General features: G+C 44.6%; 3 long non-coding RNA genes across 15 annotated transcripts in view; 2 read left to right on the plus strand and 1 right to left on the minus strand.

Moving 5' to 3' along the window:
• The window catches only part of LOC140471692 (uncharacterized), a 21,041-nt gene extending 18,762 nt beyond the window's left edge, over positions 1 to 2,279 (plus strand). For all 4 annotated transcript variants that reach the window (XR_011957200.1, XR_011957201.1, XR_011957202.1 and 1 more), the window contains one exon: positions 1,474 to 2,279. This is a non-coding gene — a long non-coding RNA (uncharacterized lncRNA). The remainder of the gene's footprint in view (positions 1 to 1,473) is intronic.
• Positions 2,280 to 27,372: 25,093 nt separating this feature from the next.
• On the minus strand, positions 27,373 to 88,778 carry LOC140471691 (uncharacterized). 4 transcript variants are annotated; one of them, XR_011957196.1, is made up of 6 exons: positions 82,959 to 83,066; positions 79,136 to 79,240; positions 69,682 to 69,788; positions 61,756 to 61,811; positions 56,535 to 56,641; positions 46,092 to 46,834 (listed from the first exon to the last, which is right to left on the minus strand). It is a non-coding gene; the product is annotated as an uncharacterized lncRNA (long non-coding RNA). The 4 variants fall into 4 exon arrangements; XR_011957198.1 differs by lacking the exons at positions 46,092 to 46,834; positions 69,682 to 69,788; positions 79,136 to 79,240 and adding exons at positions 27,373 to 27,687; positions 29,407 to 29,476 and having other exon boundaries at positions 61,703 to 61,811; XR_011957197.1 differs by lacking the exons at positions 69,682 to 69,788; positions 79,136 to 79,240; positions 82,959 to 83,066 and adding an exon at positions 88,723 to 88,778 and having other exon boundaries at positions 61,703 to 61,811.
• A 54,975-nt stretch (positions 88,779 to 143,753) lies between these two features.
• The window catches only part of LOC140471688 (uncharacterized), a 48,356-nt gene continuing 47,930 nt past the window's right edge, over positions 143,754 to 144,179 (plus strand). For 6 of the 7 annotated variants that reach the window (XR_011957178.1, XR_011957177.1, XR_011957176.1 and 3 more), the window contains exon 1: positions 143,788 to 143,840. This is a non-coding gene — a long non-coding RNA (uncharacterized lncRNA). Of the gene's footprint in view, positions 143,841 to 144,179 lie in introns of all 7 variants that reach the window. The other variant, XR_011957179.1, reaches the window with a different exon arrangement.

Genomic DNA, 144,179 nt, shown 5'->3' on the forward strand with positions numbered 1-144,179 from the left:
TCTGGTTATTACCGTATGAAGATAAGCCCTGGGCACAGGAGAGGCAATGCAGCCCTTCGAACCAGCTCCACCATTTAATTCGGTGATGATTGAGCTCACATCGGTCTCAGCTGGATTTTCCCGCCTGCTCTCTCTCACACTTCAACCCATTGCAAATTAAAAATCTGTATCTCTTCATTAAATTGGCTCACGTCTTGGCATCCACCGCATTTTGAATAGGGAATTCCACAGATTCACAACACATTGAGATAGGTACATTCTTCTTGATGAGAATAGAATAGAATCCCTATAGTGCAGAAACAGGGTATTCATCCATCGATTCCACACCAACCCTATGATGAGCATCCCATTCAGACCCACTCATTCCCTGTAACCCTGCATCTCCTGTGGCTAATTGCCTAACCAGCACATGCATGGACCCTATGAGCAATTTGGCCTGACCAATCCACCTAACCTGCACATCTTTGGACTGTGGAAGGAAACTGGAGCATCGAACAAAACCATGCAGACATGGGGAGAATGTGTATACTCCACACAGTTGCCTAACGCTGGATTCAAACCCGGGTCCCTAACGCTGTGAGGCAGCAGTGCTAGTCACTGAGCCACCTCTGCTTAAAATCTGCTGCCCATTATTAACCTCCCCACCCCACAATTGGCTGAATGTATATTCCTTACGTAAGAAGTCCGGGTGTCTAAGCAGATGTCTCAGTAAATCCCAGTGACAGCCCACATGTCCTGTGTGTCTGAATGGATATCCTATACACAACACCCTCCAGCCCACACTTTCTTTCACTTTCCAGGGACAGGTCTCCAGAGGCTTGATGGGGACTACAACTCCCACAGTCCCTGAGGCAGGGACCACATGTGTGTGGGGAAATATATGTATATTCTGTATATGTACAGAATGTGGGCGGGTTTTGGAGCATGTTCTTTGGGTTAACTAGTGGAAAGCATTTCACACTGTGATTGGCTGGAGAAGGGATGCATCTGCCGATGGTATTGATCAGTTGGGGGGGGGGGGTGCAAAGTGTCACTACACCCAGATGGGACCAAGTTCCATTCGCAACTTGTCATAACACTGGGAATTGACCAATGGGAAACAAGGAAGAATCTGACCCATTCTCCCAGTCTGAAGGTTCCTCTTCTGTCCAGGATCTGCCACCTCCCTTTCTGTTTTATTTTGTTTCATTCTGCTGTTGTATTATTGACTTGCAGCAACTGAAGGGAAAGGAAGTGAACCCAGAAAGGGTGCAGAGTCTAACTAGGGACGGGAAGTGGTGCCGTGGATCTGTTTATCAGTTACTCCATGAGAATGTAGAGGGTGTACATTAGGGGCAGTAGAGTCAGAATGGTGGGAGAGAGTAAGTGGGCTGGAGGGTTACAGCTTTGGGGGAAGAAAGGGGAAATAGATATTCCAGAGAAACTAGAATTGTCTGTTCTGAATTTCTAATCTGTACATATTCCTTTATTCAGGGTGCTAGATAGTGAAGATTTGCAGACTGAAATCTCAAAATCATGTGCAGATTGTGATAAAGTTAACCAGCATTTGAAGAACCAAAGATGGAGAATCACTCGGTCAAAATCCTGCAACACTCTCTCCCAGCATTGTCGGTCTATCTGTGCCAAATGGACTGTGAATGGTTCAAGACAGCAGAGGTTCCCATCTTCTGAAGGGTAACGAGAGATGGGGTATAAATGCTGACTGAGCCAGTGATGCCCATATCCTGGAAATGGGTTCTATCTCTCATTGCTGAAACCCAGTTGATGTTACTGCAGGATGATGAGGGATGCTGAGTGCATCCTCCAGGAAGAGCACCATCATATTACCCCTGCCTACACCCACACAGTAACACAACAACGTCACTGGAACAAAAGGCAGTGAAGCCAAAGGAGGACTTAGATATAGTTCTTCAAGGTAAAGTCATGAAAAGGGATTGGAACGCAGCAGGAACAGGAGACTGAGCAGGATGGTCAGCTGTTTCCCATTGAATGGTGGAGCAGGATTGAAAGGCTGAATGGTCTCCTCCTGCTGCTATCTCCCAGGTATGTATATAGTCATGGAGCCCGGGTAGGAAGGAGTGGACAGGGATTCTCGAGGAGATTGCATTTCCACAACAGTTTTCAGTGAGGGATGGTTTGATGGATTTTATTTAACATTTATCTTTAACACAAGGTTTGTAAATTTTGGTTTTAAAACGTTGTAAGAGCTTTTTGCACCGCAAGCAAAATTAAAGAAAATAAATTGAACTGTTTGAATATAACAGTTTTAAAGCTTTCAACCTCCTGAAAAACAAAATCCTGTCTATTCCCAGACACCGTCACTTTCCAGCTACTCAAACTCCATTACGCGCCAAGCAAACCATTACAAGTGACAGAGTGAGAAGGGACTAAATCAAAGTAGAGTTGTGGGGAGGGGGCAGGGGTGGAGATAAAGTACTGTATCCCCTGCGGTGCCCACCTCTATCTAAAGGCATTGAGGGCATTGATCCACACCACATGCTCCTTCTCCAAGGACACCCTGCTGTGTAGCCTTTATCCTCAATCATAGAATAAAATCCCTACAGTGTGGAAGGAGAGCATTGGCCCATCAGACCCCAGCGACCATCAAAAGAACATCACGTCCAGAGCACACTCTCACTGTAACCCTGCATTTCCTATGGCTGATCCACCTAGTCTGCACAATCCTGGATCCTGTGAACAATTTAGCACAACTGATCCACCTAACCTGCACATCTTTGGACTGTGGGAGGAAGCCAGAGCACCTGGAGGGGACCCACACTAACCTGGGGAGAATGTGGGAACTTCACACAAGCCGTTGGACAAGGCTGGACTCCAACCTTGTGCCTGGTGCTGTGAAGCAGCCGTGCTACAATCACAATTTAAATCAAAACAGATGATCCCTGCTCATTGTCACTTTGCTCTTTGTGGAGACTTACTGCCCAGAGAGACATCCTGAGGTTCAGAAAGTGGCAATGTAAGTTCAGTCACCTCCAGCCCAGTTAATGTGATTAACAACAACACCATCAATCCTCCAGCAGTGTCATCATGTACAAGGTCCACTCCTGACTCTGATGGACAGTAACATCAGAATCAGAATCCTGCAGTCCACACGGATCAGGGGGTTGACCACTTCCCTGTGAGCACTCACTGGGCTCTCAATCGTGTTGAAGACGCCGCAAATCCCTTGTCACACAGAGGGGTGAACAGCTCCTACCCAGCGTGAACCCGCTGGAGTCTCGGGGGCAGGATGAATCACTGAGTCTGTATCCCCTGGGATCCACAATCCCCGTTTATTTCCTTCTTCCACTTTCATTCGGGCTATTGAACTCTCGGTTTCAATCCTTTCTCCTGTCATGCTCTTCAACATGTCCATGTGGGTGGACTAGAGGCAGCTGGGATTTAATGAAGGGAAGTGGGGATGAGGCGGAAACACGAGGAGAGGTGACAGCAAAGACAGTTCTCATTGTAACGGCAGAGTTTCTCCGTGACACAGTGAGTGGTGAGGCACCTGAGATTTGTGGGGGGAGGCAGATTCAATCAGGGATTTGGTAAGACACTCAGACAATGACCTGTCCATCTGATTGTTAACTCAGATAGATAGATAGAAAGATGCACATTTAGATAGCACCTTTGATGATCTAGTGCAATGAAGCATGCTTCCAACCCAATGACTTCAACCACAAATCTCTGAAAACACAAACACAAAGCTTTCTACTTGTACCAGGCTGTCTCTGAGCCGCCTCTTTTCTTGAGAAAAGTGTTTTGAGCTGTTCAGCCTTTCCTGGTGATTATAACCGCTATGTTCCTTTAGGATTTGTGACTGAACCTTTACTTTCCTGTTCCTTGTGAGTGATGAAAGGAGCAGAAACAGCTCCTGACCTGTGACGGGTTTCGGTTGGAGTATTTATATTTACAAATCCATTCCCACCCTCACATACAGTGTGAAATTGATGTAAAACTGAAGGGAAGGAGTGAGTGAGCACCCAAAGAATCATATGTGTGAGTTGAATGAACCTGGCATGAGGAAAATGGGACAACACTCGCAACTAGTTAGAATCACAGAATCTAGTGGGTGCAGAAAGAGTCTATTCTGCCCATCGTGTCTGCAATGACCTGCTCACCCACCCTACCCCCATATCCCCACATTAACCATGGCTAGCCCAACCCACCTAAATTGCACACTGCGACCATGTTAGCATAGCCAATCCAGTAACGTTACACATCTGTGGGAGGGTCACAAATGACTCTGACACAAATGCTCTGCTTTTCAAAATAAAATCAGGGGGAAACTGCAACCGAAAAGATTTCTGATTTATCTCAGGAGGAAGAGAATTCAAAACTCGTGCCATTGACCCAGGGGGCGCAGTGATAGTTACAGAGGTCTAGGAACCATCAGAAATGTAACAGGTTGTGAGCAAGGTGGGGGTGAGACAAGGACATAAAGACACTCTGTCACACCGCCGAAGGCAGGAGAGATTAAACAGCAGAAATGGTCGACCCCCCCCCCCCCCCCCCCCCCCAAGGTCATGGGGGATAGAATTAGGGCTGGGAAAGACACAAGGAAACAAGGTGTGCAGCTGTCAAAGAAATATGTTAAAAACAGATTATAAAAGCATAGAGGGCAGAGTACAGTCTGAAATTGTTGCTCTCAATGGTGAGTACAAAAAGCTGTAAAGCCTGGGGTGTTTACAGCCAACACATACTCAGGATTGGCCAAATGGGCTCGAACTGTGCTGTACCTTTCTGATAATTTCTTTTTCTGACATTTGTCGTTAAAGTCTGATGACGCTCGTAACTTTTCAAATTGGACTGGAGTTTAATATTCTGGAGATGTGTCAAATAAATCACATTGATCACATTCTGCAGATCTCAGTCCATTACCCTGCATGTTCCAGCATTTCAGTTACATCCATGTCCTGCCGGTGGGACAGGACATACAAGGATGGTGACGATGGTGTCTAAGTCATTGTAAGCTATGATTCTGTGCATATGATTGTGTCAGCTTGTTGCTTGACTAGTCTGCGTTCCAGTTCACCCAATAAGATGTTAGCAGAGTGAGACACTACAGTTGGAACTCCTCTTCTCGCCAGTTCCTTTCTTTTCTCCTTTTAAAAAAATCCTTTCTCTCTTACTCTCCACTTTGCAGACTCTGACACAAGTGTCAACATTAACTCATGACATTTTTTTTTTAAAAGGACATGTCTCTACAAGAAAACCAATGGAGGAAAATATATTATTCTTCCATCAACTGCATTTTTAAACAAAAACAATCCTGTTCAATAAACACTCTTTTTTTTTTTTCCCTTCAATTCTATCAAGCGAGCTATTTGATCCCTCAGTTTACCGATCTTAATAAATATCCAATCAATTTCAGAGCAACATGCTTACAAAGTATTGAACCAATGTATCTGTTTAGGTTTTAGCATTAGTTATTAAGTCATTGCCATTACAATAATTGCATAATAATTGGTCTGGGTAATAAGTATACTGAGGTTCACAATTTAATTTATTGACTGTTTGAAAAATGGTACAGTATATCATTTTTTCAGGATTCTAACAGTAATTATTAAAGAATTTGCATGACAATAATTATTATATGGTTTAGTTTATCTTGCTAACAACTACAGTGAAGTTTATATTTGAATTTAATCCAATCTTCCCTCGTACCTATAAAGTAATATAAAAATCCATTTTATTTCCAATCAACACACCTACTAAAGAATCCATTATTTCTGATGCAACATGCACTGTTAAAAATATGACTTTTGCTCATTTGAATGATCTGTGTAATCCCAGCCTTATAAATTTAGAAAAACCTAATTACTTTTCCCTGCAACAATTCTTGTTTATTTTTGCATATAGCACAGTCAAATAGCAAGATGAAATTTATCATTATTCTTAAGTATGCTAATACAATTTTGACAATCTATATGTTGCTAATATATAAATGTTCATTTCCGTCCATAGAATATCGAACAGTACAGCACAGTACAGGCCCTTTGGCCACGATGTTGTTCCGACCTTTTATCCTCCTCTAAGATCAAACTAACCAACATGCCCTTCATTTACTATCATTCATGTGCCTATCCAAGAATTGCTTAGATGTCCCTGATGGATCTGAATCTACTACCACCACTGGCAGTGCATTCCACGCACCCACCACTATCTATAAAGAAAACATCTCTGACATCTCCCCACAACTTCCCCCATTCACCTTAAAATTATGCATTTTGTGGGGAAACGTCTTTCATTATCCATTCCATCTATGCCTCTCATCATCTTACTCAAAGCTATCAAGTAAACTCTCATCCTCTTTCACTGCAATGATCAAAGCCCCAGCTCCCTCAACCTTTCTTCATAAGACATGCCTTCCAGTCCAGGCAACATCTTGATAAATCTCATCTACACCTTCTCTAAAGCATCCGCATCCAATGTGTAATGAGTTGATCAGAACCAACCACTATATTCCAAGAGTAGTCTCACCAGGGATCCATAGAGCTGCAGCATAACCTCGTCACTCTTAAACTCAATCTCCCTGCTAATGAAAACCAACACACCATGCACCGTTTTAATAACCCTATCATCTTGGATGTCAGGTATGAGGGATCTATGGACGTGGACCCCACGATCCCACTGTTCCTCCACATTGCCAAGAATCCTGCATTTAATCTGAAAATATGCATTCAAATTTGAAATTCAAAAATGAATAACTTCACATTTTCCCCGGTTGAACTCCATCTGCCACTTCTCAGCCCAGCTCTGCATACTGTCAATGTCCTCTAGCAACCTACCAATGCCCTCCACACGACCCACAACTCCACCAACCCTCATGTCATTGGCAAACCTCCTAGCTCACCCTTCCACTTCATCATCCAGGTCATTTGTAAAAATCACAAAGAGCAGAGATCCCAGAAATAATCCCTTCAGAACACCATTGGTCACCGTGCTCCAAGCTGAAAACTATCGATGTAATCTCACCCTGTCTTCTATGGGCCAGCAAATTTATTATCTAACCAGGCAGGTTTCCCTGTATCCCATGCCTCATTACTTTCTAAATGAGCCTACCATGGGGAACCTTATCAAACACCTTGCTAAAATCCATATACACCACATCCACTACTCTGTCCTCACCAATGTGCTTGTCACATCCTCATATATTTCAATAAGGCTTGTGAGGCATAACCTGCCACTCATAAAGCCATGCTGACCATCTCTAATCAATCAATGCTTTTTCAAATAATCATAAATCCTATCTCTAAGAATCCTCTCCAATAATTTGCCCACAATTGATGTAAGACTGACTCATCGATGATTCCCAGGATTATCTCAATTGCCTTTCTTGAATAAGGGAATAACGTTTGCCACCCTCCAATCATCTGGTCTGACTCCGGTGGACAGTGAGGATGCAAAGATCATTGCCAAAGTACAGTAATCTCTTGCCTCCCTTCCCATAACAACCTAAGTTATATCCTTTCTGGACCAGGGGACTGATCTATCCCCATGACTTTTCAATATTTTCAGCACATTCTCAGACTTAACATCGACCTGTTCGACCATATCAGCCTGTTTCACGCTGTCCTCACAAAGAACAACGTCCCACTCACTCGTAAGTACTGAAGCAAAGTACTCATTAAGGACCTCCCCTACCCTCTCAGACTCCTGGCACAAGCTTGCTTCACTATAAGGGATATAAATGTGGAATTACGCCTCAGTACTGAATTAATGTAAAGATATTGCAGTGTAATCACTCGATTACTTTGAATATTGAACTGTATTTTAACTGAGAAAACACAGTTGAATTGATTTGATTATATTTCACATCATGCTAATGTTTATTGTATTTCAAACCACAATAAGAGTTTCATTTTTACATATATAAAACTTAAAATTCATCGCACGTTTATGTACAGAAAATAGAATTACCATCTGCTTGTTCCTTCCTTTTTCAATGACTGTTCATTTTGAATTTGTGGAAGTTGTACGTTGTTGAATGGAAGGGAAATTGTCTTCAACTGAATATTCACATTGAATGATGCATTTTTAAATCAAAGTACAATGATCACGCAGTTTTGTCAATTTGTCTTTCAAAGAATTGTCATGAGATTCCTGTTTATTTAAGAGTATCATTCATTTATTCTATTGTTATTGTAAAATATTGTTCAATTTCCAGTCCATTACACACAGAAACTACCTAATTAATTCCCATTCAAATTACAACAATAAACGGCTGATTAGTTTTCATTTGAGAAACCGCATGAAACACAATATTGCAGTCCTGCCGTCCTGAGTGGGAACATTATGAAAGGAGCCTGTGGAGCTGTGGCAGTGTCTCTGTTACTAGACCCGAGGGAAGGTTTCAAATCACACCTTCAACAGAAATATAGCAAGAGCTATCTGAATGGAGATTAGAGAGTACCTAAGCACAGACTGAATTGCAATTCAATACAACATTAGATCTGCTTTTATCTATTATATCAATCATCACAAAATCTGATACTTATCAGATTACCAGGTTACCAAGAAATATGTGTTGGAAAATTCGCTTCAGCCACTTTGCTTTTACAAAAGACTTTCATCTGTCCCTGTTTTCTCTAACTGAAAGAAATATGAAGAGGATTTTCACTTTTACGAAAAAAGAGGACATGTTTCCCATATAAATTAATGCTTCTTCGACTAAGGCCTTTTCAGATTATGTAAGGTTTCATAATAACGCTTTACTTTCGGATAGTGGGGATACCTGTATCTAATTCTGTCGCTTATAAGTTCCTGGAGAATATTTGAAAATGTTGCAGAATTCAAGATTACGATGTCTAAGTAATTAGATTGATCTTTTTTTTGTTGCAAAGGGGCAAGTCCAAACAATTGAAACACATTAAACATTATTCTCTCATGCTATAAATTTGAAATAAAGTTGATACCTTCTTCAGTAAACTAACAAACTCTACCATCTATTACTTGTCAGTCAGCTGATTGCTTACTTTGTAACTAAATGTTGTTGATTCATCTAAATATTACTCTGTCCTTTGATCAAAGTGAATTTGTAATTGTTGTTCAGTTTATGAATTGTCAGATACTTGTTTTTATTTTTCCATTCACCTGTTCATTTTGACCATAAGATTGAAATGCTTTGAAAATATTGGAGTTCGTTCATTTAAAAATAAGGTTTGCACATCTCTCACATATCTCATTTCTTGTATTATGATTCAAGAATGTTTTTTGGTGGAATTCAAGTAAATTCCAAACATTTGTTCACTTCAAATAAGGTCTTTAACACCCAGTTATCAATCTGAAGTTAATGTTTTAGCTGGTTACATTGACATTGATTAGGTACTCATTCAGAGAGATCAACTGACAATTATAAACTATTTGCAGGATTATTGAATTGAAAGAAAGATTCAGACGTGCAAACATTTTTTGGAAGGAATTGCTTTTTCATTCAAATGTGTAGGCTTTTCAAGAATTCTATATCGCCTTTCACTGGTTTTCTTGTCGAGAAATCAAATTTATAATTCATGTGAATTCTAATGTGTTCGTATTTTGAAATTTGCATCAGATTTAAGAAGAAAAAGAGGAAGAATTAACATGGAATCTTCAGTGAATAGAAAGCACCGTAAATTAAATTGATCGAGGCAACTTTTAGTATTATCTCTGAACATTCAGTCAAATATTTCTAATGTCAAAAGAGAGTGGTGCTGGAAAAGCACAGCAGGTCAGGCAGCATTCGAGGAGAAGCAGAATCGACGTTTTGGGCATGAGCCCTTCATCAGGAATCTTTTCTGATGATGGCCTACTGCCCGACAGGTTGATACACCTGCTCTTTGGATGTGCCTGCCCTTTTCCAATGCTACAGCTTTCCTCACTTTCTCCAAATATGTTTAATGAACACGAACTGAATATGTTCGCATCAGCAGTTGAACAAGACCAAATTAACACATTTCTTTGCAATATCTATAGTGAAAACCTGTTTGAGAACATGCAACAAATCAGATCAAACAACATCTCTTGCCATTAGAACCCTTGGCCATCCATAATAAAGTATAACCATGCTTTGAACAACCAGTATGGTGTATAACTACTGAACTGAAATATCAGAGGGACAACGATTGCATTTATTGGAGGGAATGATAACCAGATCCTTTATGTGATAATGGTGATTGATCTCAGAAACAATAAAATTTTACTGTGATTATTCCACTGAACAGTAATTAGATGGTCATGAAGATATTTGTGTGGCTTAATGTGCAGGGTTTTGTGTGAACATTGATTTCAGTGACATTTAAATATTTTACAAGATTGACAACAGTTAAAGATAAGTTTTAAATGCAACATTTAAAAAAAATGTCAGTTTTGTTTAGCAAAACACAATTCTAAGTTTATGGAATCCCTACTGTATGGAAACAGGCCATTTGGCCCAACAAGTCTACACTGACGTTCCAAAGAATAGTCCACTCAGCACCATTCTGCTCTCAGATTACTGGACATTTATCACTGACTAATGTACCTAACCTATACATCCCTGAACAGAACGTGCAGCTTAGCATGGCCAATTTACCTAACCTGCATATCTTTGGATTGTGGGAGAAAACCAGAACATGCAAACTCCGCGCAAACATGTGGCCGAGGATGGAATCAAACCCAAGTGCATAACACTGTAAGACACGAGTGCTAACCACTGATCCTCTGTTCTCAATGCCCAGCCCCCATGCAAGAAATGAGATAAGTGAGAGACGTGCAAAGTCAAATTTCAAATGAACACTCTCTGATGTTGCCAAAGCATATCAATCTTACATTCAATACGAATAGGTGAATTGAAAACGAAAAATAGAAATCCCTGGCAAATCATGAATGAACAATAATTAGAAAATTAATATGATCAAAGGGCACAACAATATTCGGATGAATTGCATTGTTTAATTACAAAATTAGGAAAGGGCTAACTTGGGAAGTGAAATTTGTTTTCTTCACTGATGAAGAAATTGACTTGCTTTTCATCTTTGTAACACTGCAGAATTGCAATTTATGTGCCTGAAATGTTTGAATTAAGCTCTTCCCAATAAAAAAAATCAGTAAAATCACATTGACTTCTTCATCTTTAAGACTGCAACAACATCAAATACTTTCCAGGAATTTAGAACCAGCAGAATTAGTTAATTTGGTTGCTTGGGAACTCGAAGAGAATAAACAGCAGATTCTGTGAATTAGTCATTCAATGTGATTATTCAGCTGAAGACAACATCCCTTCTTTGCAAAAATGCTCAACTTCGAAAAATTCAAAATGCATTCTCATTGTTTAATGAAACAATACAGAAATGTTAATTCTTTTTCATTTGACTTAACAAAACGCAGGAATTTTACATGATTTTGTGTCATGAAAAATACTTAAATCTTATGATGATTAGAAATACAGTAAATGTTCGCATCAAAGTGAAATATATTTAAATGAATTCAATTATGTTTCTGCCGGTAAAATAAGAATTAATATTAACAATGATTGAGAGATTGCACACTATATTAGTTATTCGTGTAAAGAGCCGTAATTCCATGTTCACAGCACGTACTGGATTGAATAATTATTAGGTATGAGCAACAACTGAATTATAAAATTCGATCAATGAATTTAGAAATAATGAGAAATCTCGTTTTGCTATTTGACTGAGGAATATGTGCAAACAAACAGGAATTATTGCAATGAAAAGTAATTGCAGGTCTGTGAATTTAAATTCTGTGATTACAGAGATCATTCAAATAAGCAAACATCAGACATTCACAATTAATGTTGGATAGGAAGTCCTTGGATCCATTGTGGGAAACTTGACCTGAAAATAAAGTTTCATATTGCAGTGTTGGTACTCAGAAACAATTGGTTAAATTAAAATGTGAATCTCACTTTACTTGTTCAAACGACTTTCTTAAATAATTGCACAATTATTATCATGACAATGACTTGATAATGTTGCTATACGAGCAATTAAAATGATTCAATATTTCAAAATATTTGCTGTTATGTTGATTGGATATTTATTAAAATTGGTAAATTGTGGAATAAAATATAGTAACTAGCTTTGTGAATTGAAGAAAAAATGAGCCATTCAGTGATTATAGAAATTTTTTTTCTTTCTTTACTAAAAAATGAAGGTAACACAAGAAATATGAATTTCTATCAAATGGTTTCATCATAGAGACATGTTATTTTAATTGAGATGATTAATATTATGGTCAGAGTTCAGACATTTGTGTCAGAATTTGGAAGAAAGTTAATCGATAATGAAAGTGAGCATGAAAGTGAACAAATGATACAGTCAGTGACATTTGGTACATAAAAGAATTATAATAATTGTTCATTATTGTACAGTGATGTTGGAATAGAAAAGACAAAAAGAATTAACATGTTCAAAACAGTTATTTTCTTACAATTAAATGAAACCAATAATCATTTTGCAAAGCACATGATTTGGAAAAAAAACCAGTCATTTACTGTGTTATATAAACTGAAAACTACTTCCATTTTGCAAAAATGGAGACTTTCCCAAATTCAAAACTTAGGTTTGCTGAATTATACAACAAAAACGGTTGTAATTTGAAATATCTCTTGCACACAAATTTAAAATAAGCCATCTTAAAGATTTTTAGAATCACAAAACGTTTGTTGTTTACATGATTGTATTACAGTCAATATCGTGATAAATTGGAAGGATTGTTTTAAGCAACATAAATCATCTTTAACTACTGAACTGAAATAGAAGATAACAGTTGCACTTGTTGCATAGAATAGTAAACAAATGCTTACTGTTGTCATTGGTTTCAGGAGCAATAAGGTACTTACTCAGGTTAATCTACTGAACAATAATCAGATGGTGATGAAAGTCTTTGTGTTGTTTTATGGGTATTGTTTAGTATGAACATTTGTTCGATAAAATTGAGATATTTACATGAATTAGGAACAGAGTGATAATTGGGTGCGAATGATCTGATTTAAAATCAGACAGTTTTTGATATTTACGAAGATTGCTGAACGAAACGTTCTTAAACCATCATGCAATCAATGGGATAAGTGACAGATATGCAAATTTAACTTTCAAATGAACACACCCTGATATTTTCACACCATTTCAATGTCACATTCAATATAAATAGATGACTGGAAAGCTAAAAACAAATCTCACACAATTCATAAACTGACCAAAAATTGATAAATAATAGCAAGTGACATTTGTTTATTTTACTGAGAAGTAATTGATCTTTTCTCATATTTATAGCAGTGGAGCATAAAATTCTGTGTTGTTTTAAATAAGATCTACAGAACAAGAGAAAGTTAATGATTATCATGACTGCATATTTCAGCTTTATGACTGCAACATTCTCAAATATTTTCTGAGGAATATTGATTGAGTGGAATTAGATACATTTTGCTATGAGTAACTAGAAGAAAGTATATAGCAGATACTGTGATTATTGGAATGGACGATGATACCTCCAAATAATCTACTGATATTGTGATTGGATATACAGTAAATGTCAGAATCAAAGTAAATTATAATCAAATCAATTCAAAAATGTTTCCAAGTTTAAAATAAATACAACACTCACAATGATTGAGAGATTGTACACTGTAATGTCCTTGCAGTATTTATTGTACAGAAGCATAATTCCACATTTGTAGCCCTTACTAGATTGCACAATTATTAGATATAAGATATATTAGCAACAAATGGATTTTAAAAATATATATTCGTGAATTTGAGAATAATGAGATATCTCATCGTGATATTAGACTGAGTAATATGTAGAAATGAAGAGTAATATCGCAGGGAAAAGTAATTGGAGTTCTCTGAATTTCAAAGGCTGAGATAATTGTTATATTTCACCTGAGCAAAAATCAGACATTTACAAAGAATTTTGCAAGGGATATTATTGGTCGTTTGGTATGTGCATGGGCCTGAACAAATAGGTATTAATATAGTAGCATTGACAACAAGAAATAATCAATGACATTTTCAAAAAAACACTGCATTTTTACAAAGTCTATGTTAAATTGCTGTGCAATTATTGTAATTGATAATTGCTTTTAGAATCCTGAGAGATAAATTGACTTAATATTTTGAAAACACTTTGCTCTGAAGTTGATTGGATATTCATTAAGATTAAGGAACTGAAAATTAAAGCATAAAACTTAGCTGGATGGTGTGAAAAAATCATTCAGCAGCAATTGAAAAAAAATGATTTTGTTTAAAAATGCAGGCAATGCAAGATTTATATGGTTCCAATAGTTTTATTGAAGAGTCATGTCAATTTTGTTGATGTAATTTTTACCACAATAAATGTTCTGATATTTATTTCAGAATTAGGAGGAAAAGAATTAGGCCATGAAAGTGACTATTATTGTGAACAAAACACAGGGTCACTGACATTTGATACGGAAAGGAATTCTCATAATTGTGTGATTATTGTTCACTGACATCTAATATGGGAGGAAAAGGAGAATTGTCAACATTTCCAAGCAATTTTTTTCTTATTATGAAATGAAAATAAAAATAATTTTGTAGGGCGATTTGTTTGAAAAAAGGAAACAGTCATTTCATATGAAATTTGAGCTGAAGACTCGTTCACGTTTCCCCCCATTGGAGTCTTCACAATAATTTAAAGCTTAGTGTTGGTTGAACAAAAGAACAAACGGATATAATTGAAATGTTTTGTTGTACACCAAAAAATAGTAAATGTAAAGCAATTTTATCATGAAAATTATATCGCTCTGAATGTAATCATTTCAAACACAATAAATGTATGTGTTGAATTGAAATGTCATCATAGCTGTAGAATTGTTTTCACTGGCAGGGAATGAGGACTCAGGAGGCAATCTAGCTCAGCCATGTGGAAGATGTTTACTCATGCAGCAACCAGTTAATGAAGGGATCATCCCCGGAAGCCCATCTCGGAAGGGAGATCCATAACACACTGTAACATGCACAGTAAAAAGCAGCATTTTTATGGACTTTCTGCATCACAATGGCCACATGCAATGTGGTTACAGCCCTTCCCTCCTCATCCAGCCACCCAATTGAAACACATAATCGCAGATGGGCATTCTAATGGACATCCCCAGATTCCTATTTGGATCTTTCCATGTATCTTATTGACTTAGATTCCAAAGCTATTCCTGAACTCCCTCGGGCCTCTCAGGATACCTTATCAGCTGGGAAATTTTGAGTTCTGCTATTCATTATATTTTATTTTATCAAAACCAATTACTCCTCATATTGTTCACTGTCTTAGTTATATATGTACAAAGAAATCGAAAAGACAGTTAATTTTAGCCTACTTGCTATAATATTAGCAATATGACTTGTGTTATAAAGTTCGTTATATTGTGTAAAATTATACAGCTACTCGTTCTTTCAGGACTTTATAATTAATGAGCAGTCAACATCATACCGTGAAGTTAATTCCTAAAACTAGCTAACTTCAAATCTCGTTCTAAATGCTTTTCTATAATGTTTTTAGTCGGCATTGGTTACATATATCAAACTTACATTGCAAATTTCCCCTATTATACTCAAGAATCTGTAATTAGAACCTATGTTTAATATTCTGAGTTACTGTAAAATAATAACTATATCTGACAAACGAACTCTTCTGTTATCATGATACCTGCTTAGTGAGTTAACTGTGCTGCACCCTGCAGCTGCTGTTTAGTCATTTACTGGGACAATTATCCTTTCATTTATGAAGATCAGGATTGGTCATTTGTCTGTATGTCGGCATGCTCTTATCAAGAAATGTCAGGAATGCTGTCGTCCTGGCGTTGGAGTAGGTCCATTGGTAGTGTGCTTTCTTTTAATTTAAGGCTGGAACAGAATGTTAATCTAGTTTATCACCCCCTGACACCTTGTGTTTTAGTTCTAAGGTAGGCTGCCTGTTTTTGATTGTCAGGCATTTTGTACGAGCCAATTTGGACCATTCTATTCCAGGTGGGGCAGGCCATGCCCAGAACAGTAAATCAACTAAGATTCAAGTATTGAAATAAAAATCACCATTCGCTACCATTGGTTTCTGTACAATGCAATACGTTTACGTTACTGAGCCTTATTTTCACACTTAAAGCTAGATATACTGGATTTGATCAATTCTTAAATATTAGATATAAGTAACAATTAATCTTAAAAACATTTCATAGCAACACTTAAAAATGGTTAGAAATCTCATATAGCTGCCCTTCATGTGTAAAAATGAGCAGCATTTATTGGATGTAAAATAATCAGACGTCTCGTAATATGTAAGGCCGAATATTAATCCAATGATTTCTGTGAACATTCAAATGAGAAGGGAACAGATATTATCTGTGAGTGTTGGATAAGGAATCATTAATTAGTTTGTGTTTGTGTTATCCTGGAATAAGAGAACTATTATTATTCTTTTAATATTGACACTAAGAAATAATGGATAAAATTAACATGTGAATTTGACGAAGTTTGTTACAAAACCTAAACTGAATTACTATGTGATTTTTGGAATGGCAATGAATTGATAATTAATTTTAGAACTTTGGCAAAGAAAATGATTCAATATTTCCAAATGGATTTGCTCTGATGTTGACTAGATATTTCTTCATTCTGGCATGATGACATGGAAAGACATTAGACATTCAGTGAACGTTGATCAGAAATGGTTTGTCATTCACAATTCTCAGATCTTCAAGATTTCTATCCTTGGTTTCTCTACTTTTCTTCTGGAGAAATATAATATATAATAAGAACAAATTCTGCATTGTATTTAATTCATGCAATTTTTCATATCATCAATATTTAGACATTTGAGTCAGAATTATAATGAAAATAAGTCAATAAGGAAGATTTATTTTCACAGAAACATACAGTCAACAGCATTTATCAACGTATTTGTTTCAATATTGTCTCTGAATAAACAGTTAAATACGTTTAATGGGGATCTGTTGACAATGTAATCAACCACAATATCATTTTTATCATAATTTTTGGATTGGAAATCTATCAGAAAAAAAATCCTATATTCAGGACTTGCTTCATCTCGATACATGTTGCACGTAGTATCCTCAGGCATAAGTAATAAGGTGTTATCAATAATCTGGGAAAGACGTAGTGTGTAAATTATAATAAGGTGTCTCTTACATATGTTTGGATCTGGTGAGACTGTGATGTTTGCTATGATTATTCATCCTGAGCACAATAAGACACGTACAAATTGTTTTTCACCGACCAGTAATTAATGGTCTTGAAGACCATTACAAGTACTTTGATTTCAATAATGTTGAGCTGATTTCCATGATCTGGGAAATGTTTCACAACATTTACCAAAATTCTGGATTCTAAACATTCAATGGGTTTCGTGCAAACACCCTTCACTTGTCCTCATTCTCAAGTGAGGTGTCTAATGCTCAGGCACTGGCTGGAAGTCAAGGTGCCAGGAAGTCTGCTTCAACCTCTCCAAAACACAGTTCTTGGGCTGGTTGTAACAGGATCTCCCGAACCTTTGTGAGCTCTTTGACCGGGCTTTCCACTGTTTTCTGGACCTGGTTACTTTGTCTACTGTTTCCTTTAGTTTGACCTTTTTAGCTCTGCTTTCCCCAACTGTAGGAATATTTAGAATGTTCAATTATGGGCCACAGGTCACTTGACCTTAGCGGACAGGGAAAATATGGTTCACGTATTGTTGTAATAACGAATTGAGAATGAATCTTTGCATTTTAACAAATAAAATGTTTCAATTTTATCAGTGGTTTACAATGACATTGATTAGATAGTCATTAAGAGAGATCAACTGACAATTATAAGCTATTTGCAGGATTATTGAATTGAAAAAGGATACAGACGTACAGAGATTTTTTTGGAAGGCATTGCTTTTTCATTCTAATATCTTTGTTGCTCAAGAGATCTATGTAGCTGTTCATTGGTTCTCTTGTCCAGATACTAATTTTATAATTCACATCGCTTTTATTGTGCCCGGAGTTTTGAGATTTGTATCAGATTAAGAAGAAGTCGAGGAGCTAATAAAATTAGAACTTGAGTGAATAGAAAGCACAGTAAATTTAAATTACAGAGGAAACAGAGTATTTGCTCCAAATAAGGAAATATTTTTTATGTCGAAAGTGTGGTGGTGGAAAAGCACAGCAGACCAGGCAGCATCCAGGGAGCTGGAGATTCCTGATGAAGGCTTATTCCTGAAACATGGTTTCTCCTGCTGCTCAGATGCTGCCTGACATTCTGTGCTATTCCAGCACCACATTCTTGACTCTGATCTCCAGCATCTGCTTTCCTCACTTTCTCCAAATATTTGTAATGGACATGAACTGAAAATGTTAGCCTCGGCAGTTGAACAAAACCAAATTTACACTTATTTGTGCAATATTTGGACTGAAAATTGTTTGTGATCATGCAACACATCAGGACATATGAACACCTCTTCCGTTAGAATCCTTTGCCATTCATAATAAAGAATAACCACTGCTTTGAACAACCAGAATCGTGTGTAATTACTGAACTGAAATACCTGAGAACAACTTCTGCATTTATTGGAGGGAATGATAACCAGATCCTTACTGTGGCAGTGGGGATTGATCTCAGGAACAATCAGATAGTTATTCTGATTATTCCACTGAACAGTAAATAGATGGTCATGAAGACCTTTGTGTGGCCTCATGTTTAGTGTTTTGTGTGAGCAATGATTTAAAAAATATTGAGATATTTTACAAGATTTAGGAACACTGATAATCAAGTGTTAAAGGTATTAACTAAAGTCAACTTTTAAAAAGTTAGAATTGCTGAGAGAAATGCAATTAAACTATTGTAGAATCCCTGTTAGCACAGTGTGGTAACAGGTCATTTCGTTGAAAAAAATGACCCTCCAAAGAGTAACCCACCCAAACACTTTCCCAACCATATTCCTCTACTTTTCCTGTTGACTAACACACATCCCTGAACACAATGTGCAATTTAGCATGGCCAGCTCACCTAACCTACACATCTTTGGATTGTTGGAGGAAACCACAGCAAAGTCACATAGACTTGGGGAGAATGGGTAAAGTACACAAAGACAGTTACCCGATTATGGGATCAAACCGAGATCCCTGGCACTGTGAGGTAGCATTGTTAATGACTGAGCCACTGTGCAACTATATGCAATAAGTAAAATCAGTGAGAGGTAAGCAAAGACAAATTTCAAATAAACACCCTCCGCTATTGTCAAAGCACATAAAATTTACATTCAATACGAATAGATGAATGGAAAACAAAAAAAACTCCAACAATTCATGAATGAAAAATAATTAGAAATTTCATTTGATCAAATGTCATTCCAATATTTAGATGAATTGCAATTTTTAATAACAAATGTAGGTAATGAGCTGACTAATGAATAATTGGAAGTGGCATATGTTTACTTTACAGACAAAGAAAGCGACTTGTTTTCTCTCCTTGTAACACGGCAGAATAACAATGTGAATGTCCGAAATGTTTGAATCAAGCTCTTTCGAACAAAAAACTAATCACTTACAATCACTGAGCCATTTCACCTTTAAGACCACAACATTCGCAAATATTTTTCAGGAATTTAGAACCAGCAGAACTAGTTAATTTCTTTTCTTGGGAACCCGAAGAAGAGAATAAACAGCAGATACTGTGAAGAAGTCATTCAATACGAACATTCAACTGAAGACAACATTCCTTCTTTCTAAAAATGTTCAACTTTCAAAAATTCAAAATTTATTGTCATTATTTAATGAAATAATAAAGAGATGCTGATGCTTTTTCATTGGATTTTGTTGCATGAAAAATGCTTAAGTCTTAAGTGTTAGCATTGAAGTGAAATATATTTACATTAATACAACTATGTTTCAACAGGTAAAATAAATATTGATTGTTACAATGAATGAGAGATTGTACAGTGCAATACATATGAAGAATTAACATGATTCAATATTTCAAAAGCACTTTGCTGTGATGTCGATTGAGTATTTATTAAGATCAGTGAACTAAGGAATAAAACATAGTAGCTAGCTTTACGTATTAAAGAAAAAATGAGACATTCAGTAATTATTGAACAAAATTCTTTTCTGAACTCAAAAATATATGCAATATACAAATTGCGAATTTCTTTTCACTGGATTCCTTGTAGAGATAGTACGTTGATTAATATTATAATCAAAGTGTCAGAATTAGGAAGAGAATTAATAGATCATGAAAATGAGCATGAAAATAAACAAACAATGAAGTCACTGCTGGGTGGTATATAAAGCGATTGTAATAATTGTGTCATTATTGCACAATGATGAATAATGTTGGAATTGAAACAACAAAAAAATCAACACTTCTTTTCTTACAATGCAATGAAAGCAATAATCATTTTGTAGCATGCATGATTGGAAAAAGCAGTCTTTTAATATGACATACAGTGAAGACTAACCTTTTTGCAAAACTGTAAGAAGCTCATAAATTCAAAATGTAGCGTTTGTTGAATTTGCAACAAAATGGTTATAATTTGAATTGTCTTTTGCACACACACAACAGAAGAGGAGCTTAAAGATTGTTAGAATATTTTTAAAAAATGTTTCCAGTGTTATTGTATTACAGTCACTATCCATGATAAATTAGAATTATTGGTTTAAACAACAAAAATTTTCATTAACGACGGAACTGAAATGTAAGATATCAAATGCATTTACTGCATGGACGAGTAAACAAATGCTTACTGTTGTCATTAGTCTCAGGAACAATAAGATACTCAGGTTATTCCACTGAACAGTAATTAGCTGATGATGAATATCTTTGTGTCGCTTTATGTGCACTGTTGTGTGAACATTGACTTCAAGAAAATTGAGATATTTACATGAATTAGGAATAGATTGATATTTGGGTGTTAAGGATCTTATTTACGATTAGACTTTTTAAATAGTTGATAGAATTGCTGAGCAAAACACACTTCAGACATCATGCAATAAATGAGATAAGTGATTGTGAGAAATGAAGTTCAGTCACTTCAATAACTTCAGTCTGGAACAAGACCTGAATCAGTAGTATCGTTTATTACGCTGTTGCAAGAGGGGTGTGATGTCCACTGTCCACAAGGCACACACACACACTGAATTTAACGAGTACACAATATTTATGTAATTCGTTTCTCTTCCTTCCTCCTATTGCTCGTCCCCTGTTTACATCTATTTCTAATCTAAACCGGCTGTTTATCTCTGAACTCATCCAGCCTCGTCCCTGACAAAATGTTTATCTCTGGCCTCATAAGGCCGTTTGACCACCTCCCTCTGTGGTCTTATTGTTATTTATCCTTCTTCACTGCCATCTGTTTCCGTGCTAACCAAAGCATAATTTCTTTTTATTCTTTATTTACACCGAGCCTTATGACCTTTTGATGGTTTTTTTTTTATTCCTGCTGAAGCGGGAAACAGATGCTTGTAACTGTACAGGCATATATAGCTTATCCTACACCCCTCTCCTCACAGCACCTTAACTGTTTGTCTATAACATCTACCATTATTTGCAGACACATTTCATTCTTGTATGCACATTTTAGCTAATACAAAAGCAATAATATATTTCATTCACATAGTTTTCATTCTTGTTAATTCGGCTCTTGGCTGAAGCAATTATACATTGGTGTGAGTTTATTTACCTTGAATAAACAATTATGATTGCAGAAGTAACGCTGCTTTACATATAGCCCACAGTGATAAATATGCAAAGTCAAATTTCAAATGAATGCACTTGGATATTTTCACAGCAGTTCAATCTCACATTCAATATAAATAGATGAGTGGAAAACGAAAAACAAATTTCACACAATTTATAAACAGATCAATAATTAAAAATGGATAAATAAAAGGATTTGGCATTTGTTTATTTGACTGAACAAGAAATTTATTTTTTCTCCTCATTTTTATAGCACTGGAGCATCAAGTTCTATGTACTGTTTGAACTCAGCTCTTCAGAACAAAAGAAAATCAAATATCATTACTTTGTATATTTCATCTGTATGACTGCAACATTCTCAAATATTTTCCAACGAATATTGATTGAGTGGAATTAGATACATTCTGTTATTAGTGACCTGAAAAAATAAATAGCAAATACTGTGATTATTGGAATGAACAACAGATGGAAACATATCTAATATTAAATTGAAAGGCAACTCAATTGATTCTTAGATATTTTCTAATCAACATTCAGAGCTGCTCTGGCACAACTCTGTGCAAGGTGGGAATTGAAACTGTGCCTCCTGGTCTGGTAACAGAGACATTATCAGAGCTGCACAACATTCCTTCATAATGTTCCCAACCAGGCTGGGCAGGTCTACAATCAAATGCTCACTGTGGTTACTCAAGTGAAAAATAATCAGATGTTTATTGTGATAATTGGATTGGAATTAAATGGATGGATCCTGTGTGTAATGTACTTAAAATTAAATAGTAATTTACAATAATGATGGGAATTAACAGATGTCTTAATTAAATATGATTTTATGATAATTTGTGGAATGACAACTTGACAGATTTGTGTGATTACTGTAAATTGATCAATAAAAATGAATACAATCATTCTACATGTTCATAATAGTTTCTCATTTTATAAAATGCAACGTAAATTTTGTTTGTTCTACATGTAACTTGGAACAAAATGATGAATTGGTCAGTCAATGGGACTATTCAGCTGAAGACAACTTTCATTGTTTCTGAAAATGTATGGTTTCTAAGAAGACACCATTTCCTGTGATTGTTTAATGAAACAAGAAAGATGTCAATCCTTTTTTTGTGTACTTCAAAAAAATTCATCAGAATTTAAATAATTGTGCACAAGAAAAATATTCAACTATTATTGTGATTAGAAGCACAATAAATGTTAACATTGAAGTGAATTACAATCAAATCATTTCAGAAGTGTTTCCAAGTTTAAAATGAAAAGCAATATTCACAATGATTGAGAGATTCTACATTGCTAATTCCTTGCAATAGTTATTATATGGAACCATAATTCCACACTTACAATCTTTGCCAAATTGAACAATTATTTAATATTAGCAACAAATTGATTTTAAAACTACTATTAATGAATTTAAGAATAATTAGGTATCTCATCTTACTATTCCACTGAGTAATGTGCAGAAATGGTAAGAAATATTGCAGTGTAAAGTAACTGGTGTTCTTTGAATATCAATGACTGTGATCTATCAAATGAGCAAAAGTCAGATATTTACACAGGATGTCGCAAGGGCAGTTATTAGTCTTTTTTTGGGTGTATTGGCCCGACCAAACAGGTTTTTATATTGTAGCATTCACAATAAGAAATATGGAAAATATTAATAACACATTAATGTAGACTTCGTAACAAGCACAAAGTGCTGCGTAATTATTGTAATTGTTAATTGTTTCTAGAATATTGATAGATAAATTAACTTAATATTTTGAAAGCACTTCGATTGTGTCATAATTAAGATTGATAAACAGAAAATTAATATATAAAAAGTCACTTTAATAATTATAAAAAATACTCTGCAACAATTGACACAGTTCAACATTGGGTTTTTTTGTTGAGTCATGTTTATTTTTTTAATTTTTATCGTGATAAATGTTTAGACATCTATGTCAGAATAAGGAAGAAAATAATTAGACCGGGAAAGTGAGTACTATTGTGAACAAAAGGTCAAATAAATGACATTTGGTACAGAAAATTATTTTGCACAAAATGACTGATAATTATGTAATTATTGTTCATTGACAACTAATGCTGGAAGTAAAAGAAACAGATTCTAACATTTCCAAAGCAGGTTTTTTTTTCTTATAATGAAATTAAAATACAAATCATTTTGTATTGATTTGAAAAAGTGTCATTTAATGTGATATTTGAGATGAAGAATCGTTTTTTCCCCCAGTGTAGTCTTTTCAATAATTTAAAATTTCGTGTTATTTGAGCTAAAAAACAAATGGGTGTACCTACATTGTTTTCTTGCATACAAAAGAAGTAAAGTCAACAACATTTTTATGTTTCGTAGAGTTAGTTAGCAAAATGCATTGAAGCTATCATGCATGAAGTGAGATAAGTGAGAGAGAGACAAATTAAATGTTCAAATGAACACGTCGATATTTTGAAAGCATATCAATCTTATGAATTATGAATTGGTGGATGGAAAATAAAAACATATTCCTGACAATTCAAGAATGAATAGTAATAAGAAATTTAATTTGTTCAAAGCACATAACAATATTTAGATGAATTGCAATATTTAGTTACAATTGTAGGTGATCAACTGACCAATGAATAATATGAAGTTGCATTTGGTTATTTTGCTGAAGAGGAATTTTGACTGTTTATTTTTTCATCTTTATAATACTGGAGAATAAGTATTTATGTGCTTGAAATGTCTGAACTAGGTTCTTTCAAACAGAGAAAAAAAAAATCAGTGAGTATCATTTCTTAGACTCTTCCAACTTTAAGATTGCAACATTCTCAACTACTTTTTCAAGGAATGTTGAACTAGCAGATATGATACGTTTTATTAGTGACCTGAAGAAAATAAGTAGTAGATATGGTGATGATTGAAATGCACAGCAGATTGAAGTATATTTCATGTTGTTTTGAAAAGCAGTTCAATCTATGCCAGGTATTTTCTCATGAATATTTGAAGCTGCTCTGACACATCTCTGCTGAAGGTGGGAATTGAAATCATTCCTCCTGATCTTGTCGTAGAGACACTGTCAGAGCTCCACACGGACCCTTCATAATGTCCCCACCCCCGGAAGGGTAGGACCATAGTCACATGCTTACTGTGGCAACACAAATGAAAACGAATCAGATGTTTATTGTAATAATTTGTATGGGAATTAATTACATATTTTCTGTGTGTAATGAACTGACAAAATGAATTAGTAATTTACAGTAAAGGTGTAACAAAGCAATAATGACTTTAATTAAATATGAATCTCATGATGATCCATGATAGGAAAAAAAGCCTAATCATTTGCTCATTGTACACTGATGAACAAAAATCAATCAAATAGTTCCATATGTTCAAAGCAAGTTTTCACAGAATGAAAAGAAAATTAAAATGCTTTTGCAACATAAATGAATAGGAAAATAAATGAATTAGTCACACAATACGACTATTCATCTGAAGACAACTTCCCTTCTTTCCCAAAATGTTCAAATTCCCAAAGTTCAAAATGTACTGTGACTATTTCATGGAACAATGTTAGGTCCTTTTGTTGTACTTCAAAACATCACAAGAATTTTAAATTATTTTGTTCCATGAAGAATGATTAACTTGTATCGTGTTTATAAATACAGTAAATGTTAACATGTAAGTGAAACATAATTAAATCAATTCAACTTTTGCTAGGGTTAAAATAAAAATTGATATTTACAACACACACTGCAAATCTTTACATTATTTCATGCATGAGCCATAATTCCACAGATATACCCTGAACTATATTGGACAATGATTAGATAATAGCAGCAATTGGATTGTCAAAGTTCTATCAGTTAATTTAAGAATACTGAGAAATCTTAGTTGATTATTTCACTGAACAATGTGGAGAAACGTCCAGGAATTATTCTAATGAAAAGTAATTACAGTTTTCTGAACGCTTCAGGCTGAGATTACCGTGATCATTCAAATGAGCAATCATCAAATATTTACAATGAGGCATTGAATGGGAAGTCATTGGTTCCATTATGGGATCGTTCAGCTGAACAGTAAATTGATTTTTATATTGTAGGGTTCGTACTCAGAAACAATTGATGCAATTAAAATGCGATTCTCACTATATTTGTTAGAAAGATTAACTCCAATAATTGTGCAATTATCGTAATGGCAGTGACTGGAAAAATAACATTATAATCTGAAAAAATAAATTGATTTAATATTCTAAAAGCACTTTGCTGTGATGATTATTGGATATTCATTAAGAGCGATAAACTGAGGAATACAATATCATGGCTAGCTTTATGGATTCACAAAAATGATCCATTCAGTTCTTATTCAGTAGAATTGTTTTTGGGTCAAACATGCAGGATTACAAGAATGACATGTTACCATCCATTGGTTTGCTTCTTGAGACATACTTTTAATTTATATACTTTTGATCATGACCAATGTTTCGATATTCCTGTCAGAAGTAGGAAGTTAATAAGTATATAGTGAAAGTACGTATGACAGTGAACATAAGATACAGGGAACTTCCATAATTTTGTGATGATTGTACATTGATAAATAACTTTGGAGTAAAAAAAGTAAATCAACGTGTTCAAAGCAGTTTTTTTGCTCATAACAAATTGAAAATTAAAATAATCCTTCTGCAGTGCACATGATTTGAAAACGCATCAGTCCCCAGTCACAAAAAACATCGGGGCGAGACAATAAGACCCTTATGAAGGGGATTCTACTCAACAGGAATTCGAGGACCTTGAACATCTTCATGTCGTTCTTGCAAAGAACACTCTTATTATTCCTAAAGTTTTATTATCGTAAATATTTCGACATTTGTATCAGAACTAGGAAGAAAATGAGAAGCGATTCACATGAGTATTTTCATGAGTGAAAGTCAAAATAAATTTACAGTGCCATCTTTCATTATTTTCTCTGAATAAGCAGATAAAGATTTTTAAGGTGCAAGCTCAAAGTGTTTTCACCTACAGTTGTACGAAGCCAAAATACATCATTTTATTTTGCGATACTTCAACTGGATTGGAAATCTGCTATGTATGCTGACGTTAGTGTCCTCGTTCATTTGTAACAAGCATTGTTATTGTTTTTAGTAAAATATTTCGTGTGCAATTACTGAAGTGAAATATAAGAAATCAAGTGCATTTATTGGATGGAACTGCTCACCAAATGTTTATTGTGGTTCTTGTTCTCAGAAACAATAAGATACTTACTCAGGTTTTTCTCTGGAGCAGTAATTAGATGACCAGGAAGACATTTGTGTAGCTGTGTGTGCCGTGTTCAGTGAGCATTTTTTTTCAATTACAACTATATTTTAAGAATATAGGAAGGGATTAATAATCGTGTGTTAAAGATCTTAATTAAAGTCATATTTTCTTTTAAAAATTACGAGAATTCCTTTGTGCAACAATAATTTGGAGATCTCGGTATTGGACTAGGGTGGACAAAGTTAAAAATCACATGACACCAGGTTATAGTCCAACAGGTTTATTTATAAGCACTAGCTTGAAAGGCTATGGCTCTGCATCTGGTGATCTGGTCTCTTAGGAGAGACACTACTAGAGATACACAAGTGCCTTTCATTATCGTCCCAACAAGGAAGGGTGGGATTATAATCAATTGGGATTACTCAAATGAAAACTAACCAGTGTTTATTCCGAGAATTAGACTGTTTCTGTGTAATGGACTGAGAATGAAATAGTAATTCACTATAATAATGGTACTAAGCACATATGCTCTTACTTACAAATTAATATCAGAATAATGGGAAGAAAGATAAATCGACATATCATGAGCTTATTGTAAATTCATAAAAAATACAACTGCTGAATACGTTTAAAGCAGTTTTTCTTATAAAGAAAAAGACAATGAGAATGTTTAGCAGTCGGACGGAATCGGAAGAAAAGGTCATTCACTGTGACTATTCAGCTGCAGACATCTTCTCTTCCTTCCACAAATGTATAACTTGCAACAATTCCAAATGTATTCTGACTGATAAAGGAAAGAGCAAACGCCTGAAAATTCTATTTTTTTTTGTTTACAAAAAAGTCACAAATTTAAATAATCTTACTGACATCAGAATTACAATAAATCTTTGTGTTGAAGAAAAATATAATCAAATCAAATCAAAATATACATCGATATTCACAATAATTGGCAGAGTGAACACTGCAATATCTTTCCATCAGTTGATGTACTGAGCCATATTTCCACTTTTCTATCCCTGACTGGATTGATCAATGGTTAGATATTAGCAATAAATCAATTATTAATATGCTGTCAGTGAACCGAATATTAATGAGAAACTTCACATTGCCGTTTTAACGAGCAATGTGTCAAAATAAACAGTAATTATTGGTGAAATGTCATTAGATATCACTTAATCGATGAGGCTGTGATTACTTTGATTGTTGAAATAAGTAGCATTCCAATATTTCCAATGAGCATTGGATGGAAAATTGATGCTTTTTGGTGTAGAGCTGAATTTTTTTTATTGTAGCATTAGCAGAAATAATCAATGGATTAAATTATGATGTGCATCACACCTTACTGAATATTTTCAAGTTTTCTAAAAGGTTTCTAGTCCAATCTTCAATTTAAAAAGGGTAATTTTGGCTCAGCACATCAGTAACTGCAAACATTTTCAACACATCTCCAAAGTTATTAATCTTATCATTCAAAAAAACCCAAAAAAATTTCCGCTGTAAATGTCCTGGACTCTATCTTTAGATTATAGTCAAGTTTGTTCTCTACTTATTTTCTTCCTATTTCTGACACCAGTGGCTAAATATTGATTAGATTAAATGTCATATGAGTGAGGTATTAGTTTTCTCTGAAAGATGTGTGCAGCACAGGAATGGGTCCTTTGGCCCGTAACGTTGTGCTGAATATAATGCAAAAGAAACTCATCCCTTCTGCCTATCCTTGGTCCATATCCGTCCAAATTATCTCAATGAACATTAAATAGCCTTAATGTATCTGCCTCCACCACCAACCCTTGAAGTTCATTCCAGACACCTACCACTCCCTGTGTAAAAAGTAAATGTCCCTCACATGCCCCTCGAACTACCCCCCACAACCTTAAATACATGCCTCATAGTTTTGACGTTTCAACTCTGGGAAGAAACGTCCTGACTGACAACCCTACCTATGTATCTCATGATTGCATAGACTTCAATCAATTCTTCCCCTCAGCCACCGCCACTTCACAAAAAAGCAGCCTCTCCAAATCCAGGCAGCATCCCGGTAAACGTCCTCTGTGCCATCTCCAAAGCCTCCATACCCTTCCTGAAATGTGGCAAACAGAAGTGAATACAATACTTTAAGTATGCCTTAACCAAAGTGTTACAAAGTTGCAAAATGATATCCTGACTCTTGTAACCAGTTCCCTGACCAATAAAGGCAAACCTGCCAGTTGCCTTCCTTACCACCCTATCTACTTGCATGGACACTTTCAGGGAGCCATGGTCTTGAACGCCAACATCCCTTTGAACAACAAAGCTGTTCAGGGTCCTGCCATTAACTATCTACTTTTCTTTAATATTTGAGCTCCCAAAGTGTGACACCTCACACTTGTATGGATTAAGCTTTACCTTTAATTTCTCTGCCCATAGCTGCAGTTTATCTTTTTCCTGTTGCATTCTTTGACAACCTTCTACATTATTCACAACTGTACTGAACTTTGTATCATCTGCAAGCTTATTAACTCACCCAATTAGGTTTTAATTCATGTCACTTCTATATATTTGTATCGTAACCAGAAGGGTTCCAGTACAGATCCCTGTGGAAAAAAGACAGAAAATGAGGGAAATGTCTTGAATAAATGTGTTTTTTTCAATGACAAAACAATTCTGATGAATAATCTCTGAAGTTGTGATTTTTGTTTTAAATTAACCCAATATTTTAATTCTCAGTTTACTAATCTTAATGAATATCCAGTACAAACTGCTTTGAATATATTGAATCATTTTAAGCGTTGAGTTCTAACATTAATTATTATTTGATTGTCATTTCAATTCTCATATCATCATGAGATTCACATTTTAGTTGAATCCATTATTTCTTAGTGCCAGTATCACGATGAAATATTAACATTCTTTTCAGGTCAACACACATGCAATCAACCAGAGTTTTCTCACCCAACACTCATAGTAACTATCTCATTCTCTTTCATTTGAATTCTCACATTAATGGAAGGATTATTAATCAGCCTTATCAATTAAGAAATGGCTAATTATTTTTCACTTCAATATTTCAGTTTTTTCAGATATACTGCACAATTACATTGCAATAAGGATTTTCTTATCAACCTTAAATTTGGTTTCAGCCATTTTAAAACTAATTATTACTAATGTCTAACTGGTAATCATTGTTTAAATGCAATATATCCAGCTGTCGATGTGGAACAATGGCTCAATACATCAACTGACAAACAATATTGCACTCGACAATCTTTTAATCTTAGCAAAATAATTTTCAGTATGGAAGCTTAGTTGGATTGACTTGGCTGTGAGCAAAAATACATTCTGAGGAAGGGTCACTGGACCCAAAGTATTAACACTGAATGCTTCCCACAGATGCTGCCAGACCTGCTGTGTTGTTTTCCAGCAATTACTGATTTTGTTTCTGAGTTCCAGCATCCACAGATTTTTGCGTTCTTGTACTGATTGTTTTTCACTTCAATGCTAACATTTCTATATTTCTGATTATTACAAAAGAGCTAACTATTTTTCACATTAAACATTATTTAAATTTCATGTGATTCTTGTGTACACAAACCTGAATTTACAAATGTTTGATCTATTCTTTTACAATAAATCTTGAATTCTTAGAAATCACAATTTTGTGAAAGTGAGGAAAGTTGTCTTTTGCTGAGTAGTCACGTTGAATGGCGAATGCTTTATTTCCAATTCATGTGAGTTACAAAGCAGGTCAATGTTAATTTATGTATATGAATAACTGCTTCAAACATATTAAATTATTTGATTATCATGAGACTTATATTTATTTAAGATCATTGTCGCTTCGTTCCATCATTACGAGAAATTAGGAATTCTTTTTATCCATTACACACTGGAAGTGTCTAATATAATCCTAGTCCAATTATCACGATAAATATCTGAGCAGTTTTCCCTGTGAGTAACCACAGTAAGTATGTGATTATAGTCCTGCCCTTCCTGCATGGGAACATTATGGAGGGCTCTGGTAATGTCTGTACAAATAGACCATGAGGCAGGCGTTCAATTCCTACCTTAAACAGAGATGTGTCAAAGCACCTCAGAGTTGATTAGAACATATCTAAGTGTCAATTGAATTACTTTTCAATCCAACATTTTCTCAACTTGTATCTGTTGTTGATTATAATGGTCACAATATCTTGAATTTATTTGTTTCAGGTCACTGATTAAAGTATGAATGTTATTAAGGCGAGGGGGAAAGTTTTAAAAGGGATCTGAGGGGCAACTCTTTTCACAACATGTGTTTGGCATATTGAGATGAGCTGTGAGAGGAAAGGCAGCGGCTGGTACAATTACAACATCTAAAAGACTTTCAGACAGTTACATGGATAGAAAACATCCAGAGGGATATGGGACAAACACAGGAAAATGGGACTAGTTTAGTTTCGGAAACCTGGCCGGAATGCCAAGTTGGGCTGAATGGCCTGTTTCCGTGCTGTATCAGTCTAACTTTCTACAATTCAAACTTGACTGTGAAAGGTAAAGGAAAGCAAAAACGGGTATTAATTCTATTTTGTGTCCATAAAAAAGTGACATGAATTTTAAATAATTGTGTCACATGAAATAGTTCACTCTTACTGTGATTAGAAATACAATGAATGCAAGCACAAAAGTGAAATATAATTGAATTAATTCAACTGTGTTTCCATGGTTAAAATAAAAATTGATTTGCACAATGATTGTGAGTTTGTACACTGTAATATATTCACATCAGTTCACGTACTGAGCTATTATTGCACATTTATACCCCTTACTGAACTGAACAAGAGTTACATATTAGCAACACATAGATTTTTGAAAATATATCAGTGCACTTCAAAGAAGGAGATATTTAATGTTGCTATGTGACTGTGCAATGTGTAGACATGAACAGCAATCACTGCAGTGAAAAGTAATTACAGTTCTCTGAATTTATAAGGCTGAGATTACTGTAATTATTCAAATGAGCAAAAGTCAGTTTTCAAAGCATGTTGGATGCAAAATCATTGGTTCCATTGTGGGATACTTGACCTAAAAAAAATAGTATTGATACAATGGATTAAATGAAACAATGGATTAAATTAAAATATGGATCTGACTATACATGTTAGAAAGACAAACAAATTATTCTGTAATTATTATAAGGATAATGAATTCATAATAAATGTTGTAATCAGAACAAACAAGCTGACTCAACATTTTAAAAAGCACTTTGCTCTGATGTTGATTAGACATCATTAAGATCGGTAAATTGAAGACTAAAATCTAACAGCTGGATTGATGGATTGAGGACAATAAATGAGCCATTCGGTAATGATTGAAAAGAAATGACTTTTGCTCAAAATGCAGACAATACAGAAGTAATGTATTTCATTCAATTAGTTTACATGTAGAAACGTATGTTTTTAAATTATTTAATTTTATCCTGATCGATGTTCAAACATTTGTGTCTGAATTAGGAAGAAAATAAGGAGATAACGAAAGTTAATATTAGAGTGACCACAAGATACAGTCCATGACATTTGATAGAAAAAGGAATTTGCATAATCTTGTAATTATTGAACATTGTTAACCAATTAACTCCTCAGGTACTGAAGCAGTCCAACCCCAAGAACAACAAGATCTAGACAATATCCAGATTTGGGCTGACAAGGGGCAAGTAACATACATGCCACACAAATGCAGGCTGCGACCATCACGTATAAGAAATGACCTAACTACCATCACTTGACATTCAGTGCTGTTACCATCACTGAACACCCACTATCAACATTATCCTGGGGATAATCATCGCTCAGAAACTGATTTGGTCTCACCACACAAACACAGTGGCTACAAGAGTAATTCAACTCCTGGCTCCTGAAAGCCTGCCCAACAGCTACCAGGCACAAGTCAGGAGTGTGATGGAATACTCCCCACTTGCCTGGATTAGTGCCACCCTAACAACACTCAAGGAACTGATGGCCACTTCCATCTCGAAGGACAAAGGCAGCAGCTAGATGGAAAGGCAACTACCTTCAAGTTCCCCTCCAAGGTACTAACCCACCCTGACTTGGGAATATATTGCCATTCCTTCACTGTCGGTGGGTGAATGTCCTGGAAATCCCCACGCCAATGGCATCATGGGTCAACCCACAGCAGGTAGACTGCAGCGGTTCAAGAAGACAGCTCTGCACCAATTTCTCAAGGGTAACTCGGGACGGGCAATAAATGCTGGGCTCAGCCAGTGACACCCAAATCACATCAAATAAATATTAAAATAATGTCTGCAAGATAAAAACAGCTTCAACACTGTCCTAGCTGCAGTCTCTGCCTCTTCTTATTGACAAAGATAAAAGGTTACCTTGCTCAACTTTCTCCTCAGTACAGTATTCCCCCCAGCCCTCTCTTATACCAACCAGCAGCATTTCCATCACCAGCAGCAACTCCGCTTAAAATATTTTGTCAGTAACTTTTCATTAACTAGTTACTTCAATTACAATGCAATCTCTACAAACAGACCAAGTACTTTTTCGGCAACAACAAATTTTCTAACAACTTTTCTTGATCTCTCTCTGCCATTCTTTTTGGTTATATGAGGTAGGGAGGGATTGGATCACCACAGTGATGTAAGATATATGTAACACAGTGAGACAGGAAAGCTAGTATGGCTCACGTTGACTCTTAGACCCCACACAGTGGAACAACACATTCACTGCATAATAAACACAATACAACATTTCAACCCGGCGTAACAGTAATAAAATGTGGATCGGTTGGACAGGCTGGATTTGTTTCAACCGGAGTTTGGGAGAGTGAGGGGTGACATGACTGAAGTGTCTAAGATCCTGCTTGGTTTGTTAAGGAGGATGTGGAAAGGATGATTCCTCTTGTGGGTCATACGTGAACTCGAGAGAACTACTTTAAAATTAGATTCACCCTTTCAGGACAGAGATGAGGAGATTTATTTCCTCTCAGAGGGCTGTGCAACTTTGGAACTCTCTGCCCCAGAAGGTGGGCTCAATGAATAAATTTAAGACACAGGTTGATAGGTTCTTGTTAAGGGACGTTGGGGGAAGATGGAACACAAATCACTAACAGATCTGGCCTGGCCTTATTGAATGATGGAGTGGACTTGAGAGGCAAAATGGTCACCTTCTGCTTCTTTTTCACATGACACTGGACTAAGAGCTTTGTTGAAAATTCATTCACTGGATGTAGGTGCCACTGGCTATGGGCAGCATTTATTACCCAGAGGGCAGGTAAGAGTCAACCACATTGCTGTGGGTCAGGGGTCACATGTAGACTAGATCAGGTAAGGATGGCAGCTTCATTCCCTAAAGGACATCAGTGACCGAGATGCGTTTTTCCTGACAATCGAGAAAAATTTCATTAATAGACTCATAATTCTAGATGATTATTGAATTCAAACTGCTGAAACTGACTGACCATGTGGCTGTCAGTGACTCCAACACAAGTGAATGGAAACATTGCTCAGAGTCTGGTTCTGGAACATTCAACACAACCAGGAAATGGAAAGTGAATAATTAGCTGAAAACAAGGCCACTGCTCTGTTAGAGTCAAAATCATTCAATGTTCAGTTACTGAACATTACTGACTCACAGAATATTCTAACCTGCAGAATCACAGTAAAAGGGGAAAGTAAACAACATTCTTGGCAAAGACGTAATGAACCAACTGCTTGTATAAAAACAGCTCAGAACAAAGGGGGTGAATCCTCCACAAACTGACAAATCAGATTTGTAGATAGAGATTGGAATTCTTTAGAAAAAAACCCTTCCCTGCTGATGGTGTGTGCTAGAAATCATTCTCAGAGTGATCTGCCACTTTTGTCCTTTGAAGAGAACCTGTTTCCCCTCACAAAAGGAGGTGTGTTGCTCACTTACAGACTGACTTGCAGACAAAGGAAATCTGATCAGGGACTCGCAGGTTAATTAAGCTATTAGTGACAGTCCACTGCACACAACAAGAGCTCAGACCACAACAGATTCTAGTGAAACCAACAATGCAATGAAAAAGGTGAATTGGTCTTTATAATCATGCAGCCTCTCTCAATCAAATAATCCCAGTCAACTTCTCAACATTTTAAAACTATTAATATCAATGAATATATATTTATTTCCATTCCTAATTTCCTCCCAAAAATGTATTTGATTATTCTCTTCAAAATATAATTTCAATGGTGTATTCCAAATCACAATTCATTTTCAATTATTCTTAGTGCAAAACAACTTGCAAACTAAAAGAGTTTTCATGTCAATAATGACACTGGAAATTTTGTTATGTAGTTTAACCATATTTCCAAATATTGTTTTGGTTCATTATTGCAGTGAAGCTAAAATTAAAGTCTATTTTCTCTGATATCCTTCCATTACTCTATTCCCTAATAACAATGCCCATGGTGTAATAGGTGACAAACATTAAATAAAATTGAATTTTCATTGTAAGAACTTGTACAAATAATCACATATTATTCAGTTCATTCATTGTCATTGACTATCAGTTCATTGTATGATCACGTTAAATTCACTTAAATAATCAAAGTAGAATTTTCACCTCTATAGATATGTAAAGTGAATGTCAAATTATTAATATTTCAAGTAAAACCAAATTCACATTTTGTTCTGTTTGAATCCAGACATGACGGAATATGTTACATTATTATGGGAAACAGGAACAAGTGAAGGTGGTGGCTGTCAGACGTGAGGCCTTAAAGCCAAAGGGCCAGGTGGTAGTTACAGTGGGGGAGGTACCTAGTGCCCCGCTGTCCTCAGAAGGCAGTGAGGATGGTGTCACTGACTGGAACAGGTTCGATGACAAAGCACCCACGTATGGACAGAGGGACGGCAATGGGTGGGATGACCCACCGCCCTGTAAGACCCAGAAGGCCGTGTCTATGGCACCACTGGGCATCAAAGCTCAATGTAGACAGTAGGGAGCAACAAAGGGAACTGACAGAAACCAAACCTGAACCGTTCACCCGCTGAATGACAGATGTTGGTGAATGAACACCCAGCCTGATAGAGAAATGGTAATAATGGGCCTTATTGGGACAATATGGATGAATTAGTAGAGGTACACAGTCTCACCGAAGGTGATGTATGGACCCTCCCTCGGCCCAAGATGCCCTGAAGTGTACAGCAGAAACTGTACCTGCAATGAGAGGATGGGGTGTGAGCCGGTTCCCCCAATGCACAGCCGATCAGTGGCTCCAGGCATTTACAGATATTACAGGGACACACTGGGGAGGGGACAGACTGAATGGGCTAAAATAACCTTGGTGACTCAGGGACCCAAGGGTAATATCGAGGATCATACAGAGAGGAAGTCTGATGTATGTAAGGACCACGGGGAATTACCAAACCCCAACCAGTGATGATGAAATCGGTTTGATGTATTTAAAAGATGACATGGGACCCTATTTAACTGTAATTATAAACATGGGACTCTCAGTGGGAGATAATTCTAACCACATTCTGAATTGGGCCGTGAGAGCTGAGGCAAACACAGAAACACAGGGGAATAGCTGCAGTACAGGGAGGGTAATCAGACCCACAATGTTACAAGGGAAGCAGGAAAGGGCACACAGACAAGGAATGTAGGCACAGAGAGGGAGATAGGTGTTCATATTGTGAGTGGCCTGTGTTCATGTAGGTATATGCATAGCCCATGAATATTCATTGATGCACTGTTAAGGGGCCAACATTTGCATGATTCTAACACCGGAGCATCTTTGTCAGTTACCGATAAGGATTTACCCCTCACCCCCTCAATTACTAAAATGAGAGCAGTCAGAGAGGGAACCTAGGAAGCTGGATGAAGCAAACCTATCCCGATGTAGACCGGGAGTATGACAAAACGTATTCAGATATGGAGGTGTGAAACTCAAGAAGGGACCATTCTGGGAGTTGCTCCTGTTTATTCTAAAATGGCAACTATTGACATCAACACCCGAATTTAAACATGGGGATGCTCCAGCCAGGACTGGGACAGAAAGAAAAGGAGAGGCAACCTCTCCGGAGTAGCTACATTGCAGGGAGACTGGGACAGTCAGAGAATCTGGTGGGTTATAGCTCGGACCCACTCAGCGGTGTGCGTAACTCAAACAGGAAAGTGGGTTGTTATCTATCGACCCTGTAGAGATTGAGGGCCCTCTCACTCCCCACACAAACGGGATCTCATCAAAGCTGGGGCTGAAGAGGCAGTAATTGTGAGTGATAGATTGACATAAACTGGAAATAATCTGGGTCCATACCTGCGGACATTGAATGGCATATGAAAGTGGTGTTTACGGACCGAGAAGAACAGTCCACCAGGATACTATTACCTCAGGGATCCCGCAATATTCCAGTATATCCCACCGATGTGTGTTTGATGGATTTAGTCACACTGATCTTACCAACACTTCATCACCTCAAGCAGTGAGAAAGAACATACCCAGATATTAGACAGAGTATTGGATCAGGTTAGACAGGTCAGGCTGAAAATTAATGCACAGAGAGTGAAACTGGGAAGGTAGGGAGAGACAGAACTGGGACATCATATTGGGGAGATCAAATCAGGAAGGGAGAGGGGACAAAAACTATGTCCCAGGGGGAACAAAAACTATGATTATAAAATTATCCACCCACACACCGTAAAGGGATCAGGCAAACTTTAGGATTGTTTAATTATTGTGGGAATTTTGTGTGGAATTATCCAGAAATAGAGAACCATCATGAGCCCTGGCAGAAGCGTGGACATTAACCAGGGGTGAGGGGGGCAAAATGCACACAGTCAGCATGCCTTTGGTATAGTTCATGACTGGGCTTGGTGAAGGTATATCACCCTGTCTGGGGGCCACATTGAGCATGAAGAACAGGTTAGAGAGTTAGTGGAAGCAGCTAACTTTCCCAGTGAAGCAGCAATAATGAAGATTAGAGCTCACAGGAAAGTAGAAACTCCACACCAACGGGGTAATTGGTGAGCATGGGTGAGCATACTTACTGAAACAGTGCAAACATTTGAGGAGGATGCAGTGGCAGTAGCTTCAGAAGCGAGAAAGGAAAGTTTAAAGACATTTCCAGAAACAGTCCCATAGCAGGAGAAACAGGAATGGGAAAAGGGTGGGGCAGTAATAGGACATAGGATGATCCAGCAGTGCCACTGTATAAGACAAACATTGTTAAAAACATATCATGGGCTGGCCCATATTGAGCAGGATAAAATGCAATATCGGATGATCAACTACAGGAGTGTTCTGGAACAAGAAGGTTTTGTTGAAGGGGTGTAGTCTGTATAAAGTGCGAGCAAGGAAAAACAATCAGGATAAAATGGAGACAGCAGCAGGGGCCCACGTGAAAAATTACAGATGGATTTTACATACACCCCCATCCCAATCCCAGGGAAGGAAATCCTGCTGGGTCTTAATAAACAGGTTTACTCAGTGGGTGGAAACATTCCCCTGCAGATTCTGACCAAGGGACACATGTTCCAGGAAACGAAGTTAAGCAGCTCTGTGGCTTGTTTGGTACTGAGCAGAAATCCCATCTCACATCCCACCCCCAGAGCTCAGGGACAGTAGAAGGAATGAAGCAGACACTGAAAGCTAGTCTGACTAAGGCCCTGACAGAGACAGGCCGGGATGGGTTAGTGTACTCCCCACAATCCTAATGAAACTGACATCAACCCCAGCAAAGGGAACTGAGCAATCCCCCTTTGAATTTGGACTATGCAGCTGCCAGAGGGTATGGTAGTGGGAGGGCAGGAGATGTACAATGGCAAGAATAGGATGAAACAATTTGTGAAAGAACTGACAAAGCAACTGCATGAGCTGAGAGGGGAAGTTGCAGATGGACAGAGAATCAGAGACTGGGAAAGGGAGCTCATAAACATCCGAGCTGACATCCCGAAACCAGGAGATCGGGTCGGGGGGGGGAAATATTAGTGGAACGTATGAAAGAAACACATCAAAATGCTGGACTTGGCTGGGGGAGCCACAGAATTCCAGAGAGGGAACTCTTCCATCATGCATTCGTAAGGAGCTCTGAATAAACATTGGTCGTGCTGCTCAGCACAGGACTCAAGGCTCCTCTTTGATATTTCTCCCAGTAACAGTTGTGCAGGGGTATGTTGGTGGCTGGAGGTCTGTGACCAGTGCCTCTGTTCCACAAGGGTCAGAGCTGGGACATCCGTTGTTTGTAACACATATAAATGATTAGCCTGAAAATGTAAATGATTTAATTAGCAAGTTTGTAGATGGCACAAAGTGAAGAAGTTGTGAGTCGTGAAGAATGTTGTCAAAGGAAACATCAAGGACGAGATCAGTTGGAAGGTTATGCGGAGAAATTTCAGATAGATTTTAATTCAGACAAGTGTGACGTGATGCGTTTTGGGCGGCTCATTGTAAGAAGAATGTATACACTAAAAGGAAGTGCCCTGAGCAGCATTGATATACAGAGGGATCTTCAGGTGCAAGGTTCACAGCTCCCTGAATGTGGTGAAGGAGGTGGATGGCAGGCTTGCCTTCTTCTGTCAGGGGACTGAATATAAAACTGTCATTAGGCCCACCTTTGGGGGATTGTGGGCTGTGTTGGGCACCGCATTATAAGGAGGATGTGGAGGCTTTGGAGAGGATGGGAATGGGTTTACCAGGATGTTGCCTGGATTGGGAGAGGTTGGAAAATCTTGGATTGTTGTCTTTGGAAAGTCAGTGGCTGTGGAGTGATCCGAGAGGCACAGACAGAGTGAATAATCTGAATCTTTTTTCAAGTGGAAATTACCAATTCCACAGGCCATAGATTTAAGGGGAGAGGGGGCAAGTTTAAAGGAAATGAAAACCGAAAGAACAGCAGATGTTGTAAACCAGAAAGAAAAACAGAAGTTTCTGAAAAAGCTCAGCAGTTCTAGCAGCATCTGTGAAGAGAAGTTAGTTAACATTTCTGAGGAAGGAGGACTGGACCCGAAACATTAACTGATTTTTCTTCACAGATGCTGCATGACCTGCTGAGCATTTTCAACAACATCTGTGCAAGTTAAAAGGGAGTTGTGTCAGACAAGTTTCTTATGCAGAAGGTGGTCAGTGACTAGAATGTACTTGCCTGAAAGATGGTAAAATCAGAAACAATCACAATGTTTAAGAGGCATTTGGACAGACAGATAAGCAGCCATGGGTTGGCAGGGATATGGATCATATACAGGCAGATGGAATCAGTTTGGAATGGCATCATGGTCCGCACAGACATGGTGGGTTGATTATTCCGGTGCTGCACTGTTCTGTTTTCCAGGGGGGAGAATGTGTGGAGTGAGAGATAATATTTTGAGTATAATATGTCTCTTCTTTAGAACACACAGTAAGTTGATGCATTTTGAGAGAAGCAATGTCGAAAGGGAATATATATTTGAATGGCACAGACATAGAGAGCAGGACAGCAGGAATGGGGGACAATGTGTACCAATCCTTAAAGGAGAGATAACATAAAGTGTTTTGAGTAAACGTATAGGATGCTGGGCTTCATTAATAGAGGGAATGATAACAACTCATGGAAAAGATGCTGACCGTTGACGAAGTTCTAGTTAGGTCACAGTCAATCATTGCATCCAATTGTGGTCACCAGATTCCTGGTCAGGATGAGGAAGTTAAAATACCACAGAGGGGCCTGTTCCATACTTTGCTTCTCTTTCAGGATGCATTGGCGACTCAAGGATTAAACATTCTCCTGCCAAAGGTCTTCCTGACGTATTGTAAGAGTACAAGGCCTGTACTCTTCCAATACAGACTGAACACCTCAGTAGGGGTGAGGCAGACCGTATCTTCGAATTAGAACCTCTTGGAGCCACACATGTGGATTCTACCATAACCCCAGATAGAGCAATTTGCCCTTTCCAAACAAGACTGAGAGCCCTGGGCACAACCCTGTTAAACTGCCTCCTGCTCCCTTGTCTTACCTCCCCTCCATATGAGCATAGGTAAGTGAATCCCCCATTTACTGAAGGAAGAACCCTTCTGCCTTAATCTCTTCCCATCAACACATAATCATGGGCAATACGATAATCAGTTTCTGTAATCCATCACACATTATCACAGGACATTGGCATTCATCAAGCTTTGTAAATTCATAATTACCAGCTTTAAACTATGTAATGGCAATCGCCCATGTGACTGATATGCCTTTGTCTAATTCTTATTAAATATACTGTCTCTGTGCGTAAGGCAGAGATTTGTGAAGATGAGTCTGTACAAATAGACATTCGGCTACTTTAGAGATGCTTTGAAATTCTTGCCAGCTGTCCAATAATAAAGCTACTGCTGTTGTACAGAAAACTTGTGTCGGCTGGATTTGTGGAACAAAACAGACATTAACAAGGAAGGATATGAGTGATCTTCAGGGTGTGGAGTACAGACTTACTGGAGTGGTTCACTGATGAAGAAAATGCAGTCACTGGATTGATTTGAAGAAATTGCTATTTTCTTTGAAATAAACAGGTTAAATATATTTTCGATAGAGCTGTATAAGATTATAACAGACCTAGATATAGCAGACAAAAATATCTGTATTTGATAGGTGATGGCACAAGAATTAAGACCAGTTGTAAGGTTTTGAGACAGTGGGAGATGAGTAAGTATCTCTGCTGACTGTATTGGCTGGAAATATGCAGAATATGTTGCCTACGATGGTGGTGCAAGTAGAGAAGATCAATGATTGATAAAAACAATTAGATCAGATCTGAGGGAAATAAACTTGCAGAGTTTGGGGTACGTATGGGGAATGAGAATATGGGATTCTGCTACAGATAGCCAGCCTGGATTTGATGGGCCTCTGTCTGTGCTATAATGCATTTTATTTGGACTTGCTTAACTTGCTCTGGCCACCGATTACGTTGTCATTTAGGTAAATCTGTTCAATGTTCCTACTCAGACCAATACAGTCTGTCCCTCCACAGCAGGAGATAATGTTTACTGCTTCATACTGGGTTCTTTTGGGGGCAGGCTAACGGTGTGTGTAACAGTCTGCCAGCATTTATCTGAAATGGCAAAACACCAGTGCAGCCAGACTAGGGACAGACCCTGGAAATGTGGGGAATGCCAGAAGGGAATTCTTTACCCATCCCACCTGGAAACTGGCCAAACCAGTCAGACTAGGGAGTTGTTCACCTGCTCTGTGTGTGTGTGGGGTGGGAAGGGATTCACTCAGGCATCCATCCTGCTGAGACCCCAGTCAATTTACTGATAGCCACAATTGAAGGATTTTTTTTTCTCTTTTTCACACCAAGTAATGAACAATGGTTTTGGCAGCTCATAAAGTTGTGCACATAGAGATCTTAGTTTTGGAAATGTTCACAACATCGTTGAACACGCAGATTCACACTGGGTAGAGACTTTTATTTTCCTTTATTCATTCACAGGATGAGGGTGTCGCTGGTCCGGCAGCATTTACTGCCCATCCCTAATTGCCCAGATGGCAGGTAAGAGTCAACCCCATTGCTGTGGGTCTGAGGTCACAATGTTGGCCAGACCAGGTAAGAATGGCAGCTTCCTTCCTGAAAGGGCATTAGTGATCCAGATGGGTTTTTCTGACAATCGATTAATGGTCATCATTAGACTCTAAATTCACAAGTTGCTTTTTTATTGAATTCAAATCCCCCTCATCTGCTGCAGCAGGCTTTGAACCCAGCTCTCCAGAACACTATCTGGGGTTTAGATTAACTGTCTCACGACAACACCATGAGGCCAATCCTTCCCCACATCGCTGTACATCTGCACAGAGTGAACAGTGATTTTCTGGTTCATCAGAACAGGGTAATCACACATATGTTTGCTCAATGATTACAGGAGTTGGATGTTGATGGGCTATTGACATCCATCTCCGAACCATGTATTCTGGGGTGTGTTTCTGGGGATGATTGGAAGCACCATCAGTCTTGTTATCTTTTGGGGATAAAAACAGTTTCAATTAGCTTTCTGTTAAATGCATGGCAATCAATTCTATCTCACAACTCTCAGGCAGATTAGTTTCTTTTGAAGGGCTCTCTATCTCCCCAACCTCCTCCACCCTCACCTCCAACAATACATTAATCTCACAGAGTCTCTTTGTGACTATGAATGAGACAATCTGATCAACTGCTTCTTTCCCAACTCCTATGTCAAGTTGGATCTTGAACTCCCCTTGCTGCAGTTGTGATTCTGCATCATTGTACAGTGTTGCTCGTATTTCATGTCTTGGCCTATCAGTGTTCATGATACTGCATGTAGTACATAGGGTCAAGAGTGCAAGAGTTTAGCTCTTTCCTTCCAACAACAGCAGTAGAATTGTACTCCAGCAAAACTTACAGAATCACGGCCCCCCATTTTCCCCAACTTACCTCATGCCATCAAACAGAGTATCAATCCTCATTCAACTGAGAGAATTCAGGAGGGCATGTCAGTGACAGCAGCATGAATGAGGTGTTAACCTGATGAAGTTCCCAAAGAGGGCTACTTGTGCCTAACAGCATAAGCAGCAAGTGATAGACAGAGTGAAGCAATCCGGGAAACAACAGAACAGATCTAAGATCTGCAGTCCAGCCACATCCAGTTGTGAATGAAGTCAGAGCACAGCTGGAGTTCTGAGGACAGTTCTCTTCAAGACATTAACCAACAAGAATGTCAGACTGGGTTAATTATCATAAAACTCAAATCTGTTTGATATTCATATATTTACAATCAGTTTTCAATTCACCAAATGTAGCTGAAGGTAAAGATAATCTTCAAGTGATTGTAACAGTGGAGACATCTGAATAGTTGGATCAGTAACTTAAAGCCTGTTGTGTTTAGATAGTAATAATTTTAAAGTGATTTTAAAAAGGTGACTTGAGCAGCTGATAATGTTGTTTTAATCTGAAGTTAATTTAGGATTAGTTAACAAATAAACACATGGTAGGGAATCCCAGCCCCATGGAATGCACATCCAGTTCCATGTGGGAAAACCAGGACACTTCTTGTCTGAGCGACAACCACAAGAACACGGAGGTGACGTGGGAAATGTCAGGAACACTCGTTTGACTGCGGTTAAAGTACTGCACACACTTCTGATCCCCTTATTCCAGGGTTGATGTGATCACACCAGAGAGGGTACAGAGGAGATTGATCAGAATGTTTCTACAATTGGAAAATTTCTGCTCTGAGGAAAGGTTGGATAGGCTGGGGATGATTTCCGAGGAGGATGAGGTGAGATTTAATTGAAGTGATAAAATGCTGAGGAATCCAGATCGAGTGGATAGGAAGGAGCTATTCATTAACTGAGAGGTCAGAAACTGGAGGATTTAGATTGAAACTAATTCCCAGAAAGAAGGGGAGAGGAGAATTCATTTCACTCAGAGATGGTGGGGAGCAGGAACTCATTGATGGGGTGGCAGAGGCAGTAACCAGCATCACATTAGAATAAAAGGACATGTATGTAACTGAGATGCTGGAACATGCAGGGCTGTGGACTAAAGTCTGCAGAATGGGATCATTGTGATTTATTTAACATTTCTCCAGAATATTAAACTCAAGTCCAATTTGAGAATTTATGATCATCTGACCTGAATTCCAAATGTCCGAATAAATTTATCAGAAAGTTACAGCACAGATCGAGGCCACTTGGCCTATCCTGCATGTGTTGTCTGTAATAGAATGACCCAGGCTTTACAGCGTTCTGTACTCACCAATGAGAGCAACAATTTCAGACTGTGTACTCTGCCCTCTATGTGGTTATAATCTGTTTTTTCAATGTATTTCTTTCACAGCTGCTCACCTTGTTTCCTGGTTTCTTTCCCAGCCCTAAATCCATTCCCCATGGCCTTGAGGGACTACCATTTCTGCATCTTAATCTCTCCTGCCTTCCCCCGTGTGACAGACTGTCTTTTTGTCCTTGTCTCACTCCCACCTTGCTCACAACTTGTTACATTTCTGATGGTTCCCAGACCTCTGACTTCACTGCGCCCCCTGGGTCAGTGGCACGAGTTTTGAATTCTCTTCCTCATGAGATAATCGGAAATCTTTCTGGCTGCAATATCCTCCAGATTTTCTTTTGAAAATAAAAGAGGATTTGCGTCAGAGTCAAGTATTTGCGATCCTTCATTCACAATCCTGAGCACTTAGATATAATATGTGACCCTCCCACAGATGTGCAGGTTTGATGGATTGGCCGTGCTAACATGGCCTGTAGTGTGTAGGTTAGATGGGTTGGGTTAGCCATGCTAAATGTGGGGTTATGGAGGTAGGGTGGGACAGCAGGTCATTGCAGACTTGATGGACCGAATAGTCTCTTTGTGCGCCTAAGGGATTCTGTAATTCTAACTAGTTGTGATTGTTGTCACATTTTCCTAAGTCCAGGTTCATTCAACTCAGGTACACATGCTATCTTTTGTGTTTCTGTGTGTGCCCGAAGTGTTAGGTAAGGGGTAAATGTAGGGGTATGGGTGGGTTGCACTTCGGCGGGTCGGTGTGGACTTGTCCACAGTCTCCATGATTGTGCAGACTCAGTGGAGCAGCCATGCGAAATGCAGTGTTAAAAGGATGGAGTGCTCCAGGTGGGATGCTCTTTGGATGGTTGGTGGGGTTTGATGGGCCAATGCTGTCCTGCCACACTGTTGGGATTCTATTCTATGATTGAGGATAAAGGCTATTCTATGATTGAGGATAAAGCAGGGTGTCCTTGGAGAGCAGCAATTGGTATGTATCAATGCTCTCGATGCCTTTAGATAGAGGTGGGCATCGCAGGGGATACAGTGCTTTATCTCCACTGCTGCCCCCTCACCCCTAACTCTGATTTGGTCCCTTCCCACTCTGTCATTTGTAATGGTTTGCTTTGCCTGTAATGGGCTTTGTTTGTAAATATTTAATTGGTTACATGGGTGGTTTACTGCTGGTGATCATATATTAACAAAAACCCAAAATGGCGAAATGATGAACGTGGGAAGGTTGCTCAGCTGTGTGAGATAACCTCTGGGGGGGGGGGGGGGGGGGGCGGAGAAAGAACGCTTCACAGCTCAAAGGAGAACTGAAAAGAGGTTAAATCAAACCAAAGGTTCAGACAGGGAGGGGATATTTCCCTGCAGCTGGAATAACTGGAAAGTGATGGCGTCCGGGAATAGACAGGATTTTGTTTCACACGGCGTTTGAAAATTTTAAAAACTGCTATGTTCAGATAGTTTCATTTCTTTTCTTTTAGTTTTATTTATTGTGGATTAAATAGCTACAATATTTTAATATCATATTCACAAACCTTCTGTTAAAGACAAATGTGAAATAAAATCCATCAAACCAACCCTCACAGAAAACTGATGTCGAGGTGCAATCTCCTGGAGAATCCCTGCCTACTTATTCCTACGCGGGCTCCATGGCTATATACAGACCTGGAGATAGCAGGAGGCCATTCGGCCTTTCAATCCTGCTCCACCATTCAAGGGGAAACAGGTGACCATCCAGCTCAGTCTCCTTTTCTTGCTGCGTTCCAATCCCCTTTTATGACTTTATCTCTAAGAACTATATCTATGTTCTCCTTTGGCTTCACTGCTTTTGTTCCAGTGACGTTGCTGTGTTACTGTGTGGGTGTAGGCAAGGGTAATGTGATGGTGCTGCCTCCTGGAAGACGCACTCAGCCTCCCTCATCATCCTGCAGTAACATCAACTGGATTTCAGCAACTAGAGATAGAACCCATTTCCAGGATGTGGGCATCACTGGCTCAGCCAGCATTTATTCCCCATCTCTCGTTACCCTTGAGAAGATGGTAGTGAGCTGCTGTCTTGAACCATTCACAGTCCATTTGGCGCAGATAGACCGACAATCCTGTGAGGGAGAGTGTTGCAGGATTTTGGTCAAGTGATTCTCTATCTTTGGTTTTTCAAATGCTGGTTAACTTTATCATGATCGGCACATGAGTTTGAGATTTCAGTCTGCAAATCTTCACCATCTAGCACCCTGTATAAAGGAATATGTACAGGTTAGAAATTCAGAACAGACAATTCTAGCTTCTCTGGAATATCCTTTCCCCCTTTCTTCCGCCAAAGCTGTAATGCTCCAGCCCACTTATTACTCTCTCCCACCATTCTGCCTCTGCTGTCCCTAATGTACCTGCCCCCATTCTCATGGAGTGACTGGTAAACAGCTCCATGCCACCACTTCCCGTCCCTGGATAGACTCTGCACCCTTTCTGGGTTCACTCCATTTCCCTTCAGTTACTGCAAGTCAATAATGTAACAGGAGAATAAATCAAAAGGAAACAGAAAGGGTGGTAGCAGATCCTGTACAGAAGAGGAACCTTCAGTCTGGGAGAATGGGTAAGACCCTTCTTTGTTTCCCATTGGTCGATTCCCAGCATTATGACAAGTTGGGGATGGAACTTGGGCCCATGTGGGTGTGGTGACACTTTGACCCCCCCCAACCCATCAATACTACAAGCTGATATGTTCCTTCTCCAGGAAATCACAACGTCAAATGCTTTCCGCTAATTACCCCAAAGCACATGCTCCAAAATCCACCCATATTCTGTACATGTGCAGTGCTAGGCTTCCCCACACACGCGTGGTCCCTGCCTCAGGGATTGTGGGAGTTGTAGCCCCCATGAAGCCACTGGAGATATGTTTATTGATAGTGAATGAAAAGTGAGGGATGGAGGGTCTTGTGTATAGGATCCCCATTCAGACACGGGCTGGTACTGGATTTTACTGAGACATCTGCTTCCACAACCTGATTTCTGACATAAGGAACATTGATTTAGCCAATTGCGGAGTAGGGAGGTTAATAAGGGGTAGCAGATTTTAAGCAGATGTAGCTCAGTGGTTAGCACTGCTGCCTCACAGCGTCAGGGACCCGGCTTTTATTTCAGCCAGAGTCGACTGTGTGGAGTTTACACGTTCTCAGCATGTCTGGGTGGGTTTCCTCGGGTGTTCGAGCTTCCTCCTACAGTCCAAAGATGTGTAGGTTAGGTGGATTGCCTATGCTAAACTGTCCACAGTGTCCATGTATGTGCCGGTTAGGCCATTAGCCATGGGAAATGCAGGGTTACAGGGATAGAGTGGGTCTGAATGGGATGCTCATCATAGGGTTGGTGTGGACTCCATGGATGAATACCCTGTTTCTGCACTACAGGGACTCTATTATATTCTCATGAAGAAGAATGTACTTGTCTCAATGTGTTGCAAATCTGTGGAATTCCCTATTCAAAATGCGGTGGACGCCAGGACAATGAGTAGATTTAATGAAGCGAAGCAGATGTTTATTTTGCAATGAGATGAAGGGTGAGAGAGAGCAGGTGGGAAAATCCAGCTGAGACCGAGGTGAGCTCAATCAACATGGTATTAAATGGTGGAGCTGGTTCAAAGGGCTGCATTGCCTCCCCTGTGCCCAGGGCTTATCTTCTTACGGTAATAACTGGAATGCTGAATTAAAACTCACCATCTTCACCAAAGGAGATTTGGGAAAATGCAGGATAGTCAGGTGGATTAGCGTTCCAAATTTAGGTAGTGAGGAAGCGTGTAGGAGATAATGATTTTGCAATTTTAAACTGAGGGGGACAGTGATTTATAGTTTTCGACTGTGCAGTACATTCACACCGTCCAGAATACTCTGTTGTGAATATCTATCCTATACTTTACTACAAAGCCAAGGTCTTTGAGAATGAAATGCAAAACACCCAGGTAACATTGTCGCACCTCGTAATCTGATAAAAGACTTCTGATAAATCTGGTTGAATTTAGAATACAGCTGGAATGCCGGAAGATTAGATCCAATCCCAAGATCCAGTGCTTAAACAAAGGAGACTACAATAGGATGAGGCAGGAGTTGGCTAATGTAGACTGGAAGCAAAGGCTTTATGTATGGGAAAGTTGTCGGACAGTGGGGGAATATCAAAGCAATTTTTCAAAGTGCTCAGCAAAAGTATATATCAGTGAAAAGGAAGGACTGTAGGAAAAGGCGTAATCTGCCGTGGGTTTCTGAGGAAATAAGGGAGTCTATCAAATTGAAATAGAAGGCATACAAATTGGCAAAGACCAAGGAGAAACTAGGAGATTAGAAAAACTTTAAAGATCAACAGAAAGCGAAATGGGATTGGGGGAGAAAAAAGTGATGAGTAGCTATCCCCAGGGCCAGAATAGCAGTTTACCCTGCTAAAGGGGAACCTATTGTGTGTGGAACATATGGCCTCTGTAATTGCTGAAGCACTTAACTGTTACCATAGAGATAATCCTGATCAAATTAAAAATCACACCACACTCCAAAGCCTTGTACTTCCAAATAAACCTGTTGGACTATAACCTGGTGATGTGTGGTTTTTAACTTTGTCCACCCCACCACCGGCACCTCCACATCAGAATCCTGATAGATACCCCACTGAAGCTGAAGCGTCTGTCAGATACTTGAGGGAGCCACAGGGGTGTGGGGGGAGGGGTGTGTGTTTTAACCACAAAGTGCTAAACTGAACTGGACTTTCTAATTGCCGTTGCCATGGAGATAATACTGAGAGACAGTCTCTATTCAAAGTCCCAAACCACCAAGGTATAAGAATGGGAGCCGTACATCGGACAGGCGGGGAGTTACCTGATGCTGCCTGGAGGTGTTTTGCATGTACACTATCCATGTAACTGCCGTGTTTCATCAATAAAAGACTCAAAGAAGACCTCTCAGAGTTCTGTGCCTGGTTATTCCTATCCAGCAGGGTTCAGGAATATGAGCACACAGCAGTCAGTCTTCACAGTGGAGGATATGAAGAACATGCCAGTAATTGATAAGGAGACTGAGGAAGGTGAGGACCTAGATAATAACCATTATCACGATAGAGTTAGAGCTGGGCAAGCTAATGGAGCTAAAGGTAAACAGGTCTCATTGCCCTGATGGAATACATCCCAGGATACCAACAGAGTTAGGGGGAGAAATAGCAGATGCACTTAGAGTCATAGCATCCTGCAGCAGAGAAAGGCCCTTTGGCCCAAACTGGCCCATGCTGACCAGAATGTCCATCCACACTAACCCCATTTCCCTGCACTTGACCCATCTGCTTATGAACCTTTCCTATCCATGTATTTGTCCAAATGTCTTTTACCTGTTGTGAGTGTACCCACCTCAACCACTTCCACTGGCAGCTCATTCTATATTCATACAACCCTCTGTGTAAAACAGTTGCCCCTCAGCTTCCCTTTTATTCTTTCTCCTCTAACCTTAAACTGATCCAATCAAGCCGTCCAATCCTTGAGTTCCTGGGAAAAAGACTGAGTGCATTCGCCTTATCCATGCCTCTCATGGTCTTATACACTTCTAGAAAAGAACCCCCTCAGTTTCCTCTGCTCTAAACATAAAATCCTCACTTCTCCAACCTCTCCCTATAACTCAGACCGCTGAGCTCTGGCAACATCCTTGTAAATTGTTCTGCACTTTTTACAGTTTAATAACTGAAACCTACATTACATTCATCATATTTCCAGTGTTTCCCCACAGCGCTGGAACCAACGTGACAATGCCAATGGATTACAATCCATGCTCGAGAATGAACTCCTTGACAACAATCCTGCTTTCATAGTGCTTCCCATGGTGTAGGTATCCTTGTGTCTTTAATGAACCATGCAGCCAGAAAGACTTGTCCTTCTACAAAGCAAAGTTGTGGCTTAATTGTTCCTGGGAAATGTGGCATGATTTTCCAGACTTTCAAAAGCAAATGAAATCTCTCTCCACACTCACCATGCTGACATGGACTTGGCAGTGTCTCAGTACTTTTCCAGTCACACTGAGATTTGAAATATTTGCCCACGGACAGAATGCACACCTTTCCTTCCAGATGAAAAGGCCAATGATATTCAGATCGGCACAGATCAAGTAACCATCAGATCTGAACATGAAGTTCAATTTGTATTTCTCATCCGCAAATCAACCCTTTCAGTACCATACAACAGAGCACACAAGTTACCACTGTTAATACAGGATGGAAATTCATAAGACAATCGTAGTATTAAACTGTAGTTTCCTTGTTCCCCCAAAGCTTTAAACCTCAGTCTCACAATTTCTCTCTTCTGTGAACTGAAATCCAAACCAATCCCCCCACTCCTTTCCTCCACACCCAGTTCTCACACACACTTTCTTCGAACTCAGTTTCCTAGCTCCTGATGAGAACCATGCTGCATACACTGCTTCCTGCTCACTCTGGCCAAGACCCATCTTACTAAAATGAGTCAAATTAGAATTTTAATTGCAGGCCCATCCTTGTCTCTTTCCATAACAACCCTGAATCTTCACAAAAGAGTTCTGATAACTTTCTGCAAAACGCTGCCCCACTGATAGTCTGATCACATGTCAGGGTAGCAAGAGAAGGGCCATTCCCCTGGGTCCTGCTCCCAGAGGGATGAAGCTGCTAATGATAGATTAATCCCTCACACCCACAGCCTCCTTCCCAGGCACTGACCCATATTGCGCATACTCCCACAATTGGTCAGCACTGCGCCCGTGCACTGGTCTCCCCTCCTGCAGCACGTGCTCCCGATCATACAGGAGTCTGGGTGATTGACAGCAGCTGCTGCCCAATATATCAGAATCCCTACAGTATGGAAACAGGCCCTTCGGCCAAACAAGTCCATACCGACCCTCCAAACAGTAACTTACACAGACCCATTCCCCCTAATAATGTAACTAATACTATGGGCAATTTCAAATGGCCAATTCACCTGCCCTGCACATCTTTGGATTGTGGGAGGAAATCCGCTCAGACACGGGGAGATTGCGCAAACTCCACACAGACAGTCGCCCGTGGCCGGAATCGAACCCGGGTACCTGGTGCTGTGAGGCAGCAGTGCTAACCACTGAGCAGTCTCTATAGAGTGGAGGGGGCGGGGCGGGAGGACTGGGTCAATGGGATTGTGAACAGTGAATGAAAGTGGAGGACACTGGGCGATGGACAGGTCAGTGAGGGACAGGATCAGTGCAGCAGCAGGAGGGGATCCTGGACAAACTGAGCAATGGGAGAGTCTGACAGGAGAGAAACTACAGGAAGGTTCTGTTTGGAGACTCAGGCAGGGACAGCTGGGAGACTGTATGGCCTGAGGGCTTGGGCAGGTTTACTAATCAGCCTCTTCAAAGATGCTGTTTCTCAACTCTGAGACTGATCCTCCTAGTCCAGAGGTAAGGACACCACCATTTCCTGGTGGGCAAGGGATAAAGAGACTGCCTTTCAAAAGGAACTCACCTGTGTTGGTGACATTAACAAGACTCAATACAGAGTCACTGACAAAATGCTGGTGTACTTGAACTTCATCCAGAATATTAACACCTATAACTGGGCAACGCAGACCCCAATGTACAGAGTTAAATCCTGGATACTAATAACAGCTTTGTGCATGGGAAATCATATCTCATGAATTTGACTCAGTTTTTTTGAAGAAGTACCAAAGAGGATTGCTGAGGTCAGAGCATGGACATGATCTACATGGACTTCAGTAACGTGTTTGACAAGGTTCCTCATGGGAGACTGGTCAGCAAGGTTAGATCGCATGGAGTACAGAACTGGCCCGAAGGTAGAAGGCAGAGGGAGCTTTTCAGGCTGGAGGCCTGTGACCAGTGGAGTCTCACAAGGATTGGTGCTGGATCCACTACTTTTCATCATTTATATCCATGATTTGGATGTGAACATAAGAGGTATTGTAAGTAGGTTTGCAGATGACACCAAAATGGGAGGTGTAGTAGACAGTGAAAAAGATTACCTCAGAGTACAAGAGGATCTGGATCAGATGGGTGAATGGGCTGAGGAGATCAGTTTAGAAAAATGTAAGCTGCTGCATTTTGGAAAAGCAAACTTTAGCAGGACTTATACAGTTAATAGTAAGTTCCAGGGGAGTGCTGCTAAACAAAGAGTCCTTGGAGTGCAGGTTCATAGTTCCTTGACAGTAGAGTAGCAAGTAGATAGGATAGTGAAGGCGGCAGTTGGTCTGCTTGTCTTTATTGGTCAGAGCATTGAGTATAGGGGTTGGGAGGTCATATTGCGGCTGTACCGGACATTGCAAAAGGTGCCGAATCAATATACCATAGAATTCTGTTCTCCTTCCTATCAGATGGATGTTCTTAAACTTTAAAGAGATCAGAAATGAAGTATAGCATGTTGCCAGGGTTGGATAGGCTGTTTTCCCAGGAGCGGCAGAGGCTGAATGGTGACCTGAAAGAGATTTTTAAAATCAGGCTGGGCGTGGATAGGGTAAATAGACAAGATATTTGCCCTGCAGTGGGGGAGTACAGAACTAGGGGACTGGGAGGGAGGATAGGCAGGTAGACAGGGGGTGGGTGGGTGGAGAGGGGTGGGACTGAAATGGGTGGGGAAAGAGAGGGGGGACAGAGAGGGGTGGCATAGAGACAGATGAGGACAGAAAGTGGGATTAGAAGGGAGGGGAACAGACAGGGGGAACAAAGGGGGGGGGGGGCGAATGACAGAAAGGGGAAACAGACCCGGGGGTGGGGGGAGATGGCAGGAGGAACAGGCCGACAGAGGGGGAAAAACAGGCCGACGGGTTGAGGGGAATGTGGACAGGCCGACCGGGGGGGGGGGGGGGGGGGGGTGGAGAGACAACCAACAAAGGAGGGAAGTGGGGGGGCAGAGGGAACAGGCCGACGAGTTGAGGGGGGAAGAGACAGGCCGATGGGGGGGGGGTGGGACAGCAGACAGAGCAGGGGAAGATGCGGAGAAGATGGAGAGTTATTTTATAGATCTAAAACTCAACCCTGTTCCTGTTTTCTCCTCCTCACCTTAATTCCCTCTGAAAGTCTCAGAACAACTGCGTAGTTCTTGGAAAGTAGAGTTTCAGGGAGATCAGGTGCTCAACGTGGCATTTGGGACACTACCATTGAATGGAATGTGCTGATCAATAAATGTACTCTGGTTCGATTCCACTGTCTGTGTGGTGTTTGCACATTCTCCCTGTGTGTCTGCGTGGGCTTTCTCTGGGTGCTCTTAATTTCCTCCCACAAATCCAAAGACATGCAGGTTAGCCGGATTAGCTATGGGTAATGGCAGGTTACAGAGTTAGGGTGGAATGCTGTTCCGATGGTTGGTATGGTTTCATGGGCCGAAAGGCCTGTTTCCACACTGTAGGGATTCTGTCACTGAGTATAGGGATTAGGAGGTCACGTTGTGACTGAGTAGGGCATTGCTGAGGCCAGTTTTAGAATACTGTATTCAATTGTGGTCTCCCTGATTTCAGAAAGATGTTACCAGAATAGGACTCAACGTCTTAATGACAAGTTCCTGGGAAGTGTTGACAGACAAACAGACCATGCAGTGTGGGTTGATAGTTCCTTGAAAGTGTGGTTGAAGGTAGACAGGTCGGTCAAAGTGGTGTTTGGTATGCTAGCTGTTATTGGGCAGTGCATTAAGTATAGGAGTTGGGAGATCATGTTTCGGTTGTACAGTTTATTGGCTCAGCCAAATTTGGAATCCCCAGACTGCTTTCAATTCCAGTCTCCCTGCTATAGGAAAGACGTTGGGAAACTTGCAAGAGTTCTGAAAAGTTTTTCCAGGGTGTTGCCAGTATTGGAACATTTGAACCATAGGGAGAGGCTGAATAGGCTGAGGCTATTTCCCTGCAGCACTGGACACTTTAGGTGGCTTTATTGAACTTTATAAAATTATGAGGAGCAATGATAGCAATGGTTTCTTTTTTTTCCCCCAGAGTAGGGGAGACCAAACAAATGCGAATCTTTTTTCCAAGGTGGAAATGACAAATTCTAGAGGAGAGATGGCAAGTTTAAAGGATGTGAAAACCGAAACCAACTGAAGATGGTGGAAACCAGGCAGAGAAACAGAAGTTTCTGGAAAAGCTCAGCAGGTCTAGCAGCATCTGTGAAAAGAAATTAGAGTTAACGTATCTGAGGAAGGGTGACCAGACCCAAAACTTTAACTGATTTTTCTTCACAGATGCTGCATGACCAGCTGAGCATTTCCAACAACATCTGTGCAAGTTTAAAGGGAGTTGTTTGGAGTATATACCTGAGAGGAACTTTATAAAGTGCGAGTCAGACCACATCTGGAGTAATGACAGAAGGTTTGGTCCCTTTATTTAAGGAAATACATCATTCCATCAGAGGCATTTCACAGAAGATTGACTGGGATGATCCCTGGTTTACAGGGATTATCTTTTAAGAAAAGGCTGAAGAAGTTGGGACTCTACTCACTGGATTTGGGAAGAATGAGAGGGGATCTCATTGTAACATGTAGGATTCTTAAAGAGTTTGACAGGGTAAATACGGAGAGGATGTTGCCCATCATGAGGGAGTCTGGAACCAGATTCTGGGTCAGTCACGGAATCACGGATTCTGTTTTGGATTCGTCAAGTTTGAGGTAACACCGACACAGGTCAGGGGTTTCAGTTGCAATGGAGCTGGGGTGAGGTGGAGACAAGAAAGATTTTAAGAGATTGGAATTCCTGGTGTTTGTGATTGTGTAAATGTCTGATCATAAGGTCACCTTGGGGTCAGATATGAGAGCAATATTGTCAAGAGTGTGGTTCTGCCTCAGATAGCTCCCAGGGAGAGAGAGGGGCTCAGCAGTAAGGGAAAGTGATTTGTAATAGCAACTGAAGGCAATGGGTTTAACCATTGCAATGTTCCATTGCAGGAAATTGCAGCCATTCGCGTAGTGGGAGTGTGATGAGCAGTTTGATAACTGAGTAATGGAGAGGGATGATGGGGAGGGAGAGCTGGGCATCGTCAGTGTACATGTGAAACCTAACACGGTGCTTTTGGACAATGTCACCTCCTGGCAGTATGTAGGTGAGAAACAGGAGGGACCAAGGATAGATCCTTAAGGGACACCAAATACAGGGAATTCAGAAAGGAAAGGGAGAGTCGGGATGGAGTAGGTTTTTCCTACAACGGTGGGTTCAAATATTAGTTTGTAGCAGAATGGGAGAGAAGGACATAACCAGAAAAGACAGAGACAGAACAAGGAACAATATCTGTGAATTGGGGAGGGGGAGTGATGAGGAGGAGGAGCAGCCCAACTCCAAAAGCACTATTCCTCCATCAGTGACATCACCCAACTCCACCCTAGTCTCAGCCCATTTACTGAAATACTCGTCCATCCCTGTGTTATCTCCAGACTTCATTATCCAAACACACTCCTGGCCAGCCTCCCACATTCAACTTACATGTAATCTCTTGAGTATCTAAAACCCTACTGCCCAAGTGCTCACTTGTACCAAAACTTGTTGATCCATCAAAAGACTCCTATTAACAAGCAACAATTTAAACTTCTCACCCTTGATGTAATTCCTGGCTGTGAACATCCCTGTCTCCCTGAACCACACAACCTGTGACACCTCAACATCTTATTTTCTTTCAGACTCCCAACGATGTGTTTATTCATTGCTTCACCTGTCTGGCTGTTTCTACTGTTGCCAAGGCAACACGGTCTGGAATTCCCACCCTTACCCCCTCAGACCTGCTTTCCTCCTTTAAGGTATTCCTGAAAACCTGCTTATTTGGCAATTCTTTTGATCACCTGACCTAATATCCCCATCTGTGGCCTTATGTCAGAAGTTTTCAATAGTATTTCTGTGGAATTATAAACATGATAAAAAAAACTGTTGTTGATTTGCACACACAATGTCGACTCTTCAATGTTACTGAGTGAATAATCTATAACAGCTCTTACCCAAACACATTGTGGGAGCACCTTCACCACAGGAATTGCAGCTGTACAAGGAAGTCAAACATCACCTTCTCCACAGGCAATGGGGCTTTGGCATTAATCACTGGTATCTGTGGAGAGAGAAACACACAGTTGATATTTCAGGGAGCACAAAATGGATTATAGGGAGGGAAAATGGTGCAGAATTTGGGATTTTCAAATTTGTGTTTTACAAAGTGCACTAAGTTCTGTAAAACCTCTTATCCCATACCATGAAAATTTCCTTCTCTTCCTGGTCAATATGCCTTTCTTTTCCCCTGCCCTTCACCTTCACACATTTCCAATGCCTTGGTCACAACAGCACTGTGCTGCCAGTGAAGTTTATGACATGGTTGAGTATTGTCCCGCCCCTCATTCACTCCGATTGGTTGAAGGACCAACTAGCACCTCTTGCCCCGTTCCCCAACTCTTATTGGTCCTGCGCTGACATCAATAATCCAAGGCCCATTGTGGGCTGGAGCATGCTCAGTGCTTCCTGATTTTGTTGCTGTTCATCAGGTCAGAGAGAGAGAGGGCTCATCCCTGTTTCTCCTGATGTCAGACAATAACAACAACTACCTGCATTGTATGGAGCTTTTCACATTGACAAATCTCCTAAAATGCTTCACGCATGATGGAAACGTTGATTAAAGGGAACGATTTTTAGATACATCTTTAAGGCGGACAGAGGGAGTTAGGGAAGATATTCCAAAGGTTTGTGTCCTCGGCAGCTCCAATCGTGGAGTGATAAAGGTGGGCAACAGCTTACAATGGAGACAGTTATTGGCTAACCATAAGTTAACAACCTCATGTCGTAGCCCCCCCCTACCCACACACCAGGCCTCGTTCTCACAGCCTGCCATTACACACTACCTATGGTTAGCCACTAACAGTCTCCATTAACAGCTAAAGACCCTCCCCCAGCCAGATCGTTATCCACTCCTTTATCCAACCGTTCTTCTCACTCTATCCCCACCTATCCTTTACTCCTTTTATCTTGCCCCCACACTAACTTCTGCACATAAACTGACCTTTTTTTCTCAGTAATATCTGTTCTGAGGAAGGGACACTGAGTCTGAAACTTTAACTCTGATTTCTCATCACAGATACTGCCAGACCTGCCGAGCTTTTCCAGAACCTCCTGGTTGTTGTTTCTGATTTACATCTTCCACAGTTTTTTGGTTCTAATTTACCGGGAGTTTGTAATTCAGGTCCCACAGCCTCTGTCCCAGTCTCTGCTGTCTCTCCCAACCCCAAACAGTGACACTGCACCTGCACAGCTCATGGACAGGTGTCGTCTTGCTGGCCACACCCCTCATTCACTCCCATTGGCTACAGGACCACACAGATTCTCCTCCCATTGGTCTGGAGCTGCCGTCAATCAGCGAGGCCCCATTGTGATGAGAGTGGAGGGCTAATCCCTCTCTCTGCCCAGGGATGAGCTTCATCATTCACAGTGAATGGGACAGTATCACAGAGCACAGGGCCTGGGGGCTATTCAGCCCATTGGGGCTGTACTCTCTCCCTCTGGAGATGCTGCAAATCTGTCCCAAGTCCCCTCCCATGTGCCCATAGCCCCCCAAATCTTTCCTTAAAAAGTAAAATTCCAAGTCTGTTTCAGAAGACCTGCTGAATCTGTGTCATTCAGACTGTTCCAGATGCTCAGAACTTACTGAATAAAATAGTGTTCACATTTTCACCTTGTATTATTTGCCAATTACTTGAAAGTTACTAAAAATTGTGACAGTGTGAACAATTCCTCTCTCTCTCTCTCTGCAAATTCAAGACCTTGGAACCAAATCTGCACCAGGTCGAAATCACTGCTTCACCTTCTCAGCTCCAAGGATAATTATCTGTGCTGCAGCTAGCTCTCCACAAAAGAGAGGAATGCATCTTAATTTATTAAGATCAAAGAAACAGACCTTCAGTCCAATTCGTCTGTGCCAACGAGGAATCCTAAACTAATGGATTCCCATTTACCATCTATTGGCCTGTATCCATCAAAACCATGTACCCAATTGGAAGCCTTTTAGATGTTGTGATTTTATCAGCCTCCACTACTTCATCTGGTAGCCCCTCCCATACACACACCACACTCAGCTTGAAAATGTTGCCATATAGATCCCTTTTAAATTGTTTCCTTCTCAACTTAAACCCAGGTGCTCTAGTTTTGGACCCACCTAACCTGAGGAAATAGGACCCCGGCTGCTCACCTTATTCACACCCCTCGTGATTTTATAAATCTCCATGAAGTCACCTCTCAGTCTTTGACTCACCAGAGAAAATAGCCCCAGCCTATTCAGGCTCTCCCTGTAGCCCAAATTCTCCAATCCTGGCAACGTTTTTGTAAATCTTGTCCAAACCTTTTCAAGTTTCACAACATCCGTCCCAGAACAGAGTAATTCAAACTGAAAACAGAATTCCAGAAGTGGCTTAATCAATGTCCTGTCCAGCCACAATATGACATCCCAGCTTCTGTATTCAATGCATTGACCAATAACGGAGAGCATTAATGGAGTCCCATTTGCCAGCGGTTCACCCTTATCACTCTAAAAACATTTCTCTTCAAGTACCCAATCAAATGCCTTTTAAATGCTGCAATGGTACTAGACTCCACCCCTTCCTCTGCAGTTCATTCCATACTTGCAATGCCTTCAACATGAACAAGATGCCCCTTAGATCCCTTTTAAATCTTTTCCCTCTCACCTTAAGCCTTTACCCTCTAGTTCTGGACCCACCGAACTTGGGAAAAAGTCCCTGACTGCTCACCTTATCCATGCCCTTCATGATTTTATGAGATCACCTCAGCCTCCAACTCTCCAGGGAAAATAGTCCCAGCCTAGTCAGCCTTTCCCAATAGCTCAAACCATCCAACCCTGGCAAAATCCTTGCAAATATTTTCTGAACCCTTTCAATTTCTCAACATTATTCCGAGAACAGGGAGATTGGAACTGAAAACAGAATTCCAGAAGAGCTGTAATCAGTGCCCTGTCCACCCACAATATGACATCACAATAGCTGCATTCAATGCATTGACCAATAACGGGGAGCGTACCAAATGCTGCATTCACTCCCCTACCTACCTGTGACTCTACTTTCAAGGAACTATGAACCTGCACTCCAAGGTCCCTTTGTTCAGCAATGTTCCCCAGGACATGACCATTAAGTGTATAAGTCCTGCCCTGATTTGCCTTTCCAAAATACAACAGCTCACATTTATCTAAATTGAACTCTGTCTGCCATTCCTTGCTCCACTGGCCCATCTGATCAAGATCCTGTTGTATTCTGAACTAACCGTCTTCATTCTACACCTCCAATTTTGGTGTCTTCTGTAAACCTACTGACCATAACTCATATATTCACATCCAAGTCATTTATTTAAGGGCCCAATATCCATCCTTGCAGCACACTGCTGCTCACAGGCCTCCAGTCCGCAAAGCAACCCTCCATCATCATCATCCTCTGTCTCCTCCCTTCAAGGTAGTTTTGTATTGGCTTGCTCTCCCTGCATTCCATGTTATCTAACCCTGCGAACCAGTCTGCTTTGTGGAACCTTGTTGAATGTCCATATAAACAACATTCACCGCCTGGCTTAATCAATTTTCTTTGTCACTTCAAAACACTCACTCAAGTTAGTGAGAAACAATTGTGCATGTACAAAGCCACATTGACTCTCCCTGATCATTCCTTACCTTTCCAAATAGATGGTTATCCTGTCCCTCAGAATCCCTTCCAACAACTTGCTTGCCACTGACTTCAGGCTCACTGTTCTCTTGTTCCATGGCATCTCCTTACCACGTTTTTAAAAATAATGGCACCTCACCTGTCGCTATCAATGATACAAATACCTCAGGAGAGGCCCAACAATCACTTCCCTAGATTTCCAGAAAGTTCCAGGATACACCTGATCAGGTTCCAGGGCTTTATCCACCTTGATGCGATTTAAGACATCCAGTAACACCTCCTCTGTAACATGGACACTTTTCAAGTTATCACTGTTTATTTCTCCAAACTCTCGAGCTTCCATATACTTCTCCAGTAAAAATGACATGAAATATTTGCATATCTTTCGCACCCCCTGTGGTTCCATAGACAGCCTTGTTGACCTTTAAGGGGTCCTATTCTCTGGTCCAGTTAATCTTTTGTCTGTGATATATTTGTTTAATCTCTTTGGATCCTATTCCAGGACATCCCAGGAAGGCCGACTTCACGGACCGCAATTTTCCTCTGACTTGATCAACAATGCCCTCCAACACATACCCTCCACTTCCCGCACCTCTGCCTTTACCCCACCCCTCCAGCCACAATAAAGAATATAACCCTGCGGTCTTCACCTTCCACCCCACTAATCTCCAGATACAGCACATTAACCTCTGTTATTTCTGCTACCTCATGTCAGACCCCACCACCAGAGACATATTTCCCTCCCCAACCCTACCTGCGTTCTGCAGAGACCATTCCCGCTGCACCTCCCATGTTCGGTCCACACCCACCCACCAACCCACCCTCCACACCCTTGACCCTCCCTTGCCGCCACGGGATATGTAAAACGTGCGGCCACACCTCCCTCTGACCACTGTCCAAGACCACAAAAGGATCTTTTCACATCAGGCAGAGATTTGCCTGCACATCCCAAAACCTCATCAACTGCATCTGGACACTATGAGAAATTTAAACATGGCTCATCCAACTAACCTACACATCTTTGGACTGTGGGAGGAAACTGGAACACCCGAAGGAAACCCTCACAAACACTGTGGAGAATGTGCCAACGTGAACACAGGCAGTCACCTGAGGCTGGAATTAAACCCAGGTCCCTGGTGCTGAGGAAGCAGCGCTAACCACTGTGCCACAATACTGTGGGATCTTTGGTGCTGATGTGCTGCCCCACTGATACCTCAGTCACTCACCCTGCCTCATTTTCTAAGAAGCAGTGATGACGGAGTGAAATTATTGCTAGACAGTTAATCCAGAGACCCAGATAACGTTCTGGGGACCCTGGTTTGAATCGCATCACAGCAGATTTTGGAATGTGAATTCAATAAATATCTGGGAAAAAATAATCTAGTGACGACAAGGAATCCATTGTCAATTGTTGGAAAAACCAATGTGGTTCACTCATGACCTTTAGGGAAGGAAAATGCCATCCTTACCTGGTCTGGTCTGCATGGGACTCCAGACCTATAGCAACGTGGTTGACTCTTACCTGCCCTCTGGGTAAACGCAGCAATAAATGCTGGTCGAGCCAGTGACAGCCTCATCCTGAGAATGAATAAAGAAAACAGGTCAGGTTTTGTTCCTTCTCTAGTAGGTACATCCTACAAACTGAATCTGAAATGTTCTCGTACACACTGAACAAATACCTTTCCATCCAAGCCCTTAACACTACAGCACTCATAGGCCATGTTGGTAAAGTTAAAACCACTTATCATTGCATCCATATTATTCTTACAGATAACGGAGGTCTCCTGGTAAAATTGTGTCTCAATTCCCTGCTGACTATTGGGAGAGAGTCTATAATACAATCCCAGTAAGATGGTCATCCTTTTCTTATTTCTCAGTACCACACAAATAACTTGCCTGGATGTACTCCCAGGAATATCCTCCCGAAGCCCAGCCATAATGTTATCACTAATCAAAAACACCTCTCTCCCTGCTCTGTTGGCCCCCTTCAATCCTTGCTATAGCATCTATATCCTGGAACATTAAGCTGCTAGTCCTATCCATCCCTGAGTGATGTCCCTGTAATTGCTGTAATATCCCAGTGCCATGTTCAAAACCATACCCTGAGCCCACCTGCCTGACCTGTCAGGTCTCTTGCACTGAAATAAATGCAGTGCAACTGGTCCGTCCCACCTCATTCTGTGACTTGCTCTTGCCTGCCTTGACAGTCTGACTGGTGAACAGTACCAGCCTCAGACTCACCTCTTTTCTCACTATCTCTTTAGGATTACCCTGACTCCCTCACTGATTTAATGCCTCCCCAGTAGCACTAGCAAATCTCCCTGCTCTTCAGGACCCCATGCTTTCCCCTACCTATGCCATTGGTACCAATGTACAATATCCTTCCACTGGCTATTTTCCCTTTTGAGAATATTCTGCTCCCTCTGTGAGACATCCTTGACACTGGCACAAGGGCAGCATCACCCCATTCTGATGTCTCACTGTCAGCTGCAGAAACAGCAGACTGTGCCCCTGACTAGAGAGTCCCCTATCACCATTGATCGTGTGGAACTAGATATACCTCACATTATGTTAGAAGCCAGTCTCAGTACCAGTAACTTGGCTGTCAGTGTTACATTCCCCTGAAAGTCTATTACCACCTACATTTTCCAAAACAGTATACTTGTCTGAGATGGAGATAGCCACAGGAGACTCCTGCAGTACCGACCTACCCCTCCTAGCTTTCCTGGCAGTGACCCATCTACCTGACTGTATCTGCAGTATCCTGCATTCCTGAGACTGCCACCTATCACACCCCCCCGGCTCCTCTCAATTCCTCATTGCCTTAAATCACTCCTCCACCAATCCATGCGATCCAATAGGATTTGCAATCACACTTCCTGCAGACATCATCATCAGGGACATTGAAACTCTCCCTAATCTCCCACACCCGACAGGAACAGCACGCCACTCTGCAACAGGCCATCTCTCCGCCTTCATCTACAGACCAAAACAAAGGCACAGTCTTACTGCTCGAAAATCCGAGGATTAGGGTTAGAATCCCAACATGGCTGATGGCAGCATCGGAATTCAATACAATCTAGAATGAAAAGGTGAATGATGACCATGAAACTATTGTTGATTGTTAGAAACCCATCTGGTTCACTAATGTCCTGTAGGGAAGGAAACGGTTATCCTCACCTGGTCTGGCCTACATGTGACTCCAGACCCACAGCAATGTGGTTAACTCTCAACTGCCGTCAGGAAAAATACTTTAAAAACTCTTAACAAATACTCCGCAGGTATCACTTAAAAACTGGCTGTTCACATTGGGACCATGTGAATTTCTGAGCGGCCTGAACTCAAACTGATTTTCAGCTTCACCTTCTCCCTGTCTCACCTCCCTCTGTTTACACCCAACTCCAAAACACTCTCATTGAGCCAAGCAGCCCTCACAGTGCAGCCCTGTCATTTTCATTGTCTGTTCACACCTACACTGCCCTCAGCCTCCTGTACTGTTCCAATGCATCTCAATGGGAGCTCAGGGACAGCACCTCACCTTTCAATTCAGCCCTTTGTAACCCCAGAGTCAACATGGACCTCAGCAGTTTCTGAATGAACAGACAGTTGTCAGAAGCTGGAACATTCCACCTGAAAAGGTACTGGAATTTGAGTCCAAAAGGATTTTTAAAGCGAAGTTTGCAGGTAATTGAAAATATGAAGTTTACAGGTTAACATCATGAAGTGGGTGATTGGGTCTAAATCTGAGAGTTCTTACAAAGAGACGAGGTGTAATCTGGATGAATCTGTGCTCCCTCTCAGGCAAATATCTTCTTCCTCAGCTGTAGGGCCCAGAACAGAGCACAGACCCAAAGGGTAATCCAATCACGAATTTGTACATCTTTCTGCTTAACAAAAATATTGGAGATATCTTCCCACAAACAGAACAGACAAACCTTTCTCCTTCCACAGTTAAATGCCAATGACATTCAGATCCTAATGACTCCATTGACTCTAATAACTTGCTTTTGAGATCCCAGCCTCAATTATTCTGATTTAATATCCTATGAAATGAATTCACAAAACAAAACTCACAGTCAGTGCAGGAAGAATATAAAGACATACTTTTCTCTTGGTATGTGCTTGATGTGTAAATGCCTCTCTTCAAATCGCACCCCCCATCCTATGAAGGAGACTTGCACATGCGCCTCACTGTACCTTGCCCCCAATAACGATGGCAGCCATATCCCAGGAACTGTCAATGCCTGATGTCCGCAGCCATCTTCCCATCTGCTGCAAACGCGGGATTAAGAGTTTCTAATTCAGACTAACGACCCGCACAGAGTGTAATTAAAACTTCCCAGTCTAAAGTGACTCATTATCTCCCTGTCTCTGAAGCCACTCTCCCCTTCCCTGTTTGCGTCTCCCACATTCACCAACGGCCAACTCACGTGGCACTGCATCAGCAGAGTTACTGGTGACGTGTCATCCCACTGGCCACACCACTTATTCACTCCCATTGTTTGGATGACCAGCTGGTTCCACTTCGTCCACCGGTCCCACCAATCTTTCCTATTGGTCCGAAGCTTCCATCAATCAGCTGGACCCCATTGTGAGGTCAGTGGTGGGATCCTCCCCCTGTCTGAATTAAACCCAGAAGGTGTATGGATGGTGTCAATCAGGAACAACAAGCAGAAGGTGCTGGGAAAGCTCAGCAGGTCTGGCAGCATCTGGGAACAGAAATCTGTCCAGTGGCCCTTCCTCAGAACCGATGGGAGCTGGGAAAATTAGAATCCTGACAGTGTGGAAACAGGCCATTCGGCCCAAAAGGTCCACAGCGTTCCTCCGAAGAGTATCCCACCCAGACCCATTCCCCTACCCTATTACTCTACATTTCTCCTGACTAATGCACCTAACCTACACATCCCTGAATATCATGGGAAATTTAGCTTGGCCAATTCAACTAACCTGCAGATCTTTGTACTGCAGGAGATAGGGGTTAAAGAGTCAATAATAGGCAGGGACAGAACCCAAAGAGAGACCAGAACATTTGGAAAGACAAAGGAGTGGATTACGATCTGGCTGGGAGGGTGCATAGCTGTTAATGGAGGGGACAGGAAGCTGTGTCTGGCAGCATCTCAGTGGAGGTGCCAAAAATGGCGACAGATGATCTACATTCTGCTGCAAAAACAGACCCTGATCTTCCAGCTGCCTGCCACTTTAACACATGAACCTGTTCCCTGGCCAACATCTCTGTCTCATGCTTACTGCTGTGTTCCAGTGAAGCCAGAATATTCCAAATTGCCCCGTATTTCAAGGACTGCAATTTCCCCTCCCATGTGGTCAACACCATCCACTATATCCCCTCCACTTCCCGCACCTCTGCCTTTGAAACCCACACCTCCAACTGCAACAAGGATAGAACACCTCCCCCCTCCCCCCCCCCCAGTCCTTACCTTCCACCCAGATACAACACATCATCCTCTGCCATTTCCACCACCTACAATCAGACCACACCACCAGATTCTTAAGGGGTTTGACAGAATAAATACTGATGTCTCTGAGGGTAAATACTGAGAGGGGAGTCTGAAACCAGATTCTGAGCCAGTCACAGAATGAAGGGTTCTGCTTTGGATTCATCAAGTTTAAGGCAACACAGACATGGGTAAGGGGTTTCAGTAGCAATGGAGCTAGGGTGAAGAGGAGATAAGCAACGGTTTAGAGATTGGAATTCCTGGTGTTTGGGATTGTGTCAATGTCTAATCAGAAGGTCAGCTTCGCGTCAGATATAACAGCAGTATTGTGAAGAGTCTAGTTCTGCTGCATAGTTCCCAGTGAGAGGGAGAGGTTCAGCAGGAAGGGAAAGGAATTTGGAAGGCAACGGGTTTAAACATTGCAATGTTTCATTGGAGGAAACTGCACCTAATCGAGTAGTGGGAATTTGGTAAGCAATTCGTTAACTGAGTAACAGTGGAGTAATGGAGAGGGATGATAGGGAGGGAGAGCTGGGCATCGTCAGTGTACATGTGAAACCCAACATGGTGCTTTTGGGCAATGTCACCTCCTGGCAGTGTGTAGGTGAGACACAGGAGGGGCCAAGGATAGATCCATGAGGGACATCAAATGCAAGGAATTCAGAAACAAAAGGGAGAGTGGAGATGGAGCAGGATTTTCCAACAACGGTGAGGTCAAATATCAGTTTTTCACAGAATGGGAGAGAAGGACATAACCAGAAAAGATAGAACAAGGAACAATGTCTGTGAATCGGTGAGGGGGACTGATGAGGTGGAGGAGGAAAGAGAGTTGGAAAGTCTATGGTTTAGTGAGATTAGGGTAAAGGGTCAAGGTGAGTTCTGATAAGGCTGGACATGAGATGAGATTGGAGAAAGATGTAGGTTTGGACAAAAACCGGGAACACCACGTGAGGCAGTTTGGCTCCGTGGGCTAGTGGGAGGGAGGGAAGCAGCAGATCAGATTATCTCAGTCTTAGTGACAGAGAAACTCCATGTGCTCCAAACTCTTGTTGTTGGAGAGAAGGATGGAGGAGACACGATGATGAACAGTGTTTCACAAAGAAACAAAACCTGGGTAAGTGATATTTAAAGTGAGTGAACAAACCTAATGTCTTTAAATTTTAACCAAAATATTAAACAAATGACTGAAGTCCTGGTTCGAATCCCATCTTGGCAGACAGTGGAATCTGAATTTAAGAAAAAATAACTGGAATTAGGAAACTCCTGATCTCCATGGAATCATTGTCAATGGCAGAAAAAACCCTGTCAACCTGACAGTGGCCCAGCCAGCTACTCTCTGTATTAATCACTGCAAAGTCTCAACAAAGGAATGAAACTGGTTGGACCACTCAGCATCTAAGAAGGCACCAGAAAATACAACCACAGAATCAGCCCTCTCGATGGTGCAACGTCCTCCTCACTAACATCTGGATTTTGGTGCCAAAATGTGCCGAGCTGTCTCACAGACCAATCAAGGAACAGCCTGACAGAGTCATACTCATGAAATCAACCCTTACAGACTTAGACACCACCAGACACCACCATCACTATCACCATCCCAAGATATTGAGATTGTGGTGATGGAAAAGCGCAACAGGTCAGGCAGCATCTGAGGAGAAGGAGAATCGATGTTTCGAGACTAAGTCCTTCATCAGCCTGACCTGCTGTGCTTTTCCAGCACCAGACTCTTGACTCTGATCTCCAGCATCTGCAGTCTTCACTTTCTCCTGAAATCTCTGGATATGTCCTGCCCCACCGGCAGGACAGACCAGGCAGAGGTCGTGGCACAGACATGGAGGATTTGCCCTGGGAGTACTCAGCATTGACTCCAGAGACCAGGAAGTCTCATGGCTCCTGCTGATTACCACGTACCGTCCTCCCTTGGCTGATGGATCAGTTCTCCTTCATGTTGAACAACATCTGAAGGAAGCACTGAGGAAGTAAAAAGGTGTCAAAGGTCCTCTGGGTACAGGATTTCAATGTTCACAATCGAGACTAACTCTGCAACAGAATTACTGACTGAGCTGGCCATGTCCTGAAGGACATAGCTGCTCAACTGAGTCTGCAGGGGGTCGTGAGGGATCCAAGAGGGAAAAACATACTTGATCTCATTGTTATGAATTGACCAGCTTCAGATACATCTGTCCATGACAGTATCGGTAAGAGCGACCATCACACATTCGTTTTGGAGACACAAGTCTCCAAAGTTGAGAAAAACCTCCATTGTGTTGAGTGGCACTATCACCGTTCGAAATGGGACAGACTTCGAAGAGATGTAGGATCTCAAACTGGGTATCTATGAGGCACTGTGGGACATCAACAGCAGCAGAACTGTACTCCAGCACGATCTGTAATCTCATGGGTTTGTAAATCCTGCTCTCACCCATCACAATGGACAGGAAAGGAGGGCATGCCAAGAGCAGCACCAGGCAGATTTAAAAACGAAGTGCCAACCTGGTGAAGCTACCAAACAGGACCATCTGCATTTCAAACAGCATCAGCAGCAAGCAACAGAGTTAAGTGATCCTCCATCCAGTGGAACAGATCGGCTCTCTGCAGTTCTGCCACAACCAGTTGTGAACGGTGATGGACAATTAAACAACTCACTGGAGGAAGTATCACAGATATCCCCACCCTTACTGATGGAGGGGCCTCACACACCCATGCACCAGATAAGAGAACAGCATTTGCAGCAATCTGCAGCCAGAAGTGCAAAATGGGATGATCCATCTTAGCCTTCTCCAGTGGTTTCTAACATCACAGATGTGAGTTTTAAGCCAGTTCGGTTGAGTTTGAATAACATCAGGAAATGGTTAAGTAGCGCAAAGGCTACGGGCCCTGCCAATATTCTGCAATAATACTGATAGCTTGTGCTCCAGAACTTACCACCCACCAAGTCACGTACCGCTCCTGCACTGGCATCTACCGACAATGTGGAACATTGCCCAGGAACGTTCAACACAAAAACACAGGGCAATCCAACCCAGCCAATTTCCCTCTGTCAGTCCACACTCGATCAGCAGTAACGTAATGGAAGATGTTATCAACAGGGCTACCAAGCAGCAGCTGCTCAGCAACAGCCAGCTCAGTGACACTCATTTTAGGCTCCACCAGGGCCACTCAGCTCCCGATTGTGTAACCGCCCTGATTCACAACCTGACAACTAACTGAATCCCAGAGGTGAGGTGAGGGTGACAGCCCAGTCCCACTCCAAGATCACTAATTCTAGCTGATTCCACCCTTGTCTCAGCTTATACACTTTCATCCATCTCTGTGTTATCTCCAGCCTTCATTATCCAAACATATTCCTGGCTAGCTTCCCACATTCAACCTCCCTGTAATCTCAAGAAAAACTAAATCTCTGCTGCCCAAGTACTCCCTCGTACCAAAACTTGTTGATCCATCAAAAGGCTCCTATTCATAATCAACAACATAGATCCACAGAGATGTACAGCATGGAAACAGACCCTTCAATCCAACCCATCCATGCTGACCAGATATCCCAACTCAATCTCGCCAGCATCCAGCCCACATCCCTCAATTTAAAATTCTCACTCTTGATTTAATTCCTGGTTGTGATCATCCCTAGCTCGCTGCATCAGACAACCTTTGAGACCTCGACAACCCATTCTGTTCGAGACTCCCAATGATCTGTTAATTCATTACTTCACCTGCGTGGCTGCTTTTACAGTTGCCAAAGCAACAAGGTCTGAAATTTGCAGCTAAAACCTCACAGGTCTGCTTTCCTCCTTTAAGACATTCCTCAAAACCTGCTTATTTGGCAATGGTTTTGGTCACCTGACCTAATATCACCAGCTCTGGCCTTATGTTTAAAATTCTCAATAATATTTTTGTGGAATTATAAGCATGATAATAAAAATATGAACTGTTGTTGATTTGGACATTATCTTCAGATCTTTACTGTTGCTGAATGAATACTCTGTAATGTCTCTTACCCAACCACATTGTGGGAGCACCTTCACCACACAAACTGCAGCTGTACAAGAAAGTCAAACATCACCCTCTCCACAGGCAACAGGGCTTTGGCATTAATCACTGGGATCTGTGGACGGAGAAACACAGTTGATGTTTCAAGGAGTTCAAAACGGATTACAGGGAATGAAAATAGTGCAGAATGAGATAGCCAGAAATGGAAGGAAGATACACTTGCTTATTAGAAAAAGGAATTCTTGACTGTTAAAGATTTTCCAGAAAATATTGATAAGCAGCACATGGTCAGGGGCTGGGCGGCAGTGAAAAATTAACTTACAGAAATGTTTGTAAAAATAATAGTTATTATTTTTATACCAAACAGACCAAATATACACCCTTTGGTATTTTATATTATTAAAATACCAAACAGACCAAAAATACACCCATTGTTCGAGATTGAGGAAGCTAGACATTGACAAAGTGGTCATGAGGGAGCCCAGAGATGAAGCAGAGCTGTATAAGCTGTTATGATCCCACAGTCATAGAGATATACAGCACCGACACAGACCCTTCGGTCTAACTCATCCATGCCAAACAGGTATCCGAACCTAGTCTATTCCCATTAGCCAGCACTTGGCCCATATCCCTGTAAATGCTTCCTAATCATATCATGTGTCTATTTAGATGCCTTTAACATGTTTTAATTGTACTAGCCTCTACCACTTCCTCTGCAACTCATTCCACCCACTGCATGAAAGAGTTGTCCTTTAGGGCCCTTTGAAATTTTATCTGTTCACCCTAAAGCAATGCCCGGTACTTCTGGACACTACCACTCCAGGGAAAACACCTTGTTCATTTACTCTATCCATGCCCCTCATGATTGTATAAACCTCCATAACATCACCACTCAGCGGAAAACAGCCCCAGCCTTTTCGCCTCACCCTGTAGCTCAAATCCTCCAACCCTAACAACATCCTTGTAAGTCCTTTTTGAAATCTTTCAAGTTTCACAGCACCCTTCTGATAGGAGGCAGGCCAGAACTACACACAATATTCCAAAAGTGGCCTAACGAATGTCCTGTACAGCAACATGACCTCCCACATCCTATACTCAATGCTCTAACGAAAGAAAGAAAATATACTGAACACCTTCTTCATCATCCTATCTACCTGCAACTTGACTTGCAAGGACTATGATCCTGCAGTCCAAGGTCTCTTTGTTGCGCAAACGTCTTCAGGGCCTTGCCATTCAGTGTATAAGTCATGCCCTGATTTGCTTTTCCAAAATGCAGCACCTCACATTTCTCTAAATGAAACCCCATCTGATCAATATCTTATTGTAATCTGAGGTAACCTTCTTCATTATCCACAATACCTCCAATTTTGTATGACCTGCAAACTCATTTATGATACCAAATCATTTAAATGAATGACGTAACAAATCCCGAGATAAACATCCATTTCTCAGAGTTTGAATGTGCTCTGTGTAAATCCTGCCCAATGACTCTGTACCAGAGAAAGGCTGCACATGCACCTGGCTGCACCTTGCCCCCTACAAAGCTGGTGGCTCCACACGTGTCCAGTGAATTTTTGCCCCAAATAAAGATGGCGGCGCGCACCCATGCCTGCAGCCACACTGAGGCAATTCACCGTTTACTGAAAACAAGAGACTGGGACGTGTTTTCCGATGTGCACAGTTTGTTTGTAAAACCTCTCCGCTCATACAGAATCGCTCTCACCTCCTGCGGTTCCACAGACAGCCTTGATGATTTTTGTGGGTACCTATTCTCTGCCCGCTTACTCATTTGTCCTGAATGTTTTTGTACAATCACTTTGGATTCTCCTTAAACCTATTTCCTAAAGCTATCTCATGTCCCCTTTTTGCCCTCATGGTTTACCTCGAGTCTCCTCCTACTGCCCCTATACTCCTCTAGGGATTCACACAAAAACAGCTCTCTGTACCTGCCATATGCCTCCTTCATTTTCTTGACCAGGCCCTCAATTTCTTCCGATAGACAGCATTCCCTACACCTTCCAGCCTTGGCCTTAACAGGAACATACTGTCTTTGTACTCTTGTTGTCGCAGGCCTATGGAAGCAATGGCAGATGAGGACAGAGATGCAATCATTCCCAGTAAAGAGGTAATATTGGGAAAGTTAACAGCCTCAAGGTAGATGGGTCTCCTGGCTCTAATGGATTGCATCCCAGGGACTAAAGTAGACGGCGGGGGTAGTGGTTGGAGGGGGTGGTGAATAACAAATAGACTTGTGATAATTCACTTAAAATTTGTTGGATTCTGGGATGGTTTTGAAAGACTGGAAGCTGCAAATGTGGTGCCACTATTTTTCAAAAAGGACCGGTTAGCTTAACTTCTGAGGGGAGAAAATGCTTGAATCTCTTAAGGAAGTAGTGGTGAGTTATCTGGGTAGAAATTGTCTCATTTTGCAAAAACAGCATGGATTCATGAAAGGCAGGTCACGTTTAAGGTTTTACTGGTATTATTTGAGGATACAATGAGCGCATTGGACAAAGTGGACTTGGTGGATGTGGTGTATCTGGATTTCCAGAAGGTATTCGATAAGTTGCCACACAAAAGGCTGCTGTATAAGGTAAAGATGCACAGCCTGAGACCCGGGTTCAATTCCCGCCTCAGGCGACTGACTGTGTGGAGTTTGCACATTCTCCCCGTGTCTGCATGGGTTTCCAACGGGTGCTCCGGTTTCCTCCCACAGTCCAAAGATGTGCAGGCCAGGTGAATTGGCTATGCTAAATTGCCCATAGTGTTAGGTAAGGTGTAGATATAGATGTAGGGGTATGGGTGGGTTACGCTTCGGCGGGGCGGTTTGGACTTGTTGGGCCGAAGGGCCTGTTTCCACACTGTAAGTAATCTAATCTAATCTAATCTAATTATGGGTAATGTATTATCATTGATACAGGATCGGTTAACCAACAAAAAATAAAGAATGGGGATAAATGGGTGTTTGGATTAGTGTTGGCACTACAACTGTTTGCAATTTACACAAATGTTTTGGAGTTGAGGACCAAGTGTACGGTGTCAGAGTTCATATTTGATACAAAGATGAGGTAGAGCAATGTCTGCAGAGGCCACTGTCAGTCTGCACAGGGAGACAGATAGGTTAAGTGAGTAGGTAAGGGTCTGGCAGATGGATGACAATGTTGGGATATGTGAGGTCATCCATTTTGGTCAGACTAACAGCTAACTGATGAAATGGTGAAAACATGCAGCAGGCTGCTGTGCACAGGGAGCTGGGTGTCCTTGTGCATGAATCACAGGAAGTTGGTTTGCAGGTGCAGCAGGTAATTAAGGCAGTGAAGGGAATATTGTCCTTCATTGCTAGAGGGATGGTTCTGCTGTAGCTGTACAGGGTGCTGGGGAGGCCACACCTGGAGTACTGTGTACAGGTTTGGTCCCCTTACATTAGCAAGGATGTACTGGCACTGGAGGGAGTACAGAAGAGGTTCACTAGTTTGAGTTGGGAGTTGAGAGAATTGGTATATGTGGAGAGATTGAGAAAACTGGTTTGACAGTCATTGTAATTTAGAAGAATAGGAGGTTGGAGAGGAAAAAATAAAATTATGAAGGGAGTGGATAAGCTTGGAGCAGGGAGGCTATTTCCTCTGGGGGCGGGTCAAACTAGAGCATAACCTTAAAATAAGGGGGAGCAGGTTTAGGACTGAGTTCAGGAGGAGCTTCTTCAGCTAAAGGGTTGTGCATCTGTGGAATTCCCTGCCGAGTGCAGCATTTGACGTTATCAACTTGAATGCCTTTAAGGGAAAAGGTAGATTTGTGAACAGGAAAAGAATTAAGGGTTATGGTGAGAGAGCAGGAATGTGGAGCTGAGACCATGAAAAGCTCAGGCCTGATCTTATTGAATGGCAGAGCAGGCTTGAGGGGATAGATGAAAGTTCTTGCCTTGTGCCATCAAAATTGGCCTTTGTCCAATTCAGAACCTTAACGTTTAGATCTGGTGTATTATTTTCTGTAACAGCTGAAGAACCCGAGGCACTACGGAGGTAGTGCCTCCCACCCGCCCTCCTCCTCTAACCTAATAATAAGATCCGTTGTGGTAAGGAGGTAAGTGCCGAATTTTGCTTGTTGTATTCTTTAGACCCAGTTTTTTGTTTAAAATAAAGGTTAGCTTTAGAGGGATGGCAGTGAAGGCAGTGCAATGTTCCTCCTGCAACATGTATGAGGTGAGGGATGCCATGGACGTCCCTGCTGATTACACTTGCAGGAAGTGCACCCATCTCCAGCTCCTCCAAGACCGTGTTAGGGAACTGGAGCTGGAGTTGGATGAACTTCGGATCATTCGGGAGGCAGAGGGGGTCATAGATCGGAGCTATAGGGAAGTAGTAACTCCAAAGATGGCAGATCGATGGGTGACAGTGAGGGGGACTGGGAGGAAGCAGCCAGTGCAGGGACCCCCTGCGGCCGTTCCCCTCAAGAACAAGTATACCGTTTTGGATACTTGTGGGGGGGACGACTTACCAGGGGTAAGTAACGGGGCTCAGGCCTCTGGCACGGAGCCTGTCCCCGCTACTCAGAAGGGAAGGGTGGAGAAGAGCAGAGCAATAATAATTGGGGACTCGATAGTTCGGGGCACAGATAGGCGGTTTTGTGGGAACGAGAGAGACTCACGTTTGGTATGTTGCCTCCCAGGTGCAAGGGTACGTGATGTCTCTGATCGTGTTTTCCGGGTCCTTAAGGGGGAGGGGGAGCAGCCTGAAGTCGTGGTCCATATTGGCACCAATGACATAGGTAGGAGGAGTGCTGAGGATGTTAGATAGGCTTTTAGGGAGCTAGGTTGGAAGCTCAGAGTTAGAACGAACAGAGTTGTTGTCTCTGGTTTGTTACCCGTGCCACGTGAGAGAGAGTCGAGGAATAGGGAGAGAGAAGAGTTAAATGCGTGGCTACAGGGATGGTGCAGGAGGGAGGGATTTCGGTACTTGGATAACTGGGGTTCTTTCTGGGGAAGGTGGGACCTCTATAAACAGGATGGTCTGCACCTGAACCTGAGGGGCACCAGTATCCTTGGGGGGAGGTTTGCTAGTGCTCTTGGGGGGGGGTTTAAACTAACTCTGCAGGGGCATGGGAACCCAGACTGTAGCTTTAGGGTGCAGGACCTGGAGTGTAGGGAGGTTAGGAATATGGCATCAATCTTAAAGGAGGGTGCCTGTAAACAGAAGAGTGGCTTGAAGTGTGTATACTTTAATGCCAGAAGTATACGAAATAAGGTAGGTGAACTCGCAGCGTGGGTTGGTACCTGGGACTTCGATGTTGTGGCTATTACGGAGACGTGGCTAGATCAGGGACAGGATTGGCTGTTGCAGGTTCCAGGGTTTAAATGTTTTAGTCGGGTCAGAGGTGGGGGCAAAAGAGGGGGGGGTGTGGCTTTGCTTGTCAAAGATAGTATTACAGCGGTGGAAAGGAAGATGGACGAAGATTTGCCATCTGAGGTAGTTTGGGTTGAGGTTAGGAATAGGAGAGGTGAGGTCACCCTGTTAGGAGTCTTTTACAGGCCTCCTCATAGTCCTAGAATCGTTGAAGAAAGGATTGCGAAGATGATTCAGGAGAAGAGTGACAGTAATAGGGTGATTGTTATGGGAGACTTTAACTTTCCTGATATTGATTGGGAAAGCTATAGCTCAAGTTCGTTAGATGGGTCAGTGTTTGTGCAATGTGTGCAGGAGAGTTTCCTGACACAATATGTAGATAAGCCAACACGAGGTGAGGCCATACTGGATTTGGTTCTGGGTAACGAACCAGGCCAGGTATTAGAACTAGAGGTAGGTGAGCACTTTGGGGACAGTGACCACAATTCGGTGATTTTTACTCCAGTGATGGAGAGGGATAAGTGTGTACTACAGGGCAAGAGTTATAGCTGGGGGCAGGGAAATTATGATGCGTTGAGGCATGACTTAGGAGGTGTGGATTGGAAAAGTAGATTCCAAGGCAAGAGCGTAATTGATATGTGGAACTTGTTCAAGGAGCAACTATTGAGTGTCCTTGATAAATACGTACCTATCAGGCAGGGAGGAAAGGGTCGTGTGAGGGAGCCGTGGTTTAATAAGGAATTGGAATCCCTTGTTAAATGGAAGAGGGCGGCCTTTGTAAAGATGAGGCGTGAAGGTTCAATAGGGGCAATTGAGAGTTATAAGGTAGCCCGGAAGGACCTGAAGAGAGAGCTAAGAGCAGCGAGGAGGGGACATGAAAGGTCCTTAGTTGGTAGGATGAGGGAAAACCCTAAGGCTTTCTATAGGTATGTTAGGAATAAAAGAATGACTAGGGAAGGAATAGGTCCAATCAAGGATAGTAATGGGAAGTTGCGTGTGGAGGCTGAAGAGATTGGGGAGGCGCTGAATGAATACTTTTCGTCAGTATTCACTCAGGAACAGGACATTGTTGTCGATATGAATACTGAGGCACGAATAAGTAGAATGGATGGCTTTGAGATATGTAGAGAAGAGGTGTTGGAAATTCTGGCAAGGGTGAAAATAGATAAGTCCCCTGGGCCTGATGGCATTTATCCTAGGATTCTCTGGGAAGCAAGGGAGGAGATTGCAGAGCCATTGGCCTTGATTTTTGTGTCCTCTTTGTCGACAGGAGTAGTGCCAGAGGACTGGAGGCTAGCAAACGTGGTTCCCTTGTTCAAGAAGGGGAGTAGGGATAATCCTAGTAACTATAGGCCAGTGAGTCTCACTTCTGTTGTGGGCAAAGTCTTAGAGAGAATTGTAAGGGATAGGATTTATGCACATCTGGATAAGAATGATATGATCAAGGATAGTCAGCATGGTTTTGTGAAGGGCAGGTCGTGCCTCACAAACCTTATTGAATTCTTTGAGAAGGTGACTAAGGAGGTAGATGAGGGGAAAGCGGTAGATGTGGTATATATGGATTTTAGTAAGGCGTTTGATAAGGTCCCCCATGGTAGGCTACTGCAGAAAATACAGAGATATGGCATTGAGGGTGAGTTGGAGGTTTGGATTAGGAATTGGCTCTCTGGAAGAAGACAGAGGGTAGTAGTTGATGGCAAAGGTTCATCTTGGAGTGCCGTCACTAGCGGTGTTCCGCAAGGATCTGTTTTGGGACCATTGCTGTTTGTCATTTTTATAAATGACCTGGAGGAAGGGTTAGAAGGTTGGGTGAGCAAGTTTGCGGATGATACGAAAGTCGGAGGAGTTGTAGACAGTGAGGAAGGATATGGCAGGTTACAGCGGGATATAGAGAAGCTGCAGAGCTGGGCAGAAAGGTGGCAAATGGAGTTCAATGTAGCTAAGTGTGAAGTGATTCACTTTGGTAAGAGTAATAAAAAGATGGATTACTGGGCTAATGGTAGACTACTTGGTAGTGTGGAAGAGCAGAGGGATCTTGGTGTCCATGTACACAGATCTCTGAAAGTTGCCACCCAGGTAAATAGTGCAGTGAAGAAGGCATATGGCGTACTGGCTTTTATTGGTAGAGGAATTGAGTTCCGGAGTCCTGAGGTCATGCTGCAGTTGTATAAGACTCTGGTGCGGCCGCATCTGGAATATTGTGTGCAGTTTTGGTCGCCATACTATAGGAAGGATGTGGAGGCACTGGAACGGGTGCAGAGGAAGTTTACCAGGATGTTGCCTGGTATGGTAGGAAAATCCTATGAGGAAAGGCTGAGGCACTTGGGGTTGTTTTCATTGGAGAAAAGAAGGTTTAGGGGTGATTTGATAGAGGTGTACAAGATGATTAGGGGGTTAGATAGGGTTGACAGTGAGAACCTTTTTCCACGTATGGAGTCAGCTATTACAAGGGGGCATAGCTTTAAATTAAGGGGGGGTAGATATAGGACTGATGTTAGGGGTAGGTTCTTCACTCAGCGAGTCGTAAGTTCATGGAATGCCCTGCCAGTAGCAGTAGTGGACTCTCCCTCTTTATGGGTATTTAAACGGGCATTGGATAGGTATATGGAGGATAGTGGGTTAGTGTAGGTTAGGTGGGCTTTGATCGGCGCAACATCGAGGGCTGAAGGGCCTGTACTGTGCTGTATTCTTCTATGTTCTATGTTCTATATTTTAAAACTAGTAGAAATGTCAGAATTCCAAACTGTGTTTTCAGGTCATTCAGCCCATCATATTACTACTGACCCTGAGAGCCTCCAAACTTCCCCCTATAACATTGCATTTCCCAAGGCCACCCAACCTACACATCCCTGAACATTATGGGTAATTCAGCCTGCATAATCCCCCCAACGTGCACATCCCACAACACTGTGGGCAATTCAGCCTGGATAATCCAACCTACCCTACACATCTTTGGACTGTGGGAGGAAACCAGAGGACCCAGACGAGATCCATGCAGAAATCCCCAATAAGGTGATCACCCCTTTCTTATTTCCCAGTTCCACCTAAATACCTTCACTGGGCGTACTCCCAGGAATATCCTCCCTAAGCAAAAACATAATGCTGTCTCGAATCAAAAATGCCACTCCCCCTCCTTCCTTCTCCCCCTTTCTATTCTTCCTATAGCATCCATACCCTGGAACATTAAGCTGCCAGTCCTATCCATCCCTGAGTGATGCCTCTGTAATTGCTATAATATCCCAGTGCCATGTTCAAAACCATACCCTGAGCTCATCTGCTTTCCCTGTCAGGCCTCTTCTATTGAAGTAAATGCAGTGCAACTGCTCAGTCCGACTTCATTCTGTGCCTTGCCCTTGCCTGCCTTGACTATTTGACTTCTGAACTGTACCAGCCACAGACATATCTCTTTACTCACTATCTTCTTGGGTTTACACCCACTCCCTCACTGGTTTAATGCCTCCCGAGTATCACCAGCAAGTCTCCCTGCCTCGATATTAGACACCTTCCAATTCAGGTACAATCCATCCTTCTTATGAAGGTCAACTCTACTCCAGGAGATCACAATGATCCAAAAAACGTGAATCCTTTTCCCCTGCACCAGCTCCTTAGCCACTCATTAAGCACCTTCTCCTCCTCCTCTGTAATATGGACATTTTTCAAGATGTCACCATTTATTTCCCCACATTCTATATCTCCCATATACTTCTTCACAGTAAACACTGATGCAAAATACTTGTTTCCTATCTCGCCCATCGCCTGCAGCTCCACACAATGGCTGCCTTGCTGATCTTTGAGGGTCTCTATTTTCTCCCTAGTTAGCCTTTTGTTCCTCATGTATTTACAAAAGCCCTTTGGATTATCCTTAACCCGATGCGCCAAAGCTATCTCACGCCCCTTTTTTCCCTCCTGATTTCCCTTTTAATTATATTCGAAAATTTTTTGGATTGGAATAAATGCAAAATATAACATCCTGACAAAACAAACGAGGGTAGGACTTACACTCAATAAAAGTAGGGCCTTGAGCAGTGATGTGGGAACAAAGAGACTGAGAGCTTCACGTCTTTGAAGTTTGTGTTACATGTAGACAGGGTGGTGAAGAAGGTGCTTTGCTTAGCACACCTACCTTCATTGTTCAGACCTTTGAGTCCAGGAGTTGGGACGTTATGTTGAGGATGTACAGGATGTTGGGGAGGCCTCTTCTGGAATACTCTGTCCAGTTCAGGTTGTGCTGTTATAGGAAGGATATTATTAAATTGGAGCAGGTTCAGAAGAGATTTACCAGCATGTTGCCATGAATGGAGGGATTGTGTTCTAAGGAGAGGCTGGATAGGCTGGGAATTTTTTTCACTGGCGTGCACGAGTTAAGGGGTGACCTTAACTGAGGTTTACAAAATCAGAAAGAGTGTAGATAAGGTGAATAGCTGGGGGAGAGGGAGATTCAAAACTCGGGTGCATTCGTTTTGAGAAGAAATGAGAAAGATTTGAGGGGAAAGACATTAGGGTTTTTTAAAAAAAATTTACACACTGGAATGAACTTCCAGAGAAAGTGGTAGCTGTGAATACAATTACAATATTTAAAAGACCTTAAATATTTGGATGGATGTGGACCAAGCGGAGGCAGGTACAATTAGTTCAGTTTGGAATTATGGTTGGCATGGACTGGTTGGACCACAGGGCCTGTTTCCTTGCTGTATAACATTATGACTCGAATCCTCACTAACTCTAAATTCCTCCATCCTCACAACTCTCCCAATCACTGTCACCTCATCCAGCCTCACAACTCTTCCTTATTTATAGAATTCCTCACCAGCCACAGAACGCTCCCTATCTCATGTCCTCCAGTTTCTCAAATCTCTGCGATATGTGCCTTTCTTTAGTTCCAGCCTTGAGGATGTCCTCATTCACTCAGATTGGTTGGAGGACAAACTGGTACGACCGGGTCCTCTAGTACTACCCTCTGCCCCATTGGCCTGCGCTGACATCAATCATCGGGGCCCATTGTGAGGTGAGTGGTGGGATCCTCCCTCTCTCTGCCCTGGGATGAGCTTCAACATTCACAGTCAATGGGGCAGTATCACAGAGCACAGGGGCTGGGGCTATTCGGCCCATTTGGGATGTACCCTCTCCCTCTGGAGATGCTGCAAATCTGTCCCAATTCCCTTCCCATTTGCCCATAGACCCCCAAATCTTCCCTTAAAAAGTAAAATTCCAAATCTGTTTATGAATAACTGCTGAGTCTGTCTCCAGCTGCCATTCAGACTGTTCCAGATACTCAGAACTTACTGAATAAAATAATGTTCACATATTCACATTATTTGTCAGTTACCTGAAAATAGTTACTAAAATTGTGACATTGTTAACAATTCCCCTCTCTCTGCAGATTAGATATCCTAGAAACAAATTTGCACCTGGTCAAAATCACTGCTTAACCTTCTCAGCTCCAAGGACAATTATCTGTGCTTCTGCTAGCTCTCCACAAAAGAGGAACACATCTTATTTTCATTTATTAGTGTCATAGAGATGTACAGCACAGAAACAGACCTTTGGTCCAATTGGTCAATGACAACGAGGAATCCTCAACAAATGGAACCCCATTTGCCAGCTATTGGTCCGTATCATTGGAAACTCTTCCTATTCACGTACCCAATCGGATGCCTTTCAAATGTTGTAATTGTATCAGCCTCCACTACTTCATCTGGCAGCTCATTCCACACATACACCACACACAGCTTGAAAACTTTGCCCCTTAGATCCGTTTTTAATCTTTGCCCTCTCAACATAAGCCCATGTGATCTTGTTTTGAACCCACATAACTTGGGGGAAAAGACCCTGGCTGTTCACCTTATCCATGCCCTTCATGATTTTATAAATCTCCATGAAGTCACCTCTCAGTCTTTGACTCTCCAGGGAAATTACCCCTAGCCTATTCACCCTCTCCCTGCAGCCCCAATCCTCTAACCCGAGCATCGTCTTTGTAAATCTTGTCTGAACTCTTTCAAGATTCACAATATCCTTTCCAGAACAGGGAATTTCAAACTTAAAACATATTTCCTGAAATGGCTTAATCAATGTCCTGTCCAACCACAATTTGACGTCCCAGCTTCTGTACTCAATGCATTGACCAATAAATATAAGCATACCAAACACCACCTTCACTAGTCTGCCGACCTGCGACTCTACTTTCAAGGAATAATGAACCTGAACTCCATGGTCTCTATGTTCAGCAACATTCCCAAGGACTTTACCATTAAGTGTACAAGTCCTGCTCTGATTTGCCTTTCCAAAATCCAACAGCTTACATTTGTCTAAGTTGAACCCAGTCTGCCATTCCTCGCTCCAATGGCCCATCTGGTCAAGATACTGTTGCATTCTGAACTAACCTTCTTCATTGTCCAATACAACTCCAATTTTGGTGTCTTCTGTAAACCCAATGCCCATATCTCATATATTCACATCCAATTCACTTATTTAAGGACCCAATATCCATTCCTGCAGCACACTGCTGCTCATAGGCCTCCAGTCCGCAAAGCAACCCTCCATCACCACCCTCTGCCTCCTACCTTCAAGCCAGTTTTGTATCCAAATGTCTGGTTCTCCCAACAGTTCATGTTATCTAACCTTGCTAACCAGTCTGCTTTGTGGAACATCGTTCAGTGTCAATATAGACAACGTCCACAGTCTGCCTTCATCAATCATCTTTGTCACATCTTCAAAAAAACCTCAATCAAGTCAGAGAGAGAGAATTTCCCACACACAAAGTCATGTTGACTATCCCTAATCAATCCTCTTCTTTCCAAATACATGTAAATCCAGTCCCTCAGAATCCCTTCCAACAACTTACCTACCACTGATGTTAGGTTGACTGTTCTCTTGTTCCCTGGCCTTTCCTTACCACCTTTTTTAAATAATGGCACCCATCTTCCAGCACCTCACCTGTCACAAACAATGATATAAATACCTCAGGGAGGGGCACTGCCATCACCTTCCTAGCTTTCCACAAATTTCTGGGATACACCTGATCAGGTCCCAGGGATTTATCCACCTTGCTACTGTTTAAGACTTCCAGTACTTCCTACTCTGTAATATAGACACTTTTCAAGTTATCACTATTTATTTCTCCAAACTCTCCAGAATAGAATAGCATAGTATTTCTCCCACCTCCTGTTGTTCCATAGATGGCCTTGTTGATCGTTAAGGGGTCCTATTCTGTGTCTGGTTATTATTTTATCCTTAATGTATTTGTAGAATCTCTTTGGATTCTCCTTAAACTATTTCCTAGAGATATTTCAAGTCCCTTTTTTTCTCTCCTGATTACTCTCGAGGATATTCCTGTAAAAACGTGATCCTGTACTCCCAATTCCTCCGCCTCTGCCATATCTGCTCCCAGGAGAAGCAATTCCACTCCAGGACATCCCAGAAAGGTTTCCTCTTTCAAGGACCGCATTTACCTCCCATTTGATCAACAATGCACTCCAACGCATATCCTCCACTTCCTGTACCTCCGCCTTCCCCCCACCCCTCCAACCACAATAAGAATATAATCCCCCACTCCTCACCTGCCACCCACTAATCTCCATTAACCTCTGCAATGTCTGCTACCTACAGTCAGACCCCACCACCAGGGATATATCTCCCTCCCCAGCCCTTTCTATCTTCCGCAGAGACCATGGGATCTTTGGTGCTGATGTGCTGCCCCACGGATACCTCAGTCACTCACCCTGCCAAATGGCCTAGTGAGATTATCACTAGATGGATAACCCAGACACCCAGATAACGTTCTGGGGCCCAGGATTTGGATCCCGTCACGGCAGACAGTGGAATGTGAATTCAATAAAAATTTGGAATTAAGAATCTATTAAAGACCATGAATCCATTGTTGATTATTGCAAAAAATAACCTCATCAGATTCACCAATATCCTTCAGGGAAGGAATCTGCCATCCTTACCTGGTCTGGCCTACATGTGACTCCAGACCCACAGCAATGTAGTTGACTCTTTACTGCCCTTTGGGCCCAGCCAGTGACACCCTCATCCTGTGAATGAATAACAAAGAAGGTCAAGTCTTGTACCCAACCATACTGTTCTTACAGATAAGTGATCTCTTCGTAAATTTGCTTCTCAACTCCCTGCTGACTATTGGGGAAGTGGGGGGGGGGGGGGTCAACATTACCATCCCAATAAGGAGATCATCCCTTTCTTATTTCTCAGTTCCACCTGTATAACCTGCCTGGATGTACTCCCAGGAATACCCTCTTGAAGCCCAGCTGTGATGTTATCCCTTATCAAAAATACCTCTCCCCCTGCTCTGTTGCCCCCTTTCTATCTTTGTTATAGCATCTATACACTGGAACATTAAGCTGCTGGTCCTATCCATCATTAAGTCATGCTTCTGTAATTGCTATAATACCCCAGTGCGATGTTCAAAACCATCCCCCTGAGCTCCTCTGCCTGACCTATCGGGCCTCCTGCATTGAAATAAATGCAGTGTAGCTGCTCATTCTGTGCCTTGCCCTTGTCTGCCTTGACTGTTTGACATCTGAACTGTACCAGCGTCGGACTGAGCTCTTCCCTCACTCTCTCTCTCTGGGTTTACCCACATACCTTCACTGGTTTAATGCCTCCTGAATAGCACTAGCAACTGTTCCCTTCCAGTGCCAGTGCAATCCAACCTTCTGATGGAGGTCAATTCTACCCCACAAGAGATTCCAATGATCCAACAATGTGAACTCTTCTATTCCTATGTCATTGACAACAATAAACAACAGCCTCCCCTCAAAATGGTTATTCTCCCCTTTAAGAATATTCTGCTCCCTCTCTGAAACATCCTTATACAAAAATTACACATTCGAATAATAAACCTTACACTCATCAGGTCAGCATAAAAGGATTACATGACACATTGAAGGTTTGGGGAGACCTTTTGAGAGAATGCGATGATTCAAAGGAGAATATTTAAGCAGCAAATGGGATTGATCTGGAACACAATACTCACACACACAATGTGAATATCCAGATCCTGATATACTGAGTAATTCAATCAGAGTTTAGCAGAATATTTACTGAGATTACCATCTGAATGTCCACCTGTAATATCCCTTAATACAAGTTTATAAAATCTGTCACTATCAGTTCAAGTTAGAAACTCACACCATCCCCTCCTTGTGGCCCAGGATTACTGTACATATTACCCTTGAGGACATCAGCAGTCAACTCAGGGGGAAATCTGTGGGTTTCTAGGAGATTCCAACTTGAGATCTCATGTGACTGAACACAGCAGTTCTTTGACACATTGGAGAAAATGATCCAAGGGTCAGTGAGATATGGGGAACAAGAATGACTTTCTTTTCTTTCCTTCCGTGCTGCCGCTCTGCCTCATCAATAAGACATGGGTGTGAAAGGCTAATGCCTAACGATGGGCAAGTTGTCTCCATCCTGACCAATGGGTAGGAAGATCCTCTCAATCACTCCAAAGCGTATCCCTAAAAAGATAGCAACTCTTTCTGCTTCCCACTGCCCAGGGCCCCCAGTAAATGTTTGTAAGAATGGGATGGGGGGGGGGGGGGGGGGAGGAGAGGAATATCTCCTAGAAAAGGCATAACTGTAAAGGTCTAAGAGAATTATGAAGAGAGAGAGATGCACAGGAGAAGGGGGTAACAAGTTGCCAGATGGGGTGTAACTCGGGAAAATGGGAAGTTGCTCATTTTGGAGGAGATAATAAAAGAACAAAGTACTATTTAAATGGTGGAAACTGTAGAAAGCTGAACCACAAAGGGACCAGGGGTAATTGTTCAGGAAACACAGAAAGCTACCACACAGTTACAATAGGGAATCAGGAAGGGGAATCGAATGTTTTGTTTCAAAGGTTTTCAGTATTAGAGTTTGGCGTCTCTACCTGAGAGTAACGTGTGGCTGTGCTGGTGAGACCACCATATCTGCAGGAATGAGAGCAGATTTGGTCCCTTTAGAGAAGGAAATGTGTCACTTTATTGGAGGCATTTCAGGGAAGATTCAATGAGATGATCCCTGGTTTGGAGGGATTATCATTTAAATAAAGGCTGAAAAGGTTGGGACTCTACTCACTGGATTTTGGAGAAAGAGAGGTGATCTCATTGAGACAGATGGGATTCTTAAGGGGTTTGACAAGATAAATACTGAGAGGATGTGTCCGAGGGTAAATACTGAGAGGGGAGTCTGAAACAAGATTCTGAGTTACAGAATCAAGAGTTCTGTCTTGGATTCAAGTTATGGAGAGAGATAGGTGCGCACAACAAGGAAGATTTTACAATTGGTGGAAGGGAAATTACGATGCTGTAAGACAGGATTTGAGAAGCATACGTTGGGAGCATAGGCTGTCAGGGAAGGATGTGGTGGAAATGTGGAACTTTTTCAAGGAGCAGATACGACGTGTCCTTGATATGTATGTACCTATCAGGCAGGAAAGAAATGGTCGTGTGAGGGAGCCTTGGTTGACGAGGGAGGTTGAATGTCTAGTAAAGAGGAAGAAGGAGGCTTACATAAGGTTGAGGAAACAAAGTTCAGACAGAGCAGTGGAGGGATACAGGATAGCCAGAAGGGACCTGAAGAAAGGGATTAGGAGAGCTAAGAGAGGGCATGAAAAATCCTTGGTGGATAGGATCAAGGATAACCCCAAGGCATTCTATGCGTATGTGAGAAACCTGAGAATGACGAGAACGAGGGTAGGTCCGACCAAGGACAGTAGTGGGAGACTGTGTATTGAGTCGGAAGAGATAGGAGAGGTCTTGAACAAGTACTTCTCTTCAGTATTTACGAACGAGAGGGACTGTATTGTTGAAGAGGAGAGTGTGAAACAGACTGATAAGCTAGAAGAGATACCTGTTAGGAAGGAAGATGTGTTGGACATTTTGAACAACTTGAGGATAGACAAGTCCCCCGACCCTGACGGGATATATCCTAGGATTATGTGGGAAGCAAGAGAGGAAATTGCAGTACCGTTGGCAATGATCTTCTCGTCTTCACTGGCAACGGGGGTGGTACCAGGGGACTGGAGAGTAGCGAATGTTGTGCCCCTGTTCAAAAAAGGGAAGAGGGATAACCCCGGGAATTACAGGCCAGTTAGTCTTACTTCTGTGGTAGGCAAAGTAATGGAAAGGGTACTGAGGGATAGGATTTACGAGTATCTGGAAAGACACTGCTTGATTAGGGACAGCCAGCACGGATTTGTGAAGGGTAGGTCTTGCGTTACAAGTCTTATTGAATTCTTCGAGGAGGTGACCAAGCATGTGGATGAGGGTAGAGCAGTGGATGTAGTGTACATGGATTTTAGTAAGGCATTTAGATTAGATTAGATTAGATTACTTACAGTGTGGAAACAGGCCCTTCGGCCCAACAAGTCCACACCGCCCCGCCGAAGCGCAACCCACCCATACCCCTACATCTACCCCATACCTAACACTACAGGCAATTTAGCATGGCCAATTCACCTGACCTGCACATCTTTGGACTGTGGGAGGAAACCGGAGCACTCGGAAGAAACCCATGCAGACACGGGGAGAATGTGCAAACTCCACACAGTCAGTCGCCTGAGGCAGGAATTGAACCCAGCACCAGGTCTCTGGTGCTGTGAGGCAGCAGTGCTAACCACTGTGCCACCGTGCCGCCCCATGATAAGGTTCCCCATGGTAGGCTTATGCGGAAAGTCAGGAGGCATGGGATAGAGGGAAATTTGGCCAATTGGATAGAAAACTGGCTAACCGGTCGAAGGGAGAGAGTGGTGGTAGATGGTAAATATTCAGCCTGGAGCCCAGTTACAAGTGGAGTTCCGCAGGGTTCAGTTCTGGGTCCTCTGCTGTTTGTAATTTTTATTAATGACTTAGATGAGGGAGTCGAAGGGTGGGTCAGTAAATTTGCAGATGATACAAAGATAGGTGGAGTTGTGGACAGTGAGGAGGGCTGCAGAGGGACTTAGATATGATGCAGAGCTGGGCTGAGGAGTGGCAGATGGAGTTCAACCCTGCCAAGTGTGAGGTTGTCCATTTCGGAAGAACAAATAAGAATGCGGAATACAGGGTTAATGGTAGGGTTCTTAGTCAGGTGGAGGAACAGAGGGATCTTGGGGTCTATGTACATAGATCTTTGAAAGTTGCCACTCAGGTGGATAGAGTTTGTAAGAAGGCCTATGGAGTATTATCGTTCATTAGCAGAGGGATTGAATTCAAGAGTCGTGAAGTGATGTTGCAGCTGTACAGGACTTTGGTTAGGCCACAGTTGGAGTACTGTGTGCAGTTTTGGTCGCCTCACTTTAGGAAAGATGTGGAAGCTTTGGAGAGGGTGCAGAGAAGATTTACCAGGATGTTGCCTGGAATGGAGAGTAGGTCGTACGAGGATAGGTTGAGAGTTCTCGGCCTTTTCTCGTTGGAACGGCGAAGGATGAGGGGTGACTTGATAGAGGTTTATAAGATGATCAGAGGAATAGATAGAGTAGACAGTCAGAAACTTTTTCCCCGGGTACAACAGAGTGTTACAAGGGGACATAAATTTAAGGTGAAGGGTGGAAGGTATAGGGGAGATGTCAGGGGTTGGCTCTTTACCCAGAGAGTGGTGTGGGCATGGAATGCGCTGCCCGTGGGAGTGGTAGAGTCAGAATCATTGGCGACCTTTAAGCAGCATTTGGATAGGTACATGGATGGGTGCTTAATCTAGGTTAGAAGTTCGGCACAACATCGTGGGCCGAAGGGCCTGTTCTGTGCTGTATTGTTCTATGTTCTATGTTCTACAAGGGAACACAGACGCGGGTAAGGGGTTTCAGTAGCAATGGAGCTGGGGTGAGGTGGAGAAAAGCAACTTTTAAAAGATTGGATTTCCTGGTGCTGTGATTGTGTGGATGTCTGATCAGAAGGTCACCTTGGGGTCAGATAGAACAGCAATATTGTTGAGAGTGTCGTTCTGCCTCAGAGTTCCCAGTGGGAGGGAGGGGCTCAGCAGTAAGGCAATGGGTTTAACCTTGACAATGTTTCATTGGAGGAAATTGCAGCTAATTGAGTAGTGGGAATGTGATAAGCAGTTTGATAACTGAGTAACAGTGGAGTAATGGAGAGGGATGATGGGGAGGGCGAGCTGGGCATCGTCAGTGTACATGTCAAACCTAACACAGTGTTTTTGGATGATATCACCTCCTGGCACTATGTACGTGAGATACAGGAGAGACCAAGGATGGATCATTGAGGGACACCAAATGCAAGGAATTCAGAAAGGAAAAGGAGAGTGGAGATGGAGCAGGGTTTTCCAACAACGGTGAGGTCAAATATTAGTTTTTCACAGAATGGGAGAGAAGGACATAACCAGAAAAGACCAACAGACAGAACAAGGAACAATATCTATAAATTGGCGAGGGGGAGTGATGAGGCGGCAGCGGAGGAAAGAGAGTTGGAAAGTGAGTTTAGCGAGATTAGGGTAAAGGGTCAAGGTGAGCTCTGATAAGGCTTGACAAGACACTGGAGAAAGATGTAGGTTTAGGACAAAAACCAGGAACACCACGTGAGGCAGTTTGACTCAGTAGGCGAGTGGGAGGGAGAGAAACAGCAGATCGGATTATCTCAGTCTTAGTGACAGGGAAACCCCATGTGCTCCTCACTCGTTGTTGGAGAGGAGGATGGAGGAGACAGGACGATGGACAGTGTTTTAGAAAGAAACAAAACCAGGGTTAGTGATATTTAAAATGAGTGAACAAACCTGATGTATTTAGCTTTTATCCAGAATATTAAAACAAACGACTGAAGTCCTGATTCAAATCCCATCTTGGCAGATGGTGGAATCTGAATTCAAGAAAAAGAATAACGTATTAGAAATCTGAACTCCATGAAACCATTGTCAATGGCGAAAAAAATCCTGCCAACCTGACAGCGGCCCAGCCAGCTACTCACTGTACTAATCACTGCAAAGTCTCAACACAGGAATGAAACTGGATGGACCAGTTGGCAACTAACAAGGCACCAGAAATTACAACCACAGAATCAGCCCTCTCGATGGTGCAACGTCCTCCTCACTAACATATGGTTTTTGGTGCCAAAACGTGGAGAGCTGTCTCACAGACTAGTCAAGGAACAGCCTGACATAGTCATACTCACGGAATCATCCCTTACAAAGATAACCAGACACCACCATCACCATCCCTAGATATCGAGAGTGTGGTGCTGGAAAAGCACAGCAGGTCAGGCTGATGAAGGGCTTAGGCTTGAAACGTCGATTCTCCTGCTCCTCGGATGCTGCCTGACCGTTGTGCTTTTCCAGCACCAGACTCTTGACTCTGATCTCCAGCATCTGCAATCTTCACTTTCTCCTGAAATCTCTGATATGTCCTGTCCCACTGGCAGGACAGACCAGGCAGAGGTGGTGGCACAGTGGTGTACAGACAGGGAGGATTTGTCCTGGGAGTACACAGCATTGACTCCGGAGACCAGTAGGTTTCATGGCTCCTGCTGATTACCACATACCATCCTCCCTTGGCTGATGGATCAGTTCTCCTTCATGTTGAACAACATTTGGAGGAAGCACTGAGGCAATAAAATGATGTCAAATGTACTCTGGGTACAGGATTTCAATGTCCATGATCGAGACTTGCTCTGCAACAGAATTACTGACTGAGCTGGCCAGGTCCTAAAGGGTATAGCTGCTCAACTGAGTCTGCAGCGGGTGGTGAGGGAACCAACAAGAGGGAAAAACATACTTGATCTCATTGTTATGAATTGACCAGCTGCAGATACATCTGTCCATGACAGTATCAGTAAGAGCGACCATCACACATTCCTTTTGGAGACAAAGTCTTGCCTTAAAGTTGAGAAAAACCTCCATTGTGTTGAGTGACACTATCACCGTTCTAAATGGGACAGACTTTGAAGAGATGTAGGATCTCAAACTGGATATCTCGGAGGCACTGTGGGACATCAACAGCAGCAGAACTGTACTCCAGCACAATCTGTAAAGCTAAGTGATCCTACGTCCAGTGGAACAGATCGGAGCTCTGCAGTTCTGCCACACCCAGTTGTGAACGGTGATGGACAATTAAACAACTCACTGGAGGAAGCATCACAGATATCCCCACCCTTACTGATGGAGGGGCCTCACACATCCATTCACCAGATAAGATGACAGCATTTGCAGCAATCTGCAGCCAGAAGTGCAAAGTGGGATGATCCATCTCAGCCTTCTCCAGTGGTTTCCAACATCACAGATGCGAGTTTTAAGCCAGTTCGATTCAGTTTGAATAACATCAAGAAATGGTTAAATAGTGCAAAGGCTATGGGCCCTGCCAATATTCTGGCAATAATACTGATGGTTTGTGCTCCAGAACTTGCCACCCACCAAGCCAAGTACCACTCCAGCACTGGCATCTATCGACAATGTGGAACATTGCCCAGGGATGTTCAACACAAAAACACAGGGCAACCCAACCCAGGCAATTTCCATCTATCAGTCCACACTCGACCAACAGTAAAGTGATGGAAGATGTCATCAACAGGGCTACCAAGCAGCAGCTGCTCAGCAACAGCCAGCTGAGTGACACTCATTTTAGGCTCCACCAGGACCACTCAGCTCCCGATTGTGTTACTGCCCTGATTAACAACCTGACAACTAACTGAATCCCAGAGGTGAGGTGAGGGTGACAGCCCAGTCCCACTCCAAGATCACTATTTCTAGCTGATTCCACCCTTGTCTCAGCTCATATACTGAAACTCTCATCCGTTGTGTGTTATCTCCAGACTTCATTATCCAAACATACTCAGGGCCAGCTTCCAACATTCAATCTCCCTGTAATCTCAAGAAAGTCTAAATCTCTGCTTGTTGATTCATCAAAAGGCTCCTAATTAGAATCAACAGCATACAGCCATAGAGATGTACAGCATGGAAACAGACCCTTCGGTCCAACCCGTCCATGCCGACCAGATACCCCAACCCAATCTAGTCTCACCTGCCAGCACCTGGCCAATATCCCTCAATTTAAAATTCTCACACTTGATTTAATTCCTGGCTGTCATAGTCCCTAACTCCCTGCACCACACACACTTTGAGACCTGGACAACCCATTTTCTTCGAGACTCCAAACCATTTGTTAATTCATTAGTTCATCTGTGTGGCTGTTTGTACACTTGCTGAAGCAGCATGGTCTGAAATTCGCAGCCAAAACCTCACAGGTCTGCTTTCCACCTTTAAGACATCCCTCAAAACCTGCTTTTTGGCAATGCTTTGGCAATGACCTAATATCTCCATCTCTGGCCTGAGGTCTAAAGTTCTCAATAGGATTTTTGTGAAATTATAAGCATGATAATAGAAATACAAACTGTTGAGAGGGGGAATGAGAGCAAGGGGGTGAGAAAAGGGGAGAGAGGGGTGAGTGAGAGAGGGGGAAGAGAGCATAAGAGGGGAAGGGAGAGAGAGGGTGAGAGAGAGATGGGTTGAGAGTGAGGAGGGGTGAGAGAGAGGGGCGAGGGGGTGAGAGAGAGGGGCGAGTGAGTGAGAGGGGGGCGAGCGAGAGCGCGAGACCGAGGGGGGCAAGAGGGGGGGGCAAGAGAGAGAGAGAGGTGCAAATGAGTGGGAGGGAGGGGAATGAAATGAGACAGAGAGTCTGAGAGCAAGAGAGCGCACGAGAAGGGGACGAGAGAGAGAGAGCGAGCGAGAGAGAGAGAGAGAGATAGATATCGAGGAGGCAAAGCTGATAGGGAGAGATAGAGGGCAATCCAGTGATAGAGGGATGAGAGAGAGAGGGATGCGAGGGAGAGAGAAGTCGGGTGAGAGAGAGTTTGGGTGGAGAGTGAGTGAGGGGGTGAGAGAGAAAGAGAGGGTGAGAAAGAAAGAATGATAGTGAGGGGGTGAGAGAGAGAGTCAGAGAGAGATGTCTCAGTGAGGACCAGGACAGCAGAGGTGAAGAGCAGGTCCCTCACAAGATGATGTGAATGAAGCCTAGAATGTTGCTTTTCCTTCCCCAGCTCTGTGTCTATGTCCTGTCTTCCAGGTCTGAATACAGAAGGTCACTAACCCCTCCCTGTGCTGTTTACTGTGAGTGATCTTACCGACTGCAGGATTTACTGAAGGCTCCAGACCTCCCTCTTCATGTCTCTCTGACTGACCAACCGTCTTTGATGTGGTTATGGATGAGACAAGAGTTAGGAATTCGGCTGAGACAGGAACATCCTGATGACCTACAGGAGACAGAGAAACAGACAGAATGGGAAATTAGACTGATGCAGTGAGGGTTACACATGGAGAATGGCACTGAGTCCCACAGAGATCTGGAAAATCCCAGTCTCCATCCCTGGCCTGTGCTGCTGTGTCCCTCTGGAATGGAGAATGCTGTTGGGTCAGGATCTGGAGTAGCTGCAAGAGTGAGAGACACTGACAGAGGCAGCAATTAGACCCACACAGGGAGGGATACCACATGGAGGGATACTGAGTGATATCACCAGAGTGCAGGAAGGTATCAGGATCACACAATGGTCATGATGAAAGGGTTGTGATTCATGGTGCACGGGGATCAGTACTCAGTGACAGGTGAGCTACGAGTGGGACAGGTGATGGCCTCGTGCTATTCTCACCTGACTGTTCATCCAGATGTTAATGCTGGTGTCCAGTATAACCCATCTAACTGCCTAATATTCTTTCCGAATGGAAATCTGTTATAGGCAGCGGGTCTGGCCTACATATGATCCAGACCCAGAGCGATGGGGTTGACTCTAAACTGATCTTTGTAATGATCCAGCAAGGCACTCAGCTCAAGGGCAGCTCGGAGTGGGCATGTGATGCTGGCCAGCCAGAGACAGCAACATCCCATGAGTGAATTAAACACAACACTGCTGGGAGCAGTGTCCTGGTCAATCATGTCGGTAAGCTTATGGAAAGGACTTTAAACTGACAGAGAGGATGCAGGGCCAGGGTTCAGGTGAAAGGAGCTTTCCAAATCCAAACAGAAATGGCAATGTAGCTGAAGACAAGCAGAAAGGAACAGGAAGAGACAGAGTTTAACTGAAACTGTACATCAGTGAATTGGACTGTGACAAGAAATTGTGGAAAGAGTCAATCGTAATGTTCTTTTTTGTACTGGATAATGTCTCTGCAATAAGGTGGATGGACTGTGGCACAGAGATAAATGAGATTCAGTGGTGACAGGGTGAACAAAAGGTGGAACATGAATATTCTATTGTTCACCTCCTTGAGGGGTGTCAGGGAGGGCAGGATGGGTAACCCTGACCGTAATGGGTAACAAAGGCATTACAGAGAAAGCATTTGGCCTCAGATGATGAAGCTGAATCAGTCCGAATGGAGATTCTGGGTAACACGTGTCAAAAACACAAGCAGGATAACAGTTTAGAGGCTGCCTAACAGCATTTCATTGCTCAACCCTGTTACACATTCCAATGTATTCCTGTGTAATACAAAGGCACTGTGATAATTCTGGGAGACTTCAGTCTTTGTATAATCTGGGACAGTCACATCGGCAAAAGGGATGTTCTCCGAACTCCTCTTTGAATGTTTGTGTCAGTGTTTCTTTGAATAACACGTTGTGGAAACAGCCAGGGAGGTGACTATCTCAGATCGACCGTTGGGTGTAGAAGCTGAGTGTAGGAGTAATGTCACACTGAGATTTCCTCTGGGAAATTGTAGTGTCGTGGAATTCAGCGAGATGATGGATTGTTAAAGTGACCATAAAACACACCCTACAATCACATCCAAAGCCATTGACATGTGTTTGAGAGGAGAACTGACCAAGGTAAACAGGGGAAACAGTGAAGTGTATGGCTGGAAATGGACAGTACAAAACATTTACAGTCAGAGAGATGGACAGCACAGAAACAGGGCCTTCGGTCCAACTCATCCACACCACCCACATATCCTAACATAATCTCGTCATAGTTGCCTGCACTTGGCCCAAATCCCTCTCACCCTTCCTGTTCTTATACCCATCCAGATGCCTTTTAAATGCAGTAATTGTACCAGTCTCCACCACTTCACCAGGCAGGTCATTCCATACACGCAACACCCTCCACATCAAAACGTTGTCCCTTAGGTTCCTTTTATATCTTTCCCCTCTCATCCTGAACCTAGGCCCTCCAGTTCTGGACTACCCCACCCCAGGGAAAAGACCTTGTCTGTTAATCCTAACCATGCCTCTCATGGTTTTATAAACCTCCATATGGGTTACCCCTCGGCCTCAGACATTCCAGGGAAAACATCCCCAGCCCATTTCACCTCTCCCTTTAGCTCAAATCCTCCAATCCTGTCAGCGTTTGTGCAAATCTTTTCTGAACCCTTTCAATTTACACAACATCATTCCGATAGGGAGGAGACTAGAATTGCACGCAATATGCCAAAACTGGCTTATCCAATGTCCTGTACAGCCACAACATGACCTCCTAACTCCTCTACTCAATGCACTGATCAGTAAACACAAGCATAACAAACACCTTCTTCACTATCCTATCGACCCACGATTCTCCTTTCAAGGAACAATGAACCTGCACTCCAAGGTCTCTTTGTTCAGAAACACTCCCTGGGACCTTAACATTAAGTGTATCAGTCCTGCGAAGAGTTGCTTTCCCAAAATTCAGCACCTCCCATTTATCTAAATGAAGCTCCATCTGCCACTCCTCAGCCCATTGGCCCATCAGTTCACCATCCCGTTGTAATGTGAAGTAACATTCTTCACTGTCCACTACCCCTCCAATTTTGGTGTCATGTGCAAACTTACTAACTATACCTGCTGTGTTCACATCCAAATCATTTATATCATTAATGGAAAGTAGTGGACGCAGCACCGATCCTTGTGGCACTCCACTGGTCACAGGTCTCCAGGCTGAAAAAAACACCCTCCACAACCACCCTCTGTCTTCTACCTTCGTGCCAGTTCTGTATCCAAATGGCTGGTTTTCCCAGTATTCCATGAGATCTATCCTTGCTCTCCAATCTCCCATGTGGAAACATTTCGAACACCTTACTGAAGTCCATATCACTCACATCCACCGCGCTGCCCTCATCAATCCTTTTGTTACTTCTTCAAAAAACTCAATATCTTGAGCCATGATTTCCCACGTACAAAGCAATGCTGACTATCCCCAATTAGACATTGCCTTTCTCAACACATGTAATTCCTGTCCCTCATGTATCCGTCTCTCAACGTGCCCACGACTGACGACAGGCGAACCAGTCTGTAGTTCCCTGACTTGTCCTTACCGCCCTTCTTAAACAGTGGCACCATGTTAGCCCAACCTCCAGTCTACTGGCACCTCACCTGTGAATATCGATGATACAAATATCTCAGTAAGAGACCCAGCAATCACTTCTCTAGCTTCCCACAGAGATCGAGAGTATACCTGATAAGGTCCTGGGGATTTATCCACCTTTAACCATTTCAAGACATCCAGCACCTCCTCCTCTGTAATATAGACATTTTGCAAGATGACACCATCTATTTCCCAATGCTATTTCCCAAACCATCATTCTATTCGATATATTCCTGGTCCTTCTCTACAGGAAATGTTTGTTCAGTTTCTCCCCTATCTCCTGCAGCTCCACGTGCAGGCTGCCATGATCTTTGAGGGGCCTTATTCTCTCCCCAGTGACCCTTTTGTCCTTTATGAATTTATAAAAACATTTTGGATTCGCCTTAAATCTCTTTGCCAAAGCAATCTCATGTCCCCTTTTTGCCCTCCTGATTTCCCTCTATCCCTACACAACACTGCACTCACCCCCTCCCTGACTGATCCCAACCCAACTCTGCACTCACCCCCTCCCTGACTGATCCCAACCCAACTCTGCAATCACCCCCTCCCTGACTGATCCCTACCCAATACTGCAATCTCCCCCCTCCCTGACTGATCCCAACCCAACTCTGCAATCACCCCCTCCCTGACTGATCCCTACCCAATACTGCAATCTCCCCCCTCCCTGACTGATCCCAACCCAACTCTGCAATCACCCCCTCCCTGACTGATCCCTACCCAACACTGCAATCTCCCCCTCCCTGACTGATCCCTACCCAACACTGCTCCCACCCCCTCCCTGACTGATCCCTACCCAACACTGCAATCTCCCCCTCCCAAGGAAAAAAATAATAACTAGAGAGAAAATAGGACCCTTCAAGGACCAAAGTGGACATGTGTTGCAGAATCACAGGAGTTATTTCCCCTCTGTGTTGACTGTGGAGAAGGACATGAAGGCTTGGGAACTTGGGAAAGTTAGTGATGATCTCTTGGGGTTAGACCATATCACAGGAGAGGATGTGTTGAATGCATTAGAATGTATGAAGGTGGATAAATCTCCTGGACCTGACCAAATATATCCAACCGCACCTCAAGAGGCGAGGGAAGTACTTGTGGGGTCCCTGCTGATCTTTTTGCCTCACTGTTCGCCACAGGTGAGGTCCCGGAAGACTGGAGGACAGCATATGTTGCGCCCTTATTCAAGAATGGCTGCAAAGATAAACCTGGGAACTATAGATCAGTAAACCTAACATCCGTGGTAAGTAAGTTATTGAGAAGATGCTGAGAGATTAGATAGACATGCATTTGGAAATACATTTGATTGGGAGTAGTCAGCAAAGCCTTGTGCATGGGAGACCATGCCTCACAAATTAGTCAGCGTTCTTTATTGAAGTGATCAGGAAGTTTGACGAGGGCAGGCCAGTACATGTAGACTCTACAGATTTCAGGAAGGCCTTTGATAAGGTTCCACATGGTACCTTGGTCTGGAAGGTTACATCGCATGGAATCCAGGGGGCGTTGGCAAACTGAGTACACAATTGGCTTGATGGTAGGAAGCAGAGGGTAACAGTCTGACTGGAGGCCTGTGACTAATGGTGTGCGTCAGCGGTCATAGAATCATAGAATCCCTCCTCTGTGGAAACAGGCCCTTCGGCCCAAAAAGTTTACTGGCCCTCTGATGATTATTCCACCTAAACCCATTCCCCTACTTTATTACTCTACATTTACCCCTGAGTAATGCAACTTACTTACATATCCATGAACATTCTCGGCAATTGAGCATGGCCAATTTACTTGACCTGCAGATCTTTGGATTGTGGGAGGAAACCGGTGCACCCAGACAAAACCCACGCAGACATCGGGAGAACGTACAAACTCAGTTGGGGTGGCATGGTGGCTCAGCGGTTGGCACTGCTGCCTCACAGCGCCAGGGACCCGGGTTTGACCCCAGCCTCGGGTGACTGTGTGGAGTTTGCACATTCTCCCTGTGTCTGCGCGGGTTTCCTTTGGGTGCTCTGGTTTCCTCCCCATTCCAAAAATGTGCAGGTCAGATGAATTGGCCAGGCTAAATTGCCCATAATGCTAGGTGCATTCGTTAAGGGTAAATGTTGGGTTGGGAGAATGGATCTGGGTGGGTTACTCTTCAGCAGGTTGGTGTGGTTTGTTGGGCCAAATGGCCTGATTCCATACTGTCGGAAATCTAACCCTAACAGGATCTAACCCCCACAGAGCATCCTGTGAGGTTGGATTTGAACCCAGATCCGCGGTGCTGTGAGGCAGCAGTGCTAACCACTGAGCCATTGTGCCACGCAGCTGGTCAGTGCTAGGCCCATTGCTGTTTGTTATCTATATCAATAATTTGGATGCGGGTGTTTAAGGGATGATTAGAAAGTTTTCAGATTACACTAAAATAAGTGAGGAAGGTTCTCAGCAATTGCAACAGGACCTTGATCAGCTGGGGAATTGGGCTGAGAAATGGCAAATGGAGTTTAATACAGACAAGGGCGAGATCTTGCATTTTGGAAAGTCACATCAAGACTGGGGTTTCATGGGGAATGGTAGGGCCTGAAGGAGTGTAGTGGGACAGAGGGACCTTGGATTCCAGGAGCACGGCTCTCTGAACTCAGGGAGACAGGGCAGTGAAGAAGGGTTTTGGCACAATGAGCCCTTCACCAGTCAGGGCATGGAATATCGACGTTGGGAAGTTCTGTTGTAGTTGTGCAGGATGTTAGTGAGGCCGCACTTGGAGTATTGTGTTCAGTTTTACCCACCTTGCTATAGGACGGATGTTATTAAACTGGGAAGAGTACAGAAGGATGTTGCCAGAACTCAACTAGACAGATATAGAGAGAGGTTGGACAAGAAAGGACATTTTCTTTCGTGTGTAGGAGACTGAGGGGTATCCTTATAGAGGTGTATAAGATCATGGGAGACATGGATAGGGTGAATACACTCAGTCTTTATCCAAGGCTTGGGGAATCAAGGACGAAAGGGCATCAGTTTAAGGTGAAAGTTGAATGATTAAAGGGAACCTGAGGGACAATGCTTTTACCCAGAGGATGGTACACATACAGAATGAACTACCAGTGCAAGTGGTCAAGGAGGATACATTTAATAACATTTAAAATGCACTTGGACAAATACATGGGGAGGAACGTATTGGAAGGATATGGGCCAAGTGCAGGGAAACGGGGTTAGTGTGGATGGACCAGTTTGGGCCAAAGAGCCTGTCTCCATGCTGTAGAACTCTATGACTCTATGAGTATACCCAGGTGTCCCATAATATAGAAGCGACCAAAGCAATAGGAACACGAGCCGGGACAAATGTGAAACAGTCCTGCAGAATTTCACAGGAAGCCAGCCTGGCCTTGCAGCGAAGGATTCCTGGTACAGGAGCTATGGTGAGATGCCCATAGAGAACCGGGGAAGGAAGCTGGAAAGCTCACTCCACTGCCGATAGCCTGGGATAAGGCAGCTGGGATCCGGTCACCCCAGGGAAAACTACAGGCTGTGACCGAGCTAGGTCTCCGATACAATGAGCAGGACAGAACGTTGTCGGAAAATCTCACCCAAATGGGACTACTCCAGTTCCAATTGGGAAGAGCCGAATCCAGTGAAAGGAGGGTCTCTGGGGATGGGGAGGCAGCCTCAGGTTACATTGACAATCTGGAAGGACAGTGTATGAGCTCCAAGCAGCTGCATGGGTCCTGTACACCTGCAACACGGAACAACACACATCAGGCCCTAGTAGGGGGTGTCAGGAGCAAATACAATCCCTAGGGAACTAGGACCCCTCCCAGAATGGGATAATGTGTGCCTTTGGGGTTCTACCTCCCCAGGGAGATAACGACAGGCTCCACACTGACACATCCACACCCGCTCACAGATGGGGACTCCCACTGCCTGTCTCCCAGGTAACTGCACCTTTTGCCCCCAGCCCTGAGCCACAGACGGACCCAGATTCCATGAATCCTGTGGTTACCAAGAGTCAAACAGCTGATGGTCTCACTCCATACACAACAGCCATTCCAGGCACCCAGCTGGTGGGCAGCACCAAAAAGGCCACTCTGTTTGATCCTGTCTCAAACCCAGATACATTTTTGGTTGAGACAGACCGACAGTCTGTCATACACGGACTGGATGCTGACAAACAAATTAAATTAATCACCCTGTGACTTTGTCCACCAGGCCATTCAGCCCTCCCTGAGGGACAACAGTGAGGGGGGGGGACATCCAGTATGAAATGAAGGCAGCGGACCTCACTGCTCGAGAGAAGTCCCATCCCGGATTAGTGACAAACAGCGGAAATATTTGTTCCAGGAGAACACCCACACTAACATGTCTCACTGTCAGTTACAGCAGCTCACCAAGGGCTGGGTTAATGACAGCTGTAAGGACACTTTCGGTGGGGCACTGGGCTTGGTGCGAGGGATTCCAGTTATCCCAAGTGACAATGTTAGGATGGGGATCTTTGAAGTCGAAAGTATCGGAATTACATTAAAGAAGGTATTTAGATGGGTTATCATGATTCCATCCCACATGCTGTGGAGATAGAGGGGACATTGACAAGGACCACACTTACGTAAATGTGAAGGATCAGGCCATACCATGGCATTCCCACCACCTGTCATTAACGAATTCGGCTCCTCTCACATCAAGCTGTGGTCCTAACCGCACTCACCTTGATATATCTCGGGATACCGGTGGTTAGGATTGCAGGCTGTAACAGATGGGTACGATCATGGTGATTGTGAGAGGTAATTTCGGTTTGCAACTTTAAGATGTGCCTAGACCACAGACTGATCTATAATAAAAGATAAAACTTTTGCTTCTTTTCTAAAACATTAGACTTTTGCTTTCTTAAAACATTTTGTATACTCAAAAGTAGAATAGTTTAAAATAGTGCATGCAGTTTGTGAGCAGAGTAAAACAAGCAGGCCCTTGATTGATGAAACCATAAACACAGGCAGGGAAGGATGAGTCCTTGACTGATAAAGACTGCAGGACAGGGAAACGACTCGAGAGACATCTGCTACAGATTGATACAGAGACATCTGCTACAGCACAGACAGAGAAGAATAAGTCTTTGACTGATAAGACTACAGGGAGAGAAAAATAACACCTCTAGGGTCTGGAGGCATGAAGGGGAGGGTCTGAAGACATTTGTTGCAGACTTTGTGATAAGGGTGCAAATTGGAGAATAATGATGTTTTTAAGAATGTGAACCTCATGGCTCGTTAGAACCAAGGAGGGGAGGGACTTGTACTGTATATAATGAGAAACTTTGTAAGCCTCAGCGCGCCTTTTACTCAGAAGGCTGCCCATCTCTGCAGACTTGCTAATAAAGCATTGTTTTCCTGAATTTGTCTAGAGCGATTATTAAGAAGCAATTTTCGTTTCTAACAGTGAATAATGCCTGGACACACCCCCAGGGACTGGAAGGTAGATGGAATTCCCCGGGTGATCACGTTAGTTTCATTCATTTGCAGTGTTTGAGTGTTCCTGTCTGGGCCCAGTATTGATTGCCTGTCCGTAGCTGCTCGGGAGCTGGTTTTGGTGGTGAGCTGCACATTGAACTGTTGCAGGTGAGAGACCCACAATGTCCTTAGGAAGGGAATTCCTGGAGTTTGAGCCAGGAGGTCTCATTCACTTGCATTTATTCTGCTCACCGGATGTTGGCTATGCATCACTATTCTGTATGGATTCTCAGAACGGAATATGTTTTGTCAAAACAGTTAGGAGAGCCACAGTCACTCAGTGGTTAGCACTGTCACCTCACATCGCCAGAGACCTGGGTTTGATTCCACTCCTGAGCGATTGTCTGTGTGGAGTTTGTACATTCTCCCTCCATCTGTATGGGTTTTCTCCCACTGTTCAATGGTGGGCATTTTTGACAGATTGCCCATAGTGTCGAGGGATATTCAGGTTAGCTGGAATAGCCATGGGAAATGTAGGGTTTCACAGATATCATCAGGGGATAGATCTGAGTTGGATTCTCTTCAGAGGGTCATTGTGGTCTCGATGGGCTGAAGGGCCTGTTTCTGCTCTGTAGGGATTCTATGATATCACTTATCAGCCATATGACAATCGGTTTGACCAATGTACAAAATGGTTTTCGCTCAAACAGCAGGCTTCTCTGACAACAAACATAACCAGCTTTTTAAATTAGGTTTGTAATTAATTGTATAAGCTTCTTTCTATTCAAAAGACTGGGTGGGGGAGGGGGAATGGGTGAAATGTTGCTGCCTCCTTGCTAAAACACAGATAGACAGCCAAGAGATGCTGGGTATATTGGACAAGTTATACTCCCAAATCACAAAAGCCAGACAGCAGCCAGATGGTTATCCCATCAGCATAATGTCAAAGGCAACAGTTCCCCTGGGCAGACATATCCCTAATAACGTCTCCACCAAACAAAGGAGGGCCCAGACAGGAAGGTACCGGGTCCTGCTACACAAAGAAACTAACAGGAACAAGCCATCCAAATGATTAGCAACGCTTCAAACTATGAACTGATTCTTTGAATTGGCCAGAAGTATAGAAAGTTCTGGGAATCCATCCAGAAATGAACAAAACCAGGGATCACCTGCAGACTGATCTCTTGAATTTTCTGGAGGTTTTCTGAGGTGACCAACATGGCAAGGGACAGAGACCAGCTCACCATCCAGAGAGAGGGAGAGAGAGAGGGAGAGAGAGACAAGCTGAAGGAAACCTCAGGAGCATGGGAGAGAGGGAGTGTGAAAAACCATTGAGAGAGAGAGAGCTGGAACCAACTGGAATACTGAGTGTCACCCCTCCAGTCTGTCCATGCTTTAACGCCTGTTTGTCTCAGTCTGACTTCCCCTTCTCTCTTTGTCCTTCTCTCTCCCTGTCTGTCTCTTTCTCTCAATCTGCCTTTCTCTCACACCCTCCCTCTCACTGTCTGTCTCTGCCCCATCTTTCTCTCATCCCCCTTCTCCATCTCCACTCGCTCTACCTCTCTCTCTTTTTCTCACCCTCCCTTTCTCTTTTTCTTTATTTCAGACCTGAAAGTGCTCACCCAATTTTGACCCCGCTAAAAACATTTGCCCCTCATTTTTTACTCTCCTCCCAAATTTATTCCCTTCCCCAAATACCTTCCCTCCCAAATACCTACCTTACCAACTGTGCCCCCCTCAAATATTTCGCTGCCCCCCCAACATTGCTGTGAGCCCCACTCCCTGAGGCAGAGGGAAATGAGTGGAAAAGTGTGGAGCTGGAAAAGCCCAGCAGGTCAGGCCTGAACCATCGACTCTCCTGGCTGACCTGCTGTGATTCCCCAGCTCCACACTTTGTAACTCTGACTCTCCAGCATCTGCAGTCCTCACTTTCTCACACAGGTATATGAGTCTGGGTTGACTGACTCGCCTGAGACGATTTTAATGTACAGCAAGATCCCAGTCCGAGAATTACAGAAGGTTTACATCACAGATGGTGTCCTTTCTGCCCATCATCCCCCCTCACCCATTAAATGATCCTGGACCGGTTCAGGATCCTCAGGATTGGCCCCTGAATGGCCTCATTGACTATCCTTCCTGTGGAGACCTCTTTTCCACCCTGTCTCAGATTTTGCATCACATGCTATCCCTCCCTCCATCTCTCTCTGACAACAGCCCCTCCTTTCTCCACCAACCCCAAAACTCCATCAAACCCTCCCCCTGTCTCTGGCTGTCCCACTCTCTCCTTGTCTCCCACTCTCCCCCTTCCCATGCAGACTCACAGTCCCTGGGCTGGAGGACATAGTGCAGAGACTAACTCACCTTTTGACTGACTGCAGTAATGCACAACAAGATCCCACTCTGAAACTATCGCCAAGTACACACACTGTCCTTCTCCCTCCATATATGCCCTTCTCACTCTCTCTCTCTCTCCCTGTCTCTCTCACTCTGTCCTTTTCTCACTCCACCTCCCTGACTCTTACTGCCCATTTCTCTCTCTCCACTTTCTCCATCTCCACTCTCTCCATGTCTCTCTCTCTTTTTATCACTCTCCCTTTCTCTTTCTCTTTTTCTCTATTTCAGACACACTCAGAAAAGTACTTCATGTTCCTTCCACTCACCCCCTCCCCTACAGTGGGGGTAAAACCTAGGAGAGACCAGGCACTGAGGCAAGCTCTTCCCAATGCCCCTTCCCCCAGTCACTGGGACAGAGCAGAGGGGTCCAGGGAGAAAGAGGGAGAGCAACTACACGAGAGAAAGAGAGATGGATGGACAGACAGTGGGAGGGAGGGAGAGAACAAGAGAAAGACAGGCAGGCAGAGGGGGGTAGAGGAAGTGAGAAGAACTGAGAGAGAGCAGACAGACAGACAGAGAGAGAGAGAGAGAGAGAGTGAAACTCCAGGAAGAGAAATACAATGTCAGACAGATACAAGGAGAAAATGGGAGGAGAAAGACAGGGAGAGTTCAGGCAGACAGCAAGACAGAAATCCCAGGGAGAGATATAGGACAGAGAGAGAGAGGAGTTACAACAGCAGAGAGATAGAGCTGAGAGAGTGGGGTAGTAGTGGGGGCTATGATGTTGCTAGAGTGATGTACAGACAGGAATAGCAAGATCCCACAGAGCTGAGAGACAGATGCAGAGAGAGATGAGCAAGGTGTTAGTTTTGTGAAAGACTGAATGATTAAGCATTCCTGAAAAACCTGGTGAGGTGACAAAGGGGGAAGGGAATCTACTGGGAAATGTAAACAGGACAGAGATGTGAAGGATGGTGAGAGATAGGGATTGAAGGAAAGATGTGGGAGAGAGAACTGGGAAAAACAAAAACAGACATGAGAGCTGCAGAGAGAGAGGGAAGGAGTGAAATCTGTGGGATCAGATCCCTCTCCAGCATTATGCTTCTTTGTCTCTCCCCGTTCCCACAGACGGCCTGAATCCCACAATTTGTGTGTGTGTGTGTGTGTGTGTGGGTGTGTATGTGTGTGTGTGTGTGTGTGTGTGTATGTGTGTGTGTGTGTGTGTGTGTGTGTGTGTGTATGTGTGTGTGTGTGTATGTGTGTGTGTGTGTGTGTGTGTGTGCTCTCGTCTGATAATTCCGTATTGCAGAATAATTTGATTCTCTGTCTCTGTACTGTCCAGGTTTCAGCTCCCAAATCAATACTAAATCATTCACGATTCTATTGAATAGTAGAGCAGGCTCGAGGGGCAGAATGGTCTCCTCCTGTTCCTATTTCAGATGGTCTTATGTCCTTAACACTACCTCCCAGCTCTTGGTCCCCACCCTGGAGGTTATGACTCCACAAGACCCTGATCTGTAGAGTGCTGCACCCTTCCGTGAGTCTCGTTGGGAACCAGCCTGATTTGGATTGGAGTTGCAGCCTCTCAGTGAGAAGTGAAATCTCCTCGAGATTCCCCTCAGTCTCTCACTGTAAGGTGGAGCAGGCCAGTCTCGGGGAAGCAAACAGCAGACCAGGTCTGCCCTGTCCTCCAGCTCCATTTCAGAAGGCCACATGGGAGGGGCTTGGTTCCTTCATCAGCTTCCCGTGCTCTCCCTTCTGGGTTAGGGTGGGGGCCCAATGGCCTTGCTCCTGGCTCCTATTGAGGTGCAGGCTGGATATAATTGGGTTATACAGGACATGCCCCTGGAGTGAGGTTGGTTAGCTCAGTTGGCTGGTCAGTTAGCTTACCACACTAGCTGAAGTTACCCTGAAGGACTCTCCTTCCCAACCTCTCCCCTCAGCTGGGCCATAGTGACCCTCTGATTAAATCCCCACCAGACCCCACTCTGTAATGAGGAGCTGTCGCATGCTCTGATAAGACTACGGTGACATTACATTGGTTTGTACCTGGGGCACTGTGTTCAGGACTAGTCACTGCATTGTCAGAGGGATGTTAGTGTGTGGGGAGGTTTACTGGATGAATCCCCACTGGAATGAACAGCACTCTCTTTCCCCCAGTTAATTCACTCTTGCAGCCTTTGTGTCTTTGGAGACACGAGGACCACCTCACCTGAAACAGCAGCTGGGCACACAATAAGACTGGCTAGTTTACACACAAACACAGACACACACACACACACACACACACAGACACACACAGACACACACAGACACACACACAGACACACACACACACACAGACACACACACACACACAGACACACACACACACTCTCACAGACACTCACTCTCCCAAACACACACTCTCAAACATATACACACACATTCCTCTCTCTCACACACACACATTCCTCTCACACACATACATACAAACACACACTCTCTTTCAAACACACACTCTGACTTCCTCAAACACACACACACACACACAAACACACACTCAGACAGACACATACATAAACACATAATCCCTCTCTCACACACACAGACACACAGAGATACACACACATGCACTCTCTCTCTCACACACAGACAGACACTCGCTCTCTGTCTCTCTCTCACACACAGAGATACACACACACAACCACGATTACTGTACAAACATGGAGGAAGGTTCGATGGAGAGATTACTTCTCCTAGGACTAAACCCTGATCTCGCATGATGACTGCTGTAGGGAGACAGACAGCAACTGCAAATGACTTGTTGGATCTTCCTGTGCACCACGTCTTGTATCGACAGCGTTTGTCTGTTTGGGTGCCTGCTTTTCTAGAGAGTCTCCAAGCTACAAGTGACCATACATTGACAACAGTTTTCCTCCAATCCATGTTTAAGACACATGGTGATGTTATCTTTCAATGTTTGTTCAAAAAGATCTGAATCTTCTAAAATGGACGTGGCCTCCATCCCAAATTGCGACACCAGTGTGCCTTGCGGACCCTGAGGGAATGATCAGGGAAGTGTATCTGTACCTTCCTACATTCTGCACCTTGTACCACCAGACAGTGCTCCCTCATACCTCAGAAAGCACCACTCTATTGTGTATACCCACAATGCCCGTCATACAGTACCTCCACAAAATATTCACACCCTTAACACCTCAGAACACAGCCCAGCCCAACTCTCAGACTGCATTCATCCACAAACCCCTTCAGATTGTAAGGACCGACATCCACTGCAGTCCAAGATTGGAGCCCTGATCCTCAGAACATTATTGGGTCTCTTGATTAATCATTGAATTCCTACAGTGTAAAATCAGGCCATTCGGCCCATCAGGTCCACATCGGCCGTCTGAAAAGCATCTCACCTACACTCACACTCTCTATTCTATCCCTGTAATGTTGCATTTCCCATGGCCACCCCACCTAACCAGCACATATTTTGATTGTGGGTAGAAACCGGAACACCCAGAGGAAAGCCACAGATTCAGGGAGAATGTGTAAACTCCACACAGACAGTGGCTGGGAGCTAGAATCAAAGTTGCATCCTTGGTGCTGTGAGGAAGCAGTGCTAACCACTGCGGCACCGTGGTGTTCTCTCTCCCTGGATGTCATGTCATCTAACCTTTTACTAACCAGTCTCCCATGTGAAACTTTCTCATCTATCTTCTCAGTCAACCCTTCAAAACCTCTATCAAGTTGGATAAACCATTTCCACAAGCCAAGCTGACCATCCCTAATCAATTCTTGCTTTTCCAAATCCATGTAAATTGTCTCTCAGAATGCCCTCCAACAGCTTACCCACCACTGCCATCAGGCTCACAGCTCCATAGTTCAATGGCTGTTCCTCACAGCCTTACTTCAATAATGGCCCATCATTAATCACCCTCCAGTCTTCAGGCACCTCACCCGTTGTCACTGATTGGTCCATCTGACAAGGCCATCTCCATCCTTCTGTAATCTAAGGCTATCCTCCTCAGTATTTATCACCCAACCAATCTTCATATCATTCATGGACCCAATGGTTAACCTTCCACCATTCAAATCTAAATCTTTTCTATCAACCACATCAGCAAGACACCGACAGTGAGACATGAACAGACAGAGATTTCTAACTGGGCCATCACTGTCTGCTTCCTGCCACTCAGCATTCTGCGCCAAATTCCTTGGATCTTGAGTTTGTATGTTCACTATCAGTTTCCAGTATGGATCCTGATAAAAGCCTTACTGACCTCCAAGCAGGCGACAGGAAAGTGTTGCCCCTTTTTACACACCTGGTCACCTCCTTAAAAAGTGCAATCCCATTGGTCAGACCCGAGCTCCCCTTAACACAACCATTCGGACTGTTCTTCATGAATTCCAGTCTCTTTAAATGCTGATTAATTCTATCTCCCAAAATTGCTTCCAACAGACCTCCCACCCACGATATTAGCCTGACTGGCCTGTAGCTGCCTGGTATATCCCATGCTCCTTCTTGAATAACAGTACCACATGGTCAGTACGATGACACCTCTCCTGTGGCCAGAGGGGATTTGAAAATGTTTGCAAGTGTACCTGCTACTTCCTCCATCACCTCATTCGGTAAACTGAGATACATTTCCACCGTCTTTGGAGATTTATTGGGTTGTAAGAAGGCCACACCACTCAGAACCATCTCTCTCTATATATATGCTCATTCATTTAATTGTATCACAGAGCATCTTCACGATTTCATACCAACCCTGTCCCAATGAGCATTGACAAAATGAATCCATTCACTGTAGCCTCTGGGTCCATGCACAAATTCTCACTGTGTTTCTGTCATTATCAATTCACCCTTAATGTCACTGTAAGGTACATTCAGAATTCTATTTCCCCTCTTAGCATTCCTTTCTCCCAGGCAATTAGCCTGTGATACGATTTGGAGGAGTGTGGGATGTCAGTCTGGATGTGGATTAGCATTGGGAAACTCAGAAATAAGGAACACACGACTGTGATGAGTGTGGGACAGTGGGATTCATTTGGGATGAGCACACAGAAGCTGAGGAATAAACCTCAGCCCTGCAGCATGAAAATATCCCTTTGAGCTGGCAGGTCAGTCACACGAAACAGAAACCCCAACACTGGGAAAAGAGGGTGGTAACCAAATGGAGACGGTCTGTTTGAACACAGTCTCTGGAATCTGGACGTGGGAATCATTGCTGAGCAGGGTATGTAGGAAGCAGAGACAGAAATATACTGAACAATTTCAGATATTCCTCTTAGGCCACAAAACATGGGAGCAGAAATTAGGCCATTCAGCCCATCTGATAGTGTGGCACTCAATCAGTCCTGACTCTCTTACAATGCAGGTATCCCCCAGACTGATGCGCTGACAGTGTAGCGCTCCCTCAGTAATGATCCTCTGTCAGTGCAGCGCTCCCTCAGTCATGATCCTCTGTCAGTGCAGCACTCCCACAGTACTGACCTTCTCACAGTGCAGCACTGCCCCCAGATTGACCCTCTGACATTGCAGCTATTCCCTATTACTGACCCCCTGATAGCGCAGCACTCCTGCAGTAGTATTGGCCCTCTGACAGTGAGACTCCCCTCAGTACTGACCCTCTGACAGTGCAGCACTCCCTCAGTACTGACCCTCTGACAGTGCAGCACTCCCTTGGTATTGGCCCTCTGACAGTGAGACTCCCCTCAGTACTGTTCCTATGACACTGCGGCACTCCCTCTGTACTGACCCTCTGTACTGACAGTGAAGCATTGCACGTACACTGACCCTCCCACAGTGTGGCGCACCTTCATACTGACTTTAAGACAGGCGCATCCTCTGATCATTCAATACTCCCTCAGAACTGACCCTCTGACACTGCAACAGCCCCTTGGCCCCTGACGGTGCTGCAATCCCTCAGTACTGACACTCTGACAGTGCTGCAATCCCTCAGCACTGGTCCTTTGACACTGCAGCACACCCTCAGAAATGAAATTCTGACACAATAGCATTCCCTCAGCACTGACATTTCTACAGTGCAGCACTCCCTCGGTACTGACCCTCCGATAACGTGGCATTTTATCAGTACTGACCCTCCGACAGAGCAGAACTCCCTTAGTACTGACATTCTGATAGTGCGGCACTGCCTCAGTCCTGCACTTCTGATAGTCCAGCACTCCCTCAGTCCTGACCCTCTGTAACAACACTCCCACAGAACTGACACACTGACTGTGTAGCGCTCCCTCAGTAATGACCCTTTGAGTGTGCATCACTCTCTCAGTACTGACCCTCTGGCAATGCAGCAATCACTCAGTACTAACTGTCCGACACATAGTGTGGTGCTCCCTCAGTACTGACCCCCTCACAGCGCGGTGATCCCTCAGTACTGACCCCCTCACAGCGCGGTGATCCCTCAGTACTGACCCCCTCACAGCGCGGTGATCCCTCAGTACTGACCCCCTCACAGCGTGGTGATCCCTCAGTACTGACCCCCTCACATCGCTGTGGTCCCTCAGTACTGACCCATTGACAGTGTAGCACTCCCTCAGTACTAACCCTCTGGCTCGGTCCTGCACCTCTGACAGTCCAGCAGTGCCTCAATACTGACCATCTGACAGTGTAGCACTCTCTCTGTACAGACCATCTGACAGTGTAGCACTCTCTCTGTACTGACCCTCTGACAGTGTGGCACTCCCTCTGTGCTGACCCTCTGACAGTGTGGCACTCCCTCTGTACTGACCCTCTGACAGTGTGGCACTCTCTCTGTACTGACCTCTGACAGTGTGGCACTCCCTCTGTGCTGACCCTCTGACAGTGTGGCACTCCCTCTGTGCTGACCCTCTGACAGTGTAGCACTCTCTCTGTACTGACCCTCTGACAGTGTGGCACTCCCTCTGTGCTGACCCTCTGACAGTGTAGCACTCTCTCTGCACTGACCCTCTGACAGTGTGGCACTCCCTCTGTGCTGACCCTCTGACAGTGTGGCACTCCCTCTGTACTGACCCTCTGACAGTGTAGCACTCTCTCTGTACTGACCCTCTGACAGTGTAGCACTCTCTCTGTACTGACCCTCTGACAGTGTGGCACTCCCTCTGTACTGACCCTCTGACAGTGTGGCACTCTCTCTGTACTGACCCTCTGACAGTGTGGCACTCTCTCTGTACTGACCCTCTGACAGTGTGGCACTCCCTCTGTGCTGACCCTCTGACAGTGTGGCACTCCCTCTGTGCTGACCCTCTGACAGTGTGGCACTCCCTCTGTGCTGACCCTCTGACAGTATGGTGCTCCCTCTGTACTGACCCTGTGACAGTGTGGCACTCCCTCTGTGCTGACCCTCTGACAGTATGGTGCTCCCTCTGTGCTGACCCTCTGACAGTGTGGCACTCCCTCTGTGCTGACCCTCTGACAGTATGGTGCTCCCTCTGTGCTGACCCTCTGACAGTGTGGCACTCCCTCTGTGCTGACCCTCTGACAGTATGGCGCTCCCTCTGTGCTGACCCTCTGACAGTATGGTGCTCCCTCAGTACTGACCCTCTGTCATTTTCAACTGACCCTGAGCTTCTTCATTACGCTGATTTGAACAGAGGTAAAGAAACAGAGTTAGTGACCATCCACCGTCACCCTGTTATAAAACTTATTTTCAAATGTGGCTTGTATGTGATTCCCACCCCCTCTAATAGTTGCCTGGAAGGTGGGGGTGGGGTGTACTCTCCTGCTGCAGTCCTTGGGTGTCCCACAGTGATGTTAGGGAGGGAGCTCCAGGAGTTTGACCTGAACCATGTAAAGAGCTCTCTTACTGGAGTGTCCTTTTTAAAGTTGGGAAGTTATTATAGACCAGGAGGACCCGAGAGCTGCTGTCTTGTCAGAGAGAGAGGACTGGTGGGTCACACACCTCAGGTGAGAGGAGAGGTTGAGAAGCTGGGGTCTTCATGGTCATTTCAGACATGATAGAGATTGAACCAACAATATTGGCATCACGAACCTGTTAGCTGTGGTAACTGACCCCCCTTTGTAGCAGAGGGATTCAATCCCTTTAATAGAGCAAGCTGGAGAATTCAACACTAAAATCAATCTGTACGGACGCGCTAGAGACCTGAAACATCAATACAGAGATTGCTGAAGAAGCTCAGCATGTCCGGCAGCATCTCTGAAGGGAGAGGGAGAAAGAGACAGAGAGAGAGTTCACCTTTCAATCCAGTGATTTCTGCGGGATAGTTCCTTCAGAACAGACCGTTTTGAGGAAGAGTCACTTGGAATGCGAATTGTTCCTCTCTCTCTCTTCACCGTTGCTACCTGCTGAATTGTGCTGAATTTCCCCACCATCTGTTTACTTGAGAACTTGACCTGATCCAAGTGTCACTGAGTAATTCAGTCTGTGTTCAATGCCCTGAGGCTGCTTCTGCTGAAAGTTGACAAACAGGTTTAAGGCTTTGTAAGGTATTGTATTCGGAGGGCGGGCTACATGGGAGAACAGATACAGAACAAAGGCACACCGAAATGTTAGGTCTGAGCTGTTCCTTCTGAACTAACATCACAAAGTTACATTGATCGGGATCTTTGTGAAGTGCCTTTGTCAAGTGACCCTTCCTCAAAACGGTCTGTTCTGAAGGAACTTTCCCGCAGAAATCACTGGATTAAAAGGTGAACGCTCTGTCTCTTTCTCCCTCTCCCCTCAGAGATGCTGCCGGACATGCTGAGCTTCTTCAGCAATCTCTGTATTGATGTTTCGGGTCTCTAGTGCGTCCGTACAGATTGATTTTCGTGTTGAATTCTCAAGCTTGCTCTGTTCAAGGGATTGAATCCCTCTGCTACAAAGGGGGGTCAGTTATCACAGCTAACAGGTTCGTGATGCCAACATTGTTAGTTCAATCTCTATCATGTCTGAAATTACCATGAAGGCCCCAGCTTCTCAACCTCTCCCCTCACCTGAGGTGTGTGACCCACCAGTCCTCTCTCTCTGACAAGACAGCAGCTCTCGGGTCCTCCTGGTCTATAATAACTTCCCAACTTTAAAAAGGACACTCCAGTAAGAGAGCTCTTTACATGGTTCAGGTCAAACTCCTGGAGCTCCCTCCCTAACATCACTGTGGGACACCCAAGGACTGCAGCAAGAGAGTACACCCCACCCCCACCTTCCAGGCAACTATTAGAGGGTGTGGGAATCACATACAAGCCACATTTGAAAATAAGTTTTATAACAGGGTGACGGTGGATGGTCACTAACTCTGTTTCTTTACCTCTGTTCAAATCAGCGTAATGAAGAAGCTCAGGGTCAGTTGAAAATGACAATGGTATCCTTCGTAGGTTGGTGTTTATTAGAGTTTGTATCGACAGTATGAATGTTTGAGCACTTATTCAAGGGCATGCAGGAAGCTGCCAGAGGAAGTGATGGGGGCTGGTATAATTGCGACATTTCAAAGGCATCAGGATTTGTATGTGAATAGGAAGGGTTTAGAGGGATATCAGCCAAGTGCTAGCAAAAGGAATGAAATGAGATGAGAATATCTGGTTGGTATGGACAACTTGGACAGGAGCGTCCATTTCCAAGCTGTGCATCTCTGTGACTCTGTGCCTCTGAAGAAACTCTATTGCAGAGAGTTTCAGACAGGGTTTGGTTTGTGTGTCTCTCTCATGCTTCCTCAGAATCTGCAAACCCTATGTCTCCATTTTTCCACAAGACTGTGAAATAGAAAAAAAGTAGGTCAGTGCTGAGGGAGTGCTGCACTGTCGGAAGGTCAACACTGAGGGAGTGCTGCACTTTCAGAAGGTCAGTACTGAGGGAGTGCTGCACTGTCAGAGGGTCAGTACTGAGGGAGTGCTGCACTGTCGGAGGGTCAGTACTGAGGGAGTGCTGCACTGTCAGAGGGTCAGTACTGAGGGAGTGCTGCACTGTCAGAGGGTTAGTACTGAGGGAGCACTACACTGTCAGAGGGTCAGTACTGAGGGAGTGCTGCACTGTCAGAGGGATTAAATCACTCTGCTACAAAGAGGGGTCATTAACCTCAGCTAACAGATTCGTGATGCCAACATTGTTGGTTCAGTCTCTATCATGTCTGAAATTACCATGAAGCCCTGAGGGAATGCTGCACTGCCAGAGGGTCAGTACCTAGGGAGTGCTGTGCTGTCAGAGGGTTAGTACTGTGGGAGTGATGCACTGTAAGATGGTCAGTACTGAAGGAGAGCTGCACTGTTGGAGGGTCAGTACTGAGGGAGTGCTGTACTGTCGGAGGGTCAGTAATGAGGGAGTGCCGTACTGTCAGATGGTCAGTACTGAGGGAGTGCAGTACTGTCAGAGGGTTAGTACTGAGGGAGTGCCTCACTGTTAGAGGGTAAGTACTGAGGGAGTGCTGAACTGTCGGAGGGTCAGTAATGAGGGAGTGCCGTACTGTCAGATGGTCAGTACTGAGGGAGTGCAGTACTGTCAGAGGGTTAGTACTGAGGGAGTGCTGCACTGTCAGAGGGTCAGTACTGAGGGTACGCTGCACTGTCAGATGGTCAGTACTGAGGGAGTGCTTCACTGTCAGAGGGTCAGTACTGAGGGAGTGCTGCACTGTCAGAGGGTCAGTACTGAGGGTACGCTGCACTGTCAGATGGTCAGTACTGAGGGAGTGCTTCACTGTCAGAGGGTCAGTACTGAGGGAGTGCTTCACTGTCAGAGGGTCAGTACTGAGGGTACGCTGCACTGTCAGACGGTCAGTACTGAGGAAGTGCTGCACTGTCGGAGGGTCACTACTGTGGGAGTGCTGCACTCTCAGAGGGTCAGTACTGAGGGAGTGCTGCACTGTGAGAGGGTCAGTACTGAGGGTACGCTGCACTGTCAGATGGTCAGTACTGAGGGAGTGCTTCACTATCAGAGGGTCAGTACTGAGGGAGTGCTTCACTGTCAGAGGGTCAGTACTGAGGGTACGCTGCACTGTCAGAGGGTCAGTACTGAGAGAGTGTTGCACTGTCAGAGGGTCAGTACTGATGGAGCGCCGCACTGTGAGAGGGTCAGTACTGAGGGAGTGCTGCACTGTCAGAGGGTCTGTACTGAGGGAGTGCTGCACTGTCAGAGGGTCAGTACTGAGGGAGCACTACACTGTCAGAGGGTCAGCACTGAGGGAGTGCTGCACTGTCAGAGGGTTAGTACTGAGGGAGCGCTACACTGTCAGAGGGTCAGTACTGAGGGAGTGCTGCACTGTCAGAGGGTCAGTACTGATGGAGCGATGCATTCTCAGAGGGTTAGTATTGAGGGAGCACTACACTGTAAGAATGTCAGAACGAAAGGAGTGCTGCACTGTCAAAGAGCTGCACTGTCAGAGGGTCAGTACTGAGGGTGTACCACACTGTCACATGGTCGGTATGGGGGCAGAGCCACACAGTCAGATGGTCTGTACTGAGGAAGTTCTGCACTGTGTGAGCGTCAGGACTGAGGAAGTGCTGCACTGTCAGAGGGTCAGTACTGAGGGAGTGCTGCAGTGTCAGAGGGTCAGTACTGAGGGAGTTCTGCACTGTCAGAGGGTCAGTACTGAGGGAGTGCTGCAGTGTCAGAGGGTCAGTACTGAGGGAGTGCTGCACTGTCGGAGAGTCAGTACTGAGGGAGTGCTTCACTGTCAGAGGGTCAGTACTGAGGGTACGCTGCACTGTCAGACGGTCAGTACTGAGGAAGTGCTGCACTGTCGGAGGGTCACTACTGTGGGAGTGCTGCACTCTCAGAGGGTCAGTACTGAGGGAGTGCTGCACTGTGAGAGGGTCAGTACTGAGGGTACGCTGCACTGTCAGATGGTCAGTACTGAGGGAGTGCTTCACTATCAGAGGGTCAGTACTGAGGGAGTGCTTCACTGTCAGAGGGTCAGTACTGAGGGAGTGTTGCACTGTCAGAGGGTCAGTACTGATGGAGCGCCGCACTGTGAGAGGGTCAGTACTGAGGGAGTGCTGCACTGTCAGAGGGTCTGTACTGAGGGAGTGCTGCACTGTCAGAGGGTCAGTACTGAGGGAGCACTACACTGTCAGAGGGTCAGCACTGAGGGAGTGCTGCACTGTCAGAGGGTTAGTACTGAGGGAGCGCTACACTGTCAGAGGGTCAGTACTGAGGGAGTGCTGCACTGTCAGAGGGTCAGTACTGATGGAGCGATGCATTCTCAGAGGGTTAGTATTGAGGGAGCACTACACTGTAAGAATGTCAGAACGAAAGGAGTGCTGCACTGTCAAAGAGCTGCACTGTCAGAGGGTCAGTACTGAGGGTGTACCACACTGTCACATGGTCGGTATGGGGGCAGAGCCACACAGTCAGATGGTCTGTACTGAGGAAGTTCTGCACTGTGTGAGCGTCAGGACTGAGGAAGTGCTGCACTGTCAGAGGGTCAGTACTGAGGGAGTGCTGCAGTGTCAGAGGGTCAGTACTGAGGGAGTTCTGCACTGTCAGAGGGTCAGTACTGAGGGAGTGCTGCAGTGTCAGAGGGTCAGTACTGAGGGAGTGCTGCACTGTCGGAGAGTCAGTACTGAGGGAGTGCTGCACTGTCAGAGGGTCAGTACTGAGGGAGTGCTGCACTGTGAGAGGGTCAGTACTGAGGGAGTGCTGCACTGTCAGAGGGTCAGTACTGAGGGAGTGCTGCACTGTCAGAGGGTCAGTACTGAGGGAGTGCTGCACTGTCAGAGGGTCAGTACTGAGGGTGTACCACACTGTCACATGGTCGGTATGGGGGCAGAGCCACACAGGCAGATGGTCTGTACTGAGGAAGTTCTGCACTGTGTGAGCGTCAGGACTGAGGGAGTGCTGCACTGACGGAGAGTCAGTACTGAGGGAGTGTCACACTACCAGAGGGTCAGTCCAGATGGCAAGCCTACCTATCAGAGGATGTGCACTGAGAGAGCACTACACCATCAGAGGATCAGTACTGAGGGAGTGCCTCATTGCCAGAGGGTCAGAACTGAGGGAGTGCTGCACTGTCAGAGGATTAGTACTGAGGGAGTGCTGCACTGTCAGAGGGTTAGTACAGAGGGAGTGCTACACTGTCAGGTAGACAGTACCCTGCGGCACTGCTGGACTGTCAGAGGTGCAGGACCGAGGCAGAGGGTCAGTACTGAGAGAGTACTACACTGTCAATGAGTCAGTTCTGATGGAGTGCTGTACTGTCAGAGGTTTTGTCCTGAGATTGGGCAACACTGTCGGAGGGTCAGTATAGGGCCACTTCCACACTGTCAGAGGGTCAGTACTGAGGGAGTGCTGCACTGTCAGAGGGTCAGTACTGAGGGAGTGCTGCACTGTCAGAGGGTCAGTACCGAGGGAGTGCTGCACTGTCTGAGGGTCAGTACTGAGGGAGTGCTGCACTGTCAGAGGGTTAGTACAGAGAGAGTGCTACACTGTCAGAGGGTCAGTACTGAGGGAGTGCTGCACTGTCAGAGGGTTAGTACAGAGAGAGTGCTACACTGTCAGATAGACTGTACCCTGAGGCACTGCTGGACTGTCAGAGGTGCAGGACCGAGGCAGAGGGTCAGTACTGAGAGAGTGCTACCCCGTCAATGAGTCAGTACTGATGCAGTGCTGAACTGTCAGAGAGTCAGTTATGATGGACTGCAGTACTGTCAGAGGTTTTGTCCAGAGATTGGGCCACACTGTCAGAGGATCAGTGTGGAGGGAGTGCAGCATTGTCAGAGGATCAGTGTGGAGGGGGTGCAGCATTGTCAGAGGATCAGTGTGGAGGGAGTGCAGCATTGTCAGAGGGTCAGTGTGGTGGTAGTGCTGCATTGTCAGAGGGTAAGTATGGAGGGAGTGCAGCATTGTCAGTGAGTCAGGATGGAGGGATTGCTGTGCAGTGAGAGGGTCAGTAATGATGAAGTGCGCACTCTCTGACGGTCAGTACTAATGGATGGCCATGCTGTCAGAGTGTCGCACTGTGAGAGGGTTACTACTGAGGGAGCGCTGCACTGTGAAAGGGTTAGAACGGAGGAAGCACCGCAGTCTAAAGGGATTAGTACTGAGGGACCACCGCGCTGTGAGGGGGTCAGTACTGAGGGAGCACCACACTCTGAGGGGATGAGTTCTGAGGGATCACCGCGCTGTGAGGGGATCAGTAATGAGGAAGCACCACACTCTGAGGGGATTAGTACTGAGCGATCACCGTGCTGTGAGGGGGTCAGTACTGAGGGAGCACCACACTCTGAGGGGATTAGTTCTGAGGGATTACCGCAATGTGAGGGGGTCAGTACTGAGGGATCACCGCGCTGTGAGGGGGTCAGTACTGAGGGATCACCGCGATGTGAGGGGTTCAGTACTGAGGGATCACCGTGATGTGAGGGGGTCAGTACTGAGTGATCACTGCACTGTGAGGGGTTCAGTACTGAGGGAGCTCCACACTATGTGTCGGACAGTCAGTACTGAGTGATTGCTGCATTGCCAGAGGGTCAGTACTGAGAGAGTGATGCACACTCAAAGGGTCATTACTGAGGGAGCCCTACACGGTCAGGGTGTAAGTTCTGAGTGAGTCTTGTTACAGAGGGTCAGTACTGAGGGAGAGCTGCACTGCCAAAGGGTCACTACTGAGGGAGAGCTGCACTGCCAAAGGGTCAATACTGAGGGGGTGCTGGACTATCAGAAGTGCAGGCCTGAGGCAGTGCTGCACTGTCAGAGTGTCAGTACTGAGGGAGTGCTGCACTGTCAGAGGGTCAGTAGTGAGGGAGTGCTGCACTGTCAGAGAGTCAGTACTGAGGGAGTGCTGCACTGTCGGAGGGTCACTACTGTGGGAGTGCTGCACTCTCAGAGGATCAGTACTGAGGGAGTGCTGCACTGTCAGAGGGTCAGTACTGAGGGAGTGCCGCACTGTTAGAGGGTCAGTACTGAGGGAGTGCTGCACTGTCAGAGGGTCAGTACTGAGGGAGTGCCGCACTGTTAGAGGGTCAGTACTGAGGGAGTGCTGCACTGTCAGAGGGTCAGTACTGAGGGAGTGTTGCACTGTCAGAGGGTCAGTACTGATGGAGCGCCGCACTGTGAGAGGGTCAGTACTGAGGGAGTGCTGCACTGTCAGAGGATCTGTACTGAGGGAGTGCTGCACTGTCAGAGGGTTAGTACTGAGGGAGCACTACACTGTCAGAGGGTCAGTACTGAGGGAGTGCTGCACTGTCAGAGGGTCAGTACTGAGGGAGTGCTGCACTGTCAGAGGGTTAGTACTAAGGGAGCACTACACTGTCAGAGGGTCAGTACTGAGGGAGTGCTGCACTGTCAGAGGGTCAGTACTGATGGAGCGGTGCATTCTCAGAGGGTTAGTACTGAGGGAGCACTACACTGTAAGATTGTCAGAACTAAAGGAGTGCTGCACTGTCAAAGAGCTGCACTGTCAGAGAGTCAGTACTGAGGGTGTACCACACTGTCACATGGTCGGTATGGGGGCAGAGCCACACAGTCAGATGATCTGTACTGAGGAAGTTCTGCACTGTGTGAGCGTCAGGACTGAGGAAGTGCTGCACTGTCAGAGGGTCAGTACTGAGGGAGTGCTGCAGTGTCAGAGGGTCAGTACTGAGGGAGTTCTGCACTGTCAGAGGGTCAGTACTGAGGGAGTGCTGCAGTGTCAGAGGGTCAGTACTGAGGGAGTGCTGCACTGTCGGGGAGTCAGTACTGAGGGAGTGCTGCACTGTCAGAGGGTCAGTACTGAGGGAGTGCTGCACTGTCAGAGGGTCAGTACTGAGGGTGTACCACACTGTCACATGGTCGGTATGGGGGCAGAGCCACACAGGCAGATGGTCTGTACTGAGGAAGTTCTGCACTGTGTGAGCGTCAGGACTGAGGGAGTGCTGCACTGTCAGAGGGTCAGGACTGAACGAGCACTACACTGTCAGAGGGTCAGTACTGAGGGTGTACCACACTGTCACATGGTCGGTATGGGGGCAGAGCCACACAGGCAGATGGTCTGTACTGAGGTATTTCTGCACTGTGTGAGCGTCAGGACTGAGGGAGTGCTGCACTGTCAGAGGGTCAGTACTGAGGGAGTGCTGCAGTGTCAGAGGGTCAGTACTGAGGGAGTGTCACACTACCAGAGGGTCAGTCCAGACGGCAAGCCTCCCTATCAGAGGATCTGCACTGAGAGAGCACTACACCATCAGAGGGTCAGTACTGAGGGAGTGCCTCATTGCCAGAGGGTCAGTACTGAGGGAGTGCAGCACTGTCAGAGGGTTAGTACTGCGGGAGTGCTGCACTGTCAGAGGGTTAGTACAGAGGGAGTGCTACACTGTCAGGTAGACAGTACCCTGCGGCACTGCTGGACTGTCAGAGGTGCAGGACCGAGGCAGAGGGTCAGTACTGAGAGAGTACTACACTGTCAATGAGTCAGTTCTGATGGAGTGCTGTACTGTCAGAGGTTTTGTCCTGAGATTGGGCGACACTGTCGGAGGGTCAGTATAGGGCCACTTCCACACTGTCAGAGGGTCAGTACTGAGGGAGTGCTACACTGTCAGAGGGTCAGTACTGAGGGAGTGCTACACTGTCAGAGGGTCAGTACTGAGGGAGTGCTACACTGTCAGAGGGTCAGTACTGAGGGAGTGCTGCACTGTCAGAGGGTCAGTACCGAGAGAGTGCTGCACTGTCAGAGGGTCAGTACTGAGGGAGTGCTGCACTGTCAGAGGGTTAGTACAGAGAGAGTGCTACACTGTCAGATAGACTGTACCCTGAGGCACTGCTGGACTGTCAGAGGTGCAGGACCGAGGCAGAGGGTCAGTACTGAGAGAGTACTACACTGTCAATGACTCAGTTCTGATGCAGTGCTGAACTGTCAGAGATACAGTTATGATGGAGTGCTGTACTGTCAGAGGTTTTGTCCAGAGATTGGGCCACACTGTCAGAGGGTCAGTATAGGGCCACTTCCACACTGTCAGAGAGTCAGTACTGAGGGAGTGCATAACTATCAGAGGATCAGTATGGAGGGGGTGCAGCATTGACAGAGGATCAGTGTGGAGGGAGTGCAGCATTGTCAGAGGATCAGTGTGGAGGGAGTGCAGCATTGTCAGAGGATCTGTATGGAGGGGGTGCAGCATTGACAGAGGATCAGTATGGAGGGAGTGCAGCATTGTCAGAGGATCAGTGTGGAGGGAGTGCAGCATTGTCAGAGGATCAGTGTGGAGGGGGTGCAGCAATGTCAGAGGATCAGTGTGGAGGGAGTGCAGCATTGTCAGAGGGTCAGTATGGAGGGAGTGCAGCATTGTCAGAGGATCAGTGTGGAGGGGGTGCAGCATTGTCAGAGGATCAGTGTGGAGGGAGTGCAGCATTGTCAGAGGGTCAGTATGGAGGGAGTGCAGCATTGTCAGAGGATCAGTGTGGAGGGGGTGCAGCATTGTCAGAGGATCAGTGTGGAGGGAGTGCAGCATTGTCAGAGGGTCAGTATGGAGGGAGTGCAGCATTGTCAGAGGGTCAGTATGGAGGGAGTGCTGCATTGTCAGAGGATCAGTATGGAGGGAGTGCTGCATTGTCAGTGAGTCAGGATGGAGGGATTGCTGTGCAGTGAGAGGGTCAGTAATGATGAAGTGCGCACTCTCTGACGGTTAGTTCTAATCAATGTCCATGCTGTCAGAGTGTCGCACTGTGAGAGGGTTACTACTGAGGGAGCGCTGCACTGTGAAAGGGTTAGAACTGAGGGAGCACCGCAGTCTGAAGGGGATTAGTACTGAGGGACCACCGCGCTGTGAGGGGGTCAGTACTGAGGGAGCACCACACTCTGAGGGGATTACTTCTGAGGGATCACCGCGCTGTGAGGGGATCAGTACTGAGGAAACACCACACTCTGAGGGGATTAGTACTGAGCGATCACCGCGCTGTGAGGGGGGTCAGTACTGAGGGAGCACCACACTCTGAGGGGATTAGTTCTGAGGGATCACCGCATAGTGAGGGGGTCAGTACTGAGGGATCACCACGCTGTGAGGGGGTCAGTACTGAGGGATCACCGCGATGTGAGGGGGTCAGTACTGAGGGATCACCGCGATGTGAGGGGGTCAGTACTGAGGGATCACTGCACTGTGAGGGGTTCAGTACTGAGGGAGCTCCACACTATGTGTCGGACAGTCAGTACTGAGTGATTGCTGCATTGCCAGAGGGTCAGTACTGAGAGAGTGATGCACACTCAAAGGGTCATTACTGAGGGAGCCCTACACGGTCAGGGTGTAAGTTCTGAGTGAGTCTTGTTACAGAGGGTCAGTACTGAGGGAGAGCTGCACTGCCAAAGGGTCAATACTGAGGGGGTGCTGGACTATCAGAAGTGCAGGACTGAGGCAGTGCTGCACTGTCAGAGGGTCAGTACTGAGGGAGTTCTGCTCTGTCGGAGAGTCAGTACTGAGAAAATGCCACGTTATCGGAGGGTCAGTACCGAGGGAGTGCTGCACTGGAAGCGCATCTATATTGATGGAGGGCTACATTGTCGGATGGTCAGTACCGAGGGAATGCCACACTGTATGAGTATCAGTACAGAGGGAATGCTGCACTGTAGAAATGTCTGTACAAAGAGAGTGCTGCAGAGTCAGAGTGTCAGTACTGAGGGAATGCTGTTGTGTCAGAGCGTCATTTCTGAGGGTGTGCTGCAGTGTCAAAGGAGCAGCGCTGAGGGAGTGCTGCACTGTGAGAGGGTCAGCACTGAGGGAGTGCTGCACTGTCAGAGGGTCAGTACTGAGGGAGTGCTGCACTGTCAGAGGGTCAGCACTGAGGGAGTGCTGCACTGTCAGAGGGTCAGTACTGAGGGATTGCAGCGCCGTCAGGGGCGCAGGGCCAAGGAGCTGTTGCAGTGTCAGAGGGTCAGTTCTGAGGGAGTGCTGCACTGTCAGAGTGTCAGTTCTGAGGGAGTACTGCAGTGTCATAGGAAGCGTACTGAGGGAGTGCTGCACTGTCAGAGGGTCAGTACTGATGTAGTGCTGCACTGTCAGAGGGTCAGTACTGAGGGATTGCAGCGCCGTCAGGGGCGCAGGGCCAAGGAGCTGTTGCAGTGTCAGAGGGTCAGTTCTGAGGGAGTGCTGCACTGTCAGAGCGTCAGTTATGAGGGAGTACTGCAGTGTCATAGGAAGCGTACTGAGGGAGTGCTGCACTGTCAGAGGGTCAGTACTGAGAGAGTGCTGCACTGTCAGAGGGTCAGTACTGAGGGAGGGCTGCACTGTCAGAGGGTCAGTACTGAGGGAGTGCTGCACTGTGAGAGGGTCAGTACTGAGGGAGTGCTGCACTGTCAGAGGGTCAGTACTGAGGGAGTGCTGCACTATCAGAGAGTCTATACTGTGGGAGCGCCGGACTTTGAGAGGGTCAGTACTCAGGGATTGCTACACTGTGAGAGGGTCAGTAATGAGGGAGTGCTGCACTATCAGAGGGTCTATACTGTGGGAGCGCCGCACTGTGAAAGGGTCAGTACTGAGGGAATGCTGCACTATCAGAGGGTCTGTACTGTGGGACGCCGCACTGTGAGAGGGTCAGTACTCAGAGATTGCTACACTGTGAGAGGGTCAGTACTGAGGGAGTGCTGCACTATCAGAGGGTCAGTACTGAGGAAATGCTGCACTGTCAGAGGGTCATTACTGAGGGAGTGCCACACTGTCAGAGGGTCAGTACTGAGGGAGTGCTGCACTGTCGGAGGGTCAGTACTGAGGGAGTGCTGCACTGTCAGAGGGTCAGTACTGAGGGAGTGCTGCACTATCAGAGGGTCAGTACTGAGCGAGTGCTGCACTGCCAGAGGGTCAGTACTGAGGGAGTGCTGCGCTGTCAGAGGGTCAGTACTGAGGGAGTGCTGCACTATCAGAGGGTCTATACTGTGGGAGCGCCGCACTGTCAGAGGGTCAGTACTCAGGGATTGCTACACTGTGAGTGGGTCAGTACTGAGGGAGTGTTGCACTGTCAGAGGGTCAGTACTGAGAAAATGCCACGTTATCGGAGGGTCAGTACCGAGGGAGTGCAGCACTGGAAGCGCATCTATATTGAGGGAGGGCTACATTGTCGGATGGTCAGTACTGAGGGAATGCCACACTGTATGAGTATCAGTACAGAGGGAATGCTGCACTGTAGAAATGTCTGTACAAAGAGAGTGCTGCGGAGTCAGAGTGTCAGTACTGAGGGAATGCTGTTGTGTCAGAGCGTCATTTCTGAGGGTGTGCTGCAGTGGCAAAGGAGCAGCGCTGAGGGAGTGCTGCACTGTCAGAGGGTCAGCACTGAGGGAGTGCTGCACTGTCAGAGTGTCAGTACTGAGGGAGGGCTGCACTGTCAGAGGGTCAGTACTGAGGGAGTGCTGCACTGTCAGAGGGTCAGTACTGAGGGAGGGCTGCACTGTCAGAGGGTCAGTACTGAGGGAGTGCTGCACTATCAGAGAGTCTATACTGTGGGAGCGCCGGACTTTGAGAGGGTCAGTACTCAGGGATTGCTACACTGTGAGAGGGTCAGTAATGAGGGAGTGCTGCACTATCAGAGGGTCTATACTGTGGGAGCGCCGCACTGTGAAAGGGTCAGTACTGAGGGAATGCTGCACTATCAGAGGGTCTTTACTGTGGGAGCGCCGCACCGTGAGAGGGTCAGTACTCAGGGATTGCTACACTGTGAGAGGGTCAGTACTGAGGGAGTGCTGCACTATCAAAGGGTCAGTACTGAGGAAATGCTGCACTGTCAGAGGGTCATTACTGAGGGAGTGCCACACTGTCAGAGGGTCAGTACTGAGGGAGTGCTGCACTGTCAGAGGGTCAGTACTGAGGGAGTGCTGCACTATCAGAGGGTCAGTACTGAGGGAGTGCTGCACTGTCAGAGGGTCAGTACTGAGGGAGTGCTGCACTGTCAGAGGGTCAGTACTGAGGGAGTGCTGCACTATCAGAGGGTCTATACTGTGGGAGCGCTGCACTGTCAGAGGGTCAGTACTCAGGGATTGCTACACTGTGAGTGGGTCAGTACTGAGGGAGTGTTGCACTGTCAGAGGGTCAGTTTGAGGGAGGGCTGCACTGTCAGAGAGTCAGCATTGCGGGTGAGCCAGTACTGTGGAAATGCTGCACTGTCAGAGGGTCATTCCTGAGGGAGTGCTGCGCATTCAGGGGGTCAGTAATGGGGGATTGCCGCAATGTCAGTGGGTCAATCTGGGGGCAGTGCTGCACTGTGAGAATGTCAGTACTGAGGGAGTGCTGCACTGTCAGAGAGTCAGTACTGAGTGAGTGCTGCACTGTCAGAGGATCATAACTGAGGCAGTGCTGCACTGTCAGCGCATCAGTTTGGGGGATACCTGCATTGTGAGAGAGTCAGCACTGAGTGAGTTCCACACTATCAGATGGGCTGAATGGCCTAATTTCTGCTCCCACAGCTTGTGGCCTAAGAGGAATATCTGAAATTGTTCAGTACATTTCTGCCTCTGCTTCCTACATACCCTGCTCAGCAATGACTCCCATGTCCAGATTCCAGAGACTGTGTTCAAACAGACCGTCTCCATTTGGTTACCACCCTCTTTTCCCAGTGTTGGAGTTTTCGTTTCGTGTGACTGACCTGCCAGCTCAAAGGGATATTTTCATGCTGCAGGACAGAGGTTTATTCCTCAGCTTCCATGTGCTTATCCCAAATGAATCCCACTGCCTCACACTCAGCACAGTCGGGTATTCCTTATTGCTGAGCTTCCCACTGCTAATCCACACTCCTCCAAATCGTATCGCAGGCTAATTGCCTGGGAGAGAGGAGTGCGAAGAGAGGAAATAAATATCTGAAAGGACTTTACAGTGACATTAAGGGTGAATTGATAATGACAGAAAGAGTAGGTTGTGGAACACAGTGAGAATTTGTGCATGGACCCAGAGGCTACAGCGAATGGATTCATTTTGTCAATGTTCATTGGGACAGTGTTGATATGAAATTGTGAAGATGCTCTGTGATACAATTAAATGAATTAGCATATATATAGAGAGAGATGGTTCTGAGTGGTGTGGCCTTCGTACAACCTAATAAATCTCCAAAGACGGTGGAAATGTATCTCAGTTTACCGAATGAGGTGATGGAGGAAGTAGCAGGTACACTTGCAAACATTTTCAAATCCCCTCTGGCCACAGGAGAGGTGTCGTCGGACTGACCATGTGGTACTGTTATTCAAGAAGGAGCATGGGATATACCAGGCAGCTACAGGCCAGTCAGGCTAATATCGTGGGTGGGACGTCTGTTGGAAGCAATTTTGGGAGATAGAATTAATCAGCATTTAAAGAGACTGGAGTTCATGAAGACCAGTCAGAATGGTTGTGTTAAGGAGGGGTCAGGTCTGACCAATGGGATTGCACTTTTTAAGGAGGTGACCCCGTGTGTAAATAAGGGCAATACTTTCCTGTCGCCTGCTTGGAGGTCAGTAAGGCTTTTATCAGGATCCATACTGGAAACTGATAGTGAACATAAAAACTCAAGATCCAAGGAATTTGGCACAGAATGCTGAGTGGCAGGAAGCAGACAGTGATGGCCCAATTAGAAATTTCTGTCTGTTCATGTCTCACTGTTGGGGTCTTACTGATGTGGTTGATAGAAAAGATTTAGATTTGAATGGTGGAGGGTTAATCATTGGGTTCATGAATGATATGAAGATTGGTTGGGTGATAAATACTGAGGATGATAGCCTTAGATTACAGAAGGATGTAGATGGCCTTGTCAGATGGACCGATCAGTGGCAACGTGTGAGGTGCCTGTAGACTGGAGGGTGATTAATGATGGGCCATTATTGAAGTAAGGCTACAAGGAACAGCCATTGAACTATGGAGCTGTGAGCCTGATGGCAGTGGGGGGTAAGCTGTTGGAGGGCATTCTGAGTGACAATTTACATGGATTTGGAAAAGCAAGGATTGATTAGGGATGGTCAGCGTGGCTTGTGGAAATGGTTTGGGATGGAGGCCACGTCCATTTTAAAAGATTCAGATCTTTTTAAACAATCAGTGAAAAATAACATCACCATGTGTCTTAAACATGGATTGGAGAAAAACTGTTGTCAATGTATGGTCACTTGATGCTTGGAGACTCTCTAGAAAAGCAGGCACCCAAACAGACCAATGCTATCGATGCAAGATGCGGTGCACAGGAAGATCCAACAAGTCATTTGCAGTTGCTGTTTGTCTCCCTGGAGCAGTCATCATGCGAGATCAGGGTTCAGTCCTTGGAAAGTGACCTCTCCATTGAACCTTCCGCCACGTTTGTACAGTAACCGTGGTTTTGTGTGCTTATCTCTGTGAGAGAGAGACACAGAAAGCGAGTGTCTGTCCGTGTGTGTGAGAGAGAGTGCATGTGTGCGTATCTCTGTGTGTCTGTGTGTGTGAGAGGGATTATGTGTTTTTGTACGTGTCTGTCTGAGTGTGTGTTTGTGAGAGAGTGTGTGTGTGTCTGTGTTTGAGGGAGTGAGAGTGTGTGTATGTTTGAGAGAGTGAGTGTTTGTGAGAGAGAGAGAGTGTGTGTGTGTGTGTGTGTGTGTGTGTGTAAACTAGCCAATCTTATCAGGTGCCCATGAATATAAAATCCAGCTGCTGTTTCAGGTGAGGTGGTCCTCGTGTCTCCAAAGACACAAAGGCTGCAAGAGTGAATTAACTGGGGGAAAGAGAGTGCTGTTCATCCCAGTGGGGATTCATCCAGTAAACCTTCCCCACACACTAACATCCCTCTGGCAATGCAGTGACTAGCCCTGTACACAGTGCTCCAGGTACAAACCAATGTAATGTCACCGTAGTCTTACCAGACCATGGGACAGCTCCTCATTACAGAGTGGGGTCTGGTGGGGATTTAATCAGAGGGTCACCAGGGCCCAGCTGAGGGGAGAGGTTGGGAAGGAGAGTTCTTCAGAGTAACTTTAGCTAGTGTGGTAAGCTAACTGACCAGCCAACTGAGCTAACCAACCTCACTCCAGGGGCATGCCGTGTATAACACAATCATTGCCAGCCTGCACCTCAAGAAGAGCCAGGAGCAAGGCCATTCGGCCCCCACCCTAACCCAGAAGGGAGAGCACGGGAAGCTGATGAAGGAACCAAGCCCCTCCCATGTGGCCTTCTGAAATGGAGCTGGAGGACAGGGCAGACCGGGCCTGCTGTTTGCTTCCCTGAGACTGGCCTGCTCCACCTTACAGTGAGAGACTGAGGGGAACCTCGAGGAGATTTCACTTCTCACTGAGAGGCTGCAACTCCAATCCAAATCAGACTGGTTCCCTCCGAGACTCATGGAAGGGTGCAGCACTCTACAGATCAGGGCCTTGTGGAGTCATAACCTCCAGTGTGGGGGCCAAGAGCTGGGAGGTAGTGTTAAGGACATAAGACCATCTGTAATAGGAACAGGAGGAGACCATTCAGCCCCTCGAGCCTGCTCTACTATTCAATAGAATCGTGAATGATTTAGTATTGATTTGGGAGCTGAAACCCGGACAGTACAGAGACAGAGAATCAAATTATTCTGCGATACGGAATTATCAGACGAGAGCACACACACACACACACACACACACACACACACACACACACACACAAATCGTGGGATTCAGGCCGTCTGTGGAAACGGGGAGAGACAAAGGAGCATAATGCTAGAGAGGGATCTGATCCCACAGATTTCACTCCTTCCCTCTCTCTCTGCAGCTCTCATGTCTGTTTTTGTTTTTCCCAGTTCTCTCTCCCACATCTTTCCTTCAATCCCTATCTCTCACCATCCTTCACATCTCTGTCCTGTTTACATTTCCCAGTAGATTCCCTTCCCCCTTTGTCACCTCACCTGGTTTTTCAGGAATGCTTAATCATTCAGTCTTTCACAAAACTAACACCTTGCTCATCTCTCTCTGCATCTGTCTCTCAGCTCTGTGGGATCTTGCTATTCCTGTCTGTACATCACTCTAGCAACATCATAGCCCCCACTACCACCCCACTCTCTCAGCTCTATCTCTCTGCTGTTGTAACTCCTCTCTCTCTCTGTCCTATATCTCTCCCTGGGATTTCTGTCTTGCTGTCTGCCTGAACTCTCCCTGTCTTTCTCCTCCCATTTTCTCCTTGTATCTGTCTGACATTGTATTTCTCTTCCTGGAGTTTAACTCTCTCTCTCTCTCTCTCTCTCTCTCTCTCTCTGTCTGCTCTCTCCCAGTTCTTCTCACTTCCTCTAACCCCCTCTGCCTTTCTCTTGTTCTCTCCCTCCCTCTCACTGTCTGTCCATCCATCTCTCTTTCTCTTGTGTAGTTGCTCTCCCTTTTTCTCCCTGGACCCCTCTGCTCTGTCCTAGCGACTGGGGGAAGGGGCATTGGGAAGAGCTTGCCTCAGTGCCTGGTCTCTCCTAGGTTTTACACCCACTGTGGGGAGGGGGTGAGTGGAAGGAACATGAAGTAGTTTTCTGAGTGAGTCTGAAATAAAGAAAAAGAGAAAGAGAAAGGAAGAGTGATAAAAAGAGAGAAAGACATGGAGAGAGTGGAGATGGAGAAAGTGGAGAGAGAGAAATGGGCAGTAAGAGTCAGGGACGCGGAGTTAGAAAAGGACAGAGTGAGAGAGACTGGGAGAGACAGAAAGTGAGAAGGGCATATATGGAGGGAGAAGGACAGTGTGTGTACTTGGCGACGGTTTCAGAGTGGGATCTTGTTGTGCATTACTGCAGTCAGTCAAAAGGTGAGTTAGTCTCTGCACTATGTCCTCCAGCCCAGGGACTGTGAGTCTGCATGGGAAGGGGGAGAGTGGGAGACAAGGAGAGAGTGGGACAGCCAGAGACAGGGGGAGGGTTTGATGGAGTTTTGGGGTTGGTGGAGAAAGGAGGGGCTGTTGTCAGAGAGAGATGGAGGGAGGGATAGCATGTGATGCAAAATCTGAGACAGGGTTGTGAAGAGGTCTGCACAGGAAGGATAGTCAATGAGGCCATTCAGGGGCCAATCCTGAGGATCCTGAACCGGTCCAGGATCATTTAATGGGTGAGGGGGGATGATGGGCAGAAAGGACTCCATCTGTGATGTAAACCTTCTGTAATTCTCGGACTGGGATCTTGCTGTACATTAAAATCGTTACAGGTGAGTCAGTCAACCCAGACTCATTTACCTGTGTGAGAAAGTGAGGACTGCAGATGCTGGAGAGTCAGAGTTACAAAGTGTGGAGCTGGGGAATCACAGTGGGTCAGCCAGGAGAGTCGATGGTTCAGGCCTGACCTGCTGGGCTTTTCCAGCTCCACACTTTTCCACTCATTTCCCTCTGCCCCAGGGAGTGGGGCTCACAGCAATGTTGGGGGCAGCGAAATATTTGAGGGGGGCACAGTTGGTAAGGTAGGTATTAGGGAGGGAAGGTATTTGGGGAAGGGAATAAATTTGGGAGGAGAGTTAAAATGAGGGGCAAATGTTTTTAGCGGGGTCAAAATTGGGTGAGCACTTTCAGGTCTGAAATAAAGAAAAAGAGAAAGGGAGGGTGAGAAAAAAAGAGAGAGGTAGAGCGAGTGGAGATGGAGAAGGGGGATGAGAGAAAGATGGGGCAGAGACAGACAGTGAGAGGGAGGGTGTGAGAGAAAGGCAGATTGAGAGAAAGAGACAGACAGGGAGAGAGAAGGACAAAGAGAGAAGGGGAAGTCAGACTGAGACAAACAGGCGTTGAAGCATGGACAGACTGAAGGGGTGACACTCAGTATTCCAGTTGGTTCCAGCTCTCTCTCTCTCAATGGTTTTTCACACTCCCTCTCTCCCATGCTCCTGGGGTTTCCTTCAGCTTGTCTCTCTCTCCCTCTCTCTCTCCCTCTCTCTGGATGGTGAGCTGGTCTCTGTCCCTTGCCATGTTGGTCACCTCAGAAAGCCTCCAGAAAATTCAAGAGATCAGTCTGCAGGTGATCCCTGGTTTTGTTCAATTCTGGATGGTTTCCCAGAACTTTCTATACTTCTGGCCAATTCAGAGAATCAGTTAATAGTTTGAAGCGTTGCTAATCATTTGGATGGCTTGTTCCTGTCAGTTTCTTTGTGTAGCAGGACCCGGTACCTTCCTGTCTGGGCCCTCCTTTGTTTAGTGGAGACGTTATTAGGGATATGTCTGCCCAGGGGAACTGTTGCCTTTTACATTATGCTGATGGGATAACCATCTGGCTGCTGTCTGGCTTTTGTGATTTGGGAGTATAACTTGTCAAATATACCCAGCATCTCTTAGCTGTCTATCTGTGTTTTAACAAGAAGACCGCAAAATTTCACCCATTCCCCCTCCCCCACCCAATATTTTGAATAGAAAGAAGCTTATACAATAAATTACAAACCTAATTTTAAAAGCTGGTTATGTTTGTTGTCAGAGTAGCCTGCTGTTTGAGCGAAAGCCATTTTGTACATTGGTCAAACTGATTGTCATATGGCTGATAAGTGATATCATAGAATCCCTACAGAACAGAAACAGGCCCTTCAGCCCATCGAGTCCACAATGACCCTCTGAAGAGAATCCAACTCAGATCTATCCCCTGATGATATCTCTGAAACCCTACATTTCCCATGGCTATTCCAGCTAACCTGAATATCCCACGGCACTACGGGCAATCTGTCAAAAATGCCCACCATTGAACAGTGGGAGAAAACCCATACAGATGTCGGGAGAATGTACAAACTCCACACAGACAGTCGCTCAGGAGTGGAATCAAACCCAGGTCTCTGGCGCTGTGAGGTAACAGTGCTAACCACTGAGTGACTGTGGCTCTCCAAACTGTTTCGACAAAACATATTCCGTTCTGAGAATCCATACAGAATTGTGATGCATAGCCTACATCCGGTGAGCAGAATAAATGCGAGTGAATGAGACCTGCTGGCTCAAACTCCAGGAATTCCTTCCCGAAGGACATTGTGAGTCCACCACCTGCAACAGTTCAAGGAGGCAGCTCACGACCAAAACCAGCTCCCGAGCAGCTACGGACAGGCAATCAATACTGGGCCCAGCCAGGAACACTCAAACACTGCAAATGAATGAAACTAAGGTGATCACCCGGGGAGTTCCATCTACCTTCCAGTCCCTGGGGGTGTGTCCAGGCATTATTCACCATGATCGTACCCATCTGTTACAGCCTGCAATCCTAACCACCGGGATCCCGAGATATATCAAGGTGAGTGTGGTTAGGACCACAGCTTGATGTGAGAGGAGCCGAATTCGTTAATGACAGGCGATGGGAATGCCATGGTCTGGCCTGTTCCTCCACACAAGAGGTTAGTGAGTAAAATTAGGGCGCACGGTATTGGGGCAAAGTACTAGATTGGATAGAGAATTGGTTGGCTAATAGGAAACAAAGGGTAGTGATTAACGGCTCCATTTCGGAATGGCAGGCAGTGACCAGTGGGGTACCGCAGGGATCCGTGCTGGGACCGCAGCTTTTTACAATATATGTAAATGATATAGAAGATGGTATCAGCAATAACATTAGCAAATTTGCTGATGATACAAAGCTGGGTGGTAGGGTGAAATGTGATGAGGATGTTAGGAGATTACAGGGTGACCTGGACAAGTTAGATGAGTGGGCAGATGCATGGCAGATGCAGTTTAATGTGGATAAATGTCTGGTTATCCACTTTGGTGGCAAGAACAGGAAGGCAGATTACTACCTCAATGGTATCAAATTAGGTAAAGGGGCTGTTCAGAGAGATCTGGGTGTTCTTGTCCACCAGTCAATGAAGGCAAGCATGCAGGTACAGCAGGTCGTGAAGAAGGCTAATAGCATGCTGACCTTCATAACAAGAGGGATTGAGTATAGAAGCAAAGAGGTGCTTCTGCAGCTGTACAGGGCCCTGGTGAGACCACACCTGGAGTACTGTGTACAGTTCTCGTCTCCAAATTTGAGGAAAGACATTCTGGCTATTGAGGGAGTGCAGCGTGGGTTCACGAGGTCAATTCCTGGAATGGCAGGATTGCCTTACACGGAAAGACTGAAGCGACTGGGCTTGTATACCCTTGAGTTTAGAAGACTGAGAGGGGATCTGATTGAAACGTATAGGATTATGAAAGGATTGGACACTCTGGCAGGAGGAAACATATTTCCGCTGATAGGGGAGTGCCGAACCAGAGGACACAACTTAAAAATACGGGGTAGACCATTTAGGACAGAGATGAGGAGAAACTACTTCACCCAGAGAGTGGTGGCTGTGTGGAATGCTCTGCCTCAGAGGGCAGTGGAGGCCCAGTCTCTGGATTCATTTAAGAAAGAATTGGATAGAGCTCTTAAAGATAGTGGAGTCAAGGGTTATGGAGATAAGGCTGGAACAGGATACTGATTAGGAATGATCAGCCATGATCATATTGAATGGCGGTGCAGGCTCGAAGGGCTGAATGGCCTACTCCTGCATCTATTGTCTATTGTCTATTGTCTATTATCTATTTACGTAAGTGTGGTCCCTGTCAATGTCCCCTCTATCTCCACAGCATGTGGGAGGGAATCATGATAACCCATCCAAGTACCTTTTTAAATGTAATTCCGATACTTTCGACTTCAAAGATCCCCATCCTAACATTGTCAATTGGGATAATTGGAATTCCTCATACCAGGCCCAGTGCCCCACCGAAAGTGTCCTTACAGCTGTCATTAACCCAGCCCTTGGTGAGCTGCTGTAACTGACAGTGAGACATGTTCGTGTGGGTGTTCTCCTGGAACAAATATTTACGCTGTTTATCACTAACCCGGGATGGGACTTTTCTCGAGCATTAAGGACCGCTGCCTTCATTTCATCATGGATGTCCCTCCCTCACTGTTGTCCCTCAGCGAGGGCTGAATGGCCTGGTGGACAAAGTCACATGGCGATTAATTTAATTTGTTTGTCAGCATCCAGTCCGTGTATGACAGACTGTCGGTCTGTCTCAACCAAAAATGTATCTGGGTTTGAGACAGGATCAAACAGAGTGGCCTTTGTAGTGCTGCCCACCAGCTGGGTGCCTGGAATGGCTGTTGTGTACGGAGTGAGACCATAATCTGCTTTACACTGGGGAACCACATGATTCATGGAATCTGAGTTCGGCTGTGAGTCAGCGCGGGGGGCAAAAGGTGCAGTTACCTGGGAGACAGGCAGTGGGAGTCCCCATCTGTGAGCGGGTGTGGATGTGTCAGTGTGGGGCCTATCATTATCTCCCTGGGGAGGTAGAACCCCGAAGGCACACTTTATCCCATTCTGGGAGGAGTCCTAGTTCCATAGGGATTGTATTTGCTCCTCTCACCTCCTACTAGGGCCTGATGTGTGTTGCTCCATGTTGCAGGTGTACAGGACCCATGCAGCTGCTTGGAGCTCATACACTGTCCTTCCAGATTGTCAATGTAACCTGAGGCTGCCTACCCATCCCCAGAGACCCTCCTTTCACTGGATTGGACTCTTCCCAATTGGAACTGGAGTAGTCCCATGTGGGTGAGATTTTCCTGCCCTGTTCTGTCCTGCTCATTGTGTCGGGGACATAGCTCTGTCACAGCCTGTAGGTTTCCCTGGGGTGACTGGATCCCAGCTGCCTTATCCCAGCCGGGGGTCCTCCAGGCTATCGGCAGTGGAGTGAGCTTTCCAGCTTCCTTCCCCGGTTCTCTGTGGGCATCTCACCACAGCTCCTGTACCAGGAACCCTTCACTGCACGGCCAGGCTGGCTTCCTGTGAAATTCTGCAGGACTGTTACACATTTGTACCGGCTTGTGTTCCTATTGCTTTGGTCGCTTCTGTATTATGGGACACTTAGGTATGTTCATAGAGTTCTACAGCACGGAGACAGGCTCTTTGGCCCAAACTGGTCCATCCACACTAACCCCGTTTCCCTGCACTTGAACCATATCCTTCCAAAACGTTCCTCTCCATGTATTTGTCCAAGTGCATTTTAAATGTTCTTAAATGTATCCTCCTCGACCACTTGCACTGGTAGTTCATTCCGTATGTGTACCACCCTCTGGGTAAAAGCATTGTCCCTCAGGTTCCCTTTTAATCTTCCCCTTTCACCTTAAACTGATGCCCTTTCATCCTTGATTCCCCAAAACTTGGATAAAGACTGAGTGCATTCATCCTATCCATGCCACCCATGATCTTATACACCTCTATAAGGACACCCCCCTCAGTCTCCTACACATGAAAGAAAATGTCCTTGCTTGTCCAACCTCTCTCTTTATCTGTCCAGTTGAGTTCTGGCAACATCTTTGTAAATTTCTTCTGTCCTCTTTCTAGTACAATAACATCCTTCCGATAGCAAGGTGGGTAAAACTGAACACAATATTCCAAGTGCGGCCTCACCAACATCCTGCACAACTACAACAGACCTTCCCAACTTCGATATTCCATGCCCTGACTGGTGAAGGGCCCAGTGTACCAAAAGCCTTCTTCACTGCCCTGTCTCCCTGAGTTCAGAGAGCCGTGCTCCTGGAATCCAAGGTCCCTCTGTTCCACGACACTCCTTCAGGCCCTACCATTCACCATGAAACCCCAGTCTTGATGTGACTTTCCAAAATGTAAGATCTCGCTCTTGTCTGTATTAAACTCCATTTGCCATTTCTCAGCCCAGTTCCCCAGCTGATGAAGGCCATGTTGCAATTGCTGAGAACCTTCCTCACTTATTTTAGTGTAATCTGAAAACTTTCTAATCATGCCTTAAACATCCTCATCCAAATCATTGATATAGATGACAAACAGCAATGGGCCTAGCACTGACCAGCTGCGTGGCACAATGGCTCAGTGGTTAGCACTGCTGCCTCACAGCACCGCGGATCTGGGTTCAATTCCAACCTCACAGGATGCTCTGTGGGGGTTAGATCCTGTTAGGGTTAGATTTCCTACAGTATGGAAACAGGCCATTTGGCCCAACAAACCACACCGACCTGCTGAAGAGTAACCCACCCAGAGCCATTCTCCCTACCCAACATTTACCCTTAACGAATGTACCTAGCAATATGGGCAATTTAGCCTGGCCAATTCATCTGACCTTCGCATCTTTGGAATGGGGAGAAAACCGGAGCACCCAAAGGAAACCCACACAGACACAGGGAGAATGTGCAAACTCCACACAGTCACCCGAGGCTGGGGTCGAACCTGGGTACCTGGCGCTGTGAGGCAGCAGTGCCAACCGCTGAGCCACCATGCCACACCAACTGAGTTTGTACATTCTCCCCATGTCTGCGTGGGTTTCCTCTGGGTGCACCGGTTTCCTCCCACAATCCAAAGATCTGCAGGTCAAGTAAATTGGCAATGCTCAATTGCCGAGAATGTTCATGGATGTGTAAGTTGCGTTACTCAGGGGTAAATGTAGAGTAATAAAGTAGGGGAATGGGCTTGGGTGGAATAATCTTCAGAGGGCCAGTGGACTTGTTGGGCCGAAGGGCCTGTTTCCACAGAGGAAGGATTCTATGATTCTATGACCGCTGAGGCACACCATGAGTCACAGGCCTCCAGTCTGACTGTTACACTCTGCTTCCTACCATCAAGCCAATTGTGTACCCAGCTTGCCAACGCCCCCTGGATTCCATGCGATCTAATCTTCCAGAGCAAGGTACCATGTGGAACCTTATCAAAGGCCTTCCTGAAATCTGTAGAGTCTAGATGTACTGGCCTGCCCTCGTCAAACTTCCTGATCACTTCAATAAAGAACGCTGACTAATTTGTGAGGCATGGTCTCCCATGCACAAGGCTTTGCTGACTCCTCCCAATCAAATGTTGTATTTCCAAATGCATGTCTATCTAATCTCTCAGCATCTTCTCAAGTAACTTACTTACCACGGATGTTAGGTTTACTGATCTATAGTTCCCAGGTTTATCTTTGCAGCCATTCTTGAATAAGGGTGCAGCATATGCTGTCCTCCAGTCTTCCAGGACCTCACCCGTGGCTAAAGGTGAGGCAAAAAGATCAGCAGGGACTCCACAAGAACTTCCCTCACCTCTTGAGGTGCTGTTGGATATGTTTGGTCAGGTCCAGGAGATTTATACACCTTCATACATTCTAATGCATTCAACACATCCTCTCCTGTGATATGGACTGACACCAAGAGATCATCACTAACTTTCCCAAGTTCCCAGGCCTTCATGTCCTTCTCCAAGGTCAACACAGAGGGGAAATAACTCCTGCATTTCTGCACACACGTCCACTTTCGTCCTTGAAGTGTCCTATTTTTCTCTCGAGTTATTTTTTTTTTCCTTGGGAGGGGGAGATTGTAGTGTTGGGTAGGGATCAGTCAGGGAGGGGGTGATTACAGTGTTGGGTAGGGATCAGTCAGGGAGGGGGAGATTACAGTGGTGGGTAGGGATCAGTCAGGGAGGGGGAGATTACAGTGTTGGGTAGGGATCAGTCAGGGAGGGGGAGATTACAGTGTTGGGTTGGGATCAGTCGTGGGGGAGATTACAGTGTTGGGTAGGGATCAGTCAGGGAGGGGGAGATTACAGTGTTGGGTAGGGATCAGTCAGGGAGGGGGATATTGCAGTGTTGGGTAGGGATCAGTCAGGGAGGGGGATATTGCAGTGTTGGGTAGGGATCAGTCAGGGAGGGGGAGATTACAGTGTTGGGTTGGGATCAGTCGTGGGGGAGATTACAGTGTTGGGTAGGGATCAGTCAGGGAGGGGGAGATTACAGTGTTGGGTAGGGATCAGTCAGGGAGGGGGATATTGCAGTGTTGGGTAGGGATCAGTCAGGGAGGGGGATATTGCAGTGTTGGTTAGGGATCAGTCAGGGAGGGGGTGAGTGCAGTGTTGGGTAGGGATCAGTCAGGGAGGGGGTGATTGCTGTGTTGGGTCGGGATCAGTCAGGGAGGGGGTGATTGCAGTGTTGGGTAGGGATCAGTCAGGGAGGGGGTGATTGCAGTGTTGGGTAGGGATCAGTCAGGGAGGGGAGATTGCAGTGTTGGGTAGGGATCAGTCAGGGAGGGGGTGATTGCAGTGTTGGGTAGGGATCAGTCAGGGAGGGGGAGATTACAGTGTTGGGTAGGGATCGGTCAGGGAGGGGGTGATTGCAGTGTTGGATAGGGATCAGTCAGGGAGGGGGTGAGTGCAGTGTTGTGTAGGGATAGAGGGAAATCAGGAGGGCAAAAAGGGGACATGAGATTGCTTTGGCAAATAGATTTAAGGAGAATCCAAAATGTTTTTATAAATCCATAAAGGACAAAAGGGTCCCTGGGGAGAGAATAGGGCCCCTCAATGATCAAGACAGTCTGCACGTGGAGCTGCAGGAGATGGGGGAGAAACTGAACAAGTATTTCCTGTCGAGAAGGACATGGAAGATATCGAATAGAATGATGGTTTGAGAAGTAGCATTGGGAAATAGATGATGTCATCTTGCAAAATGTCCACATTACAGAGGAGGAGGTGCTGGATGTCTTGAAATGGTTAAAGGTGGATAAATCCCCAGGACCTTATCAGGTGTAATCTCGATCTCTGTGGGAAGCTAGAGAAGTGATTGCTGGGCCTCTTACTGAGATATTTGTATCATCGATATTCACAGGTGAGATGCCAGAAGACTGGAGGTTGGGCTAACATGGTGCCACTGTTTAGGAAGGCTGGTATGGACAAGCCAGGGAACTACAGACTGGTTCGCCTGTCATCAGTCGTGGGCACGTTGAGCGACGGATACATGAGGGACAGGAATTACATGTGTTTACAGAGGCAATGTCTAATTGGGGATAGTCAGCATTGCTTTGTACGTGGGAAATCATGGCTCAAGATATTGAGTTTTTTGAAGAAGTAACAAAAGGATTGATGAGGGCAGCGCGGTGGATGAGTGATATAGACTTCAGTAAGGTGTTCGAAATGTTTCCACATGGGAGATTGGAGAGCAAGGATAGATCTCACCGAATACAGGGAAAACCAGCCATTTGGATACAGAACTGGCACGAAGGTAGAAGACAGAGGGTGGTGTGGGGGGTATTTTTTTTCAGACTGGAGACCTGTGACCAGTGGAGTGCCACAAGGATCGGTGCTGGGCCCACTACTTTCCATTAATTATATAAATGATTTGAATGTGAACACAGCAGGTATAGTTAGTAAGTTTGCAGATGACACCAAAATTGGAGGGGTAGTGGACAGTGAAGAATGTTACTTCACATTACAACGGGATGGTGAACTGATGGGCCAATGGGCTGAGGGATGGGAGATGGAGCTTCATTTAGATAAATGGGAGGGGCTGCATTTTGGGAAAGCAACTCTTCGCAGGACTGATCCACTTAATGTTAATGTCCCAGGGAGTGTTTCTGAACAAAGAGACCTTGGAGTGCAGGTTCATTGTTCCTTGAAAGGAGAATTGTGGGTCGATAGGATAGTGAAGAAGGTGTTTGGTATGGTTGCGTTTACTGATCAGTGCATTGAGTAGAGGAGTTAGGAGGTCATGTTGTAGCTATACAGGACATTGGATAAGCCAGTTTTGGAATATTGCGTGCAATTCTAGTCTCCTCCCTATCGGAATGATGTTGTGTAAATTGAAATGGTTCAGAAAAGATTTGCACAAACGCTGACAGGATTGGAGGATTTGAGCTAAAGGGAGAGGTTAAATGGGCTGGGGATGTTTTCCCGAGAATGTCTGAGGCCGAGGGATAACCCATATGGAGGTTTCTAAAGCTATGAGAGGCATGGTTAGGTTTAACAGACAAGGTCTTTTCCCTGGGGTGGGGGAGTCCAGAACTGGAGGGCCTAGGTTCAGGATGAGAGGGGAAAGATATAAAAGGAACGTAAGGGACAACGTTTTGATGTGGAGGGTGTTGCGTGTATGGAATGACCTGCCAGATGAAGTGGTGGAGACTGATACAATTACTGCATTTAAAAGGCATCTGGATGGGTATACGAACAGGAAGGGTTGAGAGGGATTTGGGCCAAGTGCTGGCAAATGTGATGAGATTATGTTCGGATATGTGGGTGGTGTGGATGAGTTGGACACCGAAGGCCTTGTTTCTGTGCTGTCCATCTCTCTGACTGTAAATGTTTTGTACTGTCCATTTCCAGCCATACACTTCACGGTTTCCCCTGTTTACCTTGGTCAGTTCTCCTCTCAAACACATGTCAATGGCTTTGGTTGTGATTGTAGGGTGTGCTTTATGGTCACTTTAAAAATCCATCATCTCACTGAATTCCACTACACTACAATTTCCCAGAGGATATCTCAGTGGGACATTACTCCTTCCCACAGCGTCATCACCCAACGGTCGATCTGAGATAGTCACCTCCCTGGCCGTTTCCACAATGTCTTATTCAAAGAAACACTGACACAAACATTCAAAGAGGAGTTCGGAGAACATCCCTTTTGCCGATGTGACTGTCCCAGATTATACAAAGACTGAAGTCTCCCAGAATTATCACAGTGCCTTTGTATTACACAGGAATACATTGGAATGTGGAACAGGGTTGAGCAATGAAATGCTGTTAGGCAGCCTCTAAACTGTTCTCCTGCTTGTGTTTTTGACACGTGTTACCCAGAATCTCCATTCGGACTGATTCAGCTTCATCATCTGAGGCCAAATGCTTTCTCTGTTATGCCTTTGTTACCCATTACTGTCAGGGTTACCCATCCTGCACTCCCTGACACCCCTCAATAAGGTGTACAATAAAATATTCATGTTCCACCTTTTGTTCACCCTGTCACCACTGAATCTCATTTATCTCTGTGCCCCAGTCCATCCACCTTATTGCAGAGACATTATCCAGTCCAAAAAAGAACATTACGATTGACTCTTTCCACAATTTCTTGTCACAGTCCAATTCACTGATGTCCAGTTTCAGCTAAACTCTGTCTCTTCCTGTTCCTTTCTGCTTGTCTTCAGCTACATTGCCATTTCTGTTTGGATTTGGAAAGCTCCTTTCACCTGAACCCTGGCCCTGCATCCTCTCTGTCAGTTTAAAGTCCTGCCCATAAGCTTACCGACATGGTTGACCAGGACACTGCTCCCAGCAGTGTTATGTTTAATTCACTCATGGGATGTTGCTGTCTCTGGCAGGCCAGCATCGCATGCCCACCCTGAGCTGCCCTTGAGCTGAGTGCCTTGCTGGATCATTACAGAGATCAGTTTAGAGTCAACCCCATCGCTCTGGGTCTGGATCATATGTAGGCCAGACCCGCTGCCTATAACAGATTTCCATTCGGAAAGAATATTAGGCAGTTAGATGGGTTATACTGGACACCAGCATTAACATCTGGATGAACAGTCAGGTGAGAATAGCACGAGGCCATCACCTGTCCCACTCGTAGCTAACCTGTCACTGAGTACGGATCCCCGTGCACCATGAATCACAACCCTTTCATCATGACCATTGTGTGATCCTGATACCTTCCTGCACTCTGGTGATATCACTCAGTCTCTCTCCATGTGGTATCCCTCACTGTGTGGGTCTAATTGCTGCCTCTGTCAGTGTCTCTCACTCTTGCAGCTACTCCAGATCCTGACCCAACAGCATTCTCCATTCCAGAGGGACACAGCAGCACAGGCCAGGGATGGAGACAGGGATTTTCCAGATCTCTGTGGGACTCAGTGCCATTCTCCATGTGTAACCCTCACTGCATCAGTCTAATTTCCCATTCTGTCTGTTTCTCTGTCTCCTGTAGGTCATCTGGATGTTCCTGTCTCAGCCGAATTCCTAACTCTTGTCTCGTCCATAACCACATCAAAGACGGTTGGTCAGTCAGAGAGACATGAAGAGGGAGGTCTGGAGCCTTCAGTAAATCCTGCAGTCGGTAAGATCACTCACAGTGAACAGCACAGGGAGGGGTTAGTGACCTTCTGTATTCAGACCTGGAAGACAGGACATAGACACCGAACTGGGCAAGGTAAAGCAACATTCTAGGCTTCATTCACATCATCTTGTGAGGGACCTGCTTTCACCTCTGCTGTACTGGTCCTCACTGAGACTTCTCTCTCTGACTCTCTCTCTCACCCCCTCACTCTCATTCTTTCTTTCTCACCCTCTCTTTCTCTCTCACCCCCTCACTCACTCTCCACCCAAACTCTCTCTCTCACCCGACTTCTCTCTCCCTCGCACCCCTCTCTCTCTCATCCCTCTATCACTGGATTGCCCTCTATCTCTCCCTATCAGCTTTGCCTCCTCGATATCTATCTTTCTCTCTCTCTCTCTCGCTCGCGCTCTCTCTCTCGTCCCCTTCTCGTGCGCTCTCTTGCTCTCAGACTCTCTGTCTCATTTCCTTCCCCTCCCTCCCACTCATTTGCACCTCTCTCTCTCTCTTGCCCCCCCTCTTGCCCCCCTCGGTCTCGCGCTCTCGCTCGCCCCTCTCTCACTCACTCGCCCCTCTCTCTCACCCCCTCGCCCCTCTCTCTCACCCCTCCTCACTCTCAACCCATCTCTCTCTCACCCTCTCTCTCCCTTCCCCTCTTATGCTCTCTTCCCCCTCTCTCACTCACCCCTCTCTCCCCTTTTCTCACCCCCTTGCTCTCATTCCCCCTCTCAACATTTTGTATTTCTATTATCATGCTTATAATTTCACAAAAATACTATTGAGAACTTTAGACCTCAGGCCAGAGATGGAGATATTAGGTCATTGCCAAAGCATTGCCAAAAAGCAGGTTTTGAGGGATGTCTTAAAGGTGGAAAGCAGACCTGTGAGGTTTTGGCTGCAAATTTCAGACCATGCTGCTTCAGCAAGTGTAGAAACAGCCACACAGGTGAACTAATGAATTAACAAATGGTTGGGAGTCTCGAAGAAAATGGGTTGTCCAGGTCTCAAAGTGTGTGTGGTGCAGGGAGTTAGGGACTATGACAGCCAGGAATTAAATCAAGTGTGAGAATTTTAAATTGAGGGATATTGGCCAGGTGCTGGCAGGTGAGACTAGATTGGGTTGGGGTATCTGGTCGGCATGGACGGGTTGGACCGAAGGGTCTGTTTCCATGCTGTACATCTCTATGGCTGTACGCTGTTGATTCTAATTAGGAGCCTTTTGATGAATCAACAAGCAGTGATTTAGACTTTCTTGAGATTACAGGGAGGTTGAATATGGGAAGCTGGCCCTGAGTGTGTTTGGAAAATGAAGTCTGGAGATAACACACAACGGATGAGAGTTTCAGTATATGAGCTGAGACAAGGGTGGAATCAGCTAGAATTAGTGATCTTGGAGTGGGACTGGGCTGTCACCCTCACCTCGCCTCTGGGATTCAGCTGGTAGCCAGATTGTGAATCAGGGTGGTAACACAATCGGGAGCTGAGTGGTCCTGGTGGAGCCTAAAATGAGTGTCACTCAGCTGGCTGTTGCTGAGCAGCTGCTGCTTGGTAGCCCTGTTGATGACATCTTCCATCACTTTACTGCTGATCGAGTGTGGACCGATAGAGGGAAATTGCCTGAGTTGGGTTGCCCTGTGTTTTTGTGTTGAACATCCCTGGGCAATGTTCCACATTGTTGATCAATGCCAGTGCTGGAGTGGTACTTGGCTTGGTGGGTGGCAAGTTCTGGAGTACAAACCATCAGTATTATTGCCAGAATATTGGCAGGGCCTGTAGCCTTTGCACTATTTAACCATTTCTTGATGTTATTCAAACTGAATTGAATTGGCTTAAAACTCACATCTGTGATGTTAGAAACCACTGGAGAAGGCTAAGATGGATCATCCCACTTTACACTTCTGGCTGAAGATTGCTGCAAATGCTGTCATCTTATCTGGTGAATGGGTGTGTGAGACCCCTCCATCAGTAAGGGTGGGGATATCTGTGATGCTTCCTCCAGTGAGTTGTTTAATTATCCATCACCGTTCACAACTGGGTGTGGCAGAACTGCAGAGCTCCGATCTGTTCCACTGGACGTAGGATCACTTAGCTTTACAGATTGTGCTGGAGTACAGTTCTGCTGCTGTTGATGTCCCACAGTGCCTCAGAGATACCCAGTTTGAGATCCTGCATCTCTTCAAAGTCTGTCCCAATTAGAACGGTGATAGTGTCACTCAACACAATGAAGGTTTTTCTCAACTTTAAGGCAAGACTTGTGTCTCCAAAAGGAATGTGTGATGGTCGCTCTTACCGATACTGTCATGGCCAGATGTATCTGCAGCTGGTCAATTCATAACAATGAGATCAAGTATGTTTTTCCCTCTTGTTGGTTCCCTCACCACCCGCTGCAGACTCAGTTGAGCAGCTATACCCTTTAGGACCTGACCAGCTCAGTCAGTAATTCTGTTGCAGAGCAAGTCTCGATCATGGACATTGAAATCCTGTACCCAGAGTACATTTGACATCATTTTATTGCCTCAGTGCTTCCTCCAAATGTTGTTCAACATGAAGGAGAACTGATCCATCAGCCAAGGGAGGATGGTATGTGGTAATCAGCAGGAGCCATGAAACCTACTGGTCTCCGGAGCCAATGCTGTGTACTCCCAGGACAAATCCTCCCTGTATGTACACCACTGTGCCACCACCTCTGCCTGGTCTGTCCTGCCGGTGGGACAGGACGTATCAGAGATTTCAGGAGAAAGTGAAGACTGCAGATGCTGGAGATCAGAGTCGAGAGTGTGGTGCTGGAAAAGCACAGCAGGTCAGGCTGATGAAGGGCTTAGGCTTGAAACATCGATTCTCCTGCTCCTCGGATGCTGCCTGACCTGTTGTGCTTTTCCAGCACCACACTCTCGATATCTAGGGATGGTGATGGTGGTGTTTGGTTATCTTTGTAAGGGATGATTCCGTGAGTATGACTATGTCAGGCTGTTTCTTGACTAGTCTGTGAGACAGCTCTCCACGTTTTGGCACCAAAAACCATATGTTAGTGAGGAGGACGTTGCACCATCGAGAGGGCTGATTCTGTGGTTGTAATTTCTGGTACCGTGTTAGTTGCCAACTGGTCCATCCACTTTCATTCCTGTGTTGAGACTTTGCAGTGATTAGTACAGTGAGTAGCTGGCTGGGCCGCTATCAGGTTGGCAGGAATTTTTTCGCCATTGACAATGGTTTCATGGAGTTCAGATTTCTAATACGTTATTCTTTTTCTTGAATTCAGATTCCACCATCTGCCAAGATGGGATTTGAATCAGGACTTCAGTCGTTTGTTTTAATATTCTGGATAAAAGCTAAATACATCAGGTTTGTTCACTCATTTTAAATATCACTAACCCTGGTTTTGTTTCTTTCTAAAACACTGTCCATCGTCCTGTCTCCTCCATCCTCCTCTCCAACAACGAGTGAGGAGCACATGGGGTTTCCCTGTCACTAAGACTGAGATAATCCGATCTGCTGTTTCTCTCCCTCCCACTCGCCTACTGAGTCAAACTGCCTCACGTGGTGTTCCTGGTTTTTGTCCTAAACCTACATCTTTCTCCAGTGTCTTGTCAAGCCTTATCAGAGCTCACCTTGACCCTTTACCCTAATCTCGCTAAACTCACTTTCCAACTCTCTTTCCTCTGCTGCCGCCTCATCACTCCC

Source organism: Chiloscyllium punctatum, unplaced genomic scaffold (assembly GCF_047496795.1).
Source record: "Chiloscyllium punctatum isolate Juve2018m unplaced genomic scaffold, sChiPun1.3 scaffold_154, whole genome shotgun sequence".
Classification (NCBI taxonomy): domain Eukaryota; kingdom Metazoa; phylum Chordata; class Chondrichthyes; order Orectolobiformes; family Hemiscylliidae; genus Chiloscyllium; species Chiloscyllium punctatum.